This window comes from Phacochoerus africanus, chromosome 6 (genome assembly GCF_016906955.1).
Source record: "Phacochoerus africanus isolate WHEZ1 chromosome 6, ROS_Pafr_v1, whole genome shotgun sequence".
Classification (NCBI taxonomy): domain Eukaryota; kingdom Metazoa; phylum Chordata; class Mammalia; order Artiodactyla; family Suidae; genus Phacochoerus; species Phacochoerus africanus.
The window spans coordinates 13841803-13985981 of NC_062549.1; the positions used below are offsets into that span (position 1 = coordinate 13841803).

The 144179-nt window shown below is 39.1% G+C and overlaps 1 long non-coding RNA gene and 1 other non-coding gene across 2 annotated transcripts; one reads left to right on the plus strand and one right to left on the minus strand.

Annotated features, from left to right (window-relative positions):
- Positions 1-23292: 23292 nt before the first annotated feature.
- On the minus strand, positions 23293-23395 carry LOC125130203 (U6 spliceosomal RNA). The gene has a single exon (XR_007135698.1). It is a non-coding gene; the product is annotated as a U6 spliceosomal RNA (small nuclear RNA).
- A 40137-nt stretch (positions 23396-63532) lies between these two features.
- On the plus strand, positions 63533-117884 carry LOC125128759 (uncharacterized). Its single transcript, XR_007135307.1, has 4 exons — positions 63533-63669; positions 65148-65230; positions 105501-105556; positions 117775-117884. It is a non-coding gene; the product is annotated as an uncharacterized LOC125128759 (long non-coding RNA).
- The last annotated feature ends 26295 nt before the right edge of the window (positions 117885-144179 follow it).

The following is a 144179-nucleotide window of genomic DNA, read 5'->3' on the forward strand; positions in this document are numbered from 1 at the left end:
CAAAACCAGAAATAACACCAAAAAAGAAAACTATCACCCAATATCATTGATGAATATAGATGCAAAAATTCTCAACAAAATCTTAGCCAACTGAATCCAACAACATACCAAAAAAATTATACACCATGACCAGGTTGGGTTCATCCCAGGTTCACAAGGATGGTTCAACATACGCAAATCAATCAGCATCATACACCACATTACCAAAAGAAAAGTCAAAAATCATATGATCATCTCAATAGACGCAGAAAAAGCATTTGACAAAGTCCAACATCCATTCATGATCAAGACCCTCGCCAAAGTGGGTATAGAGGGAACATTCCTGAATATAATCAAAGCCATTTATGAGAAACCCACAGCAAATATAATACTCAATGGGGAAAAACTGAAAGCCTTCTCACTCAAATCTGAAACAAGACAGGGATGCCCACTCTCACCACTGCTCTTCAACATCGTTTTGGAAGTCCTAGCCACAGCAATTAGACAAACAAAAGAAATAAAAGGCATCCATATAGGAAGAGAAGAGATCAAACTGTCACTGTATGCAGATGACATGATCCTATACACAGAAAACCCAAAGGACTCAACCCCAAAACTACTTGAACTGATTAATAAATTCAGCAAAGTAGCAGGATATAAGATTAACATTCAGAAGTCAGTCGCATTTCTGTATACCAGCAATGAAATATTAGAAAAGGAAGACAAAAATACGATACCTTTTAAAATTGCACCTCACAAAATCAAATACCTCGGAATACACCTGACCAAGGAGGTAAAGGACCTATATGCCGAGAACTTTAAAACTTTAATCAAAGAAATCAAAGAAGATGTAAAGAAATGGAGAGATATTCCATGTTCCTGGATTGGGAAAAATCAATATTGTAAAAATGGCCATACTACCCAAAGCAATCTACAGATTCAATGCAATCCCTATCAAATTACCCAGGACATTTTTCACAGAACTAGAACAAACAATCCAAACATTTATATGGAACAACAAAAGACCCAGAATCGCCAAAGCAATCCTGAGAAACAAAAACCAAGCAGGAGGCACAACTCTCCCAGACTTCAAGAAATACTAGAAAGCCACAGTCATCAAAACAGTGTGGTACTGGTATCAAAACAGACAGACAGACCAAGGGAACAGAATAGAGAATCCGGAAATAAACCCTGACACCTATGGTCAATTAATCTTTGACAAGGGAGGCAAGAACATAAAATGGGAAAAAGAAAGTCTATTCAGCAAGCATTGCTGGGAAACCTGGACAGCTGCATGCAAAGCAGTGAAACTAGAGCACACCCTCACACTATGCACAAAAATAAACTCCAAATGGCTGAAAGACTTAAATATACGACAGGACACCATCAAACTCCGAGAAGAGAACACAGGCAAGACACTCTCTGACATCAACATCATGAATATTTTCTCAGGTCAGTCTCCCAAAGCAATAGAAATTAGAGCAAAAATAAACCCATGGGACCTCATCAAACTGAAAAGCTTTTGCACAGCAAAGGAAACCCAAAAGAAAACAAAAAGACAACTTTCAGAATGGGAGAAAATAGTTTCAAATGATGCAACCGACAAGGGCTTAATCTCTAGAATATATAAACAACTTATACAACCCAACAGCAAAAAAGCCCATCAATCAATGGAAAAATGGGCAAAAGACCTAAATAGACATTTCTCCAAAGAAGATATACAGATGGCCAACAAACACATGAAAAAATGCTCAACGTCGCTGATTATAAGAGAAATGCAAATCAAAACTACCATGAGATATCACCTCGCACCAGTCAGAATGGCCATCATTAATAAATCCCCAAATAACAAGTGCTGGAGGGGCTGTGGAGAAAAGGGAACCCTCCTGCACTGCTGGTGGGAATGTAAACCGGTACAGCCACTATGGAGAACAGTTTGGAGATACCTTAGAAATCTATACATAGAACTTCCATATGACCCCGCAATCCCACTCTTGGGCATCTATCCGGACAAAACTCTACTTAAAAGAGACACATGCACCCACATGTTCACTGCAGCACTATTCACAATAGCCAGGACATGGAAAAAACCCAAATGTCCATCGACAGATGACTGGATTCGGAAGAAGTGGTATATATACACAATGGAATACTACTCAGCCATAAAAAAGAATGACATAATGCCATTTGCAGCAACATGGATGGAGCTAGAGACTCTCATACTGAGTGAAATGAGCCAGAAAGACAAAGACAAATACCATATGATATCACTTATAACTGGAATCTAATATCCAGCACAAATGAACATCTCCTCAGAAAAGAAAATCATAGACTTGGAGAAAAGACTTGTGGCTGCCTGATGGGAGGGGGAGGGAGTGGGAGGGATCGGGAGTTTGGGCTTATCAGACACAACTTAGAATAGATTTACAAGGCGATCCTGTTGAATAGCATTGAGAACTTTGTCTAGATACTCATGTTGCAACAGAAGAAAGGCTGGGGAAAAAATGTAATTGTAATGTATACATGTAAGGATAACCTGACCCCCTTGCTGTACAGTGGGAAAATAAAAAATAATAATAATAATAATAATAATAAAATGCTGCTTAGTATCCAAAAAAAAAAAAAAAAGAAATTGAACTTGACAGAACAAACAAAAAGAAACAACAACAACCACAACCAATGGAGTTCCCGTCGTGGCACAGTGGTTAACAAATCCGACTAGGAACCATGAGGTTGTGGGTTCCATCCCTGGCCTTGCTCAGTGGGTTAAGGATCCAGCGTTGCCGTGAGCTGTGGTGTGGGTCGCAGACGCGGCTCGGAGCCTGCGTTGCTGTGGCTCTGGTGTAGGCTGGCGGCTACAGCTCCGATTGGACCCCTAGCCTGGAAACCTCCATATGCCATGGGAGCAGCCCAAGAAATGGTAAAAAGACAAAAAAAAAAAACAAAAAAAAAAAACGAAACAGAAATTGAACTTGAAGTACTAAAAGTATGGTGCACGTATGGGGGCTAATAGACAAATAATGGGACAGACTGGGAAGTCCAAGTACAGTCTTAAGTGTTACATCTAATAAAAATGTCCCACTAATTTGGTAAAGTTCTCAGTAAATGTTAGTAGATCTATTGACTAATTGATTACAAGGAATAGAGTTACAACCTTATTTTTTAAAAAAAAAAAAAGATTCAAAATTTTTAATAAAAGTAGCTGAAGGAAAATGTGAATAGTTATTTACTCTTGGTATAGAGAAGCTATTTCTAGAAATAACTTTCATTCTACCCATCATTTAAAATCCAGTGTGTTTCAGTTCTTGGACCGTATCCCTGTGAAGTGGGAAGTGGGAGGGTAAACATTTCTACTGCCCAGCAAACAAAGTTAAGTTTCAGCTCTGAGGAGGCTGGCTTATGCCTGCAGATAAGCAAGAGGCCTGATTAAACAGGGTTCTGTAAAAGGAGCTTAAGTTTCATTTCTCATTCTATGCTTTCAAACAAGGATAAAGAGTGTTCCCAAAGAGATATGGATGCTGAAGCAATAAGTCCTAGCTCTACTGATTAGCTTGTCTGGAGACCACAAACACCCAGAAGTCCACAGGTTTCTTCCTCTAATCATGATCACAGAACTAAATTTTAGCCTTTGTACCTGATTTATTATTATAAATTTATTACTATATCCCTTGAAAACCATATGGATTAGGTCACCTTGATCGACAAAATCAACTGTTTCAGTGTCATCTTCCAAGACAAAGGGGATTATATTATGTGTGCAAAAGTAAAAGGATACAATTAGAATGTGATCCCTACAGCTAACAGCAAGGAGAGCGCTTCTTTAAGATGGCTATAGATCTTCCTTTTTGTTTGATGTTTCTTCTTTAAATTCCCTGTATATTATCCCTTTGGGCATAGCTGGAGCAAAGATGATCAGGCCTGGCTTCAAAGCAGTAATATACAAACAATATTTGCACCTATTTAGTCCCAAAGGGCTGCGTACAATTCAATTGTAGTTTTGGTTGTATTCAGTTATGCTCTTCCTACTCTCTTGTTCCTCATTCACTTATGACTTGGGCATAGAAATCCATATTGGCCTGTGACAGGTTTTGGAAATTGAATATGGAACCATTCCCATAATTGGTTGCATCAAAAGTGAGGAGACAATAACAGAAGTGGAGAATTGGGGCTCTAGAAAGCAGATGAGTTTCTCTTTGAGAAAATGAGAGCAGAGCACAGAGATGGTGGATTATATGTTAAATAAGGAGAGAGAGTATCAAATTAGATGGCACAGCCTATTGAATTTCAAAAAACAAAGAACCTTCTAAACCTTTACATATAAACACAATCATGGGGCTTAAGCATCAAGATATTTTAAGACTATAATAAGAAAACAGAGGTTGGACAAACTTTCCTTGACAACAAAGTCATTCTTTAAAAAGATTTCTCAGTTCACTCCAGTCCTCAGGAATTGAATTATCCACATTACCTGCCTAATCATGTTGTTTTTCACAAAATTTCCTTTATTTTTGGCTTTTTTAAAAAGATATTTGAATTGACATATAATTTTGCATGTAATTATGCCTGGACTTTCCATATATGCTTTGGGCAGTTTGAGGGCAGGGAGTTTGCTTATTTTATATCCTCCAGAGTATAAAGCATAATTATCCCCCAAACTGTGGCATTTGTGATTTTTAAATTATAGCTGATTAGTGAGTCTATACAAGTGAGTCAAAGATAGAATAATATAGAATATATGTCATCTACCCAGAATTCACTGTTCCAAGAGTGTTATCTTTTTGAAACATATGAAAGAAGTGAAAGAAAAAGAAAAGCTTTCAAACATCCAAAATTGATGTTATTAAGTTCAATTTGTACCATCTTAAATGAGCATGAAATAACAAAAGAGAAAAACTTGAGATGGTTATACCTAGCTAGGAATTATTTTAACAATGTGACATAGGAATTAGTACAGGGTAAATAACTTTTGACCTAGGGAAGCAGATTCTTTTCAGATAGCATGAAACTTGGATTTTTTCTTTTATTTTCATCAAAAGGCAAACACCCTATGCTTCTCTCCATGCTACAGAGAGGAGACATTGTTCCCAGCTAACAAGGAGCTTTAACAATGTAATTTTGCAGAATGTACTCTGGAGGGCGGGGGTGGGGGGACCCTCAATTTTCAGCATTTTCATGGATGTGTGCAATAGGCAGTAGGAAAAAGTATGGCTAAAAGAAATTCAATAAGTGAAGACTCTGCTCATAATGGGTATATGAGGAATTATAGCCAAAGAGTTTGAAAATTCTCTGGAGTTAGATCTTAAACACAAATATAAGGTAATGACTTTCATGAAATAGAAACATCTGACGTATCTGTCACAGACAGGTATGAAACACAGAAAAGATTCAGCAAAACTGGTAGAATCAAAGGTGCATCATTATGAACATCCAGGCAGTATCTGGAGAGCAGTATTGCCCTTAATATATTACTAAAGGACGCACCATCAGCTAAGTGAGGAGGTCTGGGAGGTATCAGCCCATTACATTATAGCAACATCAGGGTTTCATTTGTGCTCTAAGATGGCATCATTGTACCTAAGTAAACCAATTATCAAGCCATTCATAGTTGATCTTATATATTAAATCAGTCATTCTTTGTTTGCTGGCCACGCCCATGGCATGCAAAAGTTCCTGGGCCGGGGATCAAACCCACACCACAGCAGTGGCAACACCAGATCCTTAACCCGATGAGCCACCAGGGAACTCCTAAATCAGTCTTTCTTAACTAGTTCTTTGGACTATCTTTTATAATTTTTAATTTTTTCATTTTTGAAGTTTTACTGAAGTACAGTTGTTTTATAATTTGTGATAATTCTGCTGTACAACAAAGTGATTCAGTTATACATGTACATTCTCTTTCAGATTCTTTTCCCACGTAGATTATCACAGAATATTGGGTAGAGTTCTCTATGCTATACAGCACTTTCCTGTTGGCCAGTCATTCCATACACCTCAGTGTATGTATGCCAATCCCAAACCTCCAGTCCATCCCTCCCCCTCCATCTTTCCCCTTTGGTAATCGTAAGTTTGTTTTTAAAGTCTGTGAGTCTGTTTCTGTTCTGCAAATAAGTTCATTTGTATCCTTTTTTATAGAATCCATATATAAGTGATATCATATGATGTTTGTCTTTCACTGTCTAATTTCCATGTTGCTGCAAGTGCCATTATTTTGGTTTTTTATGGCTGAGTAATATATATATATATTATATATATATATATATATAATATATATATACACACACACCACATCTTCTTTATCCATTCATCTGTCGATAGACAGGTAGGTTGCTTCCATGTCTTGGCTATTGTAAATAGTCCTGCAATGAACAGTGGGGTGCATGTATCTTTTTGAATTATGCTTTTCTACAGATAGATGCCTAGGAGTGGGATTGCTGGATCACATGGTAGTTCTATTTTTAGTTTTTTAAGTAACCTCCATACTGTTTTACATAGTGGTTATACCAATTTACATTCCCAGCAACAGTGTAGGAGTGTTCCCTTTTCTCTGCACCCTCTCTAGCATTGTCTGTAGACTTTTTGTTGTTGGTCATTCTGGCTAGTGTAAGGTAGTTTTGATTTGCATTTCTCTAATAATTATTTGCACTGTCTTTTAAAGGTCTCAAGTGAAAAGCACTGTTCAGATATTGTTTTAAAGAGTTTTTCTGTACAATTGCAGATACAATTTAGTTACTCAGAGTGATGAAAGCTCACAAATTGAGATAGAAATGGTTCAATATTTTTTTTCCTCTGAAGTTTATAAAAAGAAAGAAATTGCTGTTATCAAGGCAAAGAAAAACCAAAACCCCTGATAATAATAAGTACATTTGTTAAAATTTTTAAACTGTGTTTTAAAACCTAAATTTCCGGGAGTTCCCACTGTGGTGCAGTGGATTAATGATCTGGTGTTGCCTCCATGGTTGCATAGATTTGAGCCTTAGCCCGGTGCCATGGGTTAAGGATCCTGTGTTGCTGCAGCTGAGGCATAGTTCACATTGGCAACTCGGATTCAGTCCCTGTCCTGGGAACTTCCATATGCCAGTGGTTGTGGCCAGGAAAAAAAAGAAGAAGAAGACGAAGAAGAAGAAGAAAAAAAAAAAAAAACACTAAATTTCCCAAATCATCTTCCTATTAGTAACTTAAGTAGGATAAAATTAAAAAGTAGTACTCTGGGTTTGGCCACAACAGAGTGTGGGTTCTGGACTGCTCTTTGTCCTCCCTGCTGTAAATAACCGGAAAACTGGATTAAATATATGGAGCATTTTTGGAGGAGAACTGGGAGCGGGGCAGATGGTTAAAGTGCCACCCTGCCTTTTCCATCAGGCAGGGTCAGTGAGGACGACAGGGTGGATTCCCGGACGAACTCTGCCATGGAGAGAAGCCTCTTGGGGCTTGTGTGGGCTCGTGTGCCATGATGCCTGTAAGTGCACGGGCTGACAATTATGCCATGTGGATCATTCCCACAGGGGATAACTCTGCAGAGATGAGAGATGTCCACTTGCACATTCATACAGCTTTATAGGTTGTAGGATGTTTCAAGGCTGGGATAAGTATGTCACTACTTTATTTTTTAAAATTTTTAAATTTTGTTTATTTTGTTTATTTATTTATTTATTCACTCATTTTGCTTTTTAGGGCCGCACCTGCAGCATATGGAAGTTCCCAGGCTAGAGAAAGAATTGGAGCTACACCACAGCCACAGTAACACCAGATCCGAGCCGCATCTGTGACCTACACCACAGCTCATGGCAATGCCAGATCCTTAACCCACTGAGCGAGGCCAGGAATCAAACCCGCAACCTCATGGTTCCTAGTCAGATTCATTTCCACTGCACTATGATGAGAATACCATTACTGCTTTCTTTAAAGACAGTCCCTCTTTCCCTTCCTTTTGCAGCACACATCAGCTGTTTCTTGAGCAATTTCTATTCAAAGTAATCAATATGCCATCATGGCCTATTTTGGGGATAGCCCAACATGAACCCCAGCACATCCATTCATCCAACCGCAATGTGTTGTGTGCTTTCCATGCACCATGAAACATTCTAAGCACTTTCTCTATTTACTCTCCTTTCAGCTTTATACCAGTAGTATGAAGCTTGGGCGCTAACACTTGTCTAAGATGAACCAGATGAAAAGAGTCAGAGTGATGGAGTTCCCGTCGTGGCACAGTGGTTAACGAATCTTACTAGGAACCATGAGGTTGCGGGTTTGATCCCTGGCCTCGCTCAGTGGGTTAAGGATCTGGCGTTGCCGTGAGCTGTGGTGTAGGTTTCAGACGTTGCTTGGATCCCACATTGCTGTGGCTGTGGCATAGGCTGGTGACTACAGCTCCGATTTGACTCCTAGCCTGGGAACCTCCATATGCCGCAGGAAGTGGCCCTTGAAAAGGCAAAAAAAGGACCAAAAAAAAAAAAGAGTCAGAGTGAGAAATATAATCCAGGTGTCTCCAAAGCCCATAATCATCATATTATATTGTTGTCCCAGCTGGTACACAGCTAAAGCAAAAGTCTGTGAGAATGATAGAAAGTAATAGTGTGGCAGAGTTATATAGAAGAGAAGATGCATTTAGATAGGTGATCCTGCAGCCTTCTGGAGAAAACACAAGTTGGTCCTCAGAGTGTCAAGACTCACTGACAGAATGTTCAGGAATTTTCTTTGCAAGAAAAAGAGGAAGGGGTCCAGGCTTCAGAGTTTGGCAGACTTGGGTTGAAGTCCTGTCTTCATCTATTACTAGCTGTGTGACATTGGACACCTTGCTTAACCTCTCTGAACCTTCATTTTGTCAGTATGAGAGGCCTCATTGACTTGCTGTAAAGCTTAAAAGAAGTATTAAACACATCTAGTCCAATACCTAATAACATAGTAGATATTTAACAAATGATGCTTGATTTGAGCCAACTCAAATCTCTAGGTTATAGTAAGAACGTGGAGAAAAGTTCATTAATCGGCTTCTCTGGTGTATGCTTTAGAGAAGGCTGATCCAAAGAAGGATGTTTCTCTTATATCTGTATTACGTATTTGGTCACAAAACCCATACACTTGCTCACTCACATGCGAACACACAGACACACACTCATGCCTATACATGTGCACAAATACACAGGCAAGAGCAACAGACCTACAGGGAAGAAGTGCAGAGGGCTCAGGCACCATAATAAGCTTTCAGATAAAGTTCAGGGCTACAGTGTTCTTAATTAAAGTCTCTAAAGAACTCGGTGTTGGCAATATCACCACCCAAAGCCGTATTTATGTTGTTAATTATTTAAGTTACGGTGAATAAGAAACAGTGCCCAGTCTTCCCATAAAATTTCCAAAAATTAAACCAGGGAAATGGGCAATAAATGTCATTTGAAATGGTCCTGATGCCAGTTAATTGCATGACAACTATAAAATAATGGGGCATGAGGTGCCTCCACAATGCCTAATTAGTAACAATATGAACATTTTCTTGGGGAAAATGGCAATTACACGGTGAAAACACTTAGCAGTCATCATCAAAGGCCCTTTACCAATATTAGCTAATTAATCTTCCCCACAACACCCCGGGAGGAGGCAGCACAAGTTCTCATGGAGAGAGAGAGACAAAGGCCAAGAAATGAAATGGCAAGTCCTCTTCCTCCTTAGCTTCATTAAAGTACAGTTTGAAGATCTCAACCTAAAATCATGCAGGAGGGATCCCAGGCAAGGGGAGAAGGATTATTTTTTCATGAGTGGCTTGCCCAGGTGATGGATAAGTTAGTGTGGTGATTTCTTAGCTGCCTTCTGATCTCCATCCTGGCTGCCCCTGAGAACTCCCCACACTGAACTACTGTCTCAGGCAGATGCAAACTCTTGCACATGTCAGCTCTGTCCCTTCTCAGCAAGAAGGCTTTTGACCTCAATTATACTAAACCAAGGGGAGTGGGAAGGGCTATGCCTCTTTCTGTAAAGGCACACTTATTTTATTAGAGAATGGTTCACAACTTTTGGTTTCAAGCTAACTATGATGCCTAGAATTACTTCCGGAATATGACTGATTTTGATTAGGTGAAAATATGAAAAAGGAGTGAATTATACCTTGTATGAACTAGTGTAATCCCCATTAAAAATTTGTGAATTGGGGGAGGGGGATTTATGAAATGGTGAAACTAATGTGTGGAGAGATTAAGTGACTCCCAAGATCCCATAGCTGGAAGAATGGTGAACTTGGCCCCAAATCATCTCTATTTGATCCTAAATTCTTAGTTTTTTTCCACAACATTTGCCTTTATGGTGATTTTCTTTGCTACTCTCTAAGCTACGTCTAAACCCTCAACTAAGGATGGCTAGTGGGCAGGCTAGTGGGCAGGCATTTGGGGATGTTAATGTCCTCACAAAGCATTTATGAGTTGAGACCCAGTTCCAGGTCAAACAAAATAGTTTTCTTAGAGCAATATATACACTTCGTGGAAGAGGATACATTATTTGTCCCATCTGTATCACAAAAGAGGAAACAAGACCACACAATTTTGAGAAGATAAGCTTTGGGTTTTGAAAATTCCAAAAATTCTGTGTCCTGATCCTTATCTATAAAATGAACACAATAGCTGGACCTACTTTATGAGGCTGTTATGAAGATTAAGTGAGCAGATACTTAGTACCTCACATGTAGAAAGCACTCAATAATTGTTAGCTATGTTTTAAACACATATTGCCCTATTAATGATTGATAATGATTACTCCTCCACTCTGATGAACTATGCTGGCTTTGAAGTCACACAGCCTAAATTTCAATCCTGCATCATCTAATTACTCTCTGTAGAACCATAGGGAGCTACTTAGCCTCCATGTGCCTCAGTTTCCTCATTTAAAAAAAGTGTAAATATCGTATCTTCTTGAGCTTTTTAATAGATCTGTTTGTAGGGTTTTAATAGACAATGCATGTAAGGCATTAAACCTGGCAGCTGGAAAATAATAAGAACTTGAGCAATATTAGCTAGTGATAATCACTCCATGTAGGCATACTTAGTACACAAGAGAAATTCAGTCAATGTTCAAATCCTAAAATCCACAAAATTAATTTGGTATTCACTCAACAAACATTTATTACAAACCTACTCCATAGAAGGCAGTATCTTATGTGCTGGAGAATCAGACATTAAAAAAAAAAAAAAAAAAAACACAGTTCCTGCTCTCAGCTGTTGTAATAGTATAGACAGTGTCTTTGGGTATAGACGATGGAATAAGGATCCTTAGATACATGTGGACTGGGAGGCTCTTCTTTTCCAGGCCATGTTCAATGAATGAACAAAGCATGTTGCAGTTCTCAAAGTTCAGGAATACATTTTATCCAACTTCCTACCCAGTGTAAAGTTCATTTAATCTAAATTCTTACCTCAATATGGAACAATGAACCCTCTTCCATGAAATGACAAACCTTTTGTTTTTAAACATCTCTACAAACAAGAAGCTTTGTAAAGCAGCTGCCTCCACTGTTGAATAGTTTTAAAATTCGTCCATCAAGCGATTATACTGAAATATGCTTCCCTTGAAATGTCCACCCTTGGTCATTGTCTGTTGTCTGGAGCTAGACAGAGTTTAAGTGTAACTTTTTTCCAATCTGTTAGGTCTTTCCAACATATCCACTCCCACTTCTGAGTCTGTGTTTCCTTAAGTGAAACTTGCAGTCATACTGTGATTAAAGTCCAAAAGATCTGAGTATCTTTTATCAGTGGCAGGGGGGTGGGAGGCTTACAGATGGAAGGAGTCATGACTGAGACTATGCCTTGGTACCCATCACCCCACAGCCCTTAGTCTCAGCATCTCCTCTCCCCAAAGACCCATGTCAGTCCTGCTCATACTTGTTAACTGACACATCTCTACCAGACTCTCTCTTCTAGTCTTTCCTAGTGACTTAACTCGTGTTCATATGTTCATTTAATAGTGGCTGGTTGAGTACCCTCTATGCCTAGAAGTGTGGGTAAAGGACACTTCAATGACATAGACAATATGATAAGCATAATTAGAGACATGAGGGTTAAACTTCAGGTGGATATCCAGAACTGTTAAACATTCCCAGAAAAGTTCATTAAAATTAACTTCTCACTCAGCTGAGAAATCCCTGTTTCACAACTATAACATAATGTTCTTGAACATCTCTGAATCTTTATGAAGCAACTGTTTCTACTGCTTAATAATTTTAATGTTCTTCCATATCAGGGTAATTTAAAATTTGCCCCTTTGTCACTTCCACCCCAGTCATTATCCTTCTTTCTGGAGCTAGAGAGAATGAACACAACCTCACTTCCACAAATAGATGTTTGCATATTTGAAGACTTTTCATGCTTCCATTTGCATTTCTGGCTCTTGGCTTCTTCAGCCTAAACCTCATCAGCTGTTTCTAAAATATTCAGATTCCTCATCACATAGAATGTCTTCTCCTGAATATGCTCCAGATTTTTAGTGTCTCTCTTAGGCTATGGCATCTAAATCTGGACAATCCTAAAAGTACCAAGCCTTTAAAGAAAGGGTAGATAGTTCCACAGTCTCACAGTGGAATTTTCAGAAGTAAAGTCCTCTGTGCAATGAAACAGCCAGGGGTCCTCTGGGAATCTGCTTGGTGGATTCTCTGCTATTACAAAAAAATATAAATAAATAAATAAAACAATGACCTGGCAATACCTTGCTATGTTTAGCAACCCTGAAGGATGCCAACCTCATTTTGATTCTGCACATAAGGAGGATGTTCGCTTATGCCCTCAAGAGTCAACTCTCCAAATCAGCCATAAAGTTAATTCTTAAAACATGTTCTTTATCAACTACTTGATGTGCCAGTCCCAATCCAGATGGCATTTGGCTTGACACTTTATTAGCTGACAGAATGAAGATCTCTGAAAATGAGACTTGTCTCAGAGTTTTCTTTATATACATTTGGACTAATTTCCATCCCCTAATTAAACCTTTAGGTGATCGACAGACACTCCTGACAAGCAGATCTGCTGATGGAATGAAATATTTTCAGTTTTATCTTCAAGACAATAGACATCCAGAACAATTTTAGAGATCTGAAATTTGTTAAAAGTAAGAGTTCATTTATAAAAAAGGATATAAGTATGAAGAGAGCATCAGAAGAGGCTCTGAGTGTATGGAAGAAGTAGCCCAGAAAATGTGTAGACAGAAGTGGTCCCCTATTCATGCAGCAGGAAATAAAACTCACAAGACAAATGCACAGATACACCCCTACTTGTGCAGTCAAAACCAACACATTTTCCTTATCCCCACGACACAGCATGGAATAAGGCAGTGAGCATTGACCCTGGAGTCCATATACGTGGGTGTGGGGACTCACTGTTGCTATTGGCAAATCATGTTAGTCTCCTTTTTGAACTTCAGATACTGAAGTTCAAAGCTAGCTGCTTACCAGTATCAAGAATTATTGAGTGAGCTTCAAGTTATATGCATTGGTGAAATTTTATAGAAAGGTAAGACATTGATAACACCAAATTCTGCCTCATATAATAATTATTTGTGCATACCGCCCACTTGAATGTTAATGCTAGAGAGCAGGAATTACTGTCGTCTCAGCTTCCTCCATATCCAACATAGTATTCGTCATGTAGTAGGAATTTGATAAATGTTTGCTGAATTGAATTCCATGGAATTGAATTACTAACTTTGAGGGCAATTGTAGAATCTCACTTTACATCATCACCATTGCTTTGCTCAAAGCTGGCATGAGAAAGTATGCAATAAATGGTGCATGAATGAATAAATAAATTAAGAGGACCTGAAAAGATGGTTCCTAACTCTGAATGCACCTTAGAATCACCTGGGGTGCTTTTAAAATTCAATCTCTGGGACCATACCCCATAGATTAATTTAAAAGTTCCCTAGGATATTGTGCTGTGCAGTCAAGGGTTGAGAAATAATGACTTTAAATAATAAGAAAATATGATAAAAACACCCCATCCTTTTTTAGTCCACTGTAGGATTTAGATTCTTAAGTGGAATAAAGCATTCAGAAAGGCTATGACACTCTAAAATAGAAGAGTGGTGTCATTATTGCTTTTTAGAAAGCTCCATCAAGAAATGGTTTTCTAGACTGTTGGCTGATGGACCTCTTGGCAGTTATCACTTTGGCAACATGACCTTGCTGTGACTGAGCTGTGAATGCAAGATCAACCACCAAGGCAATTGCTCAGGACTTCTGCTTGGTCCTCATGTTCTAGGAGACTGCCACCTTGTGGTCACTCTGTAGTGACCATTATAACACCTTGACAGCAGGCTCATCTCAGACTTCCATAGATTTTTCTCTTTCTCAAGTTATATGCAAAATCCTAGTGGTGTATGATCTGATATTTCTAGAAAATGAAATAAGGGAGAGAATGTTCTGTAAGCTCCATGGTGAAGATAATGCTATAGATATTAACACCAGGCATGATACAGAGGTTGTATGAGCAGGTAATTTATCTATCACTGTTGAATAGCAATGAGAGAGGTCAATAGAAGACAATGTACTCGATAAGAGATCATGCTTTATTCTCATAAGGAAGGTATTGGCTCTGTCAAACCCATTATAAACCTTTACTTCCATGAGAAAATATGTAGAACAGTAATATGGCCATAATTCCCATTTCACAGGTGAAGAGACTGAGGTTCCAGGAGGTAATTGCCTTTGTCAAAGCTACATGGCCAACCTCTAGATTAATTCAAACTGGGAACCAACTTTTTAAACCAATATCTTCTGAAAATGAGATTCTATTTTACCCTAAAAGGAAAAATTCAGGTACAAAATCAAATTTCAAGATTGAATTTAAGTTCATGTATATGGGAAACAAAACACACATACCCATACATTTTTTAAAAACTTCATAATGAGGACTAATTGGATGATAAAAATTTTTGCTTCATGAAAAATTATGCTTTGTAACTCTGTGAAAGAAATATATTTTCTTCAAAGACACAAACAAATTCAGACAAACATCTATATTTCCAAGTCTTGCCAGACCTGCTGTAATGAATAGATAAGACTCATTGGTAAAGGCACCTAAATCTAAATATGATGAAGTATGAATGATATACTGCACACCAATCTGATATTTCAAGCAGATTAAATGTATGAGAAGTGAATGGGCAAAGGACCTGAAGAGACATTTCTCCAAGGAAGATATATAGATGGCCAACAAGCACATGAAACAGTGCTCAACATCACTGATTATTAGAGAAATGCAAATCAAAACTACCATGAGATACCACCTCACACCAGTCAATGCTGGAGGGGGTGTGGAGAAAAGGTAACCCTCCTGCACTATGGTGGGAATGTAAGCTAGTACAACCACTATGGAGAACAGTATGGAGGTACCTTAGAAAACTACACATAGAACTACCATATGACCCAGCAATCCTACTCTTGGGCATATAGCCGGACAAAACTTTCCTTAAAAAAGACACATGCACCCTCATGTTCATTGCAGCACTATTCACAATAGCCAAGACATGGAATCAACCCAAATGTCCACTGACAGATGATTGGATCAGCAAGATGTGGTATATATACACAATGGACTACTACTTGGCCATAAAAAAAGAACAAAATAGGAGTTCCCATCGTGGCTCAGTGGTTAACAAATCTGAGTAGGAACCATGAGGTTGCGGGTTTGATCCCTGCCCTTGCTCAGTGGGTTAAGGATCTGGTGTTGCCATGAGCTGTGGTGTGGGTTGCAGACGTGGCTCAGATCCCACATTGCTGTGGCTGTGGTGTAGGCCAGTGGCTACAGCTCTGATTCAACCCCTAGCCTGGGAATCTCCATATGCCGCAGGAGCGGCCCAAGAAATGGCAAAAAGACCAAAAAAAAAAAAAGAACAAAATAATGCCATTTGCAGCAACATGGATGGAACTAGAGACTCTCATCCTGAGTGAAGTAAGTCAGAAAGAGAAAGACAAATACCATATGATATCCCTTATATCTGGAATCTAACATATGGCACAAAGAAACCTTTCCACAGAAAAGAAAATCATGGACTTGGAGAATAGATTTGTGGTTGCCAAGGGTGAAGGGGAGGGAGTGGAAGGGACTGGGAGCTTGGGGTAAATAGATGCAGAATGGAGCCTTCGGGATGGATTAGCAATGGGATCCTGCTGTGTAGCACTGGGAACTCTGTCTAGTCACTTATGATGGAACACTTAATGTGAGAAAAAAAGAATGTATACATGTATGTGTAACTGGGTCACCATGCTGTACAGTAGAAAAAATATATATATAATAAAAATGATTTTTTAAATGTATGAGAATTGGAAGACTGTCCCTGGAGACACACAGCCCTGAGTTGGTATGTCAACTCTTCCACTATGAGCTGTGAAATCTTAATGCCCTAAGTTCAGTTTCCTCACCTACAAGTAAGAATGATGACAACTTACTAATAATTCTTATTGCTGTTAAGTGAAAGAATATACCCAGACAGTAGTCCTAAAACAAGAAGCACCAAAATACTATTTGTGTGAATGAAAAAGTTTCCCTTATCCTATGATTTTCTTGGAATGTTGGGCAAATTGATCACACTGCTAATGAATGAGTATAAATTAGTTTGGTGCTGCAACACTCTAGATGTCCAAGATTTTATAGGGGTTCTAAAACATACCACTCACATCATCAGAAAGAAAAATATGAAAAGGATAGTTTAGGCAGCTAAGAGGAGTTGGAAACTTTGTTAAATGGATCAGCACAGTGATCATGGTGCCTTAAATTTTACCTTTGGATTCAGTTTTAGGAAGTAATTTATTGGAACAACAGCTTTAGAAAGCAGCCCTGTACTGAGCTGCCGAGAAGACATTGCTTTTTGATTTCCACCTGGGTGGATCATGAGTTAGCTGGTATCTAGAAAGAAGCGGCTGGGTTTCAGTAACCACAGGTCATGCACTCAGAAATCACTGTTGATTTCAGAAGCTGAGAGACAAAGACTGACCAAACTATTGACAGGCCAGACACTATATACCAGACACAGAAGTGGGAAATTTCTATCAAAACTGGGAAAACTTCCTAAGGGCTACCTATGAAACACTTTGACTTGCACCTTAGAATGTAAGCACCTGTATTCATCTTGTTCCTTTTTTTTCCTCCTGCACAAGTAGAATGGGGGAAGTATGTAGTCCATGCAATGAAGAAACACAAGATTTTAAGAAACAATTGTGACCTGAGTAGTATCTCATGAGTAGGATCAGCTGCTCACAAATCTCCTTTGTCATCTTCACAGGCTCCAGGTTACGTACAGCTGGGACTGCTGCTACCTGATTGCAAGAATTATATAAGACCAAGATAATGAAGGCTAGATTTAAAAAACATAAAGGTAAGTAATCTGAATTTGAACCCAGATCTGTATGACTCAGAAGTCCATGCTTTTAAATCAATCCTCATGCTGTCTCTATGAGTAAGGGAAAAAATGTCATGAAAGTGTTATTTTAGCCAGAAATAAGTGTAGGAAAGGCCACAAAAACAGGACCCTCTATATTGCTTTGGCAATGTTGGACAACCCTTGGCCCCACTGTAGTAAAAGTAGGCTCGGCACGGAGTTCCCATCGTGGCTCAGTGGTTAATGAATCCGACTAGGAACCGTGAGGTTGCGGGTTCCATCCCTGGCCTTGCTCAGCGGGTTGGGGATCGGCATTGCTGTGAGCTGTGGTGTAGGTTGCAGACACGGCTCAGATCTGGCGTTGCTGTGGCTCTGGTGTAGGCTGGTGGCTACAGCTCTGATTCGACCCCTAGCCTGGGAATCTCCATATGCCGCGTAAGCGGCCCAAGAAATGGCAAAAAGACAAAAAATAAAATAAAATAGGCTCAGCACGTTTAAGCTTTCTGCAAATTTCAGTATCCTCTTCTGTAATAGAAAGAGGTTGAACCAAATGACCTTAGGCCCCTTTTGATTCTACATAATTGTTTAATACTCTAGATTTCTATAAAGTATTCTTTGTAAAGCCTCTCCAGGTGGGGTTTACTTTATTATCAAGTAAAAAGGGTTTTATGGGCATGTATTATTTTAGTGCTAAGAAAGGACAGCAGTGCACATTGGCAAGCTAAAAAAAATTGATAGTTAACAAATTTACTCACTAGCCAATTTCTCCAGTGTATGTGATGCCGTAAAAGGATTTTTTAATTAAAAAGAAATTATTTTTAAAATTAGAACTATTGTCAGTTTTTGCAGATTCATCACCTGAAAAAATTTTGCTTATAGATGTCTTCATGTGCCTGTGTGTTGATTTCTGCCTCTCCTATTCCTCCACGCTAAACATGTTTATGCTTGAAGCTGCTTTGTGAATCCCAAGAAAGCATTTGAAAAAAATTAAAAATCTCTGCCAAAAACTATAACCATCACTGAGCTTGGTCATAAACTTTAATTGGAAAACTGATATTAAGTATGTATCTTTATTACATTTTGAAAGCATGAATAATATATATAATCATCCAAAGACTGAGTTATGAGCATTGCTTTATTATTCAAACATAAATGAAAGGGTACTGAATTATCAATTAGTGTCCAGCTTCTTTGGAAGAGTGAGAATAAAATCTATTAGACCTCAGCTGCTGATTTACATTCTCAAATGTCTTTATTCACAAGCCTAAAAAGCAGGCCGGTAACAGTTGCCAAAGCAGTTGCCAAGACAACTTATCTCTGGATTTAGTATTACTGCATCACGAAAGACGCCTACGGGGAATTTAATTAACTAACGCTTCATCCTCCTTGGCCAAAAAAGAATGGATTTTCCTTTTAACTCAAAGTCCCTAAAGAATGAGATTCAATAGAGTCAGGGTAGACAGACGCACACAAGATAGATACACACATTCACAAACGCTGGGATTTTATTACAATATAGTGAGGCTAGTTTTCAGCCAGGGTTTACATAGAGTCTGCCTCAATAGTTTATACATGTTTATTGACTGGATGTGAATAGATATGTATATACATATATATAGTTTATTTATTCATCCATTCATTTTCATTCTCTTTCCCTTTTCCCAAAAAGAGTAGCAATTTTAGAGAAAGTTAATTGAAATGGAAAACTAGCATCAAAGGAAAGATAAATCAGATTAAAAATTGATTGGAATTTCAGAATTGTTAGAACTATGTTTCATAATTAGTTGTGAGCGTCCAGGTAACCATGGCAATAATGGAAATGAAACAAATTGCTTGGCTTACATTATTCCTCACAGAAAGGAATGCTTTTACCCTCCTAAATTCTAACATTTTTTATGGGGTGGGGAGAGTTGTTTAAAAACCGCGTATTTTTCTTTTTTTTTGTTGTTCTTCATATAAAGAATTTATTTTATTTTTTATTTTTTCCCTCCGTACAGCAAGGGGATCAAGTTATCCTTACATGTATACATTTTTCCCCCACCCTTTGTTCTGTTGCAGTATGAGTATCTAGACATAGTTCTCAATGCTACTCAGCAGGATCTCCTTGTAAATCTATTCTAAGTTGTGTCTGATAAGCCCAAGCTCCCGATCCCTCCCACTCCCTCCCCCTCCCATTGGGCAGCCACTTTAGAGTCCATGATTTTCTTTTCTGCGGAGGTGTTCATTTGTGCTGGATATTAGATTCCAGTTATAAGTGATGTCATATGGTATTTGTCTTTGTCTTTCTGACTCATTTCACTCAGTATGAGAGTCTCTAGTTCCATCCATGTTGCTGCAAATGGCATTATGTCATTCTTTTTTATGGCTGAGTAGTATTCCATTGTGTATATATACCACTTCTTCCGAATCCAATCATCTGTTGATGGACATTTGGGTTGTTTCCATGTCCTGGCTATTGTGAATAGTGCTGCAATGAACATGTGGGTGCATGTGTCTCTTTTAAGTAGAGTTTTGTCTGGATAGATGCCCAAGAGTGGGATTGTGGGGTCATATGGAAGTTCTATGTATAGATTTCTAAGGTATCTCCAAACTGTTCTCCATAGTGGCTGTACCAGTTTACATTCCCACCAGCAGTGCAGGAGGGTTCCCTTTTCTCCACAACCCCTCCAAGTTGGCTGAGAGTTTTTTATCAGGATTCAATGTTTCATTTTTATCTGCCCTTGTGCAGTTTTTTCACATGCATGCCCTGGTTAAGACTCAGCTGAAGACTAAAGAGGATACCTTCTGCAGTTTTTCAGTTCTTTCTGTGTTTTCTCTCTCTAGTACTTCACTCTACAAATTCTAGCCACTTTGGCTTTCTTGGATTCTCAAGCCCATTTCCCCAACACAGGGAGGCCAACAGGCTCAGCTTGGGCCCCTCCTGCTGGCAATATGACTTGGAAACTCTCTCAAGGCAATAGTCTGGGATAATTTCAGGACTCCCTTCATTTGTTCCTATGTCTCTGGGACTATTGGCCTTTTTTGATTAGATGTCCAATGTTTTAAAAATCCTATGTTATGCCCAGTTTTTTAGTGTTTCTGCAGGAGAAGTAGCAGTGTTTCTGGGGAGTTTTCATACATGCACACTCTTAGATCTTACTCTATACATAAATCATGGGCTAGGTCTTGAGAATATGTGTATTTTCAAAGCCCACCACTGAATTCATTGACAAACCTGGTTTATGAAGTACAGATTTATCCTCATTTTATATCAAATGACACCTGACCTGTGTGGGTAAGTTTCAGGTCATGACTAAGACACTGAACCTGGGTCAGTGATTTCTTCTACTTTTCCATATTTGTACAACCAGTGTCTGTGTCTGGTACATTAGTGCTAATGCTGGATGATCATTTTGTTTTAGACATTTCAGTAATGCTTGACATCTAAATAGTCCAAAAGCTTACTGTAACATAAATTGGATTGCTCAATGGAAGTTGGGTGGTTTCTTGCCCTGTGTTAAATATTACATGCTATACCAAATGAGGAAGAGACAATAATAGACAATATATAATCATCTTAACACAGGGAATTCCATCAAAATTTGAATCTGGAGAATTTTTACCAAGATCACTATCATCTTTTGTCTTTCATGTGTTATTGACACCCTTCTAAGATAACACTATCACCATTACACCAGGTGATGGCATTGGTCACTCTTAGACATGTTTTAAAACACAGCTAGGTAATCACTTCCTCATGCTGTCTTCTCATAAAATTCTAGGCAGCTTTAACTGCTCCCACTCCTGAATGCAGTATTTTAGCCTTCTTCAGTCTACTAAGAATGTGCATTTGTATGAATAACACCTGTATCAGTACATTCTTTTGTTAACTTTCCCAGGTAACCGATTTCATTGGAAATTATTGATTTGGAATATCCATTCCTCTTATTCTAGAAATATTAAAAAACCTAGAATATGTGATAATTTACATTACATAATATGAATGTATAATTATAAATGCTTTTATGATTATATAATTTAAATGTACATATAATATGCATTCAGTTTATTTCTTTTTCTCTGGTATTCTGCCTGGGAATATCTGAAAAGCGGATAACTGAGTTATATTAAGTTTAATTAACATTAAACAGCATTAAGTTGGCAAGTCCCGTTTCCTGTGATGCCAAATTTCTGACTTCATGGGTATCTAAACTGGCTTACATGCTGTACAGTAGAAAAAAATTGTATTGGGGAAATAACAATTAAAAAAATAAGTAAATAAACTGGCTTACAAATGGCTGAATCTGTGAGGAGTTGTTTCCAGTTGGGATTGTTTGGTCATGAGCACACCCTGATAATACTGCTATAATTCCATAGGATTTTCTGGGTACCCTCTGACTTTATACCACTGATTTTTAGGGAGTCAAGGAAAATCGCCCTTGGCAGGGCCTAATCCCTCCATGCAAATGTTAACTCAATGAAATTTTATCTCTTTGTTCTTCAGATCATCTTCTAAATTACTCATAGCCTGTCAAATAACATGTAAGTGAAAAATTGGAATTTTGCTGTAGTTCAACAGTCTGGTCTTAAGCTTAAGTGTTTTAACTCTGAGGTTTGACTGACAAGGATTTAAAAGGAAAGGTGGGCTTTGTGTACACACCCAGCCCAAACTAAGACAGTCCCATCAATACCAACAGAAACCTTGACCATCTGCTGATGCAGCGATGAGGAACTCAACTCCTTATAATTGAGGTTCGAAAAAGGGAATATCTTCATATAAGAGCTAAATCAATCCATTGATTAGAAGACTCCTTCCATAGAAGAAGATAATTATGGACTTATTTTTTCTGAAAGAGGCATTAGAAATCATCTAATGCTGTATTTCTTTAATTGGTGAGGAAGGGGAATGATAATCAGAATTATCTGGGGCTGTGAGGAAAGAATGGAGGAGTACTGAGCATATGTAGTTTGACAAACCTCCAAAGAGTTCCTTTTAAACTTTTCCTAATTTACAAATCACTGGTGCAAACAATGCTGTATAGCCCTGGCTACAATTCAAACCACCACCTGGAGATCTTCAAAAATCCCACCATCCAGGTCATTTCACAGACCAAATTAGAATCTCTGGACTGGATGCAAGCACCAGTGTTTTAAAGAATCATATATAAGAGGTTAGAAATCTACAAGACACAGATGGAAGGAAGCTTCTAACACTGAGACTAGGTTAAGTCCCTAGCACACATTTGAGTAGCCACAAAGAGCTACTTCTCTACTTCTCGCCAAACACCTCTCCAACTAAGGGTTACTATACCCTTCGGGGAGTTGTTATCCTTAAACTACCAAGTTTTCTTTAATCATGGTAAGATACACATTAAGTTTACTATCAGCTATTTTAAGGGTAGAGTGCAGTAGTGTTAAGTGTGATTGCATTGCTTTGCAGCAGATCTTTAGAACTTTTTCATCTTGCAAAACTGAAACTCTATACCCATTAAATGCCTATTCTCTATTCCACCCCCTTCCAGCCCCTGGCAACAATGATTTTACTTTCTGTTTCTATGAGTTTGTCTACTTTAGATACCTTGCGTAAGTGGAAATAAGCGTTTATCTTTTGGTGAGTAGCTTATTTCTCTTAGCATAATGTCCTCAAGCTTCATCCATGTTAGAACATGTGACAGGATTTACATTTTTAAAAAAGCTTAATCATATCCCATTGCATGTACATACTACATTTTCTTTATCCATCCATCTGTCCATGGATATTTGTCCATATAATACCTCTAAGCTATTGTGAATCATGCTGCAACGAACTTGGGTGTGCAAATACTCCTTGCGATGCCGCTTTGAATTGTTTTGGATATACACCTGCAGGATTACTGGATCATATGGTATTTCTCTTTATAGTTTTTGAGGCATCTCCATCCTGTTTTCCATAGTGGCTATATCTTTACACAGTGGCTCTTCATTCCTACCAACAGTGTGCAAGTGATTCCAAAATATACGGAACGCTTCATGAATTTGCATGTCATCTTTGTGCAGGGACCATGCTAGTCTTCTCTGTATTGTTCCAATTTTAGTATGCACGCTGCTGAAACAACTACTAAATAAAAGATAATTTTCAGAACTTATTAACAAATCCCACGGAGGTGGCAGACTAAGTCTCATATTTATTTTAAAATGTATGTTTGAATAATTAATTTTATTGTAATGGAAATCAGATCAATGGTCAAGGAAAAGTTACTAATAGGAAGCTTCAAAGCATAGTCCCATACCAGAGCACCATTAGGGAACTTTCTGGAAATGCAGATTCTCAGGCCCTGCCCCAGAAACTTATTGGATCAGAAATTATGCAGTTTGGGTCCAGCAACTTGTGTTTTAAAAGACTTTAGGGTCTACCGACGCATACTAAAGATAGAAACACTCTATATTTTATCATTTTATAGATCTTAAAGATAAACCCTCCAAGCCCCAATACTTTTCTTAGTAATGCTTAAAAGGCCAGTAAGTTTATTCCTTTTTGTTTTATTTTACTTTTTGTTAGTTGTTTGGTTGCCTGGTTGGTGAACCAGCCTTGCTCTTAAGCATCAGTGACTTCAGGATTAAAAGCTCACTCAGATAGTAGTTCGCTCCATAAATTTGTAACTATAGTAACTTCTTAGTCATGCTATATTCTGTAAAATGAGGAGACTGGATCAAAGATGGCAAATATCTGCTTTACATGCCACCACCACTCTTCCAAAGCCCAAGGCGGACATTGCTAATTGATCAGGTTGCTCTATACCTCCTAGTTTAGAGTTTCAGAATCCTTAACACAGCTCTCCCAAAGAATCATGAGATAAAATCCATTTTCTACCAGATAAATCTTCATTGTACTATTTAGCTCTGTCTTTAAATAGTATGGACTCCAAATACTATCAATTCTAGGGTTTCTCTGAGAAGTGTGAGTGTTTTGGGTATTGGCTTGGCAATGATGGGAATTGAATGATTTCTTAGCTTGGCCTCAGCTGCAGTGTTTCCTTCACCCTTCTACTTATGAAGTCTGAACACTGATTCAAACTAGTAGCCTTTGGGTGAAAAAGGAGCACTTTTACTTCTTATTTAATCAAATCTCACAACAACAAGATCTAAATAATCATCTTTTCCAGCACAAAACTAAACATTGTACTCACATAACCAGTGTTCTAGTGCTGACCTAGTATGATGTTCATGAGAAGATCTCCCTCTTGGATTCGATACAAAAGAGTTAAGATTTATTGAGGTTGGAGTTCCCGTCGTGGCGCAGTGGTTAACGAATCCGACTAGGAACCATGAGGTTGCGGGTTCGGTCCCTGCCCTTGCTCAGTGGGTTAACGATCCGGCGTTGCCTTGAGCTGTGGTGTAGGTTGCAAACGCGGCTCGGATCCCGCGTGGCTGTGGCTCTGGCGTAGGCCGGTGGCTACAGCTCCGATTCAACCCCTAGCCTGGGAATCTCCATATGCCGCGGGAGCGGCCCAAGAAATAGCAACAACAACAACAACAGACAAAAGACAAAAAGACAAAAAAAAAAGATTTATTGAGGACCATGCATGTGCAAAAGCTTTGTTAGCCAATTTGCTATTATATCTGACTTATTCAGCTCAAAAACATTTTAATATATACGTAACTACATGGTTTCTGATTTACAAATAAGAAAACTGAGGTTTAGAGAAGTTAAGAAACATAACCAGTCATAAGCTTAAAGGAAGGACCAGCTGTCTAATATACAGGGCTCAGTGCAAAATAAAGATGCAAGGCCTCTTTAGTCGAAACATTATTAAGAATTTCAAGACAAGCGTTCCTGTTGTGGCGCAGCGGAAAAGAATCCAACTACGAACCATGAGGTTGCGGGTTCGATCCCTGGCCTTGCTCAGTGGGGTTAAGGATCCGGCGTTGCCGTGAGCTGTGGTGTAGGTCACAGACGGGGCTCGGATCCCACATTGCTGTGGCTCTGGTGTAGGCCAGCGGCTACAGCTCCAATTAGACCCGTAGCCTGGGAACCTCCATATGCTGCAAGTGTGGCCCTAAAAAGCCAAAAAAAAAAAAGGGAATTTCAAGACAGATACTACAGAGCGTTAAACCAAACACAGGACCTTCTGAGCCATGGGTTCCTGGGCTACTGCACAGGTTATGTGCCCATGAAGCTGGCCCCACTTAATGTCGGCACTTATTCCAAAACCTATGTCACTTTTCTATTTGATCATATATGAGAGCCAAGTGATTTTGTGAAAACTAAGGGTTAGAATAGAAAATAATGCTTCTGGGTACATTATGGAGAATTTTTCTTGAAGCAATCACAAACAAGCCCCTGTGGCTATGTGTGTATAAGCCAGAGGGTGACATAATCTTGGAATCAAACAGAAATGCCATGAAACCCTTTTCAGTAGGTACAACCTGATAAAAATAAATGTTGAAATTCATTGCTTCACTTTCTTTTCTTCCATCTTGATAATTCCAAGACCCCCAGCATGGTTCTCTTAGACCCAGTGGGGTCTTGGATGAATGGATTTATCCAGCAGTTCATTAAGTGATGATGAAAAGGAAGCAGAACTTTGAAAGCAGGAACCATGTAGACCCCACATAGAAAAGCTATAATAACAGTGTTCCTGTCAAAAGCCCAGAGGGCAGTCCAGCCAAGAGCTTAGAAGCAGCTGTGATAGGTGTGATGCCCCAAGAAGTGTGGTGAGAGTGGGAATTCAGGGCAGATGCAGCACAGATTGACAGGAGTTCACGTGAGAACCTGTTCCCACATCCTCCCACCACGAGATGTGCAGGGGACCAGGCAAGAAGAAAAGAAGAAAGAGTGGCCTGGGCTCTGCACCTATGCAGGTCATGGTTGGGGCTCAAGTTGTCCTTTTGAATTTCACCCTCCTAGGACCTTAGTGTGACAGTTATTTATAAAGCCACAATTATCCTATAATGTTTGTCTGAAAATCTACCTGCTTCTGCCTCTGCCATTCTGAGAATGATGGAAACTGAATCATTAGCAGTTGTCCCAGTGTCACAGGTGACTTTGTCACCATCTTTACCACATCACTCCACATTTTGTTCTACTTCAAGACTGGTGGGTGGGCTATAACTGACAGAAGACTCTAAACTATCATCTTATTAAACACACGTTTAAACTAGGGCTGCATGACTTCATAGGTTTAGGGCAAGGGTTAAGAAATATCTAATTTTACCAGATGCAAATTTGCAAAGGTGATGAGAGTCAAAAAATCCTTATTATTCAATAAGGGATCTTACCGAGAATTCCAAAGCATCTTAAGGCTTTAACATCTTTTAAAAATCACTTCTCTTCAGGTCCGTGTATTGTCTGATCTTATTATGATTAGACAGACCCAGGCTAGCATCTCAATCTTGTCACAAGCTGTGTGACCTTGGTCTAATTACTCAAGGACGATGTAAAAATTAAATGAAATAGGCCAAGTGCAAGGGTTTGGTAGAGTCTATGTTCTATTGCAGCTTATCAAATAATATTTGCTCAATGAGAAATTATTACAATCTATAAATGGAAAAATGATCTTTTTTCCTTCTCTTATATATCCTCATTCCAGAGTCATCTAAGACAGAAATATGAAACGAACACTGTATTTATTCTTACGTAGAAACTTATAGTTTATAAAATGAGATATTATCTCATTTAATCCTCATAAAAAGTTCTTGAGAGACAGTTTACAAAGTGGTTGTCATTTTCAGACAACTTACAGAATGGGAGAAAATAGTTTCAAATGATGCAACTGACAAGGGCTTAATCTCTAGAATATACAAGAAACTTACACAGCTCAATAGCAAAAAAGCCAACACCACAATTGAAAAATGGCCAAAAGTCCTGAAGAGACTTTTTCCCAAGGAAGATGTGCAGATGGCCAACAAGCACATGAAAAAATGCTCAACATCACTGATTATTAGAGAAATGCAAATCAAAACTACCATGAGATACCACCTCTCACCAGTAAGAATGGCCATCATTAATAAGTCCACAAAGAACAAGTGCTGGAGGGGGTGTGGAGAAAAGGGACCTGTCCTGCACTGTTGGTGAGAATTTAACCTGGTACAACCACTATGGAGAACAGTATGGAGGTACCTTAGAAAACTATACATAGAACTACCATATGGAAAAGCCTCTCGAGGTGTGACCTGGAGCCCACTCACTCTGAAGATGGCAGAATAGAAGGACTGGAGCTCAACTTCTCTCCTAAAAACAACAAAATTCACAACTAAAGACTGAGCACTCTTCACCCAAATGGACCAGAAACCTTAAAAAAGATATCCTACTCCAGAAGAAAAAGAGGAGGCCACATCAAAAGGGGGGGGGTGATTTCGTGATATAAACAACCCCATACCTCCTGGGTGGGAAGCTCCACAGACTGGAAACTAACTGGTTCACAGAGACTCACCTACAGGAGTGAGAGTTCTGAGCCACACATCAAACTCTCACGAGTGGGGATCTGGCACTGGGAGAAAGAGCCCCAGAGCATCTGGCATTGAAGGCCAGTGGGGGCTTGTGCACAGGATCTCCGCGGGACTGGGGGAAATGGAGACCCCATTCTTAAAAGACACACACAGACTTTCACGTGCACTGGGTCCCAGGGCAAAGCAAAGTCTCCATAGGAATCTAGGTCAAACCTGACCGCAGTTCTTGGAGGATTCCTGGGAAAATAGGGGTGAACGTGGCTTGTTGTAAGGGAAGGACATTGAAAGCAAAGCTTTCGGGAATATTCAGCAGCTGCCTGTCTCTGGAGGTGGCCATTTTGGGAAAATATGGCCCCACCCATCCGTCAGTGCTGAGAAGCTGCAGGGCAAACAACAAATCAGGTGGGATCACAGACCCGCCCCTGAGTAAACAGGCTACCTAAAGACCCCTCAAGCACACAGCTGCCTCTAATCCCATCCAGAGACTAAGCCCCACCCACCAGAGGGATAGGAATCGGCTCCACCTACCAGGGGCAGGCATCAGCCCTTTCCATCAGGAAGCCTACAGCAAGCCCCCCATACCGACTTCAGCCACAGGGGGGCAGACACCAAAAGTAAGAGATGCTACAACTCTATTATCTGTAAAAAGGTTACCACACCAAAAACCTATAAAAATGAAAAGACAGATAACTATAACTCAGATGAGGGAAAAAGGAAAAACCACAGAAAAACAGCTAAGTGAGGAGGAGATACTTAGCCTCCAGAAAAAAGACTTTAGATTGTTGATGCTGAAGATGATGCAAGACATTGGAAATAAACTGGAGGCAAAGATGGATAACTTACAGGAAACACTGACCAAAGAGATACAAGATATAAAACTTAAACAAGAAGAGATGCAAAATACATTAACGGAAATAAAAAATTCACTAGAAGCAGCTAACAGCAGCATACAGGAGGCAGAAGAACGAATAAGTGAGATGGAGGACAGATTAGTGGAAGTTACGGATGCAGGACAGAAAAGAGAAAAAAGATTGAAAACAAATGAAGAGAGTCTCAGAGAACTCTGGGACAATGGTAAACGCACCAACATCTGTATTATAGGGGTGCCAGAAGGAGAAGAGAGAGAGAAGGGGACAGAAAAAATATTCTAAGAGATAATAGCCGAAAACTTGCCTCACATGAGAAAGGAACCATTCACTCAAATCCATGAAGCACAATGAGTACCATATAAAATAAACCCAAGGAGGAACACTCCGAGACATATTAATCGAACTGGCCAAAATTAAAGACAAAGAGAAAATATTGAAAGCAGCTAGGGAAAAGAAACAAATAACATACAAGGGAACCCCATTAAGGTTATTGGCAGATTTTTCAACAGAAACTCTGCAGGCCAGAAGGGAGTGGCATGATATACTTAACGTGATGAAAGGAAAAAGGCCTCCAACCAAGATTACTCCACCCAGCAAGGCTCTCATTCAGATTTGAAGGAGAAATCAAAACCTTCATAGATAAGCAAAAGCTGAGAAAATTCAGCAACACTAAACCAGCCTTACAACAAATACTAAAGGAACTTCTAGAGGCAGAAAAGAACAAGAGAAGAAGGAAAGAAAAAAGACCAGCAAAAACAAATCCAAAGTAATTAATAAAATGGCAATAAGAACATACATATCAATAATTACCTTAAATGTTAATGGACTAAATGCCCCAACCAAAAGACATAAATTGGCCAAATGGATACAAAAACAATACCCATATATATGCTGTCTTCAAGAGACCCACTTCACTTCTAGGGACACATACAAATTGAAAGTGAGAGGATGGAAGAAAATATTTCATGTAAACAGGGATCAAAAGAAAGCTGCAGTAGCAATACTCATATCAGACAAAATAGACTTTAAAATGAAGAATATTTTCAAGGACAAAGAAGGACATTACATAAGGATCAAAGGATCAATCCAAGAAGATGACATAACAATTTTAAATATCTATGCACCCAACACAGGTTCACCACAATATATAAGGCAACTGCTAACAACCCTAAAAGGAGAAATTGACAATAACACAATCATAGTGGGGGACTTTAACACCCCACTTACAGCAATGGACAGATCAACCAGACAGAAAATCAATAAGGAGACACAGGCCCTGAATGATGCATTAAACCAGGTGGACTTAATAGATATTTATAGGACATTTCATCCAAAAGCAGCAGAATACACATTCTTCTCAAGTGCACATGGAACATTCTCTAAGATTGACATATCCTGGGCTACAAATCCCCTCAGTAACTTTAAGAAAATTGAAATCATATCAAGCATCTTTTCCGACCACAATGCTAAAAGACTGGAAATCAACAAGACAAAAACTGCAAAAAACACAAACACGTGGAGACTAAACAACATGCTACTAAACAACCAATGGATTACTGAAGAAATTAAAGCGGAAATTAAAAAATACCTGGCAGCAGATGACAACAAAGATATGACACTCCAAAACCTATGAGATGCAGCAAAAGCCGTTCTAAGAGGAAAGTTTATAGCAATACAAGCCCACCTCAGTAAACAAGAAAAAGCTCAAATAAACAAGCTAACTTTACATCTAAAGCAGCTCGAGAGAGAAGAACAGACAAGACCTAAAGTTAGTAGAAGGAAAGAAATCATAAAAGATCAGAGCAGAAATCAGTGAAATAGAAATGAAGAAAACCATAGTAAAGATCAATGAAACAAAAAGCTGGTTCTTTGAAAAGATCAACAAAATTGATAAACGCCTAGCCAGACTTATCAAGCAAAAAAGAGAGAGGACTCAAATAAATAAAATTATAAATGAAAAAGGAGAAGTAACAACAGACATCACAGAAATACAAAGGATTATAAGAGACTACTATATGCAACTATATGCCAATAAAATGGAAAACCTAGAAGAAATGGACAAATTCTTAGAAAGGTACAATCTTCCAAGACTAAACAAAGATGAAATAGAAAAGATGAATGGACCAATCACAAGAACTTAAATTGAAACTGATTAAAAAAACTTCCAACAAACAAAAGTCCAGAACCAGATGGCTTCACAGGTGAATTCTATCAAACATTTAGAGAAGAGCTAACACCCCTCCTTCTGAAACTATTCCAAAAAAACTGCAGAGGAAGGGATACTCCCAAACTCATTCTATGAGGCCACCATCACCCTGATACCAAAACCAGACAAAGATACCACAACAAAAGAAAACTACAGGCCACTTTCACTGATGAACATCGATGCAAAAGTCCTCAACAAAATACTAGCAAACCACATCCAACAACACATTAAAAGGATTATACATCATGATCAAGTGGGATTTATCCCAGGGATGCAAGGGTTCTTCAATATCTGCAAATCATCAATGTGATACACCACATTAGCAAACTGAAGAATAAAAACCACATGATACTATCAATAGACGCGGAAAAAGCCTTTGACAAAATCCAACACCCGTTTCTGATAAAAACCCTTCAGAAAGTGGGCATAACGGGAACCTACCTCAACATAATAAAAGCCATGAATGACAAACCCACAGCGAACATCATTCTCAATGGTGAAAAGCTGAAAGAATTCCTGCTGAGATCAGGAACAAGACAAGGAGGTCTGCTCTCACCACTACTCTTCAACATAGTTCTGGAAGTCCTAGCCACAGCAATCAGAGAAGTAAAAGAAATAAAAGGAATCCAAATTGGAAAGGAAGTAGTAAAACTATCCCTATTTGCAGATGACATGATACTATACCTAGAGAATCCTAAAGACTCTACCAGAAAACTGTTAGAGCTCATCCACGAATTTGGCAAAGTCGCAGGATACAAAATCAATACACAGAAATCGATGGCACTAACAATGAAAGAGCAGAAAGAGAAATTAGGGAAGCAATCCCATTTACCATTGCATCCAAAAGAATAAAATACTGAGGAGTAAACCTACCTAAAGAGACAAAAGACCTGTACTCTGAAAACTATAAGCCACTGATGAAAGAAATCAAAGATGACACAAATAGATGGAAAGATATACCATGCTTGTGGATTGGAAGAATTAATATTATCAAAATGACTATACTACCTAAGGAAATCTACAGATTCAATGCAATCCTTATCAAATTACCAAGGACATTTTTCACAGAACTACAACAAAATATTTTAAAATTTGTTTGGAAGCACAAAAGACCCAGAATAGCCAAAGACATCCTGAAAAAGAAAAATGGAGCTGGAGGAATCAGGCTCCCTGACTTCAGACTCTACTACAAAGCAACAATCATCAAAACCACATGGTACTGGCACAAAGACAGAAATATAGGTCAGTGGAACAGGATAGAGAGCCCAGAATTAAACCCACGCACCTACAGCCAACTAACCTATGACAAAGGAGGCCAGAATATACAATGGAGAAAAGAGAGCCTGTTCAATAAGTGGTGCTGGGAAAACTGGACAGCCACATGGAAAAGAATGAAATTAAAACACTCCCTAACACCATACACAAAAATAAATGCCAAATGGATTAAAGACCTAGGTATAAAACCAGACACTATAAAATTCTTAGAGGAAAACATAGGCCAAACACTCTCTGACATAAACGACAGCAACATCTTCTCAGATCCACCTCTCAGAGTATTGACAACAGAAACAAAAATAAACAAATGGGACCTAATCAAACTTACAAGTTTCTGCACAGCAAAGGAAACCCTAAACAACACAAAAAGACAACCCACAGAATGGGAGAAAATCTTTGCAAATGAATCGACTGACAAGGGATTCATCTCCAAAATTTGTAAACAACTTCTGCAGCTCCATACCAAAAAAACAAACAAGCCTATCAAAAAATGGGCGGAAGATCTAAACAGACAGTTCTCCAAAGAAGACATACAGATGGCGGAGAAACACATGAAAGGATGTTCAACATCACTCATTGTTAGAGAGATGCAAATCAAAACCACTCTGAGGTACCACCTTACACCAGCCAGAATGGCCATCATCCAAAAGTCTACAAACAATAAGTGCTGGAGAGGGTGTGGAGAAAAAGGAACCCTAGTACACTGTTGGTGGGATTGTCAATTGGTGCAACCACTGTGGAAAGCAGTATGGAGATTCCTCAGAAAACTAAACATAAAACTACCATTTGATCCAGCAATCCCACTCCTGGGCATCTACCCAGAGAAAACCACGACTCGCAAAGACACATGTACTCCAATGTTCATTGCAGCACTATTTACAATAGCCAATACATGCAAACAACCTAAATGTCCATTGACAGAGGAGTGGATCCAGAAGATGTGGTATATATGCACGATGGAATATTACTCAGCCATTAAAAAGAACGAAATACCAGCATTTTTAGCAACATGGATGGACCTAGAAACTATCATGCTAAGTGAAGTCAGCCATACAATGAGACACCAACATCAAATGCTTTCACTGACATGTGGAATCTGAAAAAAGGACAGACGGAACTTCTTTGCAGAACAGATGCTGACTCACAGACATTGAAAAACTTATGGTCTCTGGTGGAGACAGTTTGGGGGGTGGGGGGATCTGCTTGGGCTGTGGGATGGAAATCCTGTGAAATCAGATTGTTATGATCATTATACAACTACAGATGTGATAAATTCATTTGAGTAAAAAAAAAAAGAACTACCATATGACCCAGCAATCCCATTCTTGGGCACATATTGGGACAAAACTTTCACCCGCATGTTCATTGCAGCTCTATTCACAATAGCCAAGACATGGAAACAACCCAAATGCCCACTGATAGATGATTGTATCAGGAAGATGTGGTGTATATACACAATGGAATACTACTCAGCCATAAAAACGAATGAAATAATGCCAGTTGCAGTAACATGGATGGAACTAGAGACTCTCATACTGAGTGAAGTCAGAAAGAGAAAGGCAAATACCATATGATATCACTTATATCTGGAACCTAATATATGGCACAAGTGAACCTTTCCAGAGAAAAGAAAGTCATGGGCTTGGAGAATAGACTTGTGGTTGCCAAGGGGGAGGGGGAGGGAGTGGGGTGGATTGGGAGCTTGGGGTTAATGGATGCAAACTATTGCCTTTGGAATGGATTGGCAATGAGATCCTTCTGTATAGCACTGGGAACTATGTCTAGTCACTTATGATGAAGCATGATAATATGAGAAAATAGAATGTGTACATGTGTTTATAACTGGGTCACCATGCTGTACAGTAAAAAAAAAAAATCGTTATTAGGGAAATAATTTAAAAAATAAATTAAAAAAAAAAGCCAAAGTGGTTGTCATTTTCCATTTTATGGAAAAAGAAAGTAAGGCTACAAGTAGTAGTTTTTAATTATCCAAATCCATATAGTTAAGAGAAGGAAGGAAGGGAAGGGCTCAAGTCCAGGTCCTCTAGCTTTAAATTCTGTCGATTTTAGAAAACCGTCATCCCATATATCCTTCAGTACTGAAGCAACCCATCTATAATTGTTGGACCAAGTATTAACATAATCAAAATAGACATTTCCTTCCTGACTAAACCTGATTAATGGCTTAATCTGGCTCTGGTATCATTTCTGGAAAACACAAAGGAGACTTTTCATATAAGACTGTCAGAAAAGATTCAGGGTCAGAAGAAGCAATCTTTTAATCACCTTGTATTATCTCAAAGACAGCTTCCAGTGGTACAAAGATCAGGACACACAGTCATTTCAAATGTGTCATTCTCAGTGTTCTGACCTGCCAGTCAGAATTAGAACAATTTCAGATGAAGCCATAGGTAGGCTTATGATGAAGGAAAGCTTTTAGAATAGACACCAAAGAGGAGAACTAACTCAGAAATTCCAGAAACATTTGGCTACCTAAATAGAATGATGTCCTGAAATCAAATAAAAACATAAAGAGGTGGAGAGATGTATTAATGTCAATTGAATGTCTACTATAAGCAAAGCACTGAGTGAAAATTCTAAATACAGTATCCCATCTAATCCCCTCATATACCTGAAAAGTAGATGGCTTTCTGTGGGGGTTTTTGGTTTTGTTTGTTTGTTTGGGGGGTTGATTTTTCTTCTTTTTTTGGTCACCCAGTGGCATATGGAGTTCTGGGGCCGGGTATCAGCTTCCAGCCACAGTTGCAACCTTCGCAGCAGCTGTAGCAATGCCAGATCTTTTTGACCCACTGCACTGGGCCAGGGATCAAAGACATTGCAGAGGAGTTCCCTTCGTGGCTCAGTGGTTAACGAATACGACTAGGAACCATGAGGTTGCGGGTTCCATCCCTGGCCTTGCTCAGTGGGTTAAGGATCCAGTGTTGCCGTGAGCTGTGGTGTAGGTTGCAGACGCAGCTCGGATCCCATGTTGCTGTGGCTGTGGTGTAGGCCAGCGGCTACAGCTCTGATTCGATCCCTAGCCTGGGAACCTCCATATGCTGGGGGAGAGGCCCAAGAAATGGCAAAAAGGAAAAAAAAAAAAAAAAGACTCTGCAGAGACACTACAGATTCCATTGCACCAGTGGGAATTCCATGAAAAGTTGATGTTGTTATCCATATTGTATAAATAAGAAATTGTAGCTTATAGAATTTAGGTCACTTGTCCAAAATTAGTGGCTCAGCTTCAGTTTAAACCCTGACTTGCCTGAACCCAAACCCCGTGTTTTATCGCCTGAGCAGGAGTTCTCAACTCCACAGATCAGAGCAGAGCTGACAAGAAACGGAAAGTACAGATACCCATATTTCATTCTAGCACCAATATTCTGACTCAATGCATTTTGGATGGAGCCCCTAATTCTTTAGCAAATGTTCTGAGTTAATATAAGGGACAACTAGATATGAAAAACTATACCATGTTACCTCCTCAAGAGACAGTTCATATTTCTTAAAGCAATAGTATTTGGCATACTTAGCACTTAGCTGGTGCAGGGAGTATGAATTGCTCCTTGACACCCAAGGTGCATGAACAATCCTATTCCTCTGTATTTGCAAATCAAATTATGTCCTTTTAAACTCTCACTTAATTATGCTAATGTCATTTGGTATGACCTTAGAGCATACTAGAAGCTCTCAGGATTACTGAAAAATTGAGAAGGAGCATTGTCTTTAGGCTACTCACAGCCATCACTGTTACTCAGTTTGCTCCACTGATTCTCCTCATTAGCACAAGCCACAGAGTCACCAGCCCTTCATGTAGCACTCTATGGCTCCCTGGCTGTGATCCTGGACTGCTATTATTTTAAGACCCCACTCAATGTGTGCTGTTGGGAGTATTTCCCACTAATTAAAGGAAACTGGAAGTGGAATCATTCTTCCCAATCTGGGAAGAGCTCCCCTTATCTCCTCCCAACCTACCAAACAAAGTAGTCCTTTACTTTCAACCCTAGGACTGCTGTCCACTTATCTTTCTTCACCTTTTTTCTTTTACAAGGAAATGTAATGATTAAGTAGGATGTGTAAAATATTTTAAGTCCAAGAATTAACAGATAGCATTTTTATCTTTTATGGGGATAAGATCAGTCTAAAAATGCATGAGCTAGTCTTCTATCCCTAAGGATGAACAGCTACTTCTTTAAAGTCACAGGAAGCAAAACACAAGTTTGAGTCTTCCAATTCTGCTACATTAAATTCTCATTAACCCACCTTGCTGCACTGTTTACAGACTCAGTATAAAATAAGATGACATTCAAATTACCATGTACGTGCTTGGCTATAATAGATGCCTAATACTGAGTGAGCAAAATATGGGAAACAAAATAAGTACAAAATATGGCCCCTTCCTCACAGAGACTTTATAATCCTAATGTGAAATAGAGTCTATGTGAAATGACCCTGAATTTTATACATTGGGATGCCTATCTTTGTTCTATTATGACTACCTTTGGGCATTCTAAATCTAGCCTTTACATCCTGCCCCTTCACCCCCCAAAATTAAAACATTGATATTGTAGTTATTCTCTTTACACAACAAAAGAACGTGTGGCAAGTTACTTTAAAATTTTATACTAATCTATCAAAAATTCTTAAAAGTAAGAAAAAAAAAAGCAGAGCATTTTATCACTGCAATATGCAGCCACCTCACTTCTGGTTTCATCTTGTCCTTTCCACCCTAATTTCTTCTTTGCCTCAGTGTCCCCATCCTCTTGGTCTTATCTTTATTCACAGATGACAATATTTCCTATATAAAAAGATCCCAAATATTGACCTAAAAAATAAAACTGCCAGAAAAATGAGTTTATTGGGGAATAGCAAAGAATGGCAATTCAGGACAATCAGTGGCAAACCACAGGCAAGTGGAGAGAACAAAGGAAAGTTCTGTTTTATAGGAGAAGAGAGAGTGGGGAGGGGCTGTTATATAGAGTCCATTGGAGGAAACTGGGAGTTGGGAGAGCAGTGGCTTTTCTTTGGGTGAGTTGTAACAGTCTCTCATTTAACTTAGTTGTAGTCAGGCAGGAAGAAATTCTTCCTTCCTCCTATTAGAAAACTAGCAGCCTTCTTCTGGAATGTTTCTTTTTCAGTTTATATAGATTTTCTTTAGTTGGCCTAAAGTACGTTAAGCATTCCATTCCCAAACTCTAGCATAAACAGTTATATTATAATTATAAAATCTTTCTAATGCTAGCTCGCACACACTGGGCTTCTATTACAGACCATACACTTTGCAATGTGTTATCTCATTGAACCCTCACAATAGTGCTGTGGAGTCAGAACATCACACATGTTCTCAAAGCTGAGCAAACACACTTCTAAGAGATTAGACAACTTGCCCAAAGTCATACAAGTGAGTTGGAACCCAGGTGTATTTATGCAGAAAAGCCATAGTGCCTTTCTCACTCTGTGGCTATAGACATCTATTCTTACATCTACTTTTCAAACACTCTGTGGTTCTTATCATGTACTGGTCACAATTCAAAATGTTTTGCAAATATTAACTTATTTAATACCCATAACCACTTATTAGGTAGATGTTATTAATATCCCCCTTTTAAAAAAGAAGAAGAACTGTCTTCATTTTCTGAGTCCCTGATTCATTTTCCAAAAAGTTTCTAAGTCCTCAACAGCTGTAGCAGTCACTGATTCAATAACAGACAATATACCTCCAAGGTCAAACTCACCAGCCCTCTGCTTGAGGCAAGGCCATTTTGAAGTCTGGACAAAATCCTTTGAAGTGGCATCTATAAAATTCAAGCCAAAACAATAAAACAAAAACAGATCAAATTTAATTTTCCTTGGAAAAATTATGGCTAACAGAGAGATGACATCAGCTGGCATTTGTGCAAGTCTCTATTTTAATACACATTCATTTGAAGGAGGGCCTGAAAATATAATAAAGTGAAAAGATCCAAGAGGCTTCTGTCAAAAGCATCAGTCTTTCTTTCCTCTTTTCAGTTAGCAAAAAGGAAAAGGAAAAAAAAGAAGAAAAAAGGGAAGGATGGAAAGAGAAAGAAAAAGAAAAAGAGAGGAAGAGAGAGGGAGGAAGGAAGGGAAAAAATGAAAGAAAAATTAATGAATACAGTAAAGTAATAACCCTTCCAGAAGCTAAAGAGATAAGTAAAATAAGCAAAATATCAAGAAGTATAATATCATAGACTTAGTGTCATCTAAACCTGGCATCAAATATTTCTTCCACCCCTCAAGAACTGTATGACCTTGGCATTCCTGTTGCGGCTCAGCGGTAACAAACCCGACTAGTAACCGTGAGGGTGTGAGTTTGAGCCCTGGCCCCAGTCAGTGGGCTAAGGATCTGGCATTGCCGTGAGCTGTGGTGCAGGGTGCAGACGTGGCTCAGATCCCCAGTTGCTGTTGCTGTGGTGTAGACCTGCAGCTGTGGCTCAGATTCGATCCCTAGCCTTGGAACTTCCATATGCCGCAGATGTGGCCCTAAAAACAAACAAACAAGCAGCTTTATGACCATTGACAAGTTACTTAACTTTTTTATGTATCAGTTTCTTTACTTGAAAAATTGGGGAAATATCTGCTTTATAGGAGTTCTGTGTGTTTTAATGAAATAATGTGTGTAAAGAGTCTAATACTGGTACTAAATAGAAGTTAACCTTTTGCTGTCCATTCCCTAGACATCTGTGTCTCAAATCATGGTAAGCCCAGAGAAGTGGCTGTACTGACTCCCAAAAAGTGAGAATTGAGAACGTTTTTTAAAATGCAAATGGAAAACCTTACTTTGAACCATCACGACAAAAAATGGTATTTGGATGCCCATTCTCAAAAGTGGATGGAATCGATGATCTCTAGAATCATTACCACACTGAAGGAAATACTGACAATTGCCAGCTGACCCATTCAATTTCAGATTTCTTAAAGCAATAAGCAGAATAAAAGGAGGTCAATACTGGTGCATCCTAGATATGCTTAGCATTGTCAACACATAAAAATAATAAGGATGCCTTGAGAGTTTCCTCAGTAACATTGTCCTGTCGCATAAAATATCAGCATCATAGTCTATAAATTGCATTTTTCTTTCCATTTATAAGGTTTGGCCTGTCAACTAAATGCCCGAGACTGCCACAGGAGGAATTCCATAAGTAACCAGTTTACTCAAGAACATTCTTCTCACCTCACATCCTTCATTCAACTTTTTTTTTTGTCTTTTTGCCTTTTCTAGGGCCGCTTCCCTCGACATATGGAGGTTCCCAGGCTAGGGGTCAAATCGGAGCTGTAGCTGCCGGCCTACACCACAGCCACAGCAACTCGGGATCCGAGCAGTGTCTGCGACCTACACCACAGCTCATGGCAATGCTGGATCCTTAATCCACTGAGCAAAGCCAGGGATTGAACCTGCAACCTCATGGTTCCTAGTCAGATTCGTTAACCACTGCGCCACGACGGGAACTCCAACATTTTTTTTTTTTTAATCAGACTTCATTACTAAAGATTCTGTGTTCAAATTCCACCTCTTTTAATTACCAACTTTGGGCACATTAAATATTCTTTCTCAGCTTCCAGTGTTTGCATTTAACTGTGGAGTTGAGAGTTTTGTCTTTAGGAATTGAGGGAACTAATATGCCAAAATACCCTTCAAAGTCTCTGCACACGTTCATCACTCAACATGTGGCAGGTACTGACTTATTTATTCATATTATTTATTCATAACTCTGAACTGCGTTCCTCATTAATGTTCTCAAACAACTCTATACTGAAATCATAGCACCCCAGACACTGAATCTGAAAGCCTTCCCTTCTGAGATAGTTTATATTTCCTAATCTAGATGAGTTCTGATCAGGTCCTTCAACTAGAGCTTCTGAGGAAACTGTTCAGTTAGCCATCCATATCTGTGGGTTCTGCATCCACAGATTCAACCAACCACAGATCCTAAATATAGTACATGATCTGCAGTTGGTTGGATCCATGGAACCCACAGATACAGATAGCAGACCAAGGGACTTAAACATCTGGGATTTTAGGAAGGGGGCAGGGGAAGGAGGATAAGATTCTGGAACCAGAACTTCACAGAGGATACTGAGGGTCCACTGAACTTGGAAATTTGTGCAAAAGAAAAAGTCCTGTCTTGGATTTAAGCAAGATTGAGAACTGGAAATCAAAGTATTCTTGCTAACCTTAGAAAGGGGGACATGACTCTTCAACACATTGGTTGAGAATCAGAAGGAAAGTGCCAGTAGCTAAAAAGACTGACTTGAAGATTGCTGAGTTACTAAGTTTCATCAGAAAGAAGAATGCCCACAAGGAGAACTATGAAAACTAAGACATTAAACGGTACAAAAATGAGTACATTAGGTCAATCACATTGTCAAAAATAACAAATAAATGAGCATTCTGGATTTGGAAGAGCTTATGATTTTGTTCATGCATTCTAATGGCATCCTTGAGATAATTAAAATGTCTCAAAAGCTGGTGAGAGAGGTGTCAAAGCAGATAACTCAATAGAGATGTCAGCTTTCTGTATAACAGCCATCAAAACAATGACTAAGATTTAAGACTAGAATGATTTTCTCTTTCCCTGGCCAATTGATGAAATGACAGTGACTTCTCACTAGTATATGTTCAATAAAGTGTAGGCTTTGGGAAAAGAGGGAGGAGGCAGGAGGAGAAGGAAGCTGGGCTCTTTGAGAGACAATATCCCTTTTAATTCTACTGTGAGCTGCTGCAAAGACCTAGTTTTACCTCTTCTTCTTATGACAGAAACAACTTTCAAAAATGCTGAAGTAATTCATATTCTTTCCTGATTAAAACTCTTTAGAAAGGTCACATTTCATGGGATGGATGGTCTTTTGTGACCTATTTTTCAATCATAGGAAGTACAGTTTTTCATGAACCTTGCAGACAAAATTAAGTGACCTCTTTGCCTGTCTCTACCTTTATTCACATCTGTCTTGTGTGTTTCTCCAGGATATTTTTGAAAATTTTGTGTCCTGCTTCGAAGTACCAGTGGGCTCACTACTACGTATTAAACCAAGTGTGATGATATAGCAGTTAAGAGCATAGGCACTGGAACCAGATCACATGAATATGAATGCCAGTCTGCCAGTTACTAGCAGTGTGTAATGCAAGGTGAATAAGTCCTAGAGACATATTCTATAGCAGTGTCTATAGTTAACTATACTATATCATGTACTTAAAACTTTGATAAGAAAGCAAGTCTTATATATTCTAATAATAAGTAAGTATATAAATAAATAAATAAAACACATTAGATTTGGGTATCAGGACTCAAAAGAGTGTCCAAGATCACACAACCCATATTTGGCACAACTAAGATTTGAACTCAGAGTTGCTGATATCAGAAAAGTTAGCCATTTGCTGATTTTTGAGGGCTTGCCATTCCATGCGGTCCCAGGTCTCATAGCTAACACATGCCAGAGCTGGGATGAATTTGAATTCCAAAAGTTGTGTTCTTTTTACCATACCAAACAAATGTCTTCAAGGGCCATACTGACACCACAGAACAAATCTGTTAAAAAAACAAAACAAAACAAAATGAAAACCTTGCTTTGGATTAGTAGAAACATGCCATCAGACTGAACACCCAATACACAGCAAGGTTTATCTCCAGCTTTCCAACCTTGTCTGTCATTCAATCTTCCGCTGCTGTAGTCTGGGTGTCCGTGGGAGTGTCCCAGAAAGGCCCAAACTCTTATGGGACACTAAGTTCTCAATTGTCTGCACAACCATGGGCTAGTTTGTATTCTGTGTCAGAGTTAGATGTGGTAGACATCTACAGCACTTGATTGTTGAGTGCTTGTTATCCATATCAGCCACATGTATTGAGCACTTACTGAAATAAAAGACCCAGGAGTTCCCATTGTAGCTCAGCAGGTTAACAGCCTGACTAGTATCCATGAGGATGCATGTTTGATCCCTGACCTTTCCTGGTGGGTTAAGGATCTGGTGTTGCTGCAAGCTGTGGTGTAGGTCACAGATGCAGCTTGGATCTGGTGTTCCTATGGCGTAGGCTAGCAACTCCAGCTCCAATTCGACTTCTAGCCTGGGAACTTCCATATGCCACAAGTGTGGCCACAAAAAGAAAAAAGAAAAAGAAAAAAAGAAGAAAAGAAATATAAGACCCAATGCAAGGTTATGTGAAGGATACAGGGATGATATTACATTCTCCCATCCAAGTAATAACCAGGCCCGACCCTGCTTAGCTTCCGAGGTCGGACGAGATTGGGCACATTCAGGGTGATATGGCCATAGACTGATATTACATTCTATGTTTGCAAAGAGTTTTACTCTTCAGAAGACTCTCACATATGTCATCACATATAATCATCATGTGCCAGGGAGAAGTAATTTATTATCCCACTTTTGCACATGAAGAAACATATGTATGTTGTGGTGTGATTTATTATTAGAAATACATATTTAGTCTTTGCTCTCATTTCTGGCACAGATCCCTCCAAACCCCTTAGAATTTCCTCAATAATAAGAGTCATCCAACCAAGTGTCTTATTATTATATTAATGAGGTGACTGGAGGAAGGCACCTTAGAATGGGGACCAAATTAATATCTTGTGTTCCAACAACTGTTACCCACCAATTAAGGGAGTATTGTTAATGTAAGCTATATGACCCTCTCATGTTTATGCTATTTTGCCTTCTGGAATCAACTTGCTCATGAGTAAGTAGTCTTTCTACTAGTAAATGATGTCTTCCATGTTATCCCACTGGCTACCACAGGGCTTGCTAAGGGCTCTCTACAATATCCTTGGGAACTCCTTGGGGTACTAAGTTCCAGTAGCTCTAAAAAACACTATGGCTTTTTCTGCCATTGATTCCCAAGCATGGTCATTGCCACTGTTGCTCTGAGCCTCAGATATGAAGGTACAAAATCTAATGGACTGTACAGTAGAGCAGAAACATAGGTCTTGCACAAAACAATTCTTTCTATTAGAATAATAAGAATTTAAGTACCTCTTGCCTTCACATGAGTCAAACCTGAGTTCATGAAGATTGGGCTTGGAAACAAATGCAGAATTTGGATGTCATGTCATGCTTTAGATTCCTCTTCCCTATTCACATCTGAGACTTTTTTGTTACTCACCAAGTTTATCTGCCTTCCCTCAGGCTCGTCCCTCAGTTGTCTCCCAGGTGTTCCTCATTCTCTAATGGTCTTCTAAGCTTACTTTCATTTCAAGAGCAAATACAGCTGGGTCTAAAAGTAGACCTCTTACTCTGCTATTTTTAACAGAGAGAATTACCAATAAATAAAAGCAATTTAGGGAGAACCCAAATAACATTTATATCAAGACAAAAGTTAATATAGTAAAATTAGTTCTAAATGCTGTTCAGGAAAACTGCTTTTAGCTGAGCCTTTTGGCTATGCAAGAAGTGGATGATACATTTTTTTTAAGTATTCTCTAAACATTTCCATATATAGTGTATGAATACAGCTTGAACACTTGAGGAAAGATCCTAAAGACGTTCACTTTAGTACATCTTTCAGACAAGGTCATCTAAAGCGAGTGATACTAGTTCCTATTGTATGGGAAAAATTATTTAGGTGATGGAGAAGGAGCTGAGAACTGTCCCTGTCCCTCTAAGTGCACCCACAGAAGAAATTTATGTTTATGAAGGGAAAGTGATAAGCCAGCTCTTGAACACCAAATCCCTTCCACTCTGAATGAGACACCATATTAATTTTTAAAAATCATTTCAAAAGCCCTCCAAGTGGCCTAACATGCTGGCAATCACTCACAGTGCTTGTCAAAACCCTTGTCTGGATATTAGCTCTGCCGTGGGTCATCCCGACAGTAGTATGGCATCTTGCATAAGGATGAGGGAGCTTTACCAAGTGTATCTGAGAAATCAGCGAGAATGCACAAAGAAACTACTGGAGACCTGCCCTTATCCATTGGCCCACTGCCTGTCATATTGGAAGGGCTTTCGGTTGTCAAATAATACCTGACTTCCCTCTTTCACTTGTCTCTACTTGATGATCTTTGAGAATTATGATGTAATGGCTTCTCAAACTCTTTGCCAAAAAGTAAGAAAAGATTTTCTTTTTTATTATTTTTTAATTTGTTTAGCATTCCCTGTGCTATACAATAGGATTTTTTGTTTGTTTGTTTTTTGTTTTGTTTGTCTTTTCTAGGGCCACACCTGTGGCATGTGGAGGTTCCCAGGCTAGGGGTCTAATTGGAGCTGTAGCTACCGGCCTACACCAGAGCCACAGCAACACGGGATCTGAGCCGCATCTGCAACCTACATCACAGCTCATGGCAATGCCGGATCCTTAACCCACTGAGCGAGGCCAGGGATCAAACCCACAACCTCATGGTTCCTAGTCAGATTCGTTAACCATTGAGCCACAACGGGAACTCCAGGACTTTGTTGTTTATCCAAAAAGAATTTTCAAGAACACTTTTATAATAAACACATTGTAAAGGGAGGGAAGGAGGGTGAGAGAGAAAATATCCACATGATATCTCTTTACTGATGATACTAAAATCTACTTCCCCAATAAGATGGCACTATCCTGTACCATCTTCTCTCTGAGCATCTAAATTCAAACCATTAGTTGAGAATTAGTTTGATGCTGCCGCATCCATGAAGCCTTCTCCAATCATTACACTGGTAATGACTGCCATTAACTTCATCTCTCCATGGAAAAACTTCAGCAGACGGGGTACAGCTTATCACCTAACTCTAGAACACATAATGTCTCTTTTCTGTGCCAGTCTTCTTTTTATGTCTATATTGAATAAACTTGAGTCACATTTATACTTGAATCAGGAGCCATATGATACAAAAAAGAGATAATAATACAGGATTTGGGATCAGGGAGATATAGTTTTGCAAAAGAAAATAGAAAATTGGCCAAAATGTTTTTTGGAACACGTGAGCACATTAACATGTAATTCATTGCACAAAATAACTAAAATAAAAAGGTTTTCTTTTGCATCCCTCAGCGGCAACAATATTGTCCAAACATACATGTAATGAGAGGATTTCTACCACGTATTCATACATTATACTGTACCTATGCTGCTGTTTCAAGCACCATGAGTATTAAAAGTCTTTTATGAAAGACACCTTACTACTCAGCCATATAAAAGAACATAATGATCCCATTTGCAGCAACATGGATGGAATTAGAGATTCTCATACTAAGTATGAAGTAAGCCAGAAAGAGAAAGACAAATACCATATGATATCACTTATATCTGGAATCTAATATAGGGCACAAATGAAGCTATCTGCAGAAAAGAAACAAACTCATGGACATGGAGAACAGACTTGTGGTTGTCAAGGGGGAGGGACAAGGACTGGGAGGGACTGAGAGTTTGGGATTAGTAGATGCAAATTACAGCATTTGGAGTGGATAAGCAATGAGATCCTGCTGTATAGCACAGGGAACTATATCTAATCAGTTGTGATGGAATATGTTGGAGGGTAATGTGAGAAAAATAATGTTTATATGTATATAGCTGGGTCACTTTGCTGTATAGCAGAAATTGACAGAACATTATAAGTCAACTATAATAAAAAATTTACAAAAAGAAAGACCCCTTCTCTTAAGCAATAAATAATCCAGCAGGAAAAATGATAAATTGCTCCAATCAAGCATATAAGTAGGCTCATCATTTAGGTCTTTGTGAGATGTTCAAGGTATAAGGGTCACAGGTGTCATGGATAGATTCCCTGGGATACAGACAATGAGATGGAGTTTGGTATACAGTATGTTTATAAGGGTCAGTCAAGCCCTGTGGAGAAGGAAACAAGCAGGAGTGGACAGAATGAAGAATCAAAATACAATATTGGCCCTACAACCGTCTTTAGTGAACACCATGGGAAATTCTGGAACTAGGATAGTCTTCAATGCAGGCCCATGATGGAAAGAGATGGCCATACCTATAAATCCAGCATCAATCATTCACTGAAGAAAGACGGACCAGGAAGTGGTGTGAACTCAGGAGAGTCAGCACTCTACAGCTCTGAAAGGCCAATAGCTGACAGCTCTCCAGCAGCTAGGAAAGCATTCCCTTCCCTGAAGGGGAATCCGGACATAACAGAGTCCATCAAAGATGTGATGAAGAGACAGTGAATGTGGACAATGCCATTTGCAAGCTTGATCGGGCAGGGGAGGAGAAAAGATAGTGACCAGAAGAGTTATGCTTGAGGGGGGATTTTATCTGGTAATGTTGCTTTTCTTCATTTTTCTATTCTAAGATGAGAGAAGCTAGTACAGAGGGAAAAGATGATGATATAGAAGAGGAGAAAATAATGAGCAAAATAAAGCAAACTTATTCATCTTTCTTCCATATACATGCAGAACTTTTTATGCCTCAATGATAACATTTAGTCGATTATAGCACACAAAGTCTCCCTGACTCTACTGTGAGCTACATAAAAGCAGGGACCCAAACAATTTTCAAATTGCATCCTCTGCATTTAGAACTGTAGAGAGCATGCAGTTAGCATGTAACTGTTGAGTTATTGAATTGAACACTAAAAAATGGAGAAACCTAAGCCCCTTGAATATTATATTTTTTAGTTAACTTAAATAAGAAGTGTCTAAACAGTATTCATTTTTTAAAGTAATAATAATGTTTCCTACCTACTGTGTAAATGTATCTTTTAGCTGGTGTGGGGCAGGGGAAAACACACGGATGATTCTTGCCATAATTATGTTAGATAATTAACAGAGCTAGATTCCAGTGGCTCTCAGGAGCTATGAGCTTGTCAACTCATTACATAAATTAGGAAATCCAAATTAATACATACATAACCCAGGGGTTGATACATACAATGAGATTTTGAAACATCTCAAATTGTCTTAAAGATTTCCTTCTTTGTAATGTCTTTTTCCTCCTTTGAAGTATCTGCTGTGAAAGATGATTAACACACAGCTTATTGGATTGGAAACCAAATAAATCAATGTTGTTTTCTTTAAAGCTAGAAGGCTCACAAGGAATAGCTCTTACAATATTTATTTATCTTTAATAATCTCCAATGGACAAACCTTTACAACTGATCTGTCAAGGGTCAGCGAAGAAAGAGGGAAACTCTCCTTATGGTTAACCTTCACAGGGCCGTTTTTTCTTGTTGGCATTTGTGTTGCCTGTTTCCTCCGTGGCTAAAATGAAAAGCAGCATTACAAGAAAGATTTGTCTGTGGCTTTCATGCTGGGGCACTGGAGGAATGTAAAAGGTGTTATTAATGGAAGAGCATCATCCCAGATTCTCGCAACTCTCCATAGATGTATCTGATTCTGTTTGGTAAGTGATAAAAGAATGCTGATAAGAATTCTGATTCATGAAGAGAATCTTCAGTATGAGTCTGTGCAATACTCACCCTTTGGGGAGTTCGTGATCATGTAAATCTCTGATTCCATGTCAAGGAGCCTGGATATGTGCTAAATGACAGCAAAATACCAAACAGACTAATTTATTCCATGTGTTAGACCCTCAACACTTACATTTCAAGAAAGAGAAATCGCAACAAATAATCCGTGTATTTGGGGACATTTTGGATGGCAGTCCTAAATATAACTTAGGATTAATGTATTAAAAATGGAGGGGACAGGATGGTTGAGACTTCTCCAAGATTGCTGCAAGATAAGAATGAGAGAGCTAGAATATCAAGCTATTTTTCAATTAACCCATTAGAATTTATAGAAGTTCCTGGTCAATGTAAAGCGGTCCCTTTGAGAAACTACAAAGTTAATCCCACAAAGTTGCCATTACTAAGGTCATGGTGTTCCTCTTCTGAAATTCTTTTTAGAGCTTGAGACATATCCTTTTATTTTTTTTTTTCAAGTGAGAAAGATATTAGGATTTTATTAAATCTGTATTTTGTAATAATCAAAAGAACTTAAGATTCATCATATTTTATAATTAATCACATTTATAAGCTTTACTTGTTACTTTTGTTGAGCAATGAAGTATTTTATTTTTTTATCTTTTTTAATTGTTACTTCCCCAATACAATTTTTTTCTACTGTACAGCATGGTGACCCAGTTACACACACATGTACACATTCTATTTTCTTACATTATCATCCTAGGTCATTAGTGACTAGAGATAGTTCCCAGTGCTACACAGAAGGATCTCATTGCTAATCCATTGCAAAGGCAATAGTTTGCATCTGTTAACCCCAAGCTCCCAATTCACCCTACTCCCTCTCCTTCCCCCTTGGCAACTACAAGTCTATTCTCCAAGTCCATGATTTTCTTTTCTGTAGGAAGGTTCATTTGTGCCATATATTAGATTCCAGATATAAGGGATATCTCATAGTACTTGTCTTTCTCTTTCTGACTTACTTCACTCAGTATGAGAGTCTCTAGTTCCATCCATGTTGCTGCAAATGGCATTATTTTGTTCTTTTTCATGGCTGAGTAGTATTCCATTGTGTATATATACCACATCTTCTAATCCAGTCATCTGTCAATGGACATTTGCGTTGTTTCCATGTCTTGTGAATAGTGCTGCAATGAACATGCAGGTGCATGTGTCTTTTTTAAGGAAAGTTTTCTCCAGGTATATGCCCAAGAGTAGGATTGCTGGGTCATATGGTAGTTCTACTGAGACACATCCTTTTAAATAGCTTTTGGGGCAGTGACTAAATCTTCATGATCAAAAAATGGATTTATATTTTAAAGTTTATTTATCCATTTGGAATTGTCAAAAGTCACTTAGAGCTGAGCTTGAACAAACACCTGGGTGATCAAGGTGGGTTACAACTCCAACATGACTTCTGTTTTATGGACTGAATTACTTAGAACCTGGCCAAGAAGGCAACTGCCAAAGGGGGATCACAGAAATAGCCTGAGTGAAGGAAGGGCAACAACATGTAACCTGTCCGAGAGAAAGACTTTGGACAAAGAAAAAAAAATGTATTTATGAGTGCCTTTCTCCTTGAAAAACACTCTTATTTATTCATTGTTTAATTTGGCAGCATGTTCAGCAAGCAGTACTACCACCTACCAAGCTCTGAGCACAGCGCTAGGAGCTGAGGCCATTCAAACAAATAGGACCCTGTCTCTTCCCTGGAAGACTCACAGCCTAGTTGGAGAGAAAGACATTTTAATGGGACATCACGGAAATTGGGAAAGCTTTTGATAGAGATATGCATAAACATCAAAGACTCAAACAAGACTGTGACTGAGAGACTCTGGGCATTATAACCTATTTTGTGTCATGGACACTTTGGACGGTCTAGTGAAACTTATGGACCCCTTATCTGAGTAATGTTTTAAATGCATACTATAAAATACATATTATTACCAGGAAACTATATTGAAATGTAGTCATCAAAATTTTTTTAAATGTGGCGTTATAATGTATATGCTCCCCAATCACCTTATTAAAATAAGATCTGGAGTTCCACATTGTGGCACAACAGAAACAAGTACGACTAGTATCCATGAGAATGCAGGTTCAATCTCTAGCCTCGCTCAGTGGGCTGGGGATCTGGTGTTGCTGTGAGCTGTGGTATAGGTTAAAAACATGGCTTGGATTCCATATTACAGTGGCTGTGGTATGGGCCAGCAGCTGCAGCTCCGATTCGACCCCTAGCCTGGGAACTTCCATATGCTGCGGGTATGGCTCTAAAAAGCAAATAAAATAAAATAGGATCAAGTGGTGGTCCTAATAACTAATGTAGTTATGAAATAGTGAAAACGTAGTTGATATTTTGAGATTTTTGTGACAACTATAATGTGGTATGAAAATACCTATGATTTCTTGGGTGATAAAATCACAAAAGCTACTAATCCTAGTAGAATTTATTAATTTCATTCATAATTAAAGGAAATGATCAGTTAAAGGTTAATGAAAATAAAGAAAATTTCCCCATCTTCAGACTCTCTGAATTTCATCCAACTATCCTTTGGGGGTTGATGAACCCTTTCTAAGAATCCCTTCTAACGGACAGTATCCAAGCTGAGTCTTAAATTAGTGTCTAAGCAGATAAATTTGGGTAGAGTCAGACTTAATTCTGTAAGCCCTTGCTTATATATTATACTTCCATAGGATCCCACAAAGCCAGGGATGGGCATATAGTACACATGCTTAATGTGTACTTGCTGCAGGAAAGTGAATTTTCTGGCTGAATATAAGAGCATCATCAGGGGGAAAATAAGTGGAATTTTTGCAGGCATGTTAAGGAGGAATAAATTAGGACCTTTGCCTTGGTAAACAAGTTGGAAAGTAAAAGGATTAAGGGAGCTTAGACATGTATGAGGAGGAATTGTCTGCCTAGAAAAGAAACAGGGAAAACAAATAGGAAATCTGTAGCAAAGAGATTACACAAAGATTATATTGGAAATTGCAGGATGAATGTAGAGGCAAGAGGAACGAAATAACCTAACAACAAGCCAGGTCCTCAGAGAGACAGTTGTGCACTGAGTGGGATGGGGGTGGGTCAGCAGAGAAGGTCTCTGTCTTTAAAGATTAGTAGAGGAGACAGAAACAATACAGAGAAGCATAATAAACATGAACTGTCTGGGGGCCTTGGCTGACTTTGGTGCTCTTGAACATTCTAATGATATGAATGAGGTGCGAATTTGTTAAATAGAGTTGGAGAGAAAAAAGGAGGTCTCTGGTACCTACTCTAGTGAGGTCAGGCCTGGAGGGCCCCGACCTGAAGCAGCCTCAACCCCAAGCTGAGGGATGGTCTTCCTGCAGATATTATGTTATTCTCCCTGAGTGCCTATGCATGTCTCTGACCCTGCCAACCTGACCATAGCCCCAGAAGTTAAGGGACTGAGGGACCAGTGTTCTTTTTCTCTACTGAGGGGAAAGTAACCTAGCACTGATGTCTTGTTTTTGTTCAGTTCAGCAAGAACCTACTGTGTGTCAGGCCCCATAGCTTAGACTGTAAATGCCCCAGCCTAGTTCCTAGATCTTCCCTGGAACGTGACCGTGGACAGTTCCCCTGCATCATTTCTCCCTGAAGGTATTCTCCTGGAGGGGGCATACTTGGCCAGCTCCCAACACAGGCTAGGAGTACAGGGGAGTTAACTCCCAGGATCCATGCTTTACCAGCGAGAGGTTCCAGTTAGTGGACGAATACTCCAGTTTCCTTGACCTTCAGTGAGACAGGCAGGAGGTGGATTCTATAGGTTTTCAAAGAGTCTATGGAAGGAATAACCTCCCTTTGTGGCAATCTTCTTGTTAGCATGCCCTTCATTACTTTTACTCTCTTCCCTGTCTCATTCTGCATCCCAAATAGTTTCTGGGATTACCTCCTCGAAGAACTACTTGTGCTCGATTGCTTGTCCACTTTTAGGAGACACACAGCTGAAACATCAAGTCAGGCATAAATAAGAATAGAGAGAAGACAATGTGTTTTGAGTGCTTACAGTAACAGAATTTCATATGTATTGCCCCCACTTAATCTTCAAAACAACCTGTCAAGGCAGCTATTGTGATTATCCTTATTTTATAAATGACAACTAAGGTTAAGAGAAATTAAATAGCTTGACCCAGAGCACTAACAAAGGGAAGTGGCAGAGCAAGGGGGTCAAATGCAAGCCTATCTAACTCCAAATTACATCTCTTTCATGCAACATTTCTGATCAGTGGTGCCATTGAAAAACTGGTGGTTATTCGGGGTGGCTGCTAGGTTGATACGAGGGAAGGACATTGCAGGCCAGAGAGAAATTCAGAGGCTTTTGCCTGGCAACCCCAAGAAGCTTACTTGGCCATGTCCTAAAGATGTTTAGGGAAGAAATAAATATAACACTGGGGAGGCAGAACTGTCAGAATCTGGCCCTACACACATGTGGAAAGGAAGAGAAAGCAACTAATAAGATACCCCTAAAAGAGGAAGTTAATGTACTTGTCCCAAGTGCACCACTGTCTCCCTCCCATGATCCTGAGGAAATTCTGGGCACTAGAGGGAAGAAGCTTTGCAGATAGACGTGGGGAACAGTGTTATCAGATGACTTGTTCTTTTGCTGGACTGCCCAGATGTCCTGTTGAAGTCTCTGCCTGAGTACATTCTTAATAAAGTGAGAGAAAGGGAGAGAGAAAGAGGTCATTCAGGACTCAGATTACTTTCTTCATGCATGGAAATCCTCCAAGGCTGGGGACTCCATCTGGACACTGAATCCAAAAGCCCCTTCAGTTCCCATCACGGATTGAGCAGAAGTCAGGAATGTGCAATGTCTATTGCAAAATGACTCTAGTAATAGAAGGATTAGTTTGCCCACTAACCTGATAAATCTTGACTTCTCAGTCTTAAGAACAGCCCAGTATGCTATACTGAACAGGTAGAACAAGCCAAGGTTGATTCAGGCTCATTTTAATACCCAAATATGATCCAAAAGACCCATGATGGCTCTTTCATGAATGAGCTTTGGCACTCCAAGCAGGCCCCTAAACACTCATGCCTTCAGCTTTCTCGTTTGAAATGAATTTGAGTTAAATTCTCTGATATCAAAAGTCTCTACAATATACCAGCCCCATGAGTTTCTCCAGGGACTGGGCAAGTAAAAGAATCTCTCAGACAGTGATGAATTGAAACAATAACCACAGGTTTAAAAGCAAGATCTGTGCTATTTATTGCCCATCCAAGGGACAACTGACTATCAGACACTGGAGCAAAACCCATCTCTGCCAGACCCATGTTTCACTCAGGTATTAGAATTAAAGCTCTCTTGACAGAGAGAGCCTGAGAATAAGGCAGCATGTTGTAGTCATATTCCAGCACCAGCCCAGGAAACCTGCCTTGCTGACTCCCTGAGCCAGTATCTCAGACACTTCAGAATGTGGGGTAAGAAGAAATAGGGAGTGGAGAAGAATTAATGATGGGTAGCAGTTACATCTGTATTACAGGGAAATAATTCAGACCTTAAAGTACACCTGAAAAAGTTTTCATCCATTTGGAATTTTACCTGGCCTTCAGTTTATAGCCCTCTACAAAATCCAAATCCATATGTCAGTACTCCAAAAGCTTATGTGGCAAGACTTGCTAGATATTGGCAGCATGAACCAGAGAACAGGAGGGAGCTGGACCTGCAGAGGAGTCCCAGCTGGACCAGCTGCTGGGCATTCTTAGTGAGGGCAGGGGATCAGCTAGTAAACGTATGTGTGTAAATTACCTGAACATAAATGTGAATCAAGTAATTTTTGGAACACGTGCTTTGCAAGGACTTGTCCAATGAGTGGGATAAGGACACAAATGTCCACAAAGACTATCCTAGGTAGTAATATTCTGTTACCTCTAGATATATGTCTACTCCAGAATAGGATCCAAGCCAGCAGTGGAGATATAAGGGCTCTGAGGAGGGAGCCTGAGAAAACTTATGTAGGCAAAATGTCAAGAGTAGTGCCATGTATAGAAGGTGTGAAGAAACAGCTCAACTCACAGTCGTGTAATTGAAGTAAAGCCAAGACCCTAAGCTTTGCAAATAGTGCAAATGGAGCATGACTAAGGTAAAGGATTGTTCCTGACCCTCCTGATACCTTGCCAGAGTCAGTGGGTTCAGTTACATGGACCTGAGGAAGAATAAAAGATGAAAAATCAGAGTCACCCACTTTCCACTCCATTTTAAGTAATGAAATCTCAGCTAGGGGTGACACGGCATTAATTCTCAGCCCTATTGTGTCCCTATTTCTATAAAGTGCGTAATACCTCAGAGTGGGATATGAACCTGAGAGATCCAGTTACCAGTAAAATGGAAACCCATTGTAGTTCAGTATGTTCTCATATGAGATAATTTGTTCATTAATTCCTTTATCCTTATATAGTTTTGATCATCTCTTATCTCTCGTGAAGGCTTCTAGATATCGTATCATAACCTACAGATTGAAAAGGCTTATAAAATAGTAGTTATTTTTGAGTGTAATGTATATGCTAGACTCTGTGCTGAGTATTGTTTTTCTCTTTTTCAAGCTTCACAACAAAACTTTAAAATAGAAAACATTATTTCCATTTGAGGAAACTGAGATCTGGATTCTGTAAGTAACTTGCTTAACATCACAAAGATAATAAACAATAGAGTGATATGTAAACCCCACCCATTTGAACACATAATAATTTTTACTTCTTTATGGTGCTACTTCATAAAAATTATCATTCTGAAAATGGCCCAAATACATAAAAATCTATCAAATATCTATAACCGTTAACACTTCCCCAAAAAAGCAGGTGATGCCTATGCATAGAATATTTGAGGATGATTAATTATTTTAGGTATAAACAGCCTACTACCAGTGAAGGGAGAGAGTTCTTAAGGAAGAATGCAAGCAGAACTTCTCAATCAAAAATCTAACCTAGGCCTTCGATTAGTGAAAACAAACATGATTTCATTGAAGTGGACAATAAGGAATGTAAAGGGATGTGGTGTGGGGTTTAAGTGGACAAGAAGCAGAGCATTCTGAATGTGCACTTAATGTCAAATAACAAATTGTCAATCAGAGTCCAGTTCCAAAAACTTGTGAAAGAAAGCTGAAATGCCATCTCAACAGAGCTACAGAAACTGACATGTCCTTTTGAGAACAATTATCACAGTCCAAATACCAGAGAATATAAGAGTCTAGAAACATAAATCTGAATGTCATAAGCAGCTCTAAAAAAACTTCCCCCAAAATGACAGAATGATACTTGGAAAAGTGAAGGTCAAACTTCATCTCTCAATCCTGAATGTTTGCAAAACCCAGGAGGTTAAAAGTAGCACAGGCCATAAGACCTTCCAGAAGGGGACTAGAGTTCTCTCCTGATTTATTTGTTTTTAAAGCTGCACAGCTCAGTGTGCTGAAGATCAAGAAGGTACTCAGGAATCTACCTAAAAGAGATGCTCTGCACCAGCAGGTTCACTGACACACTGAAATAAGGATAAGATTAAAAGGCATGTGACTTAGATTCTGATCATGGCATTCACATCTCCACAGCTGTGTGATGTTGGGCAAATTAGTCATCTTCTCTGTACTTGGGTTTCCTACCCTTAAGTTGACCTGAAAATGCCAATGCTGCCAAATTCACAAATCTCCCTGAGGATCAAATGAAATAAAAGTTGTAAAGGTAAGCTCTAAAATAATATGGTTCATATGTAAAATGATGTTACTATCTCTTTTCTCCCTGAAGACTGAATTATTTGCCAATTTTTCTATTAATTTTTAACTTATTTATTTATTTTTTGCTGCACCCGCAGCATGTAAAGTTCCTGAGTCAGAGATCTTGTGTGTGTGTGTGTGTGTGTGTGTGTGTGTATGTGGAAAGACAGAGATCTCTGGTGTCTTTTCCCTTTCCTGTAAATATATCAGTTCTAACAGATTAGGGCCCCACCCTTTTACATCATTTAACTATACTTCCATAAAGGCCCTATATCCAAATACAGTCACACTGAGACTTGGGGCTTGAATTTATGAATTTAGAGGAGACTGTTTTGTCCGTAACACCTACTATTCCTTAATTTTTCTCTTTTCCTGTGCTATCAGTTGATCGCCTTTCTTGACCCATTCCCCCTTGTGCTGTTGGTTTTCCTCAAATGCTTAGTGACCCTGAACTGTCTCTTCATACTTGTTAACAAAGGCCTGGGTTTGTCAATATAATTTATTAGTCCTTGTTTCTCTCTTGTTACACAGAAGGTCTCCCTTATCCTATCCTCTGAATGGGAGGGCTGATATAAGCTCTATGAACTTCAGAATTCATGGATGCAGAGCCATGGGCAGGCAGATTGCACCCCTCCTCCTATCTTCCTATATGTCAAAACAAGTGGAAAGGGCTGACTGATGCCCCCCTGCCCGAAGTAGATGTCCACCTTCGAGGCAGAGGCTTGAATTTAGATTCAACATGATTTCAAGAAAATAACTATTGACTATGTATTGTAAGGCTGAAAAGAAAAAGAACTGTACAGAAATATGATACCCTAGTTAGTAGGGCTTTTTAATAGGAATATGAGTTAAACTGAGTATGGTTTTAACAAAATAAGTATTGAACTATGTATTGTACTAAATCCAAAAAAATAACTATGCACAAATATTACACTCTAGTTAGTAGGCTCATTTTTCACAGGGTTATGGTTGGCAATTTTGAACCTACTTATGTGTATTCTGGGATTGAGCAAATAAGTTAATATATCATACATAATGAGAACCATGTTTACTGCTGGAGAAAAGAATTATAAACAAGGAAAGGAAAAAGGCTAGCATGAATCCTGTAGTATTGGACTGGATATAGCAGTATAAACTCATGATTTGTAAATACCAATATATAGATAGATATAGAAATAGATTTAATTCTGTCTACTGAGACAGACTAATACCAATGAAAGGCTCTTGATCTCTAAATGTCATTCTCCAAACCTTAGAGAGATGGTTGATTCAAGGAGCTGAGCAGGAAGGTATAAGATGTGACTGGAATAGCTTATGGAGTGAAAAAGTAAGAAAGTGCTCAAAAAATGACAGAGAAATTTAAAAATTCACAGAAGCCAAATTGATGGGGCCTGCTATGGCCAAATCTGGGACAGTTTGAGGACTGAATACACAAGGGTGGAATCGATTGTAATTCATAAAATAAAGTAAAAATCCACAAGTACCTAGTGATAGAAATAAATAATGGAATAAATAAGGAGGGTAAATAAAAGTCTTCTATATAGTGGCATTCCAACTAATAAACATAGAAAGGATAAAGGAAATAGAAAAATCACCATGGAGTTCCCGTCGTGGCGCAGTGGTGAACGAATCTGACTGGGAACCATGAGGTTGCAGGTTCGATCCCTGGCCTTGCTCAGTGGGTCGAGGATCGGGCGTTGCCGTGAGCTGCGGTGTAGGTTGCAGACGTGGCTCGGATCCTGTGTTGCTGTGGCTCTGGTGTAGGCCAGTGGCTACAGCTCCAATTCGACCCCTAGCCTGGGAATCTCCATATGCTGCGAGAGCGGCCCTGGAAAAGGCAAAAGGACAAAAAAAAAAAAGAAAGAAAGAAAGAAAGAAAAATCACCATGTGGAAGATATCATAGCAATGATTATTTTAGACTAGATCTTCTGTAAATGCTAAAAAGCTAGTGAACACATGACAAACAAAGATAGTAATACAGTCTTGAATTATTTCCCAGCAAGGTATTGATTAATTATAAAGAGAAAATTGTTATTATGCAGTGGAAAAACGTGGCAGTCACCACCTTAACAAAGTGATCAAAGTCAACATTTTGGAAACAAATCCACATCATTTGCCTCCAGATTCAATGCACTGAGAAAGACATAATACCGTTTGTGCACTATTCTTGCCAAAAATGCATAGAGTAAATTTAATCATGAGGGAGTAGCTGAAAAATCAGACTGAGGTATATCTATGAAAAGAACTGGACAATTCCCCTCGAAAGTGTCAAGATCATAAAGGAAGAGGAAAGACTGAGGAACTGTCACATATTGGAGAGACTAAGGAGCCATGTGAACTAAATGCACTGTGTGATCCTAGATAGAACCTTGGACTAGGAAAATGGAAATTACTGAGAATATTGGTGAAATTTGCATAAGGTCTGTACATTAGTACTACCTAGAGTATTGTACCTGATAATTCCCTGGTTTGGGCCATTGTTACAGTACTATATAAGAGGATGACATTTGCGGAATTTTAGTGGTTTGTGGAACTTCTTGGTACCACTTTTGCAATGTTCTATTATTCCAATGTAGTTTCAAAATGAAAACACAAATTAAAAATAAATCATTGATGGATAAATAAGCTGCAGAACATCCAGACAATGAAATAGTTCTTATTGTTAAAAAGAAATGGGTTATCAAGCCATAAAAAGACATGGAAGAATCTAAAATGCATATAACTAAGTCGAAGAAGCCAATTTGAAAAGGCTATATACTATATGATTCCAACTACGTGACATTCTGGAATAGACAAAACTATGGAGTCAGTAAAAAGATCAGTGGTTGCCAGGCTTAGAGGAGAAGGAGGGATAAATAGGCAAAGTGTAGAGTATTTTTAAAGCAGTGAAACCATTCTATATAATTCAATAATAGTGAGTACCTATCATCACACATTTGTCAAAACCCATAAAATATAATACTAATACTAAGAGTAATCCCTAGTGCAAACCGTGGACTTTAGGAGATTATATATGTCAGTGCAGGTGTATCTATTATAACTGATGTTCCACTTTGGTAGGGGATGTTGATAACGGGAGAGTTTGTACATGTGTGAGGGCAAATGGTATGTAGAAAATCTCTGTACTTCCTGATCAATTTTGCTGTGAACCTAAAACTTTTCTAAAACATCAATTCTGTCAAAAACAAAATAAGATGAAAAAATAACTTATCGATGGATGTTAAAACTAGTGGGTGAGAGTTTAATGAGAAACAGCATATTTACATAGTCTGAAATAATCTACCACAAATTTATTTATTAATTACAAGGGAAGTATTAGATCTTTACGGTGTAGAAACCTGGCAAACACCACCATGGTGCAAGGATCAAAGTTAACATCATTGTTAACATAATATTGATAAAAACTGACATCAGGAGTTCCCGTTGTGGCGCAGTGGTTAACGAATCCGACTAGGAACCATGAGGTTGCGGGTTCGGTCCCTGCCCTTGCTCAGTGGGTTAATGATCCGGCGTTGCCGTGAGCTGTGGTGTAGGCTGCAGACGCGGCTCGGATCCCGCGTGGCTGTGGCTCTGGCGTAGGCCGGTGGCTACAGCTCCGATTCAACCCCTAGCCTGGGAACCTCCATATGCCGCGGGAGCGGCCCAAGAAATAGCAACAACAACAACAACAACAACAAAGACAAAAGACAAAAAAAAAAACTGACATCATGTGGCTCCTACTTGATGTACCAAGGACATAGCATCACTTCTCTGCTATTCCAGCCACATATGCAAAACCTGAATCCAATCATGAAGAAACATCAGATATCTGCAAATCAAAGAACATTCTACAAAATACCTAGCCTCTTTAAAAGTATTAATTTGCTCCTAAGAATTAATACAAACCACTATTATCTCTGCCCCAAGTGAGAATAACCTCTGTGATGGTTTTCTACTTTACCAAGCTATCTAAGAGCAAACTGTGTTTCTCCACATTTCTTTCTCTATCTTTTTCTAGGTTAAGGTTGTCCACCAGAAAAATAAGTAAAGTTTGGAAAGCAGAAGGAAATCAACAGTCATTATGCCTGAAGAGTTGGTGTAAAGATTTTGGTGCTGGTGCATCTTGTGGCTAGTCTTCTAGACTTTCAGGATATTTGAACCTGTCCAAAATGTCCATAATACATTTGGTCCATGCCAAAAGATTCTCAACTTTTGGTACTGTCCAAAACCATTTGGCATAGACAAAATATCCTCATGAACATTTTGAGTAGAACCAAATTTCAAGGGCCATTTGGCATGGACCAAATGTGTTATGGACATTTTTGACAGGACCAAATGCTTGCTTGTTTGCTAACCAACTGCTGGCTTGCCTTGTTGGTGGGAAGCAGCAACCAGACTGACAGATCTTCCAGCCTCTTCCAGATCTCTTCCTTTATCATCTCCAGGTTCTGAGCCAAGTGTGTGTGCAGCTACCTGGGGGAAGGCACCAGCTTCTACTACAGGTCACTCAATTTTGAGAGACGGTGATAAAAGGGCATAAGTTCTAATTTGACCTCAGTATCCCAGCTTTTCATCCAGATTGTCAGCCCTAGTGACCTAAGTGACATTAGAACACAATCAGATGCAGAGAAAACAGCCTTCCTTTGACTTCCATACCAGCTCCTACAATTGTGTAAGATCTAATCCTTATTCTGATTGAACTATAACCTATATACCCTCCTAATTAGTCCTTCCTTTCTCCTGTCCCCCTCCAATACATACTCACACACCATAGAAGAGTGATTTTTACAAAATATAAAGTTGATCATGTCAACCTCCCCTTTTTAAAATTGTCCGAGACCGCCCATTCTTCCCAGGATAAAGACAGCCACCCCTAATCCTGCCTGCAAGTTGCTAGAAGCTCTGGTCCCTATATTTCTTTTCTTGGGGTCCTTCTTGTGCTCTCTTCTCCAAACATATTTGCCTTCTTTGGTCCACAGTTCTTGTCTTGCTCCCATAAAACATAGGACATTTGTATATGCTGCTCCCTCAGCCTAGAACTCTCTTGGCTCCTCTCTTCAAGTAATTAATTTCTTCTCATCTCTCAGATTTTAGCTTATTCTGATCAAATCCTGAGAATTTATAGCATCAAGCCATTCTTCATGTTACTTGTCACATAAAGTACAAAAATCAAATTTTACCTTGACTGCTTAAATAATATCTGTCTCCTCTACCAGACTCTAAGTTGTATGAAGGCAGAGTCTGTGTGTGGTTTGGTTCACCATTATATCCCTAGAGCCTAACACAGATTCTGGAACGTAATAGGCAAATAATAAAGGTTTGTTGAATGGATGAATAAATGACTGATATTGTTTCCAAGTCTTTATAATGTATATTTTTTTGTTTAGCAACTTTGAATGGAATTCCATGACCTTTAATCAAAATAGTCTTCAATGAAATAACCATCTCACCAAAGCATGTCATATTTATCTATAAAATAAAAGCAATAATCGTCAACCTGCCAATTTTTCTGAGCTGTTGTTAGAATGAAATTAATTGAAATAATTGATCCAAATGGAAATCCATCAATAAGTTTTGGTCATCCCTGTCCAGGCCTGCTCTACTCTGTCCCACTTGGATGTTATAGATCCTGGCTGCACATGCCCAGAGACTAAACCCGCATAGAAAGATCTGCAACTGCACATGTGGATACTCATTGTCATATAGTTTAGGATAATGGTACAAATTGACACTAGTGGCTTAGTTGGGAATTTTACCTATATCCAAGAGAAGAGATTCAAAGTATGCCTTGCTAAGTGGCCCAGAAGGCGGCCTGCTTAAGTTTCAGAGTTTCATAGTCATTAGCTATATAAGAAGCTGTATGAGCCCCTGTTGGAATGCAGAATATCATTTCTGCTCACTGAGAATCTCACCAGGGAGAAATGGGGAGACGATAAATTCACCAAACATGGTGCAGCCTTATGACCTCTGGTAACACTTGCTAAAAATACCCAGTGACTCATGGGCATAAATGTAGTTTCTCTTAGGGAATATATGTTGAAGAGGGTTCCTTTAAACCAAACCTCCAATTCGAATGGTGGCTGTGCTTCAAAAGTCACAAATGTTTAAGATAGGATGGGCACCAAAGATCTCTTTCTCATCACTGTCACCCATAAGCATCCATAAGCATTTGCCCAGACAAATCCTTGAAGGTCAGCCACAAGAAGTGTGCTTTAAATACACACACACACACACACACACACACACACACACACACACACACACCACTAAATACATTTCAATGCACTCCATTGCTTTCATAATAAGGATCAAACCCTTAATGAATTCATAAGATCATTGATGATCTGGGCCCTACTTACTTCTCTAGCCCCCTCACATTCCATGCCTATGCCATCATGAAGCTCCCTTCTTGTCTTATACATGCCCAGAGCGCTCTCTCTCTCTCTCTCTCTCTCTCTCACACACACACACACACACACACACACACACACATCCTCTCTCTTCAGCCACATGGACTTCATTTTGGTCTTCATACTCTTCATGCTCTGTCTGTCCATTCATATGGCTTTTGAACATGGTGCTGCCTTTTATTTATTTATTTATGTTATTTGGAAATGCTCTTCCTTCCTTTTCCATCTGGTTACCTCCTCACCTTTTAGATCTCAGTGGAAGCCTCTCCCCTTTAAGAAAGGATTCCTTGGAATTCCCATTGTGGCGCAGCAGAAACGAATCTGACTAGGAACCACGAGGTTGCAGGTTTGATCCCTGGCCTCATTCAGTGGGTTAATGATCTGGTGTTGCCGTGAGCTGTGGTGTAGGTTGCAGATGCTGCTCAGGTCTGGTGTTGCTGTGGCTGTGGTGTAGGCCGGCAGCAACAGCTCCGGATGGACCCCCTAGCCTGGGAACCTCCATATGCCGCAGGTGTGCCCCTAAAAAGGACAAAAAAGACGAAAAAAGAAAGAAAGAAAGGGAGTTCCTGTCATGGCGCAGTGGTTAATGAATCCGACTAGGAACCATGAGGTTGCAGGTTCGATTCCGGCCCTTGCTCAGTGGGTTAACGATCTGGCATTGCCATGAGCTGTGGTGTAGGTTGCAGACGCAGCTCGGATCCTGCATTGCTGTGGCTCTGGCGTAGGCCGGTGGCTACAGCTCCGATTTGACCCCTAGCCTCCATATGCCGCAGGAGCGGCCCTAGAAAAGGCAGAAAGACAAAAATAAATAAATAAATAAATAAAAGAGAGAAAGAAAGCCTTCCTTCACCTATTGACAAGGTTAAATACCTTGGCCATAAACTTTCTTATGCCGGTGTGTCTCTCCTGATTTTCAATTCACTTGTGGGTATTCAGCTCGATGGATGTTTAACTTCAGTCACTGGAGTGAGGCTAGGGGACTTGCTAGGTGTTGTTCACTATTGCGTGTGTAGTCATTAGCACAGTACCTGCCTCTAGTAAAGATTCAATAAATATTTGTGGGTGGAATCAGTGGATATTAAGCCATGTTTTACACAAAATTTGATTAATGGCTCTATGAATATTGATGTGTTTAAATTTCCCTTCTTCTGCAGAATCATGAGTAATATAAAAAGACTAATTTGCCCTCTTCACAGGATCCATGTCTCTGGCTTACAAATGTACCTTGACCACTTCCCTTACATTCTCCTCAAGAAAACAAGAGTCCTGATACTGAGGAGAACTGCACCATGAATCAGCAAATTGATGGTCATTAACATAGAACTTATTATTTGTTAGACAATGTTATTTTTTTTATGAGGCTATCAGAGTAAGCTGCAGGAAGGCTGCCAGCGTGTTTCTGAAGTGATTTTTTCCAATCTATTTCTATCAGCTTCATGCAGTTCTGCACCTATTAACACATCCCTTTGAGATTCAGTTTCACTCTAAACTCCATCAGTTCTAATCCACATGAATCAAATTAAGCACCAAGAAATTTTATCAAAATATTCCAATTAATTTTAACTAATTTCATTCACTTTGACAATTCCAAACACTGAAATTAATGTCCTTCTCGCCAGAGCATACATGAACTGATTTTTCTTCCATCAGATCCTTTACCTTTTACTCCTATACAAAGTATCTCCAAACATGTTTACTAACACATCATTATAACTTCTACAAAATCTTCTCAATTCCTAATAATTTGAAGGGATCAGTGTGTTGTTATGACCTGGTCAATCCCCTTTCCCTTAATAGCCATGACCTCTCTGAAGTCAACAGTAGAACAGAGAAGCCAGAGTGACCTCAGGGAACTTTATGGACATATAATTTCCCTGATCGGGTCCCTCAAGCCTGGGTTAGTATAGTTTATACAGCCTTTCTCCTGCGTTCATACCTTCTTCTATCTTCTCCCATTTCAGCCTAAACCTGTGTGTGCTATAGTAAAAACCTGCATTCCATGAGGCAAAGCTTGAGTGGATAATGGACATCTTTCATATTCTCCGGCTCAATGAATTGAAGCAGTCTCATCTTTTGAATCCCTCTACCCCCAAAGAAGAAGCCAGGTACTCACACTTCCTGCCTTCCCTGTGGCAGAGTTATTGGCATAATCCAGGCAAGCAACTAACCTATAGTGGTTAGGCTGCAAGGGTTATAGTAAATCTGATCAATGGTCTCGATCCACTACTAGGAATATGGGCTCAAGAGTTCCATTTCATTCTTAGGAAATCTAGATAGTTAGAAAATTCTTCTTTAAGCAGTTGGACAAGGTATCAAGACTGTTGAAAGTATCCATGTTCCGGAGTTCCCGTCGTGGCGCAGTGGTTAACGAATCCGACTAGGAACCATGAGGTTGCGGGTTCGGTCCCTGCCCTTGCTCAGTGGGTTAACGATCCGGCGTTGCCTTGAGCTGTGGTGTAGATTGCAGACGCGGCTTGGATCCCGCGTGGCTGTGGCTCTGGCGTAGGCCGGTGGCTACAGCTCTGATTCGACCCCTAGCGTGGGAACCTCCATATGCCGCGGGAGCAGCCCAAGAAATAGCAACAACAACAACAAAAAAGACAAAAAGACAAAAAAAAAAAAGAAAGTATCCATGTTCCTTGGTCAGAAATTTCATTCTAAAGAATTCATCTTAAGGAAATATTTTAACAAAAAAGAAAAAAATGAGGGAGTTCCCATTGTGCCTTGGCTGTAACGAGCCCGACTAGTATCCATGAAGGTGTGGGTTCAATCCCTGGCCTCGCTCAGTGGGTTAAGGATCCAGCATTGCTGTGGGCTGTGGTGTAAGGTCACAGACATGGCTCAGATCCTGCATTGGCATGGCTGTGGCTGTGGGTGCAGTGTAGGCCAGCAGCTGCCACTCTAATATGACTCCTCAGGTGTGGCCATAAAAAGACAAAAATAATAATAATAATTTGAAAAAATGAAAAATGAAAATGTAGAGAGTTATTTGTTGTGACATTAATTATGAGAAAAAAAAAATCCTTAAAATCTGGTCATAGAAAGATAGTAAAGAAAATTGTGGGGAGTACCCGTAGTGGCTCAGTGGTTAACGAATCCGACTAGGAACCATGAGGTGGCAGGTTTGATCCTTGGCCTTGCTCAGTGGGGTTAAGGATCTGGCGTTGCCCTGAGCTGTGGTGTAGATCGCAGACGTGGCTTGGATCCCATGTTGCTGTGGCTCTGGTGTAGGCCGGCGGCTGGAGCTCTGGTTAGACCCCAGCCTGGGAACCTCCACATGCTGAGAGCAGCCCTAGAAAAGGCAAAAAGACAAAAAAAAGAAAAGAAAATTGTGGTACTATATCTCAGTGGAGTTTTGCAGCCACTAAGAATTAAAATTATTTAGAAACAATTCATCATAGAAAATGTTAGTGACAGACTCTAAAGCAAATAAAGATGACTATGAAAAGGTATGTCAGCTTGCATATTCACTTTCTTAAAATTGGACTATATGTAAATAAGTCTTGGAAAGGAACATGGTGGGGGAGTAATGAAAAGGTGTTGAGGATAGGATGTTTAAAAACATTTTCAATAAACTTTACAGGCTGCTGGTTTTGATTTGGGCTCTGAGAGATTTCGTGTTCACCTGACAATGGGTCCAGACCAAGGAAACCAAATTGCTCTCTGGTAAGTAAAACATAAATTTGCCCAATAAATTCAACTGTAACCCTAAATGAATCAGAAGGAATTGCTCTTTTTGGACTTCATAAGAGCCCAAGGCCAAGGATGGAAAGGTACAAATATAACTCTGGAATCAAATCCAGAAGCTTATGTCATTTTAATGTCTTGGAACAAAGAATACACTCTTCTAACACTTTTCTCTTCCCCTTCTGTAGTCCCTGCTCCTCAATGGAGCAAAAAATACCTCCAAGAAAGGATTATCATTTGTTCTTGCAGCCTTGCTATGCACACACCAAGGAGCAGCCCATCCTTATAATACTATCAGTCTACTCCCAAGAATTCAGCTCACTAGATAACCCCTTCTCATTCATCAATGGTGCACGACTGACTCTAAAATGGTGTAACTAGAATTTCAAAGAGAAGAAGTCATTAAGGTCTGTTGAATGTCTTACCCTATGAAAATCTAAATGTAAGATCTCCTATGGACAACCAGCTCCCCAACTAAGAAATGACAGAAAATAGAGGATAAAATGAAAGAAATTTGAGGCAAGAGCATATTACCAAGGATGATTTCAAACAGAATTGGGATGCTCTTAAAATCAAGAAGGGTCTTGATGAGAGTTAGTTCTACCACCATTGTTCTCCCAACTCCAAATGGCTTTATTATTTATATGCCCTTCCCCTCTTTAAGCTCATGATAATAAGCAAAGCGAGTATCTGTCAATTTATGTGGTGCTCAGAAGTAGAAACCATGTTCTTTGAATTCAGGGGATTTCTTATTTCATGAGCATGAACGATTCACACCAGTATCAATTACAGAACAAACCAAGATATATGTAATGAAGTGCCAAACTTAATGGTCAAGTTACATGGTATAAGGGACAGAACTTCCTTTGGAATCATAGATTGGCTTTAAATTCCAGTTCCACCCTTACTAAGTGACCTTGGGTGAGTCATTTTAATGTCTTTGAGCTTCTGTTTCTTTTTCTGTAAAATGGAAATAATCACAGCAATAATCAGGCCTCATATGTGTGAGAAAGAGTTGCCTAATGAAGTGAGGTTCAGGTTTCAGAAAAATGTGTAGAAAGGATGTCTTTAGTATTGAATTTCAGGCAAAGACAGTAGAGCACAATTTGAAAAGTAGATGGCATAGCCAATATTTTGTAATAACTGTAAATGGAAAGTAACCCTTAAACTTGTAAAGTAAGTGGCATATCCTGTGGGTCAAATTAAAATATATAATATATAATAGATGGAAATATATATATATAAATATATACATATATTTATTTATGTGTATATATATATATATAATGGCATAGGGGTACAAGAATTGATGAAGGGAGCATGCCTGTGTCCTTTGTCACCACTAAGAAATAGGCAATATTAAGCATTTTGGAAGAAGTTCTGAGTTGGTATTTACTCCCCTGGGGTGAGTATAGACTAAAATAACTTACCTGTAGACGCAACCTAGTGTCGTAGAATCAGGGAAATCCTTGCTCTCCTGAATAAATGCTATGACCCCTCGGTACATGGATGACATGTAAAAAACTACCCTGTGAAAAACCTCATTTAAAAATTGAATACTGGAGTTCCCATTGTGGCTCTGCAGAAATGAATCTGACTAGGAACCATGAAGTTGCAGGTTTGATCCCTGGCCTTGCTCTGTGGGCTAAGGATCCGGCGTTGCTGTGAGCTGTGGTGTAGGTCACAAATGCAGCTCAGATGTGGTGTTGCTGTGGCTGTGGTGTAGGCTGGCAGCTGTAGCTCTGATTAGACCCCTAGCCTGGGAACCTCCATATGCCATGGTGCGGCCCTAAAACGACAAAAGACCAAAAAAAATTTGAATGTTTATTAAAAAAAAGAGCCACCATCCTTAAAATACAATGTCTACTGTATAAAAAAGAAGAAAGAATAAAAATAACCTAAATGGCAAAAACACTCACCAGGAAAACATGAAAATTATAATGACAGGTGAAAATTGTAATCAAAATTAGCACCACAAAAATTAATTAAACAGTTGCCTCTTTAAACAGTGGGTATAAAAGTTTGGTGTGATGCAAGATGAATAAGTTTTAAAGATCTGCTATACAACATTGAGACTATATTTAGCATTATTGTATTGTACCTTAAAAAATCTGTTAAGAGAGACATTTCATACTAACTGTTCTTACCACAATGAAATAAAAATAAAATTTGAACACACTTTCAAAACAGAGAAAAAAATTGTTCAAAAATGCTGTAGCCATACATATGCTTTAGCGCATTAAAAAAAAAAAAACATGAGCCATCAGTAGAACTTGGGGAAAAAATAGTAGGGAAAATAATCATGAGTGAAGATCACACTAGAAGGTTTAAAAAGACAATTAACGTTACCAAAAACAGAGTAAGGCCCAAGAGAACAGGACAAAGAAAGGTAGATGAATGAAATGATACTGACTAGGGATCTAGAGGAAAGAAAATGATAGCTTAGAAAACAGATAAGAACTAGCAGCCTTGAATTCAAGAAAAAAAATAAAATAAAAAATAGAATAAAATTCAGAAATAAAGAAAACTTCAATATGCGCATTGAAAGCATGCCCCGAGAAAACTTTACAAAATGGTAAACAGCAAAGTGTAACTTAATAAAGTTAATATGTTTCAAAAATAAAGAAACAATTCTTCAGGTAGTCTGATAAAAAGATCAAGTCATCTCTGAGGGGGGCAACTGGACTGACCAGTCTTTTCCATAGCAGTATTCAAACAAAACACTAGAATGGTGTTTATAAAACACATCCTTTAAAAAAAAAAAAAAAAGCAACACCGAGTAGTTATGTTGTGAGTCACGAGGGAAGTCCTAGATACTCATGTTGCAACAGAACAAAGGGTGGGGAAAAAATGTAATTGTAATGTATACATGTAAGGATAACTTGATCCCCTTGCTGTACAGTGGGAAAATAAAATAAAACAATTTTAAAAAAAGCAAGATACAAGAATTTTATACTTGAACAGTCAAAACAGTTCAAGTACAATGGCAAAACAAGTATTTTCAAACGCGAAACTATGTGGCAAATAGTGTCCGTGCACCTTCTTGAAGAATTTCTAATAGGATAAGATTCAGCCAACTAAGAGATCATCAAAAAACTCTAGCAAATAAACTGGTAGTGAGCAGTGAGTTCCTTTAGAAATAGTTGTATGAATAACTAAAACAATTGTGAAAATTATGGCTGTTAAAATAAGCTAAGATAATCATGACTCTGTATAAACTATATAAGTAGCAAAAGTTTGGAAGGGATAAAAATATGGGGAAGTAACATAAGTATGCTGAGTTCCTCATATTACTTAGCTGAGTTTTTAATAATAATAATAAAAATATTTTTAACACCTGACCAGGAGTCATGATAAAACAGTTTAAAATACTTAGGAATACACTTAATGAGGAATTTGTAAGATCTATATTAAGAAACTTTAAAATATTCCAAAAAGATAAATACACACACACAAAAACTTAAATCAGGGAAATAAATAATGTATTCTTAGATATAAAGGCACAATGTGATAAATACGTTAATTATCCTCAACCTAATGTATAAATATAATGCACTCCAGATAAAAACTTATAAATTTGATGTTACCATAAATTTCAAATAGGCCCTCTGGTTCTAAAGTCTATATGTGAAGACAAATTCTCAGTATATTCTGAAAATGAAGAGTAATGAGGTAGGAATTACTCTAATTAGACACTGAAATATTTTATAAAGAATGCAAAAATTAAAATAGCATTATATTGTCACATAAATTGTTAAAACATTAGAACAAACTGGGAAATGGAAGAAATATATATTAAACCCTGATCTATAAGTGATACAGGTGGCTTTACATATAAGTTGGGAAATACGGATATTCAATCAGTGTTGTCAGTATAACTGGATAGCCATATGAGGGAAAAAATATTGTAATGAGTCCTACTTCATTCTTTTCAATAAAGTAGATTCCAAATAGAGAAACTATTGAAGTGATGTAAAATCAGAAAAATTCTAGAGGAAAATAATTTTTGAAATTTTAGAAGTCATTTTTCAAAATAATTTCTGCACAGTAAGTATCTTTCGAAGTATAACATAAATTCCAGAGACCCTAAAGAGAAAAAAATCTGTAATTTTTATTAATATATATTTTTTAATGCATGATGAACAGGAAGCTCACAGAAAATAAAATACAACTGGTTCTTAACCATATAAAAAGATATACAGTACCATTGTAATGGGATATGCAAATAAAACCTATAAGGAGATAACAATTCCTAAATATCAATTGGCAAAACAACAACAGCAACAACAACAACAAAACTGGAAAAACCCCAATAACACAATGGTTTGATAAGTGCATTTGTGGTAGGAGGAGTACAAGTTCATATATATTCAATGAAAAGCAACTTAGAAAAATCTATTAATAAAAAAATGTACACCCAGCATTCCACTCTTTGGAATTTATCCTACAGATATTTTTGCACTTTACAAAAATGATATATGTATACTGCAGAATTATCTGTAGAAACAAAAGTTACGCAGTAGCCTAAATTTCCATCAGTAAGAATTTGTTAAGTAAATCATAGATACAGCTAATAGCAGTGAAATAATATTCAGTCAATGTAAGAATGAGAAATTTCTCTATGTACAATATGGAATAAATCTCCAAGATATATTGTTAAATAATAAAAGCATGGTGCAATGTGCACACACTAATACAGTATGATGGGTGTGTGTTTGTGTGTGCGTGTGAATATGCACTTGAAAATTCAGGCTCTCTCAGTTGAAATACATAAGAAACTAGTAACAGTGTGTGTCTCTGGAGAGAGAAAATGGATGACTGGGAGACAGAAGTAGGAAAAAAAAGCTATTTTCCACCCTGCCCCCTTGATTCTGCTGAATTTTGTATTATGCTGCTAAATTTTGTATTATTTGATCAAGGAAAATGATTTCTTAAACTGTGGCCTCAGAAACTTAGGACCAGATAGAGAAAGAGTAATGGGAGATTTTGTTGATTATAAATTCACTTTTGTATTATTTGACTTCATGTGTACTATGTTAATCTTGTTTTGAAAATTCAAAAAATTAAGCATAAAAATAATTTAAAATACTCTGTTCTATTTAAAATACTCTTTCCTGCTATTCAGCTGTTTGTGCCAATTTTAGGAGTAGAAAATATGTCGCTGTAACTAAAATAGAGACAAAATGTTCAGTATTATGGGAACACAAAAGAAAGATCGGTTAATCTCTGAGGAAACTCAGAGATGGAAGGTTCAGGTTAAACTGGCCCTTAAAAAGCATTAAATTGCCAGACACCTGTGCCAATTCTTGCAGGCACAGAGTACAGCATTAGCAAAAGCATGGTGTACACAGAACCTGCCACGTTTAGGGAGCCACAGTGACCTGTGCAGCGTGAAGGTAGAAATGACATAGGAGGAATGGCTAGAAATAAGCTGAAAAGGAGCAAGAGTTGAAGAGAATATCATAAAGGGCCTTGAATGCCATGCTAAGTGATGACCTTATGTAGTACATCAGGGGATCCTAAACCCAAATGATTATCAGAATTGCCTGGGGAAATTTTATAAAAGTACAAATCCCCAGGCCTCTCTCCCCTACCAATTAAATCTGAATCTCTGATGAATAGACTTGGGAATGTGTAACTTGAAACCAAAATCTCTCTAACTCAGCCATAGAGGAGGAGAATCATCAAGATCCCACTCATGGAGTTTTTAGAGCACCATTCTGTGTGCAAGGAGAAAGGAACGGAACCATTAGGAGGTTATTAAGAATTATGGAGTTCCCTTGGTGCAGGGGTTAAGGATCCAGTGTTGTCACTGCTATGGTGTGGATTTGATCCCTGACCTGGAACTTCCCTATGCTACAGGTGTGGCCAAAAAAAAAAAAAAAAGGCATCATATGTAATCTCGTTTCTGAAACCTGTCAGGCTGCAAATTAAGATCTCTTTCCAGGGACTTAAAGTTCAGAACTCATTCCTGCCTGGACTCTGCTAAGAGGTGGGGGCAGGAATGGAACTGGGGGGAAAGTAGGAAGAGGAATGTCTGCTGTTGAATCTACTACTCTTTCCTGCGCCTCCCTCCCAGCACCCTCATTTTGTTCATGTTGTGAATATATAGTCAGAAAGAACACAGAAGACACAAGGGCAATGAAGCACATTCATTAAGGTTTTTTCATAGAAGCAGAGACTCTGCCTCTTTTTTTATTAAAAACAGCAGTGACCACACTCATAACCAGTCCATGTTCACGGGCAGCAGATTTTGTGTGACCTTTGGAAATGCTGATTCAGTTGTTGCCATCAAGTCCTAAGCTAATGTTAATTATACAAATGTTGCTCACCAGACACTGGTGCTCATGAATTACTCCAGAGTCCTTCTTCCAGTAAAAATGTTGCTCTATTGATTCAACATATATCTGTTGAGCACAGAGATATGAAGACACATTAGACACGGGTCCTACCATGAAGGATCTAACTATTCCCTAGTTATCAGTAGGTCTGCTGCAATGTCTTCATCCTGCCCAGGGTCATTTAGGTCCTAGCAGAGAAGAGTCACCATGAAGTAGTAACATCCCAAAGAGTGGGTCTTTAGTGTAATAATCCTAGCAAACTTCAGTCTCGAGCTGAACATAGAGAATATTAAATTTGAAATGAACCCTCAATATCATTTCATCCAACCACTTCAACTTATAGATAACAAAATTAAGGTGAAGAACAGTGCACTGATTTGTTCGAAGTTATATAGGAAGTGAAGGACAAAACTCAGGAAGTCAGATGTCCTGATTTCTACTCTGAACCTTATAGGCTAAGTGATTATAATTTCGAGTAACTATGCCTAACTAATCGTCTTAAGTAGATATGACTGGGAGTAGGCATTAAATTCACCTCATCTCTCAAGAAAGGTGAGGAAATTAGAGAGCTTTTAAGTTACTGGGACAAGGAATCTATCAACCCACAGCAGCAAGATTACATGACTCAAGTTAATTTGTATGCCTGATTTTTGCGGTAGTTATTGAGTGTTTATGATCAATGATAAATAAAGCAGATAGATTCTCAGTTTTCTGACTTGACTACCCCAATTATCCCACCCAAGACGTGGTGAGTGTGACAAATTCATGCTTTATTTTCATCTACACTAGCTCCAGACTTACAGTCTGGCCTTCTTCCTTTCTCAAGTTTAGCTCTCAAGGCATAAAGCAGAGATGACAAATACACAGTATACTTGCTATTTCTGTCCTGTTCTCTATCCTTGGCAGACATCACTAATCAATCACAGTGCTCTTTCCATTGTATTGTAAAGAGACATTAGAATCCCTCCCCACACAGCTCTTGACCAGCACTGTCAATCTAAGATGACATATGATTGTAAGGTACATGAATTTTGCTTGTTTTCTCCCTAGATAATCTCAGTCTGAATCAAAACCTAAAATAGAATTGCTTAAAGAATAGAAGAAGAGAAGCAAAAAAAAAAAAAAGAGTTCTAATGGGTAACAAACAGACAAAACCAAAACAGACAGAATCAATTCAAATGCTTCAATCGATGTTTACTGAGTGCCAGCACCATACTGGATATGAGATAAACTGACATGAATAAACATAATTTTAATCTTCAAAAGTTTCCACATCAGATGGGAAAGATTTCAGATAAAAAGATAATTTTTAAGCAATATAGTAATGATAGTTATAACTGGATAAACTCCATGTCTTTAGGTAGGGATCATGACTGTGTTTTTCAGTATTGAATACCCAGCACCCACCATCACATCTGGAATGTAGTCATATTTGTTAGTTGACCAAGACAGAAGTCAAACTTAATTTTTCTGAAATAAATGGACAGAGACCTTAAGGGAAAATCAAAGTTTTCCTGAATCTTGAGAAATCAGTGAGAATTTTCCAGATGAAAAGGCACACATAGAAAGAGGAACTCCTATATATATATAACTTTACTCCAAAATTATGATGAAAATAAAATAAACCATTTGTCCCTCATTTGTTCATAGATAAAAATTACCCACACCCCCAAATGACTTAAAAGAGTGCTTAATGAATATATAATAAAATGAAAGGCATAACTATGTTTTCATCAAAGCTGTTGTAATCCATCTTTATTTTCTATAGATATTCTAGAAACCCCAAATTCAGCAGTGCTCACAGATTCCACCTGGGTATATGCTCTCAGGGTGATCATTTATCTGTTTGGATTTGTGTGTGTGTGTATGTGTGTGGAACACTAAGATCAATTAGAGTGACATGTCATTGCCTGGCCTGCTTTTGCCAGTGCATAACAAAGTGACAGAGAAAAAGATATGAAGGGTGATAATGTGCTACTTGTTTTTACTTCCTAAATTGAACATGTCTGTTTCTAATTGATAAACAACCAAAATTTCAAAGCATTGACTTCAAGCATAACTAAACGTCTTCCATCAGGCAGCTATTTTAGAGATCTGATTAACATTGTCTCCTCTTCAAATGTGCTTGAAAGAATTCATTCCAGAATATTTTCATGAATAATGTCTTCAATCTGCTCCATCTTTGAACTTTGATAAGTCTTAGAGCCTATGCCTTCCTCTTTTGTACTTGATTATATACTCTTTTGTTGGCACATTAATGGTAATGTGCTAAATCATGTGTCCCCAGTGAGCTTGTGGGTCTAAGGCAGAGATCAGGCCTTCTACTTCCCTATGTTACACAGAAAAGGGAGAGAGGACAAAGAGAATAAAGGACAGAATGACAGAAAGGAAAAGAGGAGAAAGAGGAAATAAGACAGAAGAATGAAATAAGCACCTCTTGGACATCCATTATGTTCTAAGCATGGTGCTATGTGTTTTCATATAGCCTATGCTACTCAATCCTTTTAAGAATATTGTAAAATAAGTACCGCTTTCACTTTTGAAGATAAGGAAAATAAAAAACAAACCGGCTACCAGCCGAATGGTAGAAGCAGAATAAAACCTCATATCCGTCCTTCATGTTTCTGTCTCCTTTTGAAGGAAGTAACCCTTTTAAAGCCCCTTCTCAGGGGACAGAGATGGGCAGCCATGTCTTAGACCAACAGACACTGACTCTTCCCCATCCCGTGGGCACTAGTGATTGAGCAGCACCTTAGCATCTGAGATATGTCTGTGTCCTATATGAAAAGATTAAGCCATTCAGATTATTTTTATTTGACTTAGAAAATAGCTGAGAGACTGAATTAGATATGAGACACAAAACTAAAAATAATAAATTAAGAAATTTCCTGTCAAGTCACAGGATAGTATATATTTATAATACATGGTAACATACAAAGGACTTATAGATGAATTACATAAATAGTTCAGACATATATTTGAGAAAAAAGCGAACAATATTATGGAAAAATGTTCAGAGTTCCCATTGTGGCTCAGCAGGTTACAAATCTGACTAGTATCCATTAGGCTGTGGATTCAATCCCCAGCCTTACTCAGTGGCTTAAGTGTCCACCATTGCCATGAGCTGTGGTGTAGGTTGCAGACACAGCTCAGATCCCATGTGGCTGTGGCTGTGGCTGTGGCATAGGCCTATAGCTGCAGCTACAAATCAACCCCTAGCCTGGGAACTTCCATATGCTGCAGGTGCAGCCTTAAAAAGCAAAAAAAGAAAAACGGTTAAAAGATCTGGACAGGTACCTCACAAAACACATATCCTGTGCAGGGTGGCTATCTAATGCATCATCTAAACCAGGACCACTTGCAGAGTGAAAGGGGGCCCTACTTCTAATTTTATCAAGGCAACAGAGTAAATCAGGACTGACCCAAGCAAACTACGAGGTATAGGTCATTCTATCCAAATAACATCAAACACAAGATAAGATGCTCAACCTCATTTGTCATTCAGGAAATGCAAATTAAAACTATGAGATACTTCCATACTCCCACTGGATCAACTGAAAAGAAAAACAATGATAATACCAACTGTCAATGAGGATATGGAGCACACAGAACTCTCTCCCACTGCTAGGGGAGTAAAAATTTGGGAAATAACTCTAGAAAACTCTTTGAAAATTGACAGAACATTGTAAACCAACTATAATGGGAAAAAAATCATTGTAAATAAATAAATAAAAATAAAAAACTCTTTGGCAGTATTTACCAAAGTAAAACATATGTATGATGCATCAGTTCAATACTCAAGTACATGTACAATGGAAATATATACATAAATGCACCAAAAATCATAAGAAAATTTGCATAGCACATTATTCATAATGGCCCAAATTAGAAACAGTCCAAATGGCTATCAATAGTAGAATGCATAAATATGGAGTAGTATATTCATATGATGGATGACCATACACTCCATAATTAAAATGAATGAACCACTGCTATACAGAACAGCATGAATAAATATGAAAGTAGTGATAAGTACTAAGAAGGTAGACTGTAGAGAGTAGATACTGTAGGCTTACATTTTTACAGTTGTCAAAACAGGCAAAACTAATCTATGGTGTTAGAAACCAGGTAACTAGTTACCTTTAGGGAAGTGTTAGTGGCTGGGCTGGGAGTTAGGGAGCTTCTGCAATGCTGGTTATGTCTCATTTCTTCATCTGGGTGTTCATAATTCAAAAATATTCACTTTGGGAAAATCCATGAGCTGTATCCTGAAAATTTGTGTAGTTTTTTATACGTATTCTCAGCTTCAATAAACAACTTAATTAGTTAAAAAAAAAAAGAGGGGAAATTTCTTGAAGCAAAAATAAGTCAGCATGCAAGCTAGAGTTATATAGGGCAAAAGTGGGAGTTTGCAGGGAAGCTATTCAGTAAAGAGAGTAGAATGGAGCAGATGTGCAGATAGAAGCCAAGAAACCATCAGAGAAAGACCATTAGTTAATGACAAAGAAACAAGTAGAACAGTCGAAACCTTGCATTGCCTCCAATCCTGGTGATTTTCCTTTTCCTAATCCCATTCATGAGTATCTTTAAATAATCACCTTTTTCTTTGAAGCTATATAAGAGGCGCTCTCTCTCTCTGTGTCTCTCTCTCTCATAAAAAGAAGCAAGACTAACTAAAATGCCAATTATGCTTTCTTTCTCATACCTCCTAAAAATGCAGTCTTAGCAGCTGAGGAGCTTATCTTCATCAAACTGTTTCTGTGATATAAATGAAATCAAAAATAAACTGAGGAGTTCCTGTCGTGGCGCAGTGGTTAACGAATCCGACTAGGAACCATGAGGTTGCGGGTTCGGTCCCTGCCCTTGCTCAGTGGGTTAACGATCTGACGTTGCCGTGAGCGGTGGTGTAGGTTACAGACGTGGCTCGGATCCCGCGTTGCTGTGGCTCTGGCGTAGGCCGGTGGCTACAGCTCTGATTCAACCCCTAGCCTGGGAACCTCCATATGCCACGGGAGCGGCCCAAGAAATAGCAACAACAACAACAACAACAATAACAACAACAAAAGACAAAAATAAAATAAAATAAAATAAACTGAGCCAAGTGGGTGATAAACCCTAATATTCTCCATGACAAGGGCTAGATGACTTCCAAAATGTATCGCAAATAGAGAAATATCATCCTGGTTCAAACCTATCATCTTTCCTAGATGTATAAACCATGAGTAGTGCTGAAATAACAGATCTTATGGTATTTCATGTTGACACATTTATTGAGCTGGATGATGTGCCAGATGCTAAGCACAGGGTGATGGATCTGAATATAAACACAACTCTTTCTTTTGGCCTCATAGGTTTTGTCTTTTGTTTAGCGCTGAATCTCCAGCACCTGGAATGGTGTCCAACACATAATAGGTGCTTGACTAATATTTATGGAATGAATCAGTGAATGAATAGGTAGAACAAATATATAATCCCGATGCAACAGTACTTGGTAGCTGCATAACAAGCTTCAGTGATTCAAGGGAAGTAGTTATTTCTCCAGTAAGGCAGAGGAAAAGCTACATGGAAGGAACTATTAGGTTGAGCCCTGAAGAATCTTCTCTAATTTATTGAGAGACAAAGATTTCATAGCCAAAGAACACCATGGGAAAAATTGGGGGTATGTATGTATGTGCATAATTTGTTTGCTCTTCTTTTCCATTCCCCACTCAATGAAATGTTGGGAAATGTGGTGGTTCACAGACCACAAATTACATACTCTAGTGGTTTCCTGAATCCCTGGTCAACTTTAACTACACAGAGTAAGGAGAAGTAAAGAATTATCCAGACGATCATGTTACTAGAAGAAAAAAAAAAAAGAGTACTTGAGAATTTAGTTTTCCAGCATACTGATCTTCCATGGTGGTTTTCAAATTGAATTTCATAGAGCCCTAGGGTATATCTAAGAGGTACTGCTTCATAAACCACCCTGGAGTGAGAGACGAAGAAAAAGTAGACGAGGCCCCAGGGCCTTCACCCCCGATTTAATAGCAACAGCTCAATTTTTGTCTGTTTCCTATGAGATTTTACTAGGAAAGATATTCTCTGTATAATTAGGCAGTTATTCTACTTTTTTAAAAAATAAATTTTTGGAGTTCTTTTGTGGTGTAACAGGTTAACAGTCTGGCATTGTGACTGCCATGGCTTGGGTTGCTGCTATGCTATAGGTTTGATCCCTGGCCCAGAAACTTCAGCATGCTATGGGCACAGCCAAAAAAAAAAAAAAGGTTTTAAACAGATAACCTGTAAAGTGCAAATTCACAGAGTAATTGTCCAGCCACTTACAGTACTTTTTGTACACAAAATTTAATCACTGTAAAGAAAAACAAAACTCTATTGATTTTTATTTCTTTGAATTTATGATCTACCCTGACATTCCTAATCTACAGGGGAGTAATATCTAGTTGTGATTTTTAACATCATAAAAGATAAAGCATCTGTCATAATTGAAAGACTGTCAATGCACTAAGTTTGATTAACTCTCCCCACTCTCATGTCCTGTACCATGTCATTTTTTTGGTTTGCACTGGGAACCTTGAGCCCCTTCAAACATGTCTCTTTGTTGCCATGCTGTTTCAGTGCCTGGGCATGAAAAATAAAATATTATCTCACGCTCCTCTCTCAGATTTCCCCATTTAGTCTTAGTTCGTGACTTTATTTGCATGCATTTACATTCTTCATTTCATTTATAAAATAAGTAAAGGGATTTTATAGGTCTGTTTAATGTGCTAACATACAGGTTGCCCATGCTGTTTCCAGATAATTTATATATTCAAATGATTCACTTCCTTCGTTCTTTCCTCCAGCTCTTCTAGTATCACGGTTCCTCTTTTAGCAAATGGAATATTATAATTTTTGTCTTTTTTTTTTTCAGGGCTGCACCTAAGGCATATGGAGGTTCCCAGGCTAGGGGTCTAATCGGAGCTGTAGCTGCCGGCCTACGCAAGAGACACAGCAACGTGGGATCCGAGCTGAGTCTGCAACCTACACCACAGCTCACGGCGACGCCGGATCCTTAGCCCGCTGAGCGAGGCCAGGGATCGAACCCACCACCTCATGGTTCCTAGTCGGATTCGTTAACCACTGTGCCACGACGGGAACTCCGCGGAATATTATAATTTTTAACAAGGCAATCTTATAAGTTCCTGAAGCAATAGATATATGTGTATATACACATAATTGAAACTGACCAAATACATATGTGTGTATATAAAATTTGACTATATATAACCCATTTATAAAAGATAGCAACAGTCAATTTCTGCTCCCCCACTAGCCCTAAGTCCTTGACTTCCTCAATCATAAAATAAGGAGTAATTGCATCTAAACCTCACAGAGTTTATATAGAGATGCATCATATATATCTAATAGGATAGGCTTGCTGTAATTGATCTTAATTTCCCTGTTACTGTTCTTTCATGGTTTTGACCATAAACTAAGGAAACTAATTTTAACTGTGATCAGCACTGTTATATCCAGGTGAGCACTCTTTTTCCATGTGACTACACTAGGAAACAGAAATATATTTCAATGATCTTTGTTTATTCAACAAAAATTTACTGGCTACCACTACCATTCTGTCAAGGAGAGACTGAGTTTGGGACTGAAGACTGAAATATACAATATCCAAGCTTTCTGGCAATTTCTATGCTAAAGGAAACAAATGTTAATCATAAAAATCACACCATTGGATGTACAGTTACAATACTGGCATGAGTTGAGGGTGAGAGGAAAAGGTCCCATGAAGGCCTATGGGAGGGAGCTGACCTAGCCTGCAGAGATCAGGAAAGATGTCTCCAAAAAAGGTCCTCTTGCATTAGAATCTGAAGGATTAGTAGGAGTTAAGTAAGCACAGTGGGCTGGAGGAGGGAGACCCGAAATCAGTGATATCATCAAGAGGAGAAGGAGTATGAAGAAGAGGAGAAGGACTATGAGTTAGGAGCACAGAATAGGGAGATGAGAGTGAAGACAGACTATCAGCCAACAGTAACCACACATCTCTAGATGCCAGGCACCACTCTCAGCAATCTACCTGAATTAACTCATCTGATCTTCACAGCAACCCTACAATGGAAGATGGAAGTTGGAGGGAGAGCCCCATACTACCTCATGAGTGTTACTGAATACTGAAGAATAGAGGATAGAAGAGTTCATTTATTTAACCAGTATTTATTGAAGGCTAATTGCATCTCGGGCACTCTTGTAGGCACTGGTTTATGTGGGCAAAAAGAAAAGAAAGGCAGAGGAGAAGAGAAAAAGCCATAGGAATCATGGAAGCCTTCCAGAGGTATTGGGACCAATAGTGTAATTCTACTTTATTAATGGAGTCTAAAGTGTTGACTGGCTACTTGGCAAAAACAGCATTATGTCATTTTCCATTGACAGACATTGCTGGCCATACCTCTCCTCTTCCTAAAAGGAAAGGCAAAATTGAATCAGATCATTTGGTTGCAGCTTCAAAAGTTTTAGGAGCAAACCAGTCTGGCCATTCAACTGATTCTTTTGACCACTCCTTTCAGCAACTTTTGGAACTTCTGATGACAGGTTGGATGTGCTTTCCTCAAGTCCTGAAGCATGGAACCACAATCCACATACCAGCTCAAATGAGCTATTTCTGGCTTCCTCTCACTTTTACATGGCACATGTTATCAACTCAGTCCCAGGAAACATACTGGAAAATTTGCAACAGAAGAGGAAAAGTAGTTGGAACCCCAGACCTATTGCACCCTTTATCCCAGGTCACAGTTAGGATCAGATATTTTTCTACAAACTAAGCTCATTCCTCCTGTTCCTCCATAGTTGTACCCTTAAAGGATTCTGTTCTGTTTGTAAAGATCTTAGTTGGTTCAACTGTGTCAAGGCTAGAAGGGGGCCAAGCAGTGTGAAATAGAGGAAAGACATTGGCTTTGGATTTAGGTATGAAATCCCAGGGCTACCGAGAGTCAGATTACCTGTCTTGAATTGTAGCTCCACCACATGGTAGTTCCTAGAACAAGTTACTTAACTTTTCTATGCCTCAGTTTCTTCATCTATAAAATGGTGTAATATTCTTAATTCCAGTTCTGTAGGATTATTATGAGGGTTATATGAGATATAGATATATGTAATAGATCTACTATATATAATATATACAATTTATATATAACGTATATAAATAACATATAAAATAAATACATATAATGCACTTAGTAGTGTCTAAAATTAGCTATCACTACTAGATGTTCTAGTTATCTATTTCTGCATAACAAACCAAAATTGAATGTTATAAAGCAATAGCCCTTTTATTACGCTCTCAGCAGAGATAGTGCTAAACTGGGACAACTTGAATGTCTAAAAAGGGCCAGGACAGCATCGCTGTGGCTCTGTCTGGGGTCTCCATTCTGTTACTTGAAGTCTTTGGTTATTCTACCCATGGTCCAAAATAACCTCACTCATATGTCTGGAATTTGTGGTGAAATAGCTGGAACAGCTGTGGCTGCCAGGACATCTCTGTCTCTCTCCATATAGCTATTTGGACTTCCTCAAGGCATTTTAGTATCAGGGTAGTTAGACTTTTTATCTGGCAGTTGGCTTCCCAGGAGTGGGCATTCCAAAAGAACCAGAAGGCTCTTTATGAACTCTGGCCTGTGATGATCCACATCCTTCACACATGCACAATAAACTCATCCTAAGACGGCTGCAGCAATATCTGCCACCACACATGCTCTTCAATATTACCATTAATATACGGAGCACATCACAAACATAAATAACAAACTTGTGGTTGCCAGGGGGCAGGGGGTTTGGGGGGGATGGGGTGGGAGTTTGGCATTAGTAGATGCAAACTATTTTATACAAAATGGATAAACAACAAATTGTATAGGGCAGGGAACTATATTTGATATCTTGTAATAAACCATAATGGAAAAGAATATGAATAAGAATATACATATATGTATAACTGAATCACTTTGCTCAACATCGGAGATTAACATATCATACTTGGAATGGCTAAGCAATGAAGTCCTACTGTATAGCACAAGGAACTATATCCAACCTCTTGGGATAAACCATGATGAAGGATAATATAAGAAAATGAATGTGTGTGTATACACACACACACACACACATATAACTGGGCCACTTTGCTGTACAGCAGAAATTAACACAACATTGTAAACAACTATACTTCAGTAAAATTTTTTTTTGTCTTTTTTTTTTTTTAGCTATTTCTTGGGCCGCTCCCGCGGCATATGGAGGTTCCCAGGCTAGGGGTTGAATCGGAGCTGTAGCCACCGGCCTACACCAGAGCCACAGCAACACGGGATACAAGCCGCGTCTGCAACCTACACCACAGCTCACAGCAACGCTGGATCGTTAACCCACTGAGCAAGGGCAGAGATCGAACCCGCAACCTCATGGTTCCTAGTCGGATTCGTTAACCACTGCGCCACGACGGGAACTCCACTTCAGTAAAATATTTTTTAAGTGGAGACTATATTTCTCTACTGCCTTGGATTTGAGAAAGCATATGACAGATATGACCAATAGGATGTGGTGGAAATGATGCTGTGCCAGTCCCATGTGTAGCCCTAAACAACCCAGGAGCTTCTTTTTTCTGTCATCTTGGAAGCTAGTCAACACATAAGAAGCATGACCTTGAATTCAGTATGCTGTGAAAAGTATAAGCCAAAGGTCCTGGAGGATGAGATGTGAAGTAGGAAGAGAAAAAGCCCAAAGAACACCAAAGCACCAGGCATATGGGTGAAAAAGACATCTTGGCCACCTAGCCAGCTGATCCCCCAGGTGACTCCATCCCCAAGTGCCATCTGACTGGAACCATGTGAGAGAGACTCCAATAACTATCCAGCTAAACACAGTCAATCCCCAGAACTCTGACAGGAATAAATTGCTATTTTAAGCCCCTATGTTTTAGGGTGGTTTGTTAGCAAAAAAAGATAACTGAGAACGCTAGCTCTGTGATCTTGGGCAAGCCACAAGCTAAGCCTCAGTTTCCCCAGGTGTCACCGAGGAGACACAGAATAAATATTTATTCCTTTCCTATCTTTTTTCCAAGGCTGTGGCAGAGATTTATAGTTGTTTTGCCATTCTCATGCCATGTCTTCAGAGGAAGAATATGCTTCCTCCTGGCTTGAGAGAGAAATAAGAAAGCAGAGGAATGCGTTATTGAAGCCCCAAAATATTTCCTGCTTCTTTGCTAGCATCAGCCAGAGTGTGTTTTGTGCTGTCGCTTCTATATAAAGATAGGTGACCAGCTGCCTGAGCGCCAGCCTGCCTCTCATCCTAACGGTGATCTCAGAAGGAAAGATAGATTGTACTCAACCTTCTCTGGAATCCAGGACCTTTCACACTTCTGGTCTTTGCATATTTGTCTGCTTTTCAAATGTAGAACTTTTTTCCAAACCATTGTCAGTGTGAATACTAAGAAGAAAATGACAGACTCTTTTGGAAATCCAAAAACTATGCATTTGTAGGATTGTGGCCATTATAGGCACCTAGTATACAGTGAATAGTATTGGATGAAGAAAAGACAGATGCCTTGTCTCACTTTTATTATCTTTGTATTTCAAAATCTCTATTTCTCAAGGAATGTTTGTGTAAACATTATATCACAATCACCAGGTTACCTGTTAAAATTACAGATTCCAGACACATTAAATCAAAATCTTGGAACAGAAGCTGGGGATTTGTGTTTTTAAGAAGTACATGTAGTGATTATTAAGAACACTGAAATTCAAGGCCCACACTCTTAAATTCCTAGGTTTCTTTCCATGTTTGCTTTGGGACCTATTTAAGTGGCTAAAAGAGAACAAAGAGACCCAAGTGGAATTCATAAATTCTAGTGCCTGCCATACCTCTTTATAGAATTAATCATATCTATGGAGTTCTGTTCTTAAAGGATATAAACACTACAGATGTTTGGTTCACTGACTTTTTAAATCTGTTTTTGCTTAATCTATCTAAATGTAAAACAAACATGAGAATATCTGATAATTTCTGAAGCTTTGGTAAAAGTGTTTACTTAAAGTCATGGAGAAAATTTAATAGTAAAGAGTAATTACTTCTTTCCAAGGTAAAACAGCATGAGAACTCTTTTGAGTTGACCAGATTCTCTAAGTGAAAGAGCATAGGATTTAGAAGACAATATTGAACAATCAATTCACCCCACTTTCCCCATGTGCTAAGAGAATGTCTATGAGGTTTTCATAATGTCTCCATATGGCACAACTCCCTTGTAGTCTGAGTACAGTGCACTAACTGAACATCTGTACAAAGTTCTATGAATGAGTAATGAAAGCTTGGGATACTGAGGGATTCTTACATGAAATGGTAATAGGATGGAAAAATAAAGCTTTATATTGATCTATAAAACAGGAACCCAAGAGATTGTATAGATAGAAAATCATTTGATTGAAATATTGCTCAAGTTCAATAAGATACTTGATAAGCCCAAAAACATATATGTGTGCACAGACATCTACCAACACTCAAGCACACACACTGTGAAGGACACTTAAGTTTCCCTAGCCATATTTTGAATACATTTTATTTTCTTCTGGAAAATTCCTGGTTTCCATTTTTGGACAGACCTACTGCTCCTCCAGTCTCTGCCTTTGTGGTATGGGCTCCATATTAAGCTACAGGGATAGAGAGCATAACCCATGTCTTAGCCAATCAGCACACTCCCTTTCCTTGGGGAAAGGGGGAAGAGTATATGACCCAAGCTGAACCAGTCAGAGTCACTCTCAGGACCTGTACAAGTGCTCCTGGGAAAGGCTCTGGCACTCCTCTGCTGGACTTATACTGAGATGGGTTGAGGCAGAGACTATAATTGCCATTAGATACTAGGAAAGGTGGATCAGGAACATTCAGGAAAAAGGGAAGCAACTCAGAAGACTTTTCAGCTTAACTTGTCAGTTCCCCTTTATGTTTTAGCTTAGCCGAGCCTGAATGGTTTCACCATCACTTGCAGCATCACATAATGAGTACTTGGCACAGCTACCAGATCCTTTGTTTGACTGACATATGCCAAGGTTTTACTTTGTGTGTTGTTTTCCTCTCTAACAGTTTTTGTTACACTGATATATCAAGTTTAACTATGAGGAATATATAATTTATTCTCCAAACAAGAACACTTTGGAGAATGAAGGGGGCACTAGTTATGCTTACGTCAGGACAAAAGTATGGTCCAAAGCATATATGATCATTCTAACTTTGATCAAATGGTCAGCCTGCTGATAATTTGAAGATACAACCAGAGTCAGTTTTTTTAAGTAGTTTGCTTTACAATGCTCACCATGGTATTCCTGATAGTTAGAACTATGTCCAGTACAAAGTCTATACTCAATATTTATTTAATGAATAAGGAATTTCAAAAATATTTCAGTAGGATTTCCCATCGTGGCTCAGTGGAAACGAATCTGACTAGCATCCATGAGGACGCAGGTTCAATCCCTGACCTTGCTCAGTGGGTTAAGGATCCGGCATTGCTGTGAGCTGTGGTATAGGTCGCAGATGCAGCCCCAATCTGGTTTTGCTGTAGCTGTGGTGTAAGCTGGCAGCTACAGCTCTGATTCGACTCCTGGCCTGGGAACTTCCATATGCCATGAGTGCAGTCCCCCCAAAAAAAAAAAATTCAGTATGTTCATTCATTTATTTCTTCAATAAATACTTACAGATGTGAGTGAGTGATAAGGTCCCTGCCCTCCTAGAGTTTTTATTCTTGAGAAGAGGGACCAGGCAATAGACAAGTAAAGTACTTTCTGGTATGGGGTATGAGCTGTGGGAGAAATGAAACAAGAGGGGCATCTGAGGAAAGAGACATTTTCAAGTATTATGATCAGGGTGTATCTCTCTGAAAAGGTGACATTTGAACTGAAACCAAAACAAATAGGCAGAGAGTAAGAGGAACTCCGTACAGCAAAAAGCTCTCTCTGTCTGCTTTTCTGCACTGCTCTCCAGCTCATGGCATGACCCGCGTGATCATACAGTGCTCAGTATTCCAGGAGCTGCCAGTAGCCAAACCTTGAGGAGGTGCCAAACTGGTTGAGGAGAGAAAGTATAGACCCAGGCACAGAGTGAGCACCACAAGCATCTCAGGATGGGAGAATTTAGAGCATCCTAGAATTGAGGGTGGGCACGGGAAGGGGCTTCATGGAGGAGAAAGTGAGATTTAGGATTGGGGAGTAGAGTAGTGTTCCCAGGCTCTGAGATGAGGCTCAGGGATTGGGTCTTAGATTTGAATCTTAACTCTTCTGCTTATTGGCTTTGTAAACTTGAGTAGATAATCTTTGGGAGATTCACGATCTCATCTCTAAGACTAGAATAGTAATGATATTATCCTAATATGTACTTGGGGCTTAGCACAACATCTGAGAAATAGTAAGTGTTCGGTAAATATTAGCTATTATTATTACATAGTGAGGGCAGAGAATAACAATTTAAATATGTTCGAGAATACAAAAAGAAATAAGATGCTGGCCTTTCCCCTCGGGAGTCTTATTGTGTACTCAGAGTAATGGGAGTTCTCAGAGCTTATACTGAACATCAGTTCTCTGAAGACTTAACAAAGTGTTCTTCCATGAAGCCAAACAATGACAATTTTTTCCAGTTATCAAGAAAAAAATGAGTTTAGTATCATATTTTCCCCCATTTCAAGTTTTTGTTTCAGATATGTTTTTCTTAAATGTTGGACATCTGCTACCTAAAGTACTAGCAGATGAAAAAAACGAGTGAACAGGCAACAGAAATATTACAGAGCAACTCAGAAACAGCCAATCACGTTTAGACCAACAGCTTGTTCTTTTCATGGACATGTGTACTCAAGGTAGTGGTTCTTAAATCATGCACAGATTGTCATATTGTCTGGAAGTAAAACTGTTCCTATTGCATATCCCAAAGTTAAATATATCAATCAGTATTTCATGGTGTTCTTCAAAGAGAGCCATGCCTTCCAGATGCTCTGTCTCCTAAATAAGTTTGCGAATCACTCTAAAGTCAAAAGATGAAAAAAAGACACATTCAAAGCCCTTGACAGAAAGTTTCTAATTCATCTTCCCACTCTCCTGGAAACTGGGAATATTGTAGAGGTCTACGAGTGACCAAAAAGGGGAAAAAAGTCGAAGAAGACTAGGATACTGTTATCTCCTTGAAGAAGAAAGTAAGACCCAGAAGCTGGTTGATGATTTGCCCAAGGTCACTCAGAAAGTTTACAAAGGAAGTAATGACATCTTAGGGAGGAATAGTTCATACAGATCTCTGTTGTGTGCATAAAAATCACTGAGCCTCCCAAGAGCAATGATAAGGAGCAGTGTGATTTAGGAACACTGACTGCAACATATATTGAGGTTTCTAGTCCCAGAGGCACAGTAACTAAACGGTCTCAAAGCAGCAGGCAGGAAGTGTCTGGTTCTGTTAATGAATGATACCCCAGGTGGATGCTATTCCCCCCATTGCACTCTGCTCATCCGTCTAGGCCACTGTGTCTTTGATTACACTAGAGAGTCTTCTCCATCAGTTTTGACTAGCACTAAGCTCAAATGCTGCTTATTTCATGAAGTCTGTGGTTAGAATCTCTCCCTACTCCAAACGTCTTTAATGATGGCTTTTACCTGTTTTCTAGTAAGATCCACATGAGAAATACCTTTCCTTGCCTACGTTCACTTTTTTTTCTGTTTTCTTTTTAGATTTTTATTTTTTTCATTATCGTTGACTTACAGCGTTCTGTCACTTCTACTGTACAGCAAAGTGACCCAGTCATACATATTATATATACTTTTTCTCACATTATCCTTTATCATGCTCCATCACAAGTGACCAGATCTATTTCCCTGTGGTTATCCACTCCAAATGCAATAGTTTGCATCTATTACATTCACTTTTTATTGCTGCTATAAAATATTACAAATGTATTTGCTTTAAATGGCACAGATTTATTATCTTACAGTTCTGGAGGGTCGGAAGCCCAAAATTGGTTTCCCTGGGTTAAAATCAAGGTGTCTGCAGACTGTGTTTTTTTCTGGGGGCTCTAGGAAAGATTCCATTCCCCTGACTTTTCCATCTTCTAGAAGCTGCCTGTATTCCTTGGTTTGGGGATCCTTTCCTACATCTTCAAAGTCAGCCATATAGCATCTCTCTGACCCTGCTTCCAACATCACATCTCCTTTTCTGACTAAAACTAGGAAATGGTCGCTGTTTGTAAAGACTAATGTGATTATATTGGGCCCACCAGGATAATTCAATCTCAATGTCTTAATTTAGTCACATTTGCAACATCTCTCTGACACATAAAGTAACATATCTACTGGTTCTGGGAATAGAATGTGAACATCTTTCTTTTTTTTTGGTCTTTTTGTCTCTTCTAGGGCCATACTCTGGGTATATGAAGGTTCCCAGACTAGGGGTCTAATCAGAGCTGTAACTGCTGGCCTACGCCAGAGCCACAGCAATGCGGGATCTGAGCTACATCTGTGACTTACACCACAGCAGCTCACGGCAATGCCAGCTCCTTAACCCACTGAGGGAGGCCAGGGATCAAACCCACAACCTCATGGTTCCTAGTTGGATTCCTTAACCACTGAGCCATGATGGGACCTCCTTTTTTTTTTTTTTGGATGTGAACATCTTTGAGGAGCCATTTTTCAACCTACCACAACCTGCCTTTAGCCCAAAAGATTCATGTCTGTCCCACATGTAAATTACATTCACTTCAGCCCAAATTCTCCAAAAGCTTCAACACATTAAAGGATAAACTCAAAGTTTAAAACCTCGCATAAATCAGAACAGCTCAAAAGTCCCAAATATCAGAATCTAAATTATGCAAATTAGGTAAGGGTGAGGCTCTGAGTACAATCCACCTTAGGACACAATTCCTCTCCATCTATGTGGACCTGTGAAACGCAAGAAATGTTATCTTCTTTCAAATGCAAGGCTGGGAAAGACATCAAATGATAGTTATAGGCATCCCTGTTCAAAGGGGAAGAAATTGAAAGAGAAAAAATAGTCAAGTAATTTTGGAATCCAGCAAAGAAAATTCCATTAGGTTTCAAAACCTATGAATAATTCTCTGATGCATGTGGCCCCTCCCTCTAGGCTCAAGGCTCCCTTCTCTGGACTCATGACTCTACTCTCTGAACATGATGCTGGATCCCCTGAGTTATTCTTACTTTTTCATAAAAGGTAGCACTTGTTTGCAGCTGAGTAATTTTATTAGCTTGTTTCCTGCTGTAGACTGTTAAGGCTGACAGCCTTCTTTCATTTAGTACTCTCTTTCTGTCGAAGCTGACAGTGTTTCTGAAGGTATAAAATTTTCAAGAACATCGTAGGTCTTCTTTGTATGTCATGGGGATTCACACACAAGACCTATCTGTTCTCAGGTCTTCTGAAACCAACCCAAGTTCCAATTCCCTCCTTCTATCCCAATAAAAAACATATTTAGCCCAGAGATGGAGCTCAAAGTCCCCTCAAAAGTATTGTCCAAAAAAACATTGTCCAAATCTTTTGTTTTCCTTTGGGATATATATTATGGCAGGGGAGAAAAACTATTTTTATACCATCCTCCATTCATAACACGCCTTTATCTATGGTGTAAAAGTCTAAGCTTCATGAGTCCTCACAACTCTTTGACTTTTGATACCGAAAGCCAGAGTTTTACCCTAGAAGAAAATCAGTGCTCTCTCCAAGAGCATGGCTCCTGCAACTAAAAACTTTGGCCACATGTGTTTACAGGTCCATTCAGTTGGCCACCTGACTTCATCATTCTAGTCAGTGTATTTAGAGAATTTTCACTGACTACTGCATGGAAGAATAATGCTGGGCAAAAAGAGCCCGCAAAAATATTATTACATCTGTTAATAGTTATATTATACACTGAATTATGTTATGTGATTCAATTCTTTTGGTAATTCTCAGGATAGAGATTACTATCCCCATTTTATCTTTGAAGAAATAGGTACACAGAGCATGAACAACTTTCCCAAGTCTCGGTGCTTAATAAAATGTCTAAGTGTATGTTCAAAACTAAGTCTAACTTCCAAATGGAACTGGGAAAGCAATTCTTACAAATGTCCAAGGCAAATAATCCCACTAGCCTTCAGTTTCCACATTTGTCAAGTAAAAATATGGTTCATAATTTCTTAAACACAATTCCAGAATCCAAAAAGCTTTAAAAACTGAAAGCATTGTTGGTATTGTTTTTGCAAATGTTGTACCAAAATAAGACCTGAACTGCCATTTGATGCCAATTTTGCTTCAGTGCTTCTATCAGCTATACATTACTCTACTGCTGGCTGATATTTTTGTTGCATTTTTGCTGTGTGCGTGTGTGTGTATGCCATTTAATTACACTCTAAAAATGTCCAAAAACTAAAGGTAAAAATATCCCAATGAATGATAGAGAGAAGAAGAGAAGGGAGTATTATATTTATCAATAGCAAAGAAAGAGGAGTTATTGCAGAAATCTCTGCAGGTGTATCTCTGAGGTCACTTACTGTAGAATGTAATGTGGAACTGGCAACATTTACAATTTAGTGAAACTGAAAGTCAATTTTTTGATGTTTTGCAATGACGATGACATCCAAGAACTTAAAGAAAAATGAGTGAAACATTGCCTTGAGGAAAAATGAAGACCTTGATTTTTGATTTATTAGATTTGAAAACAATAAAGTGAATGCATGCTACTCACTTGATTGCTAATCATGAAACAGCCTGGCTATTCCATGAAGAAGTAAAATTGAAGGTGAGTGTGAACATTCAGAAAGTTTGATACAGAAACTTAACAAATGTCATGGTGTGAAATATTTGAAAATCTGTAGTGAAAAAGATTCAACTGATCATGAAGCAGCTGAGAATTACATGTACAAATCTGCCAAGATCATTTCTGATGAATCTTAATCCTTAACAAATTTGCAAATGCTGGTGAAACCTGTTCCTAGGAAACTATACTGATGCCATGTTCCTAGGAAACCCTTAGCAATGGCAGGCAGCAGAACTCCAGCAGGTTTTGACTCTAAACTCAGATGTGCCAGTTCTGTAGGGAAGATTGAGTAGATAATGACTGGAAAGAGCCAAATTCCAGTATGTTTAGCTGATGCGTGCAACTTATCTGTCCTTATTATGCAAACAAGAAAATGTGGTTGAGCAAATAAATACCTCTGACTAACTCAATAACCACTTCATTCCCAAGGTTTGAGTTCATTACAGGCAACCTGGACTGGGAAAAAAAACCCTGCAGTTTATTTGTTCCTGGACACTACTCCACAGAACCCCCTCCTAAACGTCTTGGAGAAAATAATATTTTGACATTTAACATTTGCCTGGATCTTACATCTATTTACAGCCTTGTTGGTCAAGAAATTTTACACTCCATGGAGGGCAAGAGCATAAATTTCCTTCCACCTTTTGTTTTCTTTAAGCTGAATGCTTGCTGCAGTTAACAAAGGCCTAGGAATCCCTGACATGTTAAAAGAGTCGAGATTGTCATTTCTGTAGTTGCTAATGCTTGGAATAATGTTGATACATCTACGTTGACAAATGCTTGGCACACGCTCTGGACTATAGAGATGTTTTAAAGTGAACCTGCTGATGAAGACTTGGAAGGTTTTATCAATAGTAAGAATAACCTCATGCCAAACTTCATAAATGACACTGAAATTTCATCATATGAACATGGTAAATAAACAATAAGAAGTTGACATAGAACACTGTCATTATTGTGACACTGATCATAGGCTTCATAAAAGAACACACCTGATGATTAGGGATTTTTAATTTGTAGGTAACTTACAGAGTTCACTTAAGTTGTGAATTATCTCTGTTGACTCAAATTATTTCTACCATTATGCAAGAAACGCCAACAAGATAGTCTTAAAAGATATGAGGTATAGAGTGAATGGAAAATAGGATTTGGAATATTCCTAAAATAGATACCTTAGGAAGGTAGTATGGAGAATAAAGGCATGGGTTCTAGAGCCGCACTGCCTGAGTTTAAACCCTGGCTTGACCATTTCCCAGCTGTGTGACACTGGACAAGTTATTTCACTCCTCTGTCTAGTGTGGTCTTCTCTGTAGAAGGAGAGAAGTAATAGTAACTATCTCACTGGGTTATTGTGAAAGTCGATGAGCTTAAACCACTTAGGAAAGGGCCTGGCATATAATAAACACTAGAAAAGTGAAATCTCTTATTATTATCCCCTTGGGAAGGTGTACTGAGACAGAGACTTCAAAATATGAAAATAATAAATAAATGAGTGGCCTATATTCCACTCCAGACACTCTCTCTATCCTTTCATTCAATTATTATGAGTAGTCAAGCTAATGCTCTGTTTAGGGCTCTACTCTGGTCCCTCCCCCACGATTAAAGTCCCTTTCAGAACAGTTTTTGGGTTCCGGCTGTACCTTTCTTACTCTCAGCACTAGGGGTAGTGGCATTTTCCTACAGTTGTTCATCTCTGAGTTGCCTCACCTTCCATTTTCCACTTTCCACACACCTCTTTGACTAGACCTCTCAGCTGACTACCTGGCATGGTCCTGTTCTCCTGCCTGGCTACCAGCTGATGCCCAGCAGTAGAATGATGGCTGTGAAATACATAGGTTCCTAGAGTTCCTGGAAACTGAAGAACTGAAGCCCAAAGATTCTGGGCTAGGAATCCAGAGTCTAAGTTCCTGAACTGAACTAGCTGCTGTGACTTTGGACACATCATTTCTCCTCTCTGGGTCTGTTTTATCATCTAGAAAATGGACCCACTGACACCCTTTCCAGTCTTAAGAGGGTTCATCTCTAGTTCTGGATCTGTAGTTCTCAGTGCCATCCCTGTACCTTTGCAAATAATATCTGCACTGCTATCCTGAGCTCTAGGGCTTTTGCACCTTCTGCACTCACTGCAAGGCAAGAGATCAGGGATTGGGGAGCCCTGGGCTCCTGGAATCTCCATAGCCAAAGAAATCTTGCACCAGCCTTTCTCTTTCTACCCAAAGCAGAGGCCCCATGCCCTGCACGTTCACTCGTTTCCTGCCTGCTCTCCTCAGTTCCCCTCAGGGAACTAGGTTTTTTGGTTTTGTTTTTATTTTTTTGAAGGGAGACGTTCCCAGGAACATTCCCAGTCTCTTCACTGTGAGTCATGGAACAACCGTCACATGTAATATAATTCAATAACTCTTTGTGAACAGTGGGAACCAGCGGTTTTTTCCCTCAAGATTTTTCACTCAGAATTCAACTAATTGGTTATGATAATTAGCAGAAATGTAGCTCTCTATTGCTCCTTTGGGAGCAGACCAACTAGAATATTATAGGCAGCTACTCCTACCCAGCGCCACACACACACAAGTCCAGCAGACATCTTTATTAGCATGCAGCTCCTATCAGCTATGCAAAAGCCATAATTTTTTTAAGTCTGTCTTCGCTTTTCCAGAACCTTCCTATGAGCCTGCAGCTGCGAAGAGGCCCAAAACATGAACCTGCCACTGAGGAGACCCCAGAAGAGAAAAGTCTCAATCTATTTTTTAAACCATGCCTTCTTTGTATAAAAACAAACCTCTCTTGGAGTTCCCATAGTGGCTCAGTGGTTAATGAACCCAACTAGCATCCATGAACACGCATGTTTGATCCCTGGCCTCGCTCAGTGGGTTAAGGATCTGGCATTGCCATGAGCTGTGGTGTAGGTTGCAGATGTGGCTGGGTTCCTGAATTGCTGTGGCTCTGGTGTAGGCAGGTGGCTACAGCTCCAATTCGACCCCTAGCCTGAGAACCTCCATATGCCGCAGGTGTGGCCCTAAAAAGACCAAAAAGAAAGAAAGAAACCTCTCTTTTCCTTCCTAATCCAATACCTCAAATTAAATTATAGAGTGGATAAAGCCAACAGTAAGATGTTCTATGTTTTTTCTTCAAGTCAAATCAAAGAACTTGGCTGTCTCTGCCTTATCCACACATGGTTGAGAATCACGGATCTGGTAGGAGAGGACTCTATCAGTCTTTCAGCTTTCTCAACTTGGATGTGTAGAGGAGCCATGAGGCCAGAAACCACCCAGGCTTTGGTGGAGGGCAGACCTGGATCCAGGTTCCGAGAGCTGTGATCTTGAGGACATTTATCATCCAGGGAAAGTGGTCCAACCTCTCTGAGCTAGTTTCCATGTTTCCAGAATGAAGGAAATAGCTGACACTCACCTTTGGTTGTCATGAGGATTAAGTGAGCTATGTGAATTGTTATATAACATAGATAATACTAAGAGGCTTTTCTATATGCAGGGGCTCTTTCAAGTGTTTTACAAGCTCATCTACTCCTCATAGTAATCCTATGAGGTAGCTACTGCTTTCCCATTTTACATGAGGGAAAATTGAGGCTTTAAGAAATTAAGTCCCTTGCCCAGTGTTCGGCACTTATTAAATGACCAAGAAGGGACTTAAACCCAGATCTGTCAGACCCCATGAGAAGTGTTTTGCACCATTATGTCCTGTGCTTCCCAATGTGCACGTTAGCTCCCTTGGCTTTATCAGCAATACTACCACTTATATTAAGACCCACCATACTACTAATATTTCTACAAGGACAGGTGTTTTTTGTTTGTTTGTTTTGCCTTTTTTTTTTTTTTGCTTTTTTTAGGGCCGCTCCCACGGCATATGGAGGTTCTCAGGCTAAGGGTCGAATCAGAGTTGTAGCCGCTGGCCTACGCCACAGCCACAGCAACACGGGATCCGAGCCTACACCACAGGTCATGGCAACACTGGATCCTTAACCCACTGAGCAAGGCCAGGGATCGAACCTGCAACCTCATGGTTCCTAGTCAGATTCGTTAACCACTGAGCCACGACGGGAACTCCCAAGGACAGGTGTCTTAGTACACTTGGGCTGCCATAACAAAATACCATAGAGGGTGATTTAGAAAACAGAGGTTTATTTTCTCAAGTTCTGGCGGCTAGAAATCTAAGATGAAGATTTTTGTCAGTTTGGTTTCTGATGAGAGCTCTCTTCCTGGCTTGCAGATAGCTAGCTTCTTGCTCTGTTCTCACGTGGTCTTTCCTTGGTGTTTACATGGGGGGAAAGAGAGAGCATTGGTGTCTTTTCTGATATGGACAGTAATTCGATTAGATCAGGGCTCCACCAGTGTAACCTGATTTAACCTTAATTACTTCTTTAGATGCCCCATGTCTAAATACAGCCACCTGGGGATTAGGACTCCAACACATGAATTCGCAGAGGACACAAACATTCAGTTGATAACTGCAAGGCTATTGGGTTTGTTCACTGTTCTACCCCTAGTGCTTAGAACTATCTGGTACAGAGATGGCACTCAGCAAATATTGGTTGAATGTATGAGTTAATAAATGAATGAGTACGCAATGAACTTGAATTAATATAGGACACTGATTCTAAACCTTTTCACCAGAAGGGATTCATTTTATTAATTTCTTCCCATGAGCCTCATGCTTTAATAAATTTCATCTTCCAAGATGAGACTGGTAACAAATTGGCTTTTCCCATGTTTAATTAATCAAAGACAAATAAATCACTAACCAGTACTTCTAATCAGCATGAAAGATGTAAGCATTGTAACCAGCCTGAGTTGTTTAAGGCTAGGCTGAAACAATGACCTGTTGGCTTAGATGCTCTAACTGCAAGCAAATGAATAATTACTCCCAAGTTTTCAGAATTCCAAAACTAGCTTATGAATTGTAGGGATCTGGGCACCTCGGTTTGGGAAACACTTTCTTAGTGTGATCTATGTCATACAAAATTGGCCTCTCATCGAAAGTTTCGGTTCCAATGTGAGCAATTAAGAAAACATGCATTTAGTCAAAATTATCTTTGAAAATCCATTAAGTCACCCAAATTCAAGGTTTTGTACATAGTCTTCTGCAGCAATGCATCTGTAAATTTGCAGTGTATGCAGTAATGTGCAGCACACAATCAAGCCTTTTTGTGCAAACCATAATTGAATATGTAGTATATAATTATGTATAATCGAATATCCGATATATACATATGATTGAATTAAGTTAAATGTACACATGATGTGACTCAATCATAATGTTTTCATATATACAAAATAGTACATCTAATAAATATTTATATTATAAAGAGTAATTAAATAAATAATTCAATCAGATTTAAGAAATAGGACATTGCCAAGGGTTTTAAATTCTTACATTGCCCTCCCTCCTAACATCCCTCTCCCTACTCTCTCCTAGCTTAATACTGTCCTGCATTTTGCTTTGCTTTCCAACTTTACAACATGTTTGTATTACTAAACAATACATCATTTAGGTTTGTTTGTATTGAGCTTTATATAAATGGTATCATATGGCAAGTATTCATGTGTAATTTATATTATGTAAATGTTTTTGCACAACACTATGTTTCTGTTTCAACACATGTAGCTATATTTCATTCATTTTCACTGCTCTATAGAAAATTATTTTTCAACTTAAGGTGTTCCTTTTCCTGAATTTAGTTTTTGTTTTTGTCTTTTTGCCTTTTCTAGGGCCACTCCCTTAGCATATGGAGGTTCTCGGGCTAGGGGTCTAATCGGAGCCGTAGACGCTGGCCTATGCCAGAGCCACAGCAACACGGGATCCAAGTCACGTCTGCAACCTACACCACAGCTCTCGTCTGCAACCTACACCACAGCTCTCGTCAACACCGGAGCCCTAACCCACTGAGCAAGGCCAGGGATTGAACCTGCAACCTCATGGTTCCTAGTCGGATTCATTAACCACTGAGCCACGACAGGAACTCCTGAATTTAGTTATTTTTATCTAATATTAGTTACAGAATACAAATGCATCAACATAGAACACTAACACTATCATTGCAACAAACAACTCCCAATCTGAGTGACGTTAACAAAATAAAAATTTCATTTTCTGGAGTTCCTTCTGTGGCACAGTGGGTTAAGAATGGAACTGCAGCGGCTCAGGTCACTGCAGAGGAGCAGGTTCAATCCCTGCCAAGGCACAATGAGTTAAAGGATCTGGTGTTTCTGCAGCTGCAGTGTAGGCTACAGCTCAGACTCAATCCCTGGCCTGGGAATTTCCATATGCCATGGGTGCAGCCATAAAAAAAAAAAAAAGTCATTTTCTGTTCACATCACAGTCCAAAGTGAGTGGGCAACTCCACTAGACTTATCTTCTCCAAAAAGTAACTCAGGGATCCAGGCTCCTTTCATCTTGTGACACCAAGATCTTCAACATTGACCTTCTGGTAGCCATGGAAAAAGAGAGCAAGAAAGATAACTTGGGGTTCAGAAGAGGCTGGGACATGCCTTCTCTATGCGCAGAAAAGGAAATAGATATGCTATAAAAAGAGTTCACTGAGCTTAGGATAAGAGCATTGGCTTGAATAAAGCTGAAAAGTTCTCTAAACTCCTTTGGTTTTATTATTCAGTGAATTTTTTTTAGCACCAACTATATGCCAGGTAATGGTTGAGTAACAACTATGGCATCTTTGATGAGGACCTGCCCACCCTCTGTTTCAACATTCCCCAGGCCAGAATACTCACTGGCCCCAAGGAAGCAATTCCCATATTTGTACATCTTGGACTGATTATTACTCATTATGCACATGTCAAGTAGTAATGACAATGACCAGGTGTTTCTGTCCTTATACAACAATGTAGAGGACTCAAGGTGACCTATAGGCCAGATTTGTTGAAGGGGTCACCAATGCTGGGGTCCTCTATGACAAGGACAGTATTTATTTTGAACATGATACCCCACTGCGAATTTTTGGTCTTTTTCATGTTCCAACAAATTGTCATATAGTGTTTTCCAAAGTTGGGATCTATTAGATGTCTCCAGATCCCAAAATAGTTGAGCCAGCTGGGTTTTGCCTTCACCCAACTGTTCCCCAGTTTTTCTCTGTACCCTGGTGCACATGCATGTGTGTACCCTTGCACACATGCATACTGAGACTAATGTATTATTTTATAACTGATGAAGACATTTTCAACTCTGCTCTTTAAGATTTCATAATACTTCCAATACCTAGACTCTAGCACAAGCACACCACATCTTCAACACAGATACTTCAAAGAGGTATGTTTGATACTATCAACAGACTCTGTAGAGGACAGGGACATTTGTAAGAATACAGGGGAACATGTTAAGATAGGGCTCAGGTTTTTTTTTAAAGGCACCAACACAAATATATCTTGTTCCCAGAAAGTCATGCTGAAACTTTCCTGCACCCAAAAATGCTTTGAAGTCAGTGAATTCTAACTCCTGTGCCTTATCTCTTCTGTTGCCCTTGAGTTCATATGAAATCAAATAACCATTTTGCATATATATATATATATATATGTCATGGGAACATTTAAGGGTAAACAGCTTGAATTCAAATGTACTAGTTATGCTTAGGTAAGAAGTTGGCAAACTTTTTTCTGTAAAGAGCTAGATAGTAAATATTTTAGGCTTTTGCATGCCATATGTTCTCTGTTGCACGCATTCAGCTTCACCGTTAAAGCATGAAAGTGGCCAGAAATGAATGGATGTGAACGTATTCCAATAAAACTGTGTTTATAAAAACAAGCAGTAAGCCAGATTTGGCCCAAGGGCAGAGTTTCTAATGCCTAATTCAGGCCATAAAGCCTGAAGCCCTTGAGAAAGTAAGAATTGCCCCAGAATTGGGTCGGGTATAGGAAAAGATTCCCAGTGTCAGTCGTCTGAGGAAAGGGAGGTAAAACTAGGAAGGTACACCTGAAACCATGCAGGAAGGGCTCTCCTATCTTTCTTTGAGCTTAATTTGCTTGTGTCTCAACTTGGAAGATTGTAGACTTGCCAGTGGGAAGAAGGTAAGAGAAAAATAATGGCCTCTGCCACTGCCCTGGGGGGCACTTTCAGACCTCCACAAAGAAGAAAACTTGATCTTCCCTCCATGCTAGAAGGAGGGTGAACTCTGTATTATGAAGCACTTTATCTAGCACCCTACCATCCAGCTTTGCCCCCTCACAACTGCCCTGTTCCATCTTCTACTGCAACTTCCACCCCTACCCTATGAGAAGAAAATCAAATTCCCCATTAAGTTTCCCACACCCGCTCCTCCTCCCATCTTCCCCATCTCAGTAACTGTCAACTCCCTTCTTCTACTTCTGAAGTCACAAAGCCTCAGACACTTTTTTTCTTTCCCCACCATTAACTGTGGTTGTAATTCAACCTCTTCTCACCACAGCTACTCCCCTGTTCAGAGCCACCTCTTCCCCCATCTCTAGTCCCTCAGAGATCTTATCAAGTCCCTGACTTTAAACACATCTATCTATACATGACAACTTCCAAATGTGCACCTCCAACCAGACCACCCCGAGAGTGGTACTCCCCATTGCACTGACTTCACCATCTTTACATGAGCAGACTTTACATACTCAAATCTGGACTCCTTATCTTCCTCTTTGATTCAGTTTTTCTGCAGTTTTCCCCATTTCAGTAAACAAGAACTCTGTCCTTCTACTGGCTTGGACCAAAATCTGTGTGTGTGTGTGTGTGTGTGTGTGTGTGTGTGTGTATCTATCTGTCTCTTTCTCCCTCTCTCTTCCTTCCTCCCTCCCTCTTACCATTTCTCCCTCCCAACTCCACCCCCATCTAATCCACCAGCAACTCCTGCTGGCTCTACCTTTAAAACCCCTCTACTGTATCACATTAGCCCACTGCCCTCTTAGACAATCATAATAGCCTTCTGCCTCCTTGTTTCCAACGTTGTCTCCCTACAGTCTATTCTCAACCCAAAAATCAGGGTGTTATTTTAAAACTCCAGTCAGATGATGTCACTCCTCTACTCATAACTCTTCTACCTCTGGATTCTTTGTCTAAGTTTTGCCTACACAATTAACTATAAACTAGAAAGAAAAGAAAATGATGGACTCTGCTGCTCATGGTCACTAGAAAGCCCCAGGATGTTCACTCTGCTTTGATGCCGAACCAGATCAAAAACTTGTCTATTTGTGCTTAAGAAATGTTCATCTACTCTGATTTCATAAAAAAATGTTCTTCTCTTTTTCTTTTTTTTGGCCAATTCTCTTGAACCTACTGCATGAACAGTTGGTCACTGTGATGATTTAAACAAATGTTATAAGAAGTAGCACTTTATTTTCTGAATACTTAAGGACCACAGCCTTTTAATAAAGGTTAGAAAATATACCAAGATGAGCCCTTTAGTCTCATATAATTTTTCACATAATCACACCTATGTATTCATATCTGTCCCATCATCTCAACCATATGGGTTGGTTAGAAGCAAGTCACAGGTTCTGTCCACACTCTAAACAAAGGAACCACACCAGGTCATCTCCAGGAGATAAAAATCTTGGGCATCTTAAGAGTCTGTCCAGCACACAGAGTACACTGACAGAACCTCAGGGGGGAAGCTCTAGTGCTGTTGTGTGCTTGTAGAAAATAATAGGTATTTTTAAAATAACTTGCCATAGCTTACTTCTATCATTGACCTGACAAACTGGTAAGTGAAGTGACAGTTTCAAGCCAGGGGTTTGGAAGTCTTTAAGTTCTCCACTTCAGATCTGTGTACTTTAGATATGCTATAACTTACATAGTTCTGGAGTTTTTACTTTGTTATAATTTCCCTTTAAGTAGGCATAATTTATTTCTTCTTTTGAGTTGTATGCTGGCTGTGTAACCTAATTTTTAAAACTGAGTCCTGATCATTTTCCTTGTTGTTTTAAATAACAAAAGAGGAGTTCCTGTCGTGGCGCAGTGGTTAACGAATCCGACTAGGAACCATGAGGTTGCGGGTTCGGTCCCTGCCTTTGCTCAGTGGGTTAACGATCCGGCGTTGCCGGGAGCTGTGGTGTAGGTTGCAGACGCGGCTCAGATCCTGCGTTGCTGTGGCTCTGGCGTAGGCCGGTGGCTACGGCTCCGATTCAACCCCTAGCCTGGGAACCTCCATATGCCGCGGGAGCGGCCCAAGAAATAGCAACAACAACAACAACAACAAAAAAGACAAAAGACAAAAAAATAAATAAAAAATAAAAAAATAAATAACAAAAGAAATTCTAATGTAATTCTTATTCAACCAAAACAAAGCAAAAATCCCGATTTTAACATAGTGTTACCCCCTGAAGAGACTGGAAAAGTAAAGCATGGTTGTTTCATTTTAAGGCTTGGTCTCTTCAATAAGCTGACAAAAAAAAATGTATTTCGATTGAATTTATCAAATGTTTATTATTTTTTCTCACCATTATTTGGGGGTAATTATGGCTCTATAATTCAGTAAACATGTTCTGATGTAAACAACTGTGAAAATTGCATTTTTGAATGCTCCAACTGTGCCCACAACATAATCAGAGGCAGTAATTTTTTACTCAGACTAATAATTAGAAGTAATTAACTACTAGAAGCAATTAGGAATAGTAATTTATTCCTTAACATAATTTAATGAGCTGCTTTTTCAATGCGTGTTTGAATATTTAGCAACCAGTAATTACATTTAGAGAAAAGAAAGAAGTATGCCTATTTAGTTAACAATCCTAGATGCCAGGCACATGTGTCAGTCTGGCCATTAACAGGGAGTTTGACAAGTCACTGGGTAGAATCCTGCTGAAAATGAGAGCTCTGTGATTAACTTGGAAAGAAATGGTCTCAGGATTTCATATCGGTTCAATCATTGGATCATATTTACTAGGTATTTACTAGGTATTGTGTCATCTCTGCTAGGCACTGTTGATATAAGAATGAATGAGAGAGGCATAGCACCCCCTAACCTCCACCCCAAAGAGGTTACACTTCAGAGAAAGGTTTAGATAAATGTGGTAGCATGGTAGGAAGTTTAAGATGCTATAGGAGTATAGCCTAGAGAAGGTTTTTTTGTTTTGTTTTTGACTGGCACATAAACCATGGTGTTAACTAGATGAAGATGAGAGAGAGGAAGCTCTGGCACTAGCAAAACCCAGATGAAATGCCTCTGAGATGGGAGTGAGTGGGCACCTCCACAGAACTAAAGAAAGACCCTGCCGGCTGGAGCAGACAGAGCAGGGGGAAGAGTAAGAGCCGGCAGGGTCCCTGTATGCACAGCCACCCCAGCCACATTAAGGGGTGCAGTCTTCACCTTAAGGACAATGCTGGAGCACTGAAGGGATCTAAGCTATGCAATGACACCATAAGATTTGCCTCTTTAAAAGATCTTTCTGGCAGCTAGTCAAGATGGAATGAGAAAAGGCGAGAGGAGATTTGGGGAAGTATGCGAATAGCTGTTCAGCTGAAAGTTACTGTAGCTTTAACTATGGTAATGGATGGGATGGAGAAATATAGACTGAATCATGAAATAGACAGGGCTTGATGATGGATGGAATAAAAATGGTGACAGAAAGAGAAGGGAGCTGACAGGGACAGCTGAGTGGTCATGGGAATTAATCTAAGGAATACAAGGGTAGCATCAGGTTGCGTTATTGACTGGCATGCTTTCAGAGCTAGAGGTGCTCAAAGATGTCAAGCGGAGCCATTGAGTCAGCAGAGTGTATACCCACCCTTTCAGAGCTTGGGCGACAGACCTCAGCTGGAACTATGTGTTTTGGAGTCTCATCAGCCTATAGGAAGAGAGAGTTTCATCTAATTGAAAGAGGATTTAGAGTAAGGAGAAAATCCAAGCTAGAACTGAGCCTGGAGAAACTCCATATACACAACCCCAGCAACTAGGCACTCCTCGCCCCTCCCACATCCTCCCAGTTGTTCCTCAGGAGCCCCAGTGGAGACTCATACATGCTGATGTTGCTTCCCCCTTCGTTCTTTTCGGTGATATTCCTTTGCCCACAAGTCTTTCAAGGGAGGCACCGCTGCTGCTGCTGCTGCTGATACTGCCTGATAGGAACTGAATCCTGCTTTTCTTCCTAGGGTCTTTTCTTGTTCCCAAAGTGGCAGACCCAGCTACGAAGAGTGCTGTGCTCTCCTCAGTCTTCCTGTGTTACTGCATCCACACTAACTTCAGTGCACAAATGACAAGTCCCCTCTGAAACTCTGGAGAGCATTCTCTCTATCTGGAACACACTACCTGCTCTCCACCTCAGGATCAGCCCACATGGCAGGTTAGGGAAGATGCCATGCTAGTCTCCTCAGTGTCTCTTCTCTGTCCTATAATGACCCACTCCCTAGGCTCGTGCACATAGAAACCGGATTAGGGGGTGGTCACTGAGGACATGCTGATCAACTCATTAGATGAAACCAATCTTTGCAAACCTGTTTTGCTTCAGTTTCATTTCTGTACTACCCTTCTGAAAAAAATCAGTGGTTATACTCTGGTCTGGAGCCAGTACCAAGGAAATCAACATTTCTATGTTTTGCAAGTTTAGGGAATCATCTTTTTTTTTTATCGTTTTAAATTTCCATAACAATCCTATGAGGAAGATGTCATTATCCTCATGACATAGATAAGGAAAGCAAGGCTCAGAGAAGTTAATTACTGGACTCACAGAGCTAAGGTTGTGGAACAGTAATTGAAAACCATATCTTATAACTCTAAATTTTAGGTACGTATTATACCAGGCTCAAGGCTGCTCAAATTGAAAGAACCACAGTTGTTAAGAGATTTCATAAGTTTATGTCGCTACGACGTGTGAAATCTAAAAGATACATGATAGGATTGTCCAGGGAAGACAAGACTAAGAAAACTTTTGATCACAACTAGTTATGAAAAAGCTGAAAAATTCAGCAGCAGAGTCTTAATTTCAGGAAGAATCTTTTGGGAGTACTGAGAAAAGATAAAGTGTTATGAATTCAGAGACAAAAACAAATGAAAAACAAATTATCCAGATCTCCCTTTGTTATTGCAGCATTAAGTAGAAAAATAATTGGAACCATGTATGTGGTCCATCACTGGAAAAACAATCACCTGTAGTGCTTGGTAAAATGCAGATTCCCTGGCCTTGCCCCAGACCTGTTGTCTCTGAATTCCTAGAGATGAGACCCAGTAATTTGCATTTTTAAAAGATATTCAGTAATTCTTTTACAACCTGAAGTTAGAAAACTACTGAAATAGACCATTCAAAACTGTTTATTGGCCCAGCAGCAGAAAATGAGAACAGCAGCTGGGTGCAGGACAGACTAAAATTTCTTAGTATAATGATTTTCACACTAGGTGTAAGCCTTAGAGCCCTGGAGGAGTTCTAATCAATAGAGGCAGGTGTTGTGGGAAAGGAAACTAAATTTGGCTGTGGAAATTTCAAGTTCCTACTTTGCCAAATCAGTCAGAAAAAAATCACATATTTCTGAGCCTGTTTCCTAATCTAAAAATTATGAGATTAATTTCTGCCTTGCAAGGTTATTTTAAACATTAAATAGTATTCAGAGGGTGGGACTTTGAGGAAGTATACAAAAACTTTGTGCATTTTGTTTGATGTATGTTTTCATGAGTTCTCATCCATGCATCAGTACTGGAGGACCTCAGCTATTTGTAAACATCAAAATCAAGCCATGACCATGAGGCCTCAACAAGTTGAGTTCTCAGTGCCCCAAAGATGCCAGTTTCCTATTTAATTTTGTTGCAAAAGATGTATGGCTGCAGGATATGTATTAGCTGTACATCAAGCTAATTGCTGCCATGGGGAGGAAACAGGTGAGGGCCAAGCAAACTTTATCTTTTTCCTTCAGTTTCCATTACATTTTCTTCTGCAGCTTCCAAAGTGGGGACCATCTCCATCCTCTCCCACAAAAAGCAACACAGATTATTCTCTGAAAAGCAAACTTAGCCTTATGCATTTTCTGAATTGTATGTAATACATAGTTTTCATAAAGTGTTTTTTAATTATCTTGCCCCAGAACATTTTATTATTAAAATATTTACTGGACTCCTAAACATATAGCACAATAAAGTTGACTAAGAACCTTCTTTTATTTAATTCTGGGTGATATAAGAACACCCAGAACTAGATGAAAAATATCATTACTTCATCTTAAATTGGCTTTCACTTCCTTTTCCCCTACCCAGTGTTTCATCTTGTCCTCAAAATACCTGTATATCCCTTGCATTTCCATGATCAGTCAGCAAGCATTTACCCACAAAGATTCCTGCTTCTAAAAGCAGTCAAATTATTACACCCCAAATTCCCTTTTTTTCCTCCTTCACTGTATTTTCTTGGCACTAGGTAGGAATGAGCTTAATTCAACTAGGAATGTGTTTTGCTACTTTCTTAGGGAGGAAGATAAGTTAAACTATCCAGTATGTCCTTATATGGATCTTAGAAGCAAAGAGTCTTAGAAAACTAAAAATGGGTGAAAGGGGAAAGAAAAAAAGAAGAGAATTTGCCTATACCAAGCACCTTCTACACAAAAAGCACTAGACTAGGAACTTCAGATTCATTGCTTTATTTAATTGCTGTTCCTTACCCCAACTACAGGCTTTAATGTTAATCCCTCCTAGGAAGTCCCTATCTATGGCCACACTTACAGTGGACATTTTATTTTGCTGGAAAAATCCATTCAAGGAATGACAGAATGAGTGTTTTTAACTGAAGTTTTTTAAACACTATCCTTTACTGGGCCCCTTGGGCAGATGTATGTAAATATATGCACAAAGATCCATTGATGATTGTCCTAGAGCCAATGACAACATGGAACCAACCTCATAATTCTTCCATTAGAGAGCCTTGTTTTTCCAAAAATTTTCTCATTGAAGGAAAGAAGTGTCACTTCCTGTCCAAGCCAAAGTTCATTTTGTGCCTAGGCGGTGAAAGAAATCTCCTAAAGTTATTTCAAAAGCACCTGGGGTTGTTTTGGGGAGAAGACGCAACAAGGAACCTCACAGAAGACCCAAGACTTAAACAAACACAAGTAGTTCTCACAGGGCTGGAACTGGGAAGTTGGAATTTTACTTTTCTATCTCTCAGAGTCAAGGTAGTCTCTCTGAACTCTGCTTCCCTCTGATATCAGCTCTGTTTTTCCTCAGCAATCTTGTCTGGGACCCAGCCCAGTACCCAAGGATCAACTCCACATCACTTCCAGGTAAGCATTTTGGGTATACTGACACCTCTGTGTCTCTTCATTCACTTGTACAATGATTCACTTTGGGTTCTGCATCTTTTTCCGGTCTAGTTAGCGTGGCTGGGGTGGGTTATGAGGCACACAAGGAAAAAAATCTCAAGGGTTGAGTATGAGCAGATCAAATGAGAAGGGGAAGTTGGCATGGAAAACTGATTGCCACCTTCAGTGAAACATTCAAACTTATAAGTGGATTTTCTGATGAATTATTTATGGTTTCCTCCTCCCCTCTTGCCTTTACTTTTCTTTTCATAGAATACCAGAGGATAAAAGAATTGAGCTATAGGTCTAAAGCAATATTTTGGAATTCCTTTAATTAAACAATACGTTTATGACTCAGGGACAGAGAAAATATATCTGCTCCTCCTAACACACGCATACACACACACATACACACACACCCCACCTATCCCAAGTACTTAGCATATACAAATACACAGATAAATACTTAACAAATATTCACTAAATGACAAATAAATAAATGAGTGAATGAATGATTGGACAAATAAAATGTGTATGTTTTTATAGATCTAAGTTCTTATAGCCAGTAGGAACATTCAACAGAAATGTTTTGCCCATGGGCTTCTTATAATATGAAGAAGCAATATAGTATAGAGATAAAGAGCATGGGCTCTGGAGACAGACTTCCTGAATTGAATTATTGTGATCTTGGACAATTATTTAACTTCTCTGTGCCTCTGATTTCTCATCTTGGGGTTGAAGATAATAGTATTAACCTTAGAGGGTTGGTGTGAAGATTTAAAGAGTTAATATAAGAAATGTTCTTGAAAGAGTTTTTGGCAGTAATTGCTGAATAAAAATTATTACAATTACACAAGTGAGTTGTTTCCATAAATTTTATATAATTTTGACAAATATTTATTGGTGTATGTACATTAGAGATGTGTGAACAATATATATGTGTATGTACACACATATAGGCATATGTATACACACATATGTACACATTATGACCTTATGGAAAAGAAGAATTAATCTGGGAATCCATTGAGGAAGACAACTGCAAAAGCAAATAACTCAAGAAGTTGAATTAAAAAGGAAATGCTACATCAAAGTACCCATAAGATTATGAGAAATAAGAATAAGAGGTAAATTCTGCCTGGAAATCATCTCATATATGGCTCAGAAATTCCAATGGTTAGGAAAGTTTGACAGTTTGTATAAGAACTGAGGTCAAACCTGAATTGGTTAAAAGCCCACCCACAAAGAAGCAGGGGTGAGAGGGAAATGGGAGTAGCAAAGGCAGTATGTAAGGCCTGGGGGATAATTTGGAACCAAATCCTGACCTGAGAATCATAGGGCCTTGTCTGCTAAGTTCATGTTGAATTTGACCCAAAAGAAATAATGCATTCCTCTCCAATTAGCATCCTGGGTAGAGCTAATTTTGGCTGAGACAAACCCAAAATGTGGCCAGGTCCTAAAATCTGTGAATTGCACTTCCTGGCCAAGGATAATAAGCTGACATTGCCCCTACCCAATGCTCCATCTCTCAAAACCTCCCACAGCCTTTCCTCACTCCATCTGTTCAACAAATTCCAAGTGTAGCTATTGGCTATCAAAAGATACATTGATCTGGGAGGTGACACCTGTGGAGAAGCCCTCTTTCCTTTCCTCCATACAAATACGATGACATTGTCCTATGTCTCCTCCCATTCAACTGAGTTCTTTACTTTCTGCTTGTGGCATGGACTCGAGAATAAATCACTTTCTTAGACTATGCTCACCCTGTAGAGTTTCTTCTTGGGATCCTGGGGAGACATTTGTATAAATAAAAACCTATTTTCCAATTGATTCTCAAGGTCATTCCTGGACTGCTACATTATCATTTAGAACTGATCTGCTGTGAGGATTCACTCTGAATGTTTTTGTCTCAAACTCTAAAGCCGTGTCAAGGTCTGAAAGAAGAAATCCCTGTGTGTTTAAGAACCACATATTTTAAAATGTCTCCCTTCTGTTTAATAGAGTTAGAAGAGAAAATGAGCTGGCCTGAGGGCTGGAGAAAAAATTGTAGAGATTGTTACAAAACATGATTCAAAAACAAATATCATATAATGAAAACAGCATGACTTCTAGAAATCAACACACCCAGCTCTACCAATTACCACCTGTGTGGCCCTGGATGTGTGGCTTAACAAATACCTGCCCCAAAGGACTAAAATGAAAATTCAATTACACAATGTTTGTAATTACCTAGCTCAGTGGTACTCCAAAGTTTGCCTCTTCCTCCTTAAACTTCTTGTGATAAATGAAATATTCAGCAGAAACAAAGGATCTTGAGAAAGGAGAAATGATGTGAGGTCACCCAGTCAAATGTGGTAAATTTCTACTTATTATTCATGCAACAATTCTTTATCGTGTTTCTGTTTGGAATGGTTTTCAGGTCCAGTATGGTATGTGGGGCATACAAAATTGAAAAATAGATTCTACCCTCAAGATGCTTAAAATCTAATACTTGGTTAAAGAAACAATAAGGTATAAGTCAGATCATAATCTGTAAGGTATGTCATATCAGATCTGAAGAGGTTCTAATCTAAAGGGTACTCAAGATTTCGGAAGTCAAGAGATGCATGTAGTTTCTACATATGAAGAAGGAATTGTGGGCTGGAAATAGAAATACACAGGTCATCTGCCATTTAAAACTATTGTTGAAATACTAAGTTCGTGTCGAGGAGTTTTGGGTTAGGGATCTGGGGTTGTCATGACAGTGGCTCAGCTTGCTGTTGTGTCAGAGGTTCGATCCCTGGCCCAGGAACTTCCACATGCTAGGGTATGGCATTAAAAAGAAAAAAAAAAGTTAAACTTCCAGGTGTTGAAAACCTACTGTGAGTCACATGTTGTGCTAAATACTTTTCATACCTCACCCTGATACTGCAAGAAAAATACCATATCTCCTGTTGACAGAAGAAGAAACTATCTCTGAAAGATTGAATGACTTGCCCATGGTCCCACAATTAGTGAGAGCTGAAGCTGGAATGTGAGCCCCATTTGTCTCACCCTGAAGAGCCAGCTCTTACAGAGGGCAAGAGAGCTTTTGATGGTCTTGCCATTGTATTTAAAAGCTCCAGCCAGAAGTAGCAGGTATCACTTGCATTCCAACTCATGGTCCCACATGACCAGAAGAGGATGTCATCCTAGGTTATGCTAAGAAATAGAGAGGAACCAGAATCCTCAGCAAATAGCACTAATGGCTATGCCAGCAAACCTGAGGTCTGATACTGCCCAGGATCTCCTGTGCTGTCTTCCCTAGGAATAAATGCCTGTGGGGTACACCAAAATGTAACTTCACACCAGCCCATAGATTTGCATAAATATTGAGATTACTTTATTGTCTTTAGTAGGGTAATATTGAAACCCTCAGGTAAAATGCCCAACTATGAAACTAGAACTCTGAAGAGAAACTGTAAGTAGAGGGGAACCCTAGTCTCTCTTTGGGGCCACAGCCTTGTGTCTGGAAATAAGAACATGCCTAAAGATGCCTCCCTGGGTAGTAAGAGAGGAGAGAATCAGCCAGGAAAAGGAAGGTAGAAAGCTCGTCCAGGAGGCAGTCTTTAAGGGAGTCCACATCGTATGGATGCAGTTTATAGTGTGTGTTTTCATCCTGTTACCCCTTGCATTCAGTAGCATGTTGAATGGCTAAGTGTATCACTTGTTCTCAACTGAGTGGTTCTTTTGCTCATCTGGCTGGTAGGGATTAATATGATTACATTTAGTTGGTGGATAAGTTCAGGGCTGGGCTCAGCTAGAGACCCTGCGATGGCTAGAGTCCTTTCTCCTCACTCTCTCTACAGAGTCTCGAAGCCTCTTTTTATTTTTATTTTTTTTATGTGGTCTATCCATGTAACTTCTCCACATGATCTCTCCAGCAAGGTAATCAGACTTCTTGCATGGTAGCTCAGGGCTCTGAAGATAGTGAAAGTAAGAGCTTCTAGGGCTTTGTGAAAATTAGGATTGGAACTTGCATGATATCACTTCACTGCATTCTGTATGTTAAAGTGAGTCACCAGGTGAGCACACATTCAAGGGGAGAAGACAAGTCAAGAACATGGACAGAAGAAAGTATCAGTCAACAGTGGCCATCAATGTAACAGATCATCGCAATGTGTTAAAAGTTAGTAATCTTAAAGTAACGACTATTCCCCCTCCTAGAAATTATAATGCTTGGAAAATACAGAGATGAGCCTTAAGATGAGACCCCATGCCCACATTCTAAGAGAACCTTACCCCTATCCCTCATCCTCTTACACAAACATTCTACAAAAGTTAGAGAAATTAACTCACATGCCGTTTCAGAAGACTAAGCTAGCTCTCCCTGTACACATTCTTGGAAAAGGGCCAACAGTCAATCCACAGGAGAAATGAGAAGGATAATGCCTCGTCATTCATTTTGGTGAACTTTATCGGAAACAAATTATCAGAATGGCTAACCCTGACTTCATGCATTCAAAGATGGATCAGATCTACTCCAAGGTGAAGGATAAAAAGAAAAAAGTAGTGGGAATTCTGGAGTGCAAGGGAACACAACTCTCTTGCTTCCAGGGGGGCCAAATAATTCCCAACTGCCGCATCACAAGGATGTGACAAAACCGGGATAAAGAAGGGAGAAGCCACCACTACCTCTATAGAGGGCATGGATTTGAACTTGGACATGACAGAGCAGGAGGGCAGAAAAAGAGATGGTAGAGAGAAATTGTTTATTTGATGATGTTGTATTGCAAATAAACCCAATTAAATGTTTTAATGGATCTTAGTGGCTCTCTGCTTTCTTACCTGAAGAGTTAAGATTAAAAACTACTGTCAAGAACTGAAAAGTAATAGAGTAACCTAGGGTTCCTGGAGAGTCTGAAACGGAAAGAATCCTACTGTGTTTTTAATCTTCTGTTTCAGAATCAAAATGATGAAGTGGATGGTCAGACACTGGTGATAAGATGTACTGAAGTTCATCCAACTGCACAGCAATACCCATTGTAACTCTTAATGTTACCAGGAGTAGAGGGAGGGGCATGCATCCTCACCACCACATTTCTTAGAGCCTTATCAGACAACACAGGAGCCCTGTCTGGTCTATGTTAAGAGCTCAAGCTTTGACAACAGGAATAAACATGGGGATTTGGGGAAAAGAAAAAACACAAAATTCCCCTCAGATGGATTTCGCAAAAGAGAATTTGCGACATTTGATGGAATTAAGAGAACCAACTAATGATGTGGAGTCACTCAGAGACCAGCAAAAAGTCATCACCACTCCTTTGGTTGAAGGGATAATGGAAGGAAATAATGTTACTGAAGTCAGGTGAGGCCTGAAACCCTGGAGAAGAAAATATCTCCAGAAACTATTGGGTAGGGGATGCAGTCACTCTCTAAACTGCGACACTGAAAAAGGGGAAGGATGAGGACATAAATGTGCCAAACTTTCCTCAAACTCCCTTCACTTTCCAATCTCCTAGTGGTGTATGTCATTGCCTGAGTCAAACCATAAGCCAGAGGACAATAGAGCCCATAACATAATCCAAACAACCCAGTACCCAGCAATACACCGAGCTGAGTGGGAAGGAGAAAAAAAAAAAAAAAGTGAACTAGCAAGGTGAGGAGGCAGGCATCAAATGAAAAATAACCAGCACAATCACAAACAATGGGAGGGGGTGGAGAGTAATAACCACAAGTCACAGCCCTAGTAATAGGAGTATAATCAACTCTTTAAAACAGTTAAAATTATTTTCAAAGATTCACATAGGAAACACTGAAAATAATTTTATTCACTCCATATTACATATTTATTACAGATTACAGAAGAAATTATGGGTAGAGCTTGAGAGTTATTGTGGAACACTACTTAAAGGGCAAAAGATTCTAACTAAAGGAATCTAGCACCACCAAGCTGTGAAAATTACACTTTCAAAAATAATTATTATAACCTTATGGTTAATTGAAACAAATTGTACCTGTAAAAGCCTATTAGTTCATAATAATACCCCAAAGAGGAAATTCAACATTAAGCACAAAAAATGCAGGTGTGAAACAAAATACTGATGAATACAATAAGGAATGTTTAATTTTTTAGGAAGTTTAGAGTATAGATATCTATGAGGATTTTGTTTCTTTTATTCAGTAAACATCTATTTATAAAGTTTCAATATATGCTATTTCCGTCTCTATTAGAGGAGAAAGTGAATACATAGAACACAAGTGAGACAAGTACTCTTTGAGATTATATATAATAAGTACAAAGATAGCTTAAAATATGTTCTAAAATTGTATTGGGGAAATAACTATTAAAAAAAATGTTCTAAGATTGTAAGACTCATGTTCTCACAGAAGAGATAACTATACATTCTTCATCTCCAAGAAGAAGCTAGTGATGGATAATTAAATAATCACATATTAATAACTTACACATTTAATAATACAAACAGATAAGGTCAATATATCATAAAACAGTCAGTAGGTCATGCAGCATGGGCCAAGTGAGACTTTAAATGTACGTCATGACTTCTGCTTCTATTGATGAGAAAGTAAGAGGGTCTGAAATGACCTTCCTTCTGTAAACAACAAGAAAACGGAATATAAGAAAAGACTACTTTGAGATATTGGACAACATGCATAACAGGACTGTAATCTCTGAAAAAAAAATGGAATCAAATGAGGTGAGCCCTACCTCGCCCATTCTGCTTATAGGTAATTTCTGAAATTTGGCACAGGGGAGGAAATCCCATACAAAACATGATGATCTTGCTGAAGTGAAGAGACAGAGAGACATCAGGGTTCAAGGAGGGGCAGAGTACTTTAGAGGAGGAACCTACACAGAGAAAACGCTACCTAAGTTTACGTAGTATTAAGTGACTGAGTACCAAGCTGCACATATATAAGATAAAATGTCTTGAGCTTGGACAATGAACATGTGCTAGAGAAAGAGTACAGTAGGCAAAAAATTCCAGGAGCTTGCATAGGGCCTGGAGTCATTTGAGATCCCACCAGCTAAAATAGAGAGATTTCAGTGAATACATAAGACAATTGTTGAGGCCTCACAAGTTGGGATATATTAGTTTTAGAGTAATGGATATTCCAAATGCATCCTAAAATGTCTTAAAAGAAAATCTTGAAGGGATGAACTTATTTGCAAATAACTTAATCTCCTGAAAGAAGAAAACTTAACATTCTTTAAAGGAATTTAACAAAATCCAGCTATCAACGACATGAATTTTTTTTTTCCTTTTTTGGCTGTACTGCAGCATATGGCAGTTCCCAAACCACAGCTGCAACCTATACCACAGCTGTGGCAATGCCAGATCCTTAACCCACTGCACCATGCCAGGGCCCAAACCCACACATCATCAGTGACCTGAGCCTCGCAGAGACAATTCCAGATCCTTAACTTGCTATACCACATTGGGAACACCAACAACATGAAATTTATAGCATTCCACATTTGTTCAAAAAAATAGATATATAAAAGATCAGGAAATTGTTATCCATAGCCTGGAGAAATATTAGCCAATAGAAAAACAGGTACATAATGGCAGCAATAACACTTGCGAACAGAATATTAAGGCAGCTATTATAAATATGTTTCCTATGCTCAAGTTTGTAATGAAGATATGAACACTAATGAGAAAAATGAAAGATATTTAAAACAGCCAAGTGGAGATTCTAGAGGTGAAAAATAGCAAAAATAAATATTAAACTACATGGAATTAACAGTGTACTAGACACTGGACAAGAAAAGACAGAGTAACAGAAACTTTCTAAAGTGAAGCACAGGAAAAAGATTAGAAATAAATTTAAAGAGTCTCATTTTGGGAGTTCCCATTGTAGCTCAATGGCATAAGAACCTAAGTGTCCATAAGGATGCAGGTTTGATCCCTGGCCTTGCTCAGGTGAGTTAAGGATCCAGCATTACCACAAGCTGCAGTACAGGTTGCAGATGTAAAAAGATGTGGCTGTAAAATAAATAAATAAATGTTTTTTAAAAAGATTCACTCTTTTTTAAAAAAAAGAGCCTCGTTTATCTTTGGGAAAATGTCAAATTATTTAATATGTATGTAATTGGGTGGAGGCTTTCAGAAAGGAGGAAAAGATTCAGAGGAAAAAAATCATTTGAATATGGGCAAAATACTTTTCATATTTGATGAAAACCATAAATCTGCAAGTACAAGATGTTCAAAGAATCTCAAGTAGGTTAAACACACACACACACACACACACACACACACACACCCCTGCAGGAAGGCAGATCATAATCAAAATTTTCAAAACAAGTAATAGAGATCACTTTGCTCTTAAATCTTAAAAACAGCTAACAAAAAATATATATTCAGAAAGAAAGATAAAACTTACAATAGTCTTCATATAATAAACCATACAAGCGAAAACAGCAGATGGACATCATTAAAATTCTGGAAGATAAAAATATTCAACCTAGACTTCTATATCCATTTTAAAAATCAAAGCAAAAAAATAATACACTTTCCAGACTTATACTTCAAAAAATGTTAATGGTATCCAATCTCCTGGGATAGACCATGATGGAAAAGAATATAAAAAGGAATGTATATATATATATATTAACTGAGTCACATGGTTGTACGGCAGAAAATTGGCACAGTATTGTAAATCAACTATACTTTTAAAAACTTACCCCCAAAAATGTTAATGGTAAATTCTTTAAACAGGAGAAAAATGACACTAGATGTGAATTTTGATTTACGCGAAGAATTAAGAGCTCCAGAAAGGGTAAATATGTGAGTAATATAAAAGATAATTTCTCAATTATCAAAATCTTTAAGATATAGTTGATAAATTAACACAAAAGTAATAAATTAGTGTGGGGCTTAAAATATATACGCAAGCAAAGTGTGTGATAGGAATAGTGCAAAAAATGGGAGGATGAAATTGAAGTGCAGTATTTTTTGTGTGTGTGTGTCTTTTTGTCTTTTTTGGGGCCGCACCCGCGGCATATGGAGGTACCCAGGCTAGGGGTCTAATCAGAGCTGTAGCCGCCGGCCTTACGCCACAGCCACAGCAACACCAGATCCAAGCCGCGTCTGCCACCTACACCACAGCTCATGGCAACGCCAGATCGGATCCTTAACCCGCTGATCAAGGCCAGGGATCGAACGCACAATCTCTTGATTCCTAGTCGGATTCATTAACCACTGAGCCACAATGGGAGCTCCCGAAGTGCAGTAATTTAATTTTTATGCATTATTGGTGAAGTGGTATTATATTACATGAAGATAGACGATGTAAGTGAAAGCTGAATATGTAAACCCTAGATCAACCATTACAAAATAAAATAGAGATATAGTTAATAAATATATAACTCTCTCTATGTATGTATATGTATATATGGTAAAAATTAAATGGAAACCCAAAACATAAAAGATCAAAAGAAACTATGAAAAGGAATAAAGAACAGTTGATAATACTTAGCAAAAAAAAAAAGCAAGAAGGTATATTTAATCCAAGTATACTAATAGCATAAAATGTAAATGTCTAATCATTCTAATATAAAGAAAATGAAAAACTATGTGTTCATTTTAATACTTTCAGAAAATACATTTGACAGTTTTAGCAAAAAAAAAAAGCAAGAAGGTATATTTAATCCAAGTATACTAATAGCATAAAATGTAAATGTCTAATCATTCTAATATAAAGAAAATGAAAAACTATGTGTTCATTTTAATACTTTCAGAAAATACATTTGACAGTTTTAGCAAAAAAAAAAAGCAAGAAGGTGTGTTTAATCCAAGTATACTAATAGCATAAAATGTAAATGTCTAATCATTCTAATATAAAGAAAATGAAAAACTATGTGTTCATTTTAATACTTTCAGAAAATACATTTGGCAGACCTTAATACTTATTCTTGATTATAAAACAAAAACTCTCAGCAAAGCAGAAGGAAATTCTTCAACCTTATGATGCCACAAATGTCATATTTCATGGTGAAAGACTGATGATCATATTTAATGGTGAAAGACACAATATGACCCCAATAAGATAAGGATTTCTATACTCATCATTTTCTAAATACTGTACTGAAGGTCCTAGCCATTTCAATAAGGCAAGAAAAAAAAAGGCATATAGTCTGGAAAGAAATAAAACTATCTTCATGTACAGAAGATATTATCATATATGAAAAAAAATCCTAAGGAACCTTAAAAAAGAAGCCACTGGAACTTAAAAAAAAAAATGAACAAGGTGCTAGGATAAAAAGTCAGTAACAAAAGCAATTGATTTCTGTATGTTACCAGTGAACAACTGGAAATTGAAATTTTAAACAATACCACTTACAACAATATCAAAAAACATGAATTAGAGATATTTTTTAAAAGATGTTCAAGACCAGAGTTCCCATTGTCACTCAGCAGTAAGGAACGCGACTAGGATCCATGAGGACACAGGTTTGATGCCTGGCCCCATTCAGTGGGTTAAGGATCCAGCGTTGCCATGAGCTGTGGTGTAGGTCACAGATGTGGCTCATATCTGGTGTTGCTGTGGCTCTGGCATAGGCTGGCAGCTATAGCTCCAATTCAACCCTTAGCCTAGGAACTTCCATATGCCACAGGTTTGGTCTTAAAAAGACCAAAAAAAAAAAAAAGAAAAAAGAAAGGTATTCAAGACCTATACACCAATATAAGTACCAGCGTTATTTGTAGTCACCAGATCAGCAGTTGCCTGGATTCAGGTTTGGGGTCATGATAGGGACTGACCAGGAAAGGGCACGAGGGAAACTTTGGGTGGTGATGGAAATATTTTCATGTATTCCATATGTCAGTTGTAGTGGTGATAACTTGCTATATTCATTGTGAAAATTCACTGAATTGTATACTTTAAATGGATGCTTTTGTATATAAATATTTCAATAAAGTTTAAAAATAGAAAAAAGGAAAAATTTTAAAAAGGAAAATATGGATGTCATTTTGTGAGGGAAATACTAGATTGCAAATATGGAAAGTATAGACCTAAAAAGTCATTTTGCCCAGTTTTTCTCTACTGATGAGTGACTCGTGCTGAATAGCCTTGGGCAAGGCAAAAGTTCTTGGGCTCTGACTGACAATTGATCTAAAACCTAGGTACTAAAAGTTTCAATAGTTAACAAAAATATTCTTTTTCTTTTGTTTACTTCTTCCCTGGGTAGGTATGAAAATATTATTGAAGGTCTAGAAAGATCCTACCTAAGTAAAGAAATAATCTTTAGAAAGTATAAAACAAATACACAAGTATTGGAGAAATGAATTGAAGACACAATGGTGATATCTTAGAACAGATTTGAATGCAGACATAATAATATGTTTCATAATTCTATTTATGTTTTGCCTACAGTTTAATATGTGTGCAGCATTTAAAAGAATATGTTATACTAAATTTAAAATTTCAATTAATCACTTGAGGAAATTTAATTCATCAAATTTTAAATCAATAATTTTAATACTCATGAAAATTTGTTTTCAAACTTTTGATTTTTAGATATATGAATTCATAAATTACTATTAAGTAAATAAATTACAAATGTTAGTGTTTTTATCCATGTACAAAAAGTGCCTCAGATATTAGAGCATGTATCAATACAAATAAGGAAAATAAAGCCTGTCGAAGTTAAGAAATTTGTTCAGGGTCACAGGATTCCCTGACTCCTAGAGCCATATCTTCCCTAATATATTACATTATCTCTTGAGGCAAAAGGGAAGAGATTATATATAGTCTAAGAAGAGGAAGATAACACAAGAAATAATTAAGAAATGAGCATTGATGGGAAAAGAGCAGAAATGACATAAGACAGTACAATGCAGTAGAAAAAGCATTGGACCAGAAATCAGGGAAATCTGGATTCTTTCCACAGTATGAGCACTCACTAGCTCTGTGAACTAGAACAAGTCACCCCACCTATCCAGATCATCATTTCCTAATAAAGCACCTGGCTATAGGATTCCAGGTACTTTCCACCCAAAAATAAATGCTTAAAGTGGTGTTATAACAGCAGTGTCATTGCTCCCACACATATAAAGCAGTAAGATAGAAAAAAGTAGAAATTTTCAAAAATCAAGGCAACAGGAAAATAGAGATAGATGAAAATGAACAAAAAAGATGCAAAGAAATTCAAGTCAAAGTTCAATATAAATACAAAAGTCAAAGGGAGTAAGTTCAATGATTAATTTGTCTCTTAGGTTCCTGGAAACCAAAGTGAAAAGGGAAACAATCAGCTACAAGAAACAGTATTGCATCGTGGTTACAAGAGCAGGCTTTGGCGTAAGACAGCTACTTCCTGACTGCAAGACCTCAGGTAGGTTTTCCTATCAGGAAAATAAAATGATAATAGGACATAATTCATAGGATTGTTGCAAGTATTTACACAAGTCTATACTTGCTCTGCATAGTTAATTTACACACAACACGGTGCCTGGGATCTAGAAGTTGGTCAGCGTCAGATCTTTTAAATGCATTCTTTGGAGTTCCCATCGTGGCACAGTGGTTAACGAATCCAACTAGGAACCATGAGGTTGTGGGTTCGATCCCTGCCCTTGCTCAGTGGGTCGCAGACGCGGCTCGGATCCTGCGTTGCTATGGCTCTGGCGTAGGCCGGCGGCTACAGCTCCGATTGGACCCCTAGCCTGAGAACCACCATATGCCGAAGGAGCGGCCCAAGAAATGGCAAAAAGACTAAATAAATAAATAAATGTATTCTTTACATAAAATATAACATTTGTTTAGGAATGGTAACTCCAGCTGATTTCTGTTTTAGAAATACACCAAGAAAATTTATGACTGTTTAAGACCCTCGTTCATGCTCTTAATGACTTGTACTTGCCTAGAAGCACACAGCAATGAGTGGCAGAGTGTTTTAATAAACTGAAAATCCCAAGAACACAGCACATTACCCAGATCATAGCAAATGTTCCATAAATGTTTGTTCAATAAAAAGGTATGGCACTGAGTACCAGTAATATTAATAAAATTAATAAAAACTAACACATCCTTTTAATATCTCCCAAAGGGTTTTCTCGGGATCCCTTAGCATCTTCTTTTCCTTCCTTTTAAAATCTTTTGTTAAAAGGAGTATTTCTGATTGAGAAGAGAGGTGATAAAAGTATGAACTAAGCACCTTTCAGCCCCCACACCTTACTAAGACGGTAGGTCTTCTGTATGCATCCAGAGCCGAAGGTTTATGGAGCACCTACAATGTCCTGTGTTCTTTGCTAAGTTCTGGGATGCGAGGATGAGGAAGATATAAGGCCCTTGGGGAGAGAACATCCCAAAGTCAATGTCGTGGTCTGGGCACACAGGTGGGAAAAAAGAATTTTCCAGCATAGCAAGGTGAAAAGAAAGGAAAACGTATTGAGATAAGGGACACTGCTAGCACAGCTGAACGACTTCCTGATGATCAGGGAGACCTCAAGCATGTAGTCCAGTCTGTTTTTATAGCCTGGGGACAAAGGGGAGAGAAGAGGTCTTAGGGTACACTTGCTGGTTGGTTGGGGCATATATTTCCCCTATAGGGGCAGGGTGAGAAGTGGGCCAAATGCCTTTCATAGTAGGGGGCAGGAAGGGCCTTGAAAACTCTGTAACAATTGCAGTGGGATGAAGGGGTGATAAGATCTGATAATTTTTATCTCAGCCAGAGGCTTTTTGAGTTTCATCTCCTTGGAGCGACCTTGAAATCCCAGAGTCAACAACATTGAATACCTTAACTTAAAGGAGAACATGATCCATTAGAAGAGACAAGTCATACACCAATAAAGGTATCAGTACAAGGAATATCTAGGTACCAATAGAACAGTGAAAGCACTACAGGAACCTGGAGAAGGGAAAATTTACGTAAGCCAAAATTCTTGAAACCGAGTACCAAATGTGAAGTGTGCAGCTGAAAAACTCGTTCCTACCTGGCATGGCTGTGTTTTGTGTTTCCCATTTCAAGACTGAAATAGGTCAGCAAGAACAAATTCTATAATAGACCCTAATGAAAGTCTCAGCCAACTGAAATTCTTCTTTGGTGTTTGACACTTGTCCCAGGAAAAGTCTCTGATAGAACACAACAGCTGATGTTTAAACATTCCATCTCCTCAAGTTGTCTTTCCAGAACGCACCCAATTCATCTTGTGCGAGATGAAAGACATGGCCAGACTTCTGAGTGATGAAATCATTCGTAAGGAATCCAGCTACCATGCGTAAGATATTGCTACATTAATATTTGATTCAAGAGAATGTGGAACCGGTTATCAATAATTCAGTCATCATTTAACATCAGAGACATGGAGTGTGCCCGACTGTTGTATTAGTTTACACATTAGAGTGACTAAGATGTAGCATGTTATTGCCACTGTCACATTTCTTATGTTACATGATGACAGCATGGCTTATGCGGATTGAAATGATATACTTATTCTGCCATCCATATCCATAAAACAGTTGGGAGCAGCTAGACCAGCCCTACTGGGAGGAAATGTAAAGAGAAATGTAGAATAGTATTCTGTTTTTGTCCAGATTCTTCAAGAAGAGTCAGTCCTTGAGAAAGGGACTCAGCTGCAAAGAGTTCCTTTGGAAGGTGAAGAAAAGATTAGCAGGGGAGTGGATGAGACAAGAGAGAGAAGGCAGCAAAGTAAGGGCACGTTCTCTAGAGGTCTGGAGTTCAATCCCATGGGGCCACTCTGACAGTCAATACATAAAATACGCCCAAGGGACAAGGCAGCTAGGGTGTTTACACAACATGAGTCATTGGTTGAAAGCTGCCCCTAGTAATTCTCTGGCACCCTCACATCACCCTTGGACAGGAAAAACATCCTTCAGAGAGAAAGTTCTCAAGCACAGGGATGTAGGGTTTGGAACTTGGAAACGGGAGATGTGGCAAGCCACTTGTGTGATCTGTCACCAGGTCACAACTGACTCCTCATCTTGTCCCCACTACCCCAATAGAGGGGAGGGAACCAATATTAAGAACCTACTACATGCTACATGTATTGCACCTGTCCTAACATCTAATCCTAGAATAAAGGCACAGCCCACTTTTTCCAAGTGAATGAACTAGATGTAAGAGGAATAAAGTGACTTACCCAAGCTAGCCCAGCTCCAGGAAGTAAGGACAGAGACTCAATTCTCTCCAACCTCAAAGCTGGCACCTTTCCAATGAAGGGCATTAGAATTCCCCTGTGCAACCACATCAGGCAATGCTAAGTCAGACACAATCTACAGAACTAAATTTTGACTGGTGGTTTCCAAACATTCCCAGCTTTGGCTTTGTTTTCCCCTTGCCTAGAATACCTTTCTCCTTTTACGTCTGCTTCTTTAACTTGAGCTACTGGCAGATCGAAAGCCATCCTTTAAAGAAGACATAGGGCTTACACAAGCAGTGTGAGGCATAAAGAGACATCCCACACATGAAAGAGCAGAATGAAGGTGGTCCTGGTACTTCTAATGAGGTTCTTAAGTAGTTCTCTCCCATGCCAGGGTCTGACGACAGCATCCATAAGCAAAAGCCAAGAGATGAGGATGTGCATGAGATGCTCAGGAAAAACAGGGTGATTCCTTTGACTGTGGCTGTGGAGGAGGAGTCTTACAGGTGGGCAGACACCAGAACAAGATGGCCTTTGAAAGCCAGGCTATTGACTCTGGTCTCCTTCTGGGAACAAAAAGCCACAATGATGGGTTTCTGAGCAGGGAGAGTATCATACACAAAGTAATCAAGAAGATTAATCTGACAGCCATGAACCAAATGGATCGGAAAAAAGGACTGGAACTGGGAGTGCAGTCACAAAATTTAAGGAGCTTTTAGCAATTTCTCTTGAGTCCCCAGGGTTTAAATTTTACTGATTCATTTTTCGCTTTTCTATCCTAAATAAAGCACAAGCCAAGCTAGCTTTGCTCAAATCTTGAGCTGGGTTTCAAGGACTTACTATTGGCAAAGGACACTTAAGCAAAATCCTTCTCTCGGCTTTGTGGAGTATAAAAATCTAGCCAGTCTCATTTTCCTCACTTTTCACTCATTGCTCTGTTTACAAGACACTTTCAAGAAGCCTTCTCCTTACGATCAGAAAGTGGCTTTTTTTTTTTTTTCATCTCTATATTGATACGCTTTAAGTCAGAGCTAAAAAGTTCTGGTGTCTGGAGAGCCAAGATGCTATATGCGGAAAGCCATTATCTCATCTTACCAGTTGAGTCTCAAAACTCTCCCAGGTACAGTGGTTCCCAAAGAACACTTCAGATGCTAGTATGCACAAAAAGTCCTGGCCTCTGTCAATGCCCTGATGACATGTCAGTCCTTACCTTTAGCCAAATAAGGGGTTTGATTCTCAATCCTAAGGACCATTAGGAAGACATCCTCAACAAATGTAAAAGAACAAGACTGTGTGGTTAGACTGGGCCTTTCCAGATTTTTAAAGAAACTCTAATTTCAAATCCTATATCCATTTGGATGCCAATCAGTGGGGCAACAGCCATCGGTTGGGATAGCCAATATTACCCTTTCACTGTTGATGAAAGTCCAGCTTTTTGCCAGCTGGTGATTGGAAGAGTCATTACATGAAGAAAGTAACTATCAAATACAGACTAAGAATCATTTTGAGTGGCAATTTTCCAATTTTCAGCCAAAACTGAAAGAAAAAAATGACCTAAGCTTAGACTAGGAAAGTCACTGTTGTCACAGAAATTCGATCAAAATTCTTGGGAATTTTCAGGGCACACCTAACCCTCTCTTCCTCGGCCAATTTTGAACAAATTCAAAAATAAGATCATGAGTAGGAGGTTGAGGAACAAAATATAACCTTTTCCATCCTACCACGTGTTACCTCATCATCCAGGTCCTGGCTTCCAAGTTCTCTTTCTTGATAAATGATAGAAATCAACAACGATATAGAAGCAAGATAGAGGTTTTGAACCTTGATTGTCTGCTAAGCTGGGACCCTAGGTTTATAGATTGTTTGGCACTCCTTTTGAAGCAAACGTATTTTTAGTTTAAAAGTAATAAGCTCTTTTATTTGAGTGGTATATGATTGAAATTGTTATATCCACTGTTGGGAAGTGTTAAAAGTAGAAATGTACATCCATGTGGTCTAGAGGAATGAGAAACAGGTCAGACCTTATGACAAGACCAAATCCCTTAATACAAGGCAGAAGATAGGAAGTGCCAGGGGTTCTAGTGAAAAGTGACCCCTCTAGAGTGCATGAGTAGCTGACACACGCAGGCTTCCGAAGGACACAGAAAAGGCTCAAGCTGAGTGGATAGCAGAGGATGTACATTCACTGCAGTCTTGCTTACTCCTGCCACTTGTATTCATTCAGCCTTCAGCAGTAACATTGTCCAAACAAGCAACTCCAGAAGATTTAAGTAACAGAAGCATTTTGGTGCATTTATTTTAAGGACAGACCCATTTCCAATCATTGTAACATCCAAGAGATGTACAGCAAGGGTGGATTTGTTACTAGACTTTTCTTTACAGCCTACAAATGTGTGTGGCTAATTATATAACCACCTGCAGTTGTACAGATGGAAACATCTCAGCTCCAGCTGGAGCTTGCACCAAGACTAAAAGATGCTTGGCAGCAGCAGTTGTAGTCTTTGATGGCCGAGGGCCGAAATGGTCTGGCCTGTTTTTCCTTTTCAGGTTCCAAACTACGGCTTGGGTGAACAGAGGCTGCCCACACTTTGAAATATTTCTGCAAGGGTGAGGCTGACAGGCATGAGTGGCTTATTTGCATTTTGGAGCCTTGGCTGACATCCTTATGATTCAGTACTTCTTTGGATATGACCAAAGGAAGTAAATTTATTTGATTTATTTATTATTGATTTTATTCTATTTTATTGAGCTTTGAAAAATATTAAAAAATAAGTGTTACAAATAGGAAATAAGATAAAGGCAGTCAAAATGTCAAACTTCCAGTTACAAGATAAATAAGTTCTAGATATATGTTCTATAATGTGATTAATATAATTAACACTGATATGTGCAATATATGAAAGTTGTTGAGTTCTCATCACAAAGAAAAAGATTTTTTTTAATTTTGTATCTATGTTAGATGATGGATGTTCACTAAACTTAAATTTGTGATAATCATTTAATGATGTATGTAAGTCAAATCATTGTGCTGTACACCTTGAACTTATACTATACTATATGTCAAATTTCAAAAAATTGGAAGAAAAAAAAGAGGGTAAATTTTTAAAAATTACTCGAGTTCCCTTGTGGCACAGCAGTTTAAGGATCTGGTGTTGTCACTGCAGCAGTTCTGGTCACTGCTGTGGCATGAGTTTGATCCCTGGCCCAGGGGCTTCCACGTGCTTCAGCACAGGCAAAAGAGAATTACTAAAAATTGCTGTGCGTGTATTTAGTTATGTCAATAATAATGGCTAAAAGACTTAGACTCTTTTGAGAAAGAAGGAAATGAACTCATACTCTTAACCAGGAAAAACCTTAAATTGAGTCCAGACACTGAATCTATTCAGACATTTTCCACCACCTCTCAGAGCTCTCTGCCCCTCAAAAGCTTGCTCTCCACACCTAGGAAATTTCATAGTTCATTAATGTTGGAGAGTGTCTCCTAGATTATTTTATGACGTGTGACTGCCAGGAGCAAAAATGCATATGGAGACAATGAGTCTCATGTGATGTGAAACTTCCGAAAATCTGAATGCCAGATTTTTACAGACCAGATTTTTCCTGTTTCTAAGGAGGGTCTTCCCAATGCTTTACACATCTACAAAGCAAACCAGGATAATAACCTCCCTCAGGTCTGGCTGTGAAAGACAATGGAGATGTTAATTTTGTGTGAACCTAAGGTGGGCATGCCTCTTTTGAGATATTGAAAACAGCTTGTGGTCTATTCTCTTTGAAGTGATTATTCCAACACATCATGCACCACGTTCGGAAAAACATTAGGCAGTTTTGAAAGCATGATGAGGTCAGACATCTGCTCTTGCCATCCCAGTGTTGTGAAGATGGAGAATATTCTGCCCTGAACACCTTTTGTAAGGTGATCCTGGGAGAAATGTATGGTTTATCATGCAGAAAACATTTAAGGCTTGCCAATTACATTCACTTCAGGCTTAGCTATTATTCTGCATCACATTCCTCAGGGAAAATGAGGCGTTTTTCCTATTAACATTGTTATTCTGGGATTATAATTCCCACTGACAAGGTAAGAAGTGTAAAATCCCAAAAAGCCACTTGATTTACCTAAGGCTCCAAAGCAAGTGTTTAATTGAACAAAAAGACCATTAGGCTGAGGTGGCTCTACTGCCACAAGGTGACTCTGTGCAAGCAAACTAAAACCTAAACCTGTAAATGCCTCAAGCTTGCAAATCAAAATACTACAGATGACCAGTCACAAACAGCCAACGAGGCTTTAAGCTACAGCCAATTAAATAAATTCCTTTCTTTGCCTCTGCCCTTTCTACAGACCTTTGCCCTGGCTCTGGTGATGAAGTGCTCCTAACCACTTCCGGTTTGCCACTGCCCTATTCAAATCACTGTTCTCTCCCCCCACCTCCACTCTCCACGCCCCCCCCCCCCATTTTATTGAGATATAATTGACATACAACACCTGTCAGGTATGTAACATAAAGATTTGACTTGCATTTATTGTGACATGGTTACCACTATACATTTAGTTCAAATCCATCATCTAATATAGGTACAAAAAAAAATGTTTTTTCCCTTGTGCTGAGAAGTCTTAGGAGCTACTTTCTTCACAACTTTCAAAGATACCACACAACAGTTTTAACTCTAGTCATCATGTTGTATGTTACATCCCTATTGTTTGTTTATCTTGTAACTGGAAGTTTGTACTCAAACTATAAACATTTTTACTATGCCTCAGTTTATCTTTTAACACAGGTTAGAAGCAAAATTGAAACTTTGAGATTCAGAACTACCATTCTGTTTAAATCAAGCTGAAAGAAGTATATTAAACTGCTACCACAGGCCAAGTAGTAGGATAAACATTGAGGAATATATTTTTTAAAATAACAACATTAGCTTGCGTCCTTGGGACAAGTTCTAATCTGGGAGAAGACAAAACTTTAACACAAACAACTGGCAGAAGATGAAAGACAGATGCTTCTGGGGAACAAAGCACTTTGAATGTTGGAAAATGGACATTCCTAATGTTGCTGATTCTGCTGCTGAGATGCCTTAGTTCCTCCCTCACTTTGCCGTGGCACTTCAGGCGTCCAGCCCTCTCCAGCCCTTCCTGGATTCCCAAAACTTCCCTCCCTACCCCCAGCATCCATCTGTTCTCCAGAACCAACTCCTGCCCTCTAGCCCAGGTTCTTCTCTAATCTATTGCAGCCAAAATGCTATTTCTAAAACACATTCTCACCATGTCACTCTAATTTTAAATGTCTGGGTACTTCCAGTTATAGTATCATGAAGAGCACACCAAATCTCCCCCTCCCTCCAAAAAAATAAAAAAATCCCTAAAGAACCAAAAACAAATAAAAACTGGATAAAATAATTATAAAGAGTAATTGTAAGGTGCCAGACATCAAACACAGGCAAGCAGCAAATTAAAGACATATAGTCATGAAAAACTGCTAGAACATTGGGCAGGAACAGCAGAAGTCTATGACCTTTCTAAACAGAAAGGCTCCCATCCCTTCCTAGCTTGATGAGAATGGTAGTTTTATTGGGGTGAGGCAAACCTTTAAAATCAGCAGCTTTCTGCCAGAGATGGTAGAATAGATTTGAGGCTGAAGGCAAAAGTCCAGGCAGGTGGCAATGCCATTAAAGTTTCAAACTCAGCAGAAAATAAAGGAGGAAAACCCTATGGCCCTGATGACCTGAGGTTAGAGACCCAACTGGAACAGCAGACCAGCCAGAAATACAACAGGCAGAGACAAGAAATGAAAGAGCCATAAAAGGCCTGACAAGGAACTTACACAGACGTGCATAGGAAAGACCTGAGAAAGTTCAGCCTAGAATAAGGCCGGTGGAACTGGCTAATCTCTTCATGCCTAACACGCACTTAATGGGCAAAGGGGATAAGCTTCAATCAAACAGTTGATGCTGAGTTTAGACTTCCTGTCAGTGACCTAGGGCTTCTGTAGCAAATTACCATAAACTTGTTGGCTTGCAGCAACAGAAATGTTTCTTCTCACAATTTTGGAGACCAGAAGTCTGAAACCAGTATCACTGGGCCAAAATCAAGATGTCAGCAGGGCCATGCTCCCACCAAAAGCTCTGGGAGGGAACCCAATTCTTGTTTCTTTCAATGACTAGATGTCACTGACCCAAACCCGGGTCCACTCACCCAAATGCAGTAAAGTCTGTTTACTGACACAGGGCTGTGATGAAGAAAAGCGCAGCATTTATTGCAAGGTGCCAGACAAGGAGTCCAGGGCAGCTAATGCTCAAAAGACAACCCAAATTCCCTGATGGGTTTCAGGGAAGTGTTTTTAAAGCCCAGGTGAAAGAAGGGAGTCACAAAGTATGTGATCAGCCTGTGCACTGATCTCTAATTTGTTGATGGTGAGGTGATAGGGCAGTGTCACAGGCGTTAACATTAGCAGTCCTCAGGCTACAGTAGGTCTGGAGGCTGAGTGCTCATTAAGCAGTTAACTTCTTCCATTTGGTGGGGATTTTAGCATCTGTAAAACAACTCAGGAAATGTGCATTAGATACTGTTATCTAAGTACTTCAGGGAGGAACTAAAGATTTTGTAGCCACCCTATGACTGATATACTGTTCAAATCTTAGCCTGGCCCAGTTGCTACTTTTGTCATTATGTGTTCACATCCTTTCAATCATGAGTTCTTAAGCCAGGCTTTTGTGAATCAGGGGAGCCTGGGAGACTCCAGCTTTTCTGCAAACAAAAGTCAGGCAGAGGACATGGGGGAGGGGTCTGTCAGGGGAAGGCTCCATTACATAGTAACACAATTCCTTGGATTGTGGCTACATCACTCCTGTCATCAAGGCCAGCAGCTTCAAATCTCTTTGTTCCATCCTCCCATTTGTGTGTGTGTGTGTGTGTGTGCGCGCGCACGCACGCGCTTGTGTGTATATATAATGAACAGAGGCAATGACTCTGCCTCCCTCTCTTAAGGATAACTGTGATCACATTTTGGGCCCACCTGGGCAATCTAGAATAATCTCCCCATCTCAAGATCCTTGACTTAATCATGTCAACAAAGACCCTGTTTTGCCATATATGATAACATTCATAGGTTCCAGGGACCAAGACATAAATATCATTTGGAGGACCATTTTCTAGCCCATCATACTACACAATTTCAAAATTTACTATGAAGTTATGATAATCAAGACAGCATGACTTGATACAAGGATAGACTTAGAAATTGAGGAACAAAATAGTGTCCAGAAATTAACCCTACATTCAAGGTCAGTTTATTTTAACAACGTTTCCAAGGCAATGCAATGGTGAAGGGGAGTTTTTTCAACAAATGGTGCTTGGAAAAATTGAATATTCATAGGAAATAAAAGAACAAAAACTCTACAAACTTTACCTCATGCAGAAGCAAAAATTAACTTAAAAATGGATAATATACCTAAATGCTAAAATTATAAAACCTCCTGGGGCTGAGTCTTCCTGGGAACAGTTTACCAGGAAGTCAATACCTTTTTTCACCTAAATTAAAGGGGCTTTCCTAAAGGATACAGACAGAACAACAACAACAACAACAACAACAACAAAAAACCTGCTGAGAAGCAAAACCATAGAACGCATGTGTGATGCCTCTGTGGCAGACTCCAGCAGACGTAAAGAGGCAAACTTCCTGGCAGAGGGGAAAGGAAAGATGTGGATGTGCATTTAGGGGGAAAGGGAGAAAAAGGGGAAATGTAGGGCAGTTTTGGAGGGTCAGACACCTTCAGAACTTATTTAGCAGAGGTCTAAGCGGGAAAAAGAATTCACAGTTATTGTATCTGACCTAAGCTTTACATATGATAGCTCACTTATCCTCCCAACAACCCTTTGAGGCAGTTAACATAATTGACATTTTACAGAAGAGGAAACTGAGCCTATAAGTGAATTGTGGAAGGTTATACATCTAATAAATAGAGCCAGAATTCAAATCTGAGTGTGCCTGACTCTACCATCGCCTACCTTTCATGAAGATGTGTTAATTAAAAGTGCTAATTCCCATAAAATAGGGAGCAGAGTACTTGGTGTATCATAAGTGCTCACCATAAGTATGAAACGACACTTACCCATTTGTTCAAAACTCCAATACATAACACTTAAGGAAGCCAAACCACCCAGCAGCCACGCCTCACTGCTCACCATGTGCAAATTCAGACTGTAATAGCTGCTGCCCCAGGAACTCAGGACAGAAAAGCTACCCTGGTGAAAGGAATTACCCTGCTTATGAAAATTTGCAGGCAGGACAACAGAGCACTTCCAGTAGAATACCTCAACCCCAAGGACATTGCAGAGGGGTGCCTCAAGTTTGCTACAAAGAACATAAACAGAGGACAGACTAGGAAAGCAAATCAAAACACAAAGGGTAGGAGGAAAGAAACAAATCACTGGCCTAGAGAACAGTTAACAGCCCCTGGCATAATTTAGTTGTTAAGAGTTAGCCTAACTCTTTGGGAAATGTGTATGCATTTATCCAGTCATTACAAATGGGCACTAATTAAGATAGCAATAGAAACAAGTACACAACCTGCTGATGGCAAAACAGAGATGACATCCTTTTCCTATGCCTGGAAAGGAAAGGTTGAAGAGTTAGATAGCTGGTAGATGAACAATGGTGGTTACTTACTGACTTCCAAAACTAGTACCAAGAAATGTTTATGTGATAATAGTAATAACTAATGTCCACCGAACACTTGCCATGTGCCTTGCCTGTGTTATTTATTTATTATTCACAATCTTATGAGAGCCCACTTAATGGATGAGGAAACTGAAACCAGGAGTTCCCATTGTGGCTCAGCAAAAGCGAACCTGACTAGTACCCATAAGGATACAGGCCTGATCCCTGGCCTTGATCAGTGGGTTTAGGATCCGGCCTTGCCATGAGTGGTGGTGTGGGGTCACAGACATGGCTCAGATCCCAAGGTGCTTTGGCTGTGGAGCTGTAGCTCCACTTCAACCCCTAGCCTGGAAACTTCCATATGCTGTAGGGTGCGGCTCTCGAAAGCAGAAAGAAAGGAAGGAAGGAAGGAAGGAAAGAAGGAAGGAAGGAAAGAACTGAAACCAAGAGGGTTAGCAAGTATCGAATTTAAAATTAGAATTTGTTCTATTCAACCTTAAAAATGGACCCATTTATTATAGCTCTATGTACATCCTCTCTCCCCCCAGAGTGGTCTATGGTCTAATAACACATCTTTCCACTTCTCTCCTCCCAAAACACCTTGCAGTAATCGTCGTTTATAAATAATCAAAATGTCTGTCTTACTTTTCTGGCATTTCCTTAGGGGATCTGCTTTTAAAATATTTCAATTCCACTCTTGCAAAATGCATTAGTCACTATGGAAACAGTTAATTCATTGATAAGAGCAGAGATCTCTTATTAATAAGGATACAACAGTATCTGCGACCCATAATTAGCAGCTCTGCATAGAAAGGCATTCCCAGGGGGAAAAAAAAAAAAATGTGTAGCATGATAGGATTGTAGCCTTAGTACAATCAGCTGCAGGACGTAAATACCGGGCAACCACTCGTGTGGCGTCCATTCGGTAAATCTTCTGAAGGTTGCTAAGTACCGGTCTCCCCAGACCTCATTCCCAAACCTGCCCCTCCCAGCTTAACAGCAGCGAGCTGCCTGCTGAGCACAAAGTGGTCTCTGTTCTCTCCACCCCATCATCTCAGAGGGCTTTCAGGCGACTTGTGCGGTGGCCAAACAGTTACTGGGCCTAATTAGCTCCCCCACCAACCAGAGCACTCCCTCCCAAACCCCATGGCCTTCCACACAAAAGCTGCAAATTGCTTTCCGACCTTTGAAGCCCTCCCAGGAAGTCGCCAGCAGCCCTAAGGAAGAGCTTCCTAGCTGCGCCTTTAGTGCTTGTCACTCTCTGATCAAAAGCTTGGATAAAGGGCAAGAGAACCAGCCCCTGATGAGCAGCAGCTTTGGAGAGGCGCTGGTGCCCGCAGCTAATCAGGGCCGGCAGGGGGCGGACCAGGGCCCGTGTATAAAAGCCCAGCCTAGCCTCTGATGCCTGCTGTGTGAATTTGGCCGTTCAGACAAAAGTCAAAGTACAGACTCTGGATCCTCCCTCTCCTCCTTCCCCTCCTCCTCCTCGCTCTCTTCCTCCTTCCCTGGACAGCTTTGGCTCAGCTTTCAAGCTCTGAGAGCAGCAAAATCAGGACAAAAAAGATTTCTGCACCTGAATCACTCCTTCTCTGTTTCCAGTCTGCATCTGAATTCCAGCTCCAATGCCTATTAGCAGTGCTACTTTGGACTTGTTCCTTGACTTTCCAAGTCTCGGTTTCCTTCTCAAACTGCCTGGTTTACCTTTCAGCACCACCATTTAATAGCTGGTGATCTTGGGGAAGTTACTTCTCCCTGCACCTTGGTTCTCACATATCAAACAAAGAATAATAACAGCACCTGTCTCAGGGGCAGGAGCTGGAGCCACAGGGACCTACCTGTGAGTCTGGAACCGCAGTGAGATGGGCTGGATGGTGGGGGCTGGAGCCATGAAGGAGACACAGCCACTGCTGGTGGTATCCTTCTTTGGCCTAACCAGCAGCCAGTAAGGGCCTGGGAAGTGCAGTTTGCAAGGGTCCATCCTCTGTAGCACAGAACAGCACAGGGAAGGATGAGAATGAATCTCAGCACAAACAGGCACAGAACTGTATGCTGCACAGGACTCATAGGCTTGTCTGTAAATAAAATAAGCCAGGCAAACCTCCTCACACAGGGATTGGCACCTATGGGTGACCAATAAGTGTCATGTAACGGTTAGTAGTTGTGATGATTAATTTCGTGTCTACTTGGCTGGCCATGGAGTGTCCAGATTAAACATTATTTCTGGCATTATTACATCTGTGATGACATTTCCAGATGAGATTAGCACTTGAATCAGTGCTCTCAGCAAAGCATATTGCCTTTCCCAGTGGGGTGGGCGTCATTCAGTCCTTTGAGGGCCTGAATAGAACAAAAGAGTGTTGACTGGAGAAAAAAAAAAAGAGCACAAGAGAGTTGTGACTTAAGTTTTATTTGGGGTGAAATGAGGACTGTGGCCCAGGAGGCAGTGTCTCAGACGGCTCTGCAGAGCTAAGGGAGGAGTCACATGTATGTCATTGTAATGAAGGGGGCTCGTGCAGTCACGCACACATTTTGGCAGAAGGTTGCTGCTAGTCCAATGAGCAGATGTCTCCATCAATGATTTTAGTGCTTTTCCAGATATGAGAAGATGCAAGAAATTGGGCTCAGAAAAATCTTCCTCTGAATATATCTTTCTGAAGGCCTGTTCTGCCAGTTTTCCCCAGAGCACTGAGTGCCTCGCTCCTGACCTCTGCCCTGAGTTCTGTTCAGGTCGTGTGGAAGGTCATTGACTGCGGTGGCTAGTGACCTAATCCCTGTAGAGGCAGATGGTGAATGAGAGTTTTTAGTTGGTAAGGGGGAAGAAGGAGGTTTCATCCTTTTCTTCCTGCCTCACTGCTTGAGCTGGTTCATCTCATCTCATCTTGTTCTGTCCTCGGCCTGGGATTTACACATCAGTTCCCCCGGCTCTCAGGCCTTCAGACTTGGGCCAAGTTACCCCACCAGATCTCCTGCATCCCCAGCTTGTAGACTGAGGGCCTCCTCAGCCTCCATTAATGCATGAGCCAGTTCATCATATCAGTCTCTTTCCATAGATATCCTACTGGTTCTGTTTCTCTGGGGAATCCTGACTAATGCAGTAGCCATAGCACTAATAGATGGAGGGGTGATAGGACTATGCAGACAGCTAACCTCTGTGGCCGTGCATGGGTCCCTGTCCAGCCTGAACAACTTTGTCACCTACTGTGATGCTTCCCTCCTGGTTCTAGAGCACAGAGTCCCCTTCCTTTATTCCAGCTGCAACCCAACAACACAGAAACCCAAAACATCTCTTTCTTTGCCTTTTTTTCCTCTTTTGTTCCCAAAGCCCAGACTATTAATGAAAAGTGTCACAAAATATGCTAACCAGGTTGAAACCAGGATGCAGCCCACAACTGCTGCTCTCATCTTGTGTCCCTGGAACATTCTCCTCACTATGAGTCCTCTCTCTGAGCAACTCAGAGTGAGTTCCTCTCAGCACTCACTTGTCTTGTACTGAATCAGGATCACAAAACACGGATGTCCCACAACTTGGCTAGAAGGTGCAAGATAGTGGTTAATATTCTAGGCTCTGGAATTGGGTCTGTATTCTGACTTTCCACAGATTTGCTATGTGACAATGAATAGATTGCACAATCTTGCTGAGCCTCAGTTTCCCCATCTGGGAAATGGGTGCTTCTGACAATTAAAAGAGAGAATCCATAGAAAGCAGTTAGCACAGTAACTCTAACATATGCTGTGCTTAAGAAATGTTAGTTATTATTTCCTATTATTGTATCTCTGCCCCCTTAGCTATCTTGTTTTCTTTTATGCCTCTCTTAGAAAATGTATCCCTCCATATTTTAAGTATAAATTCTCTTATTGTTCTCCAGTAAACTTCTAGATTTCTCTCCATCAATTATCTCTGCTTTTTTCAGTCTTAGTATTTATTCTTTTCCCTCTTCTTGCAAATGATTTCCCTCCACATTTGTATATAACTGACTCAAGAAAAATACAAATAGGAAACACAAGAAAATTTTCTTCCTTACTAATAAAGAAATAAAGGTTAAAAAATTCCAAACATCTACTTTATATGTACCAAAATAATAAAAACGAATTCATCCATTCACTTTTTTTCAAATGGCAGAGAACAGCAGAGGAAAAACAAGTTTGGTAATGGCCCTATAAAGTGACACTATCTTTGCAGAAAACAATTTGACAAGTGGTGACAGGAGTCATAAAAATGTTTACACTCTGACCCAGGAATGTCAATTTGGAAAATTTATCCCAAGAAATTAATTCTATAAGGAAAAAAATGAGTTCTGCAGATGTTTATAGCTGCCCTAAGTATTATCACTTGAAACTAGAAAGAGCTATTCCTGAGAGACTGAAGAGCTTGCTCAATTACTGCATATACTGGGAGAGGATGTGGTCCTGAGTTGTGACAATTATGATGGAAGAAAGAAGTACGTGCATCTATTGTTATATAAATGCTTCCAAGAACTCGACACAGGCCTGAAATGGACCACAGGGTGAGGTAAGGAAAAGGAAGTTAGAATCAAACAGCCACAAAAATAACTACAATAAAAAAAATTGTCTTCTAAAGCCATGAAATAGAAATAGGAAGTAGAATTTTGAAAATAATTCATACTACAAATGGCTAAGTGTTCTTTATTCTTTCAGCTGATAGAAAATTATTGCTGTCTTATTAGGTGGCAAACTAAGAAACAGTGACACAGAGGCAAAATACAATGTCCCTCCCATAAAAAAAAAACCTTACAGTCTAGACTGCTACTCACCAGAAAATCTCTCTATTAGCAAAGAGGAAAAGACAGATTGCTCTGAAAACACCAACATGACTGAAACCAGGAAAGGTTTTCTGGAGGAGACATCACCTGAGCTAAAAGGAGAACTTCATCCAAGCAGAAAAGGGGAGGGAAAGGAAATTTTAGGCAGAGAGAAGAGCACTGAAAGGCAGATAATTTATGTAAAAAAGTGATTTCCTCCCAGACACTGCAAGTGGTGCAATATAACTAGACCATGGCATCCTGTTAGGTAGATGGAGATAAGGCCACCAAAGTAAGCAAGAACCAGATCAAGAAGAACCAACATGCTGTCAATGGTGAACTCCACACAGAAGGTTCTGGAACATCCTCAAAGATTTAAAGAGGAAAAGCGACATGATGACAACTATTGCAGATAATGAGTTACCAATGTCTAGATGTCTGGTTAATGTGAATAGTTTAATAGAGTGAATTTATAATCAAGGAGGAAAAGTCAAACTTTTCTAAAAGAAGAATTTCCTTCCTCTCTGCCTACTAATATTCTTAAGCTATGTATCCTTTATCTTATAACAAGAAATATACATATATTCAACCATGCTGCCTGCTTTAACTACTGCTGCCCTGTTTTTTGGATATATGCTGATGTTTCCTATTTCTACATTTCCATTTTTTTAGTTTCAAAAATTTACTACCCAACAATTATGTTATATGTTAACATGTAGCCAAACCCAATTTGTAAAGAAACTATCACAATTATAATTTTATAATACTCAGTTATAAGATATAAAGTAAGTGGAAAAAGCTTTTGACAAAGTTCAATATTTGTTCATGATAAAAACTCTCAACAAAGTTGAGGGAACATACCTCAACTAATAAAGGCAATTTCTGACAAACCCCAGTTAACATAATACTCAATGGAGAAAAGACGAAAACAATTTCCTTTAAGATCAGGAACAAGAAAAAGATGCACACTCCTGCCATTTTTATTCAAACTAGTACTGGAAGTCTTAACCACAGCAATCAGATAAGAAAAAGAAAGAAAAGGCATCTGAATTGGAAAGGAAAAAGTAAAACAGTCACTATTTGCAGATGGTGTGATGCTATATATAGAAAACCCCAAATACATCACCAAAAAACTATTAGGATTAGTAAATGAATTCAGTAAAGTTGCAGGATAAAAAATTAATATACATAAGTCTGTTGCATTTCTGTACAATAGTAATGATATAAGAAAGAGAAATAAAAAAAATCCCATTTATAATTGCAAAAAGAATAAAATACCTAGGAATAAATTTAACCAAGGAAGCGAAAGACCTGTACTTTGAAAATTTTTAAGACATTGATGAAAAAACTTGAAAGCACAAATCAATGGAAAAATGTTTCATGTTCATGGATTGGAAGAATTAATGCTGTTAAAATGTTTTTATTACCCAAAGCAGTCTGCAGAGTCAGTGCGATCTCTATCAAAATATCCATGGCATTTTTCATAGAACTAGAATGGAATTGTTCTGGGCTGAGGCAAGGCACTTGAACACATTCAGTCCTTTCTTAAGCTTTCACACATCTATTGGTGCTTAATCACATGTGAATCTCTAACATGTCCAGTTGACTCCATGCATCTTGATGGACAAATTTATTTGTTTGAACTCTTCTGGTTGTAACAGAGAACCACTCCAACTTCCTTATGCATAAGAAATAAAGAAGTTAATCAACCTAATGAAGAAGAGCAGGAGTACAACAGGGTCTGAAGATTCTGGAACCACAGACTGGAACCTGCCTGGACTCCCACACTGGTTTCTACTCATCCCTGTTTCTCGCTGTGTGGTGACTTTAGTGTTTACAACTACAGACTGGATTTTTATATTAATAATAGATATGGACCTTGAATAGTTCCACTTTTTCTGTCTTATGAATTTGGTCACCTGAAATTGACAGCCCTCAAGATCCCTTTTGCCTCAATTTCAAAAGTTCCAAGGAATGGATTCATTGGTCAAGCCTGAGTAAGCAGTCCATCCCTAGACCAATCCACTTGGCCAGGGGACCATGTCAAGTTATATTTGAATGAACACTCCCATGTAAATCATTTGATAAAAGATATGGAAAATTCCTAGGAAAAAGGGTTGGATAGAAAAGCTTAGGAGTTGAGCCCCCAAAACAAGATGATAAAAGCAAAACATGCACTAACACATCTGTTTCCCTCTGCCATGTTCTTACAATATCACTCAGCCCAAGCTCTTTGTTATCTTTCCTACTCTAAACATAGCTAAACACATCTTTAATTTTTCTTAGCACTGTTAGAAGCCTCAGCTTGCTCTTTCTGATGTTAATTATTAATGTTTATAGTTGTCTAACTCACTTGCTGCCTTAGGATCACTTATGCCGTCAACATCCCACACCCAAGGTACAATCTCCTTATTTGAAGTTATTAGTTTGAGAGGCATAACTGTTATTGTCTCTGGATTTCTTACATATCCCCATCTTGGTGGTAAAAACGCACTTTAAGAAATCAAATCATCATATCCATTCATTTCTTCCAAGAACATGGAAATGTCAGACACGAGGCTGCCTCCTATGATTAGAGAGGTTGACACAGGAAAAGGAAGAGATACCCAGAGATGGCTCCTAACAGCCTTAAGAATCTGGCCAGAGAGGCAGACATGGACCAAATTAAATAGGGTTCAGTATGTTAAGTGCTGAAGGTGATCCTGCCGAGGTGTACAGTAGCCCTGAGAAAAGAGGAACTAACTTTTGGGAGTAACTGAAAAAGGCAAGAGTGTCTTATACTAGTTTTAGAGTATACGTCTCCTCCGCTGGACTCACAAGATCATAGAATCACTCATCTTGGAAACAGAAGTGACCTGAAAGGTTACTCAGTATGAACATCTACCCAGAGTCCAAATTTCTCCTGCCAGTCTGTCTCTACCTGTAGGCCTCCCATGATGAGAATCTCATTGTGGTATGGGAGAACAGGTTGATATGATAGAGAAATCAAAGAGTTGGCATCAGATAGACCCAGGCTCAAAATACAACACTTACTAGCAATGTGTCTACAGACTAGCCACATAGCCTCTCCAAGCACAGATTTTCTTGCCAGTTAAATGTCATCATATTACCTAACCATATGGGGTTATTGGAAGTTGTGGCTTTAACTACTTACCTCCTCGAGGCAGCACATTCTATCCTGGGACAAAGAATCAGTAAGAAGCTCATTGTTGGATCAAGATGAAATCTGTTTCCTATGTACTTTGTATGCATTGGTCCTTTGTGCTTTGCACAGGGGAAAGAAGAAAAAAAAAAGCCCTTTCATTCCCCCAAGAGTATCCCAGACTGGACTATGATAATATACCAAGGCCCTTTTTCTATAGCTGTCCTCTCCCCTCTGCAGTGAATTCTCCTGGCTTATTGCATTCTTGCTAAATCTTTGTATTTTACAGAATTCAAAATCTTTGTATTTTACAGAATTCAACCATCTCAGTCCTCAGAGATTCAGACTCATTGCCCTCACGTATCTGCTTATTATAATAAACAGGCTTTAAATTAATTCTCAGTCCCCACAATTCCCTTTCAATAGAATCACATAAAATGGAAATGTCAAAAGCTGAAGAAAGTGTAACTGTTTTACAATTGAAGATAGAACCATGAGCTAGAGGAATTCAAACTAGCTGACTGGGTCACACAATAGATGTTTCTGTTATAAGAAAAATAGTGTATAGGATCTCCCACCTCTCCAAAATCAAATTCATTGTGTGCTTATAAGATGCCAAAAGGAATCCCATTGACAGATGTAAAATATTCAAACCTCAGGCTCTGTGGCTGAATACCAAGCTTTCAGTTCTCACACATACCATCCTTAGCAATGCAAAGCAAATAAGATGAGGTCTCTTTCAAAAGAGAATGACAGTTTTCTTGCTGATCCGTATATAATGCAAACTCTTCTGGCCATTGGTGGACTAATAGTCCAACTATTGTAATGCATTTGCAAATTGCACTAGAACAGTATATATTGTTTCACACAGTCCACAGTCCGTATTTCCCAAATATGTTTTGTGGGGGTGTGAAAAAGGGGAATCAGGTAACACAACTTAACATCATGTTTTAAATTTAGAAAGAAAAAGTAGCAATTTAGAAATAACTGCAGACTTAGAATTTTTTTCCATTTTGCTATAAAATACAGATTTATTTGCCATTATTGTATATCCAAGCAGGTGAGTGAATGAATATAGTGTAAGACTGGGGGGCATAGCAGAGACTCACAATTGCCAATTACATTATATCTTAATTTCAAGATGCTTCTTTCAAAATTATTTCCTCATTTGACATTTCTCTTGGAAAATAATAAAAGGGGAAAATATGTTTCAAAGCTCTTTGGGCAGCTATTCAGAAACCAAAGTGCTAAGCACTTAGGCCTGCAAATATGGAGAGAGGTAGCTGAGTGAGACCCTACTATTCTCTGAATTAGCCCATTGCAAGGAAACATATTCTACTACTGTAGTTAAATGTTGTTTAAAATGACCTTTTTGAATCTTTTCAAGACATTTGTAATACAAAACACCATCCAAGAAAGGGGCTGGCATAGAGTCATTAATGCGTTAGGTAGTGTTGGATATGGACTCAAATCAGACACCTAATGGGAAAAAAAAAACAAAAAACAAACGTGAAGACCCTTGGAAGTAAGAGATTTAAAAGACAAATGAATAGAGGACAGAGATAAACTGGTTAGAGCACAAGTTTTCCATCAGCCTACCTGAGCAAGTCAATCTTCCAGCCTCTAAGCATCTGTAAAATGGGTTAATAGCAATACCTAGCTCAATGTAAAACCTTTGCCTAGGACCTGGTATGTAAACAAAATGGTAATTAGCTATTAGTGTAGTGATAACAATAGATGCTCCTTCAGGCTTACAAGGGAGCCCATGAAAATTAAAGTTCTCTCCTCTCCTTTAGGTACACTTCTGGTACCTAAAATGGGTCTTGGGCGAGCAATGCCATCAAGCAGCGTGCACCAAGCCAGGACCAGGAATAGACCCTGGGCTCTGTTTTTCCCTTTGGGAAGCTCTTCAACTCTCTATTCACACTCCTGCTATGTGTGGGGTTAACCAGATGCCCCATGGAGCCCCAACTTACGCTTGCTTTTTTTTTTTTCCCACTGTACAGCAAGAGGATCAAGTTATCCTTACACGTATACATTACATTTTTTTTTTCTCCACCCTTTGTTCTGTTGCAACATGAGTATCTAGACATAGTTCTCAATGCTATTCAGCAGGATCTCCTTGTAAATCTATTCTAAGTTGTATCTGATAAGCCCAAGCTCCCAATCCCTCCCACTCCCTCCCCCTCCCATCAGGCAGCCACAAGTCTCTTCTCCAAGTCCATGATTTTCTTTTCCGAGGAGATGTTCATTTGTGCTGGATATTAGATTCCAGTTATAAGTGATATCATATGGTATTTGTCTTTTTGGCTCATTTCACTCAGTATGAGAGTCTTTAGTTCAATCCATGTTGCTGCAAATGGCATTATGTCATTCTTTTTTATGGCTGAGTAGTATTCCATTGTGTATATATACCACTTCTTCCGAATCCAGTCATCTGTCGATGGACATTTGGGTTGTTTCCATGTCTTGGCTATTGTGAATAGTGCTGCAATGAACATGCGGGTGCACGTGTCTCTTTTAAGTAGAGTTTTGTCTGGATAGATGCCCAAGAGTGGGATTGCGGGGTCATGTGGAAGTTCTATGTATAGGTTTCTAAGGTATCTCCAAACTGTTCTCCATAGTGGCTGTACCAGTTTACATTCCCACCAACAGTGGAGGAGGGTTCCCTTTTCTCCACAGCCCCTCTAGCACTTGTTATTTGTGGATTTATTAATGATAGCCATTCTGACTGGTGTGAAGTGATATCTCATGGTAGTTTTGTTTTGCATTCTCTTATAACCAGCGATGTTGAGCATTTTTTCATGTGTTTGTTGGCCATCTGTATATCTTCTTTGGAGAAATGTCTATTTAGGTCTTTTGCCCATTTTTCCATTGATTGATTGGCTTTTTTGCTGTTGAATTGTGTAAGTTGTTTATACCAACTTATGCTTATTAAATTGTTCAGGAACCTAATGACTGGGCCCTGGTTCTAGAAGGGTGGGCTAGCAAGGGTGTTGTTCCCACTGGCAAGTTTGGTATTTCAGATTTGGCCATCAAAATAGTGTTGACATGTTGATTTGGGATGACTCAAGTTGTTTAGGTAGACAGGGGACTTGTAAAGTTTATTCTGGGGCTCCTACACACCTTAGGGATATAAGCTGCTTGGTAATAAGATGCTATTCATAGAGCTGGCTACTCTTTCTCTGTTCCCATTCAGGAAGAGGGCTCAAAAAGTTCAAATGAAACATAGACATGAAAATCGAGATAGTGTAGGATACTACAAAGGCAAATTATTTCAAGCCATTTAATTACTTCAAACCAGAAAACCACTGTCAAGTTACTGGGGAGATAAGGAAATTCCACTTCTGAGGATCCCTTGGCCCCTACTGATGAGTGTTCCTGAGCCCCACCAGCCCCAGGAGAGTGTCGATGCTTAGATAAGAACTTTAAAAGTTACTACGAGTAGAAGAAATGAAATTTAAATGATGACTCCACATTTTGCCTTCCAGAAAAATTGTTTTAAATAATCCTTGCAAATACTGACAAAGATGAGGTAAAAGAAGCATTTTCCGACATCACTGGTTGTCGTTTAAAATGGTTCAACCTTTGGGACAGCAGTTTAATAATAGGTGTGAAGAGAATTTAAAATGCTTGTGCCCAGTTATATCGCTTCTGGGAATCTAGCCTCAGGAAATTATCATAAATATAGAAAAAGCTGTCAACTTTTCTCTACATAGCAGCTGGCCTCCATCTCCTCTATTTTTCTATCTTGTAAGAATTTCTGGATAATGAAGGAAAATATGAATTACACTTTAGGCTATTCCTGGTGACAGATATAAATGGATTTAGCCATTTTTTTTAATTAGAACTAGCATTTATTGTTTCTTTACTAAATGCCAAATGGTATGTGAAGTGTTTTGTATAGGCTAATTCACTTAATATTCACTACTACACAAACAATGAGTGTGTCTTAGAATTCCTTCAACTCCAAGCAACAGAAATCCCAGCTTCACTGACTTAAACCATAAGGAAAATTATAATAATGACAAGAAATCCAAAGGTGGAGGACTCTGTGACCAATAAATGCAGTGGTACCATTAAGAAACTCCCATCATCCTCTCGGCCATCTTCAGAGATCCTTTGTGGTCACAGATGGTCACCATAGCTCCAAGCCTCACATCCACACATAAGTATCTAACAGAAATAGCTCCATGTCTCCTTGACCAGAGATGCAGCTCATTTCTAAACCAATTCCTAGCAATTGGCATAGAGAAGAAACACATGGCCATGCCGAGGATGAATCACGTAAACAAATTTGGATTTGGGTTAGAAAGCATCAAAAGACAGATGGACATTGGGGAGCAATTAACGATCTCAGCTTGGAGTGAGATATTAATTACATCCATTTGGCAGAGAAGGAAGTTGATGACTGGGTCTAAGTAACTTGCCTGAAGTTGCATAGCTAGTAAGTGGCAAGGCTAGGATTTGAATCCAGTTCTGTCTCTGTCTAGAGTCCATACGTTAGCATCATGATGCAGTAGTGATCCACACATGTGTATTAGAACATACAGAAGGGTTCTCTATTAGTTAGGGTTCTTCAAAGAACAAAACTAATGTATGTGATTTATTATAAGGAATTGGCCCCTACAGTACGGAGGCTGAGAAGTCCCACAATGCTGTCAGTAAACTTAGATTCGGCAGATCCAATGGTATAGTTCTTATCTAAATCCAGAGACCTAAGAACCAGTAAAGCTGATGGTGTAAGTTCTAGTCCCAGTGCAGAAAAAGAACGATGTCTCAGCTCATAAACAGTGAAGATAATTCTCCATTATTGACTTTTGTTCTTTTCAGACCCACATTGGGTGGGTGAGATGGACCGACACTAGGGAGGGCAGTCTGCTTTACTTGGTCTACCAATTCAACAGCAATCTCATCCAGAAACACCTTCACAGACATACCCAAAATAATCTTTAACCAAATGTCTGGGCATCCCATGGCTCAGTCCAGTTTACACATAAAATTCACCACCATGGTTTCTCCGTGGAAATCATTTGCTCTCTTACTGTGTTTGTTGATGTGAACTTATTTTTGTGCTAGCAAACAATAAAAACATGTCAGTCATAGTATTGAAAATACAGGAAGAAGAAAATTGGGTTATTTCCCTTTTGCTTTTGATTAGGAAGTGCTAAATAAACTGGGAAAGGATACATACCCATTTCAATCATTTTCTCACTCATTCATTCAACCAGCATGACAGCTTTGGCCTTTAAGGGATGTGGGTTCCAATTCCCGTTAAATCTATTTCTTTTTTTTTTTTTTCAGTCTTTTTAGGGCTCTACCCACGGCACATGGAGGTTCCCAGGCCAGGGGTTGAATCGGAGCTGTAGCCCATGGCCTACACCACAGCTCACGGCAACACTGGATCTTTAACCCACTGATCAGGGTCAGGGATTGAACCTACGTCCTCATGGATACTAGTCAGATTTGTTTCTGCTGAGCCACGACAGGAACTCCTCCAAATTCCCTCTAAAAGTTCTTTGTAAAATAGGAAGTGCAGTATAGTGGCAGTGATTGTCAATGATACCAGTAGAAATAGAAATAATAGCAGTTTGATAAGGACCAATGTTAAGAACAAAGTCAGGTTCCCAGCCCTTTCTTTTCCTCCCAAACTTTTCTGCTGCCCATTTTTTGTTCCCATCCCCTCCCTGTTCTGTCTTTTCTGCCTCCTTCTGGGTTTTTTTTTTTGTTTTTTGTTTTTTGTTTTTTTTTTTAATGTAGAATAGGAAGGATGGGGAGAGAAGAGCCAAAGAAGTCAAAAGAAGAGAAAAGAGAAAAAAAAAAAAAGCCACCTGAAAAGGAGGAGATAGAAAAGGGTTTGCAGAAGAGGATGCTATGGGTGAGCTGTGGGGAACAGACTTGGAAAGGAAAGGAGGGTGTAGCACTCTGTTTTGAAATGGATTCTCATTCACACTCTTTAAGGGACATTGGTAGAATTTGCAAGTGCTTTGTAAATACTTGTCCCTGTTAAAATGTGTCTACTTGAATGTGACAATGTACCAGCAAGGAATGATACAGAGTCTTGGGGTTCAGGTAATCATGATAGGAGTCGTCAGAGGAGGAGAGTAGCAGTGTCCATAGGAGCAGAAACAGTAAATTACCAACAACTGGGAAAGTCACTTTGACTCTCAGGACTTCAGGCTCCTCGTTTGCAAAATGAGAGCATTAGAAGTTACTTCTGAGATCCTGCTGTATAGCACAGGGACCTATGTCTAGTCACTTGTGATGGAACACGATGGAGGATAATGTGAGAAAAAGAATATATATATATACATATATATATATATATGACTGGGTCACTTTGCTGTATGGTAGAAATTGATAGAAGACTGTAAATCAACTATAAGGGAAAAAATAAAAATAAAGAGAACAATACAGAAAATCAGTAAAAAAAATTTTTAAAAACATCAAAAAAGCTTAAAAAAGTAACATTGATAGTGATGCTAATTTTGTAATGTATAAAAAAATCACTATGTTGTACACCTGAAATGAATATAATATTGTGAATCACCTAAATATATACATATATTTAAATATACATATGAAAATTAACATTAAAAAAAGAAGTTACGGAGTTCCCATTGTGGCTCAGTGGTTAACGAATCTGACTAGGAACCATGAGGTTGCAGGTTCCATCCCTGGCCTCGCTCAGTGGGTTAAGGATCTGGAGTTGTGGTGAGCTGTGGTGTAGGTCGCAGACACGGCTCAGATCTGGCATTGCTGTGGCTCTGGCGTAGGCTGGCGGCTACAGCTCCGATTGGACCCCTAGCCCGGGAACCTCCATATACTGCGGGAGCTGCCCTAGAAAAGGCAAAAAGACAAATAAAAAAATAAATAAATAAATGTTACTCTTAAACTCTAATATTTTGTGGTTCTATTCATGTCTACTAAGTGCCCAGTCCTGAGTTATATGGTATAGAGAGAAACAGA